Genomic DNA, 144,179 nt, shown 5'->3' with positions numbered 1-144,179 from the left:
CCAAAGAATCTTTATAATGCTGATCTCCTTATTCCTCGGTACTTTAACCTTGCGATCTAAAATCTGGATTGGTACATCTTGATAAGTCAAGTTCGGCATCAGATCCAACGGTTCGTGTCTGAGAACATGGGAAGGGTTCGAGATGTACTTCCTGAGCATTGAGACGTGAATTACATTGTGGACTCTATCCAAGTCCGGCGGTAAGGCAACACGATATGGCTCTTTCTCCAATCATGTCCAGAATTTCAAATGGGTAGATCAATCTTGGGCTCAGCTTTCCTTTCCTGCATAATCTCATAATGCCTTTAAGAGGAGCAATTTTTATAAATACATGATCTCTAACTTCAAACTCCAAAGGCCTTCTTCGGATATCGGCATAAATTTTCTATCTGGATTGGGCAGTCTTCATTATGTCCTGATTAAAGTAATCACGTCAGCTGTCTGTTGGACCAATTCTGTTCCTAACATCTTTCTTTCACCGACTTCATCCCAGTTCAACGGTGGCCTAAATTTTCTTCCGTACAATGCCTCGTATGGTGCCATGCTAATCGTCGCCTGATAACTATTGTTATACGTAAATTCCACAAGATGAAATTTAGAATCCCAACTACCAAGAAAATGAATCGCGCGGGCTCGTAGCATATCTTCAAGAATCTGAATCACCCTCTCTGACTTCCCATCACTCTGAGGATAATATGCTGTGCTAAAAGCCAATCTGGTGCCCAAGGCTCTATGCAAGCTCTTCCATATTTCAAAAGTAAACCTCGGGTCACGATCAAATACAATTGACACAGGGATACCATGAGGTCTCACAATCTCAACTACATAGACTTCAGCATACTGGTTCATTGAAAAAGTCGTCTTGGCTGGAAGAAAATGTGCTGACAATCACCCAGATGGAGTTTTAACCCATTGGTGTTTTAGGAAGTCTCGTTACAAAGTCCGTGGTGATGTGCTCCCACTTCCACTGAGGTATTGGGAGAGATGGCAAAGTTCCAGCAGGTCTTTGATGCTCAATCTTTACCTGCTGACATGTTTGACATTCGGATATAAACTTTGCAATATCACTTTTCATTCCTGGCCACCAGTATAGACGTCAAAGATCCTGGTACATCTTGGTGCAACCTGGATGTATCGAGTATGGTGCGGTATGAGCCTCTGTCAAAACATCCTGTCAAATGTCATTACCACTGGGAACACATATCTAACCTCTCAACGTTAACAAATCATCAGTGTTCATCGCAAAATCTGTATTTCCATTCTCATCGGCTTTGGATCGCATTTCCATCAACTGATTGTCATTAGGCTGCTCATGTCGTATCATATCTATCAATGTAGTTCGAATAACCAAAGCTAAAAGTCTAGCGATGGTCCCATGCTCCACTATAACGATCTCGCTCCTCTGAAGATCCAATAACAACGCCTTCTGAATCAACGAGCTCAAAGAAGAAATTGACTTGCGGCTCAAAGCATCTGCAACGACATTTGCTTTACCTGGGTGGTAGATAATTATTACATCATAATCTTTAACAAGTTCTAACCACCTCCTCTACCGCATATTGAGTTCCTTATGTAAGAATAGATATTTCAAGCTCTTGTGGTCTATGAAAATTTCACATTTCTCGCCATAGAGATAATGCCTCCATATTTCAATGCAAATACCACAACCGAAAATTCAAGATCGTGGGTGGGATAATTCTTCTCGTAGTCTTTCAACTGACGAGAAGCATACGCGATTATTTTCCCACGCTACATCAGTACAGCTCCAAGTCCCATCTTTGACGCATCACTGTATACAATAAAATCTTCAGTGCCGCACGGAAGTGCTAGGATAGGGACTGATGTCAAATTTTCTTTCAACACTTGAAATCCGTGTTGGCATTTGTTTGTCCACTCAAACTTCACCGCTTTCCTCGTCAGATTGGTTAATGGCAGGGCTATTTTGGAGAAATTAGCAATAAAACGTCGATAATAACATGCCTAACCAAGAATTCTACGCTCCTCAGAGACTATCGTAGGAATAGGCCATTGTTTGATCGCTTCAATCTTCATGGGATCCAGCGCAATGCCATCTTTCGAAACGATATGGCCCAGAAATGATACTTGCTCTAACCAGAATTCACACTTTTTCCACTTTGCGTATAACTATTTTTCCCTCAAAAACTGCAATACAGTTCTGAGATGCTCGGCATGAAGTTCCCGAGTCTTGGAATAAATCAGAATATCGTCAATGAAAAAGATAACAAAGGTATCCATATATGGCTTGAAGACCCGGTTCATTAGATCCATGAAGACTGACGGAGCGTTCGTCAATCAGAATGACATGACTAAGAACTCCTAATGGCCATACCTGGTTCTGAATCCAGTTTTAGGGACGTCGGCTTCCCTAACTTTCAGCTTATAATAACCAGAACGCAGGTCGATATTTGAAAACACTGTCACTCCCTGTAGCTTGTCAAAGAGATCGTCAATCCTCAGCAATGGATATTTATTCTTGATCATGACTTTGTTGATCTCTTTGTAATCAATGCATAACCTCAAAGATCCATCTTTCTTTTTCAAAAATAAAACCGGAGCTCCCCACGGGGAAGAACTCGGACGAATAAAGCCTTTGTCTAAGAGATCCTGCAACTGATTCTTCAGCTTCTTCATTTCAGTCGGCGCCATTCGGTAAGGAGCTTTTAAAATCGGAGCCGTACCTGGAACCAGTCAATCACAAACTCAATTTCACGATAAGGTGGCAATCCAGGCACATCATCTGCAAATACGTCAGGAAAATCCCGAACTACCTCAATCTAATTCAACTTTATTGTTATCTCAGTATTCACATCTATCACAACAACAAAAAACCCCTAACACCCCTCTGATAAAATTTCCTGAGCTTTGAGACAAGATATACAAGGAGTGCCAAGTGAAATACCTGAACTCTGGAAAATCCCGCTATCATCATCTTCTGCAGGAAATCGCACCGTCTTAGCCATGTAGTCAATAACGACACGATATGACGATAGCCAGTCCACTCCCAAAATAACATCAAACGTCAACATGGGAATAATAATAAGATCAGCAAAATAGATTTTCTCATTTACTTGTACTGTAAAAACTTTAAGAATACTAGAAGGCCATATTTCGTCTCTCGATGGCAACAAAATACTATACCAGAGGGGTTCATAAGATGGAACAACATTCAAGGAGCGCAAGAAAATTTCAGACATAAAGGAATGTGTAGCACCAGTGTCAATCAATGTAATAGCGGTCTTGCCTGAAATTAAGATAGTACCTGATATAACAGAAGATTTAGGTTTGCGCCTTCTTTGATCATTGTGAAGATTCTGCCTTGAACCATATCCTTCCCTTTCTCACCCTTTACTAGAAAATTTATGATGACCTATCCAACCACTCCACAAAAAAAACATCGATTACTTCCAACCAAACACTCACCTCTATGCATTTTTCCACATTTTTGACATATAGGTCGATCATATGCAGGCGGTGGCATAGGAGCATTGGGTCGATGTTCTTTTTTCTCTTTACCTCTGAACTTGCCCTTACCTTTCCATCCAAGTCTTTGGCCCTTAGTAGAAAATCTTAGCGCCTCAACTGTCTTTCTCTTTCAATTTCCTTCTCGTCCTGATCGGCCGTCCTTTATTTTTCAACAATTTATTTATATGAAGCAGCTTTAGACATACGAACATCTCTTTTAATTTCAGCCCGGACACCTCTCAGAAAATGCTCGCCTATGTCATAGAATAAATCTTTAAACTCCTACCACTTGAGTTTCGAGACATTAACTATACCTTGGTGACGTACCACCAAATCATCGTTGTCTTGTTCAGTAGAAAAAAGGCACAGTTGGCTCGATCTTTGTCGTCAAGTTGAAGATAATCATAAATAGCCTCCACAGCTTTGGCCCATTCCAAGGCGACCATGGGATCAGTGCTACCATCAAATTCTGGTGGCTTCATCATACGAAATCTTTTGTATGCGCCTTCACTATCTCGGGACTAACTTGCTCTCTCTCTCTCCCTCGCCCTGCATTCTGCGTCCGTAAGAGCTGTTGGATTTGTTCTCCGTGTACCTTTGCCTGTTCTTTCAGTAACTTTCTAAATTCATCAACCACTCTAGATGATGAACTATCCTCCCCTTCTGATACTTTACATTTCGGCGGAATGATCCTATAATACATATTAGTTTAAAACCATTTCCACACATAACATATCAAAATTATTGAGGCTACACTTCCATATTATATAAAATAATGCAGGTACATACATACCGAATTGTCGACAGCAGAGGAAGTCATATGCCAAATCATTGGTCCAAAAATCTCGGATCTGATACCACTAAATATATCACTCATGACTAAAATGCATAATTAGTGCGGAAGCTTTTAAATATAATTTGGAGAAACGGTGTACATTTTTTTAAAAAAATGGGGCAGCATCTCCCCGCAAGTAGGACATTCCATCTGCCTCAAGCAACACATAAAACACATGCAAAATATTTTCATATACATCATATACCAGTAATATAGTATCTACACATTGTTCTAATTCAAATACAAAACAAGATTCTTAATATTTCCCAAAATAACCAAAAGCTTAACACATCAAAAATAGCATCCAATCACTATCTCCAAAGTTTGGCATATGTCCTTCTCTTGCTTCGACAACTCAGGGATGATCAGTCTTTCTTACCTGTTCCTGCATCACATGAACGTAACTGGAATGAGTATAAAACTCAGCAAATGAAATAAATACTAACAATATACATAAATATCATTTTATTGTAAAACATAAAATGTAGCCTTCATTTCATTTTGTTGAAAACATTATCGTCCTCATTTCAAAAACGTCGAAACATCATTCAATATCATCCGTCAAGAATCATAATACAACAATACATAAGGATGATATTAATTTTCGTTGATTAACTGAAGAATTGATAGTTCTTATAAGATAGTTCATTCATTGCTAACCCACTTCGTAAAAATGAATCTTATAGGAGGGTCATGTACCTCTGCATAAAATGCATCTTATAAGAGAACACATGTTTTCATTGTTAATTGGCCATTTACAATGCGGATTTAGAATTTCCAGAGGCAATACCGCTACTATCACTATCAATTCAATCATTCAATCATATAAAACTTCATTCAGAAATTTTATCGAACACATTAGAGGCATCATTTAAAGTTTAACTCCTTACATTCAAAATTCATATAATTGCACTACCTTATATATCACGAATAGAAATTGAAAGGAGTTAACGTCATAAAATCATCAAAACACATACATATAGGATCATGTGATGCATTTAAGAAATGATTCCTCTTACAACACTTGGAGCAATTGATTTCCTAAACCTTGACGATGATCCTACAACAATAAACCCAATAACTAACCATCAACACCCAAATAATAACCTTAAATGACCATTTAATCCAATACATCAATCACAACTATCATCTCACAACTTCACCATCTATCAATAACTCAAGAACAAAAAGAAAATCTACTTACCTTTGCTCGTTTCACTAAAAAGGTGAAGTACCAACTCTGAATTCAAGATTAATTGCTTGATTAAAAGAGAGGATAAGAAAAAGATAAAGAACCCTAGACTTAACTCGATGAAGAAGATAAAGAAGAGAAGGAAAATGCGGAAAAATGAAGTCTCAATCGATTTTAAGCCTTAAAATACCCAAAACACGCTTTTACACTGTTCTAAGCGCTCGGGCGGTCATATTTTACCACCCTAGCGCGGACCTAACTGTCCAAAACCAAAAAATCCAGAACGAACAGTGCTCGGGCGGTCAAATCTTACTGCTCGAGCGCGCTCTGCGCACAGCTACAATAAAGATCACTTCTGAAACGCCTCTTCCCTTCAAAATTTGAAAAGGCAATAATCATGATAGTTGTAGCACTATATCTTGGCTTGCATCTACAATTGTCCTCATGTCATTTAAAGGTTTGAGTAAAAAGTTATGCTCATTCTTTCAACATGTATTATAGTAGAAACGACAAAACGCACGATGCACTTGGGGACACTTTTGGCTCGTCTTCCCTAATGATTTGAACAAAACTCAAAACGTGAAAGTTATACACTTATATCTTATATTTCTAATGGAAGTGGCATCAAACTATTTGGATCAATATAATAATCATTATGCCATAAATTACAACTACTGCAATAGTTTTCATACCGTTTCTGCATTTCCATTGCTTATTTGAATCAATATCAAATTTTTATTCTACCCATCCATCCTCTATCCATTCTATATCATTCATTACCCTTCATATCATAACTTGAAGCCATAAACCATCACCATTACATCACATATCCCAAACTATCATCATAACAAACCATAAAAGGAATAATGAACATACTTAATTATAATCATTACCTTACATCATATACATACGAATGTTTAGGTGTTACAGCCCCGTAATCATATAAATCTTGGGGCGGCCGGCCATGAATGAGCTAAGGACCATATCATCCACCTATCACCAAAAGATTAAGTTCCCAGTGGGAAGCCGGGTAGGTGAAGTCCGGGGAGATCAGCCTTCTTCCCATAAGTGTTATGTAGAAGCGGTCTCGGTGGACCAGAAGAGGGCGAGGAAGGAAGGGAAGAAAGTTCAGAGTTGTGGGGAGATGGAGAGGGTAGTGGAGAAGGGAGAAGTGCAGTTTGTGGCAGAGGAAGTGCAAGATGTGGTGGAGATTGGGCCAGGCAAAGAAATCTGGTTGGCTCGAGACCTTGACTTATCCACCCGGGTTAGTTTTACAAATTGTTTAAAAACTAATCTTAATATTTTTTCCTGGTCCCAACATGAGTTGACAGGGATCTCACCCCTGATAGCATAGCATCACTTGAACATCCTCCCGGGATCTCAATCTGTGAAGCAAAAGAAGAGACACTTTGGTCCTGAGAAGGACAAAGTGATTGATGTACAGGTTAGAGATTTGCTGAAAGCCGGCCACATTCGGGAAATACAATTTCCTACCTGGCTTTCGAATGTGGTGCTGGTTCCAAAATCTACCGGGAAGTGAAGGATGCGTGTGGACTTCAGGGATCTCAACAAAGCTTGTGCCAAGGACCATTAACAGCTGACCAGAATTAACCAGTTGGCGGATTCCTGTGGGGACCCGGACGCTAATTCATTCCTTAATCGTCTTTAGGAATAATTCAAATAATTATAATAAACAGGGTCTAAATTTTTTTTTTAAAATACACAGCGGAAACGTAATGTAATTTAATTCAAATTACATATTAAACATAACATACAAATCTTGTATTATTTACTAGAATTCAACTAGGTTCAACTATATATCAGTGCTGAATCCTAAGTTGCTTCGAAGCCCGGATCTCCACGCTATCTAGTCCAGCCTGGTTCTCTTCTTGACCCTGATCCTATCCCACCTGTTGCCATGCACACATACAAACAAGACAACAGCCGGATAACTCCGGTGAGAATTACATTCTCAGTATAAATCATGTATACATGCAATCATAAAAACAATATAAAAGCATATAACATATATGTCTAACATGTATTCAGATCAGAATATAAATCCATATCAAGAATAAATCCTATTCTAAACATGTACCATCATCAGGAACATAAATCAGTGTGAATCAATATAACTGTCAATTAGACTCATGACGTCACATTTAAGACTAGACTCAATCCTAGTCTAGGGATCCCGGTTTCCAGAAGTCAGCATTCCCATATCGACCAACAGTAATAGAAAAGACTCTAGTTCTATCCACGTCGATAGGGTATCGATCACCAGTAATAGAAGAAATACCAATTCTATCCACATCGATATGGTATCGATCACCAGTAATAGAAGAAACTCGTATTCTATCCACATCGGTATAGTATCGATCACCAGTAATAGAAAGAACTCCGATTCTATCCACATCGATATGATATCGACCATCAGTAATAGAAGAAGTTGTGATTCTATCCACATCGATACGGTATCGATCACCAGTAATAGAAGAAGATCCGATTCTATCCACATCGATATAATATCGATCATCAGTAATAGAAGAAGTTTATAATTCTATCCACATCGATAGCCAATCATCCGGTGACAGACTTTGGCACAATCGCCAATACACTATCTTGTGATATCGTGCAATGTGCCCGTGGCGATCCCACCACTATCGGGCACTTCTGTCACAAGATTACTCGTCTAATACCTGCTGTCTATAAATCAAGAAAACAAGTACATCAATCAAATCAATACAATAAGGTAAAGTATGTGATTTAGGGAAACTCGAGCCAAACCTCACTCGAGTTGTGCAATCCCAACTCAACATTAATTTATACCTTTATCTTCTCGGTCTGACGAATACGAAGTCCTGCATTCAACTCTGTCCATACCCAATCTGATAATGACAATCGAATAGATACAATATCAGTATATAACTCAGTTCAAAACCTGTTCTGATTAATATTCAAATCAAAACATAATCTGATCAGTGCCAATCGACATATGGTACCGCAATACAATCTCAACCAATACCGAATCTGCTCAATATCAATCGACTGATGTTTCGACGGCATAACAATACAGTCTTGATAACCCCGTCAATTCCAACATCATAGATATAATACCAGAACTCCTAATCACTATCGATATAACTCATAATTTCAATGATAATATAAATCTGATATCGATTCTCAATCAAATCGACTCCAAAATTCATAACAATTCCATAATCAGTCCGTTTCTTAATCTGACTTCGATTCTATGATGTCTAACATGTCAAGAACATCATATATGAATTTCATTCAATTCTGATAACATCATAATTTCAGAACATGTCTAAACGTAACAAAACTTACGTCCAGTTGTAGCCTGCGTTGATAGGAACTCGGTACTGAAGTCGGATTACAATTCAGACGGGCGGATCTTTCACAAATTTACGGCAAACTTACTCGACCCTTTTCTCGTTTCTTCTTGCCAAATTTACGTTTGTATGTATATATATATATATACATAACTCGTGCATGATAGAAACGTGGCATGTTCTTGTTCTGCATGACTCGCGCATATGCGCGACCCCAACCGGCGCATATGTGCGAGACCTACTAGTCTCGATGCGCTGCTTCACCACTTCTTGCGCATATGCGCGCCTCAACTCCGCGCATATGCGCCAAAGGTTCTGTCTCAAAACTTTGGCTACAGGACTACTCGCGCATATGCGCGCACTGGCATCGCGCATATGCGCGAGACACCATTTCTCGGCGCTTGTGTCTCGACATCTCTCGCGCATATGCGCGCCTCACCTCGGCGCATATGCGCGAGGTTCTCTGGACAAAGCATACTACAGCTCGCGCATATGCGCGCAATCACTCCGCGCATATGCGCGGGATCTTCTGCCCAACTCGCGCACAGCTCGCGCATTACATCGCGCATGTGCGCGAGTGGCACCTCCCTCGCACCTAATTCGTGTCTTTTCTCGTCTGTCCCGGTCTGATCTGTTCTGTCTTTAATCACCTCAATTAATCAAGAAATCATCCCAGATTAATCTCAGATTACGGTAAATATACCCAAATCATTTCCGATTACGGTAATCAAATTATCGGGCCTTACAATTCCACCTCGGGATATGAGCTGCTCAGTTTCATGGATGTTTACCAGGGATATCATCAAATTGCCCTGGCCAAGAAGGATCAAGACAAGGCAAGCTTCATCACCTTGGGAGGCACATTCTTCTATTTGTCATGCCTTTCGGGTTAAAGAATGCATGGGCCACCTATCAGCGTCTCCTGAACAAAGTCATTGAGAAGTAGTTGGGAAAGAATGTAGAGGTGTATGTGGATGATATCTTGGGTAAGTTCAGGGAGGTTTCTGATTTCATCTTCGATTTGGAGGAGACTTTTGCCACTCTTATGCAGTATGGGATAAATCTTAACCCAACCAAATGTATTTTTGGCGTGAAGAGTGGTAAAAATCGTGGGATTGAGGTAAACCAACAAAAAGTCAAGTCTATAAGCCATCTCCTCAGTCTGTCCGATAAGTTCAAAATCTGAACAGAGAATTGCTTCTCTTTCCCGGTTCATATCCCGGTCAGCACATCAGAGTTATCCATTTTTTCAGGTTCGTAGGAAGGCGCAGAAGTTTGGGTGGGATGAGAATTGTGAGCATGCCTTCCAAGTCCTTAAAAGACATCTGGCCGAGCTCATGTCTTATTGAAGCTAGAGCCCAGGGAGAAATTATTTATCTATCTGTCCACCATGGAGCATGCTATCAGCTCGGTACTTGTGAAGGAAGAAGGCTCTGATCAAAATCATGTCTATTATGTCAGCCATGCTCTTAGGACCCCGAACAGTGTAGTGGAGAAGATTGCTCTCGCTCTCGTTATGACTGCCCGAAAACTGCGACCTTATTTTCTGTCACATCAAATTATTGTGCTAACCAATAGTCCTCTCAGGAGGATTATGACTCATTCAGATGTTTCTGGGAGAATGATTAAATGGACAGTCGAGCTGGGAGAGTATGATATCTAGTATAAGCCCCGGGTGGCAATCAAAGCAAAGGCCTTGTCAGATTTCTTATCAGAGATGGTTCAGCCTGCTGAAGAGGAGGTCTAGAGGGTATTTGTGAATTGGTTGTCTAGCCTTTCGGGATGTGGTGTAGAAGTTGTGATAATAGCTGCCCCGGGAGAAAAGATTAAACTTGCACTGAGAATTGACTCCCGGTGACTAACAATGAGGTAGAGAGGCTGTTCTCGCTCGTATTCGAGCTGCCCGGGAAATTGGAGCTTCTCGAATCATTTTGTATTCTGGTTCGCAACTAATTACTCAGCAGATAAAGGGCATTTATGAAGCTAAGGATGACAGGATGCTTAAATATCTCAAGCTCATTCAAGCCCAGGCAGAAGTTTTGTGGATTGGAGTATTAAGCAAATACCATGGGATGAGAAAGGGGAAGCAGATGCTATGCCAAAGATTGCCGCCTCTTTATCAGAGATCATTATCCGAGAAGTACTGGATGTTTCCCGGCTAATCCTCTCCACTGAAGAAGAAACATTGCCAGCATAAGAGGATTCATGGGTAACACCCCTGATAAAATTCATTGTAAACATTTAATTACCTGAAGACTAAGTTCAAGCTCAAAAGTGCAAGAGACAAGCTCCCACGTTTGTTCTCTTAAATAATATCTTGCACAGGTGATCATTTCAGGGACCTATGTTAAAATGCTTGAGAGCATCTTCGAGGAATAGCCTAGCCCGGAAAGCAATGCTTGCCAGATTTTGGTGGCCCAATATTAGTCAAGACTCTGCCCAGTGGTCCGGGCTTGTGAGGGCTGTCAACATCATTCAAATTTTCAACACAGCATAGCCACGCTCATGAAGCCTATCTAGTCATCATTCCCCATTGATCAATGGGGCATGGACATTGTTGGTCACTTTCTAGTTGCCCGGGCTCAGAAGAAATTTTTGTTGGTTGCTGCTGATTACTTTTCTAAATGTGTAGAAGCCAAGCCCCTGGCAAAGATTATTGAGAAGGAATTTTTGAAATTTCTGTGTAAAAATATTAAACGTCGATTTGGAGTCCCTAGGAGACCAATCTCGGACAATGGGAGGCAGTTTCAAGAAAGGAGATCATAGCTTGGTGCAAGGTAATGAAAATAACTCAGTTTTTCACTTATGTTGATTATCCTCTATCTAATGGTCAAACATAGGTTGTTAACAGAATTATTGTGCAAACCTTGAAAAAAGGGCTACAGGGAAAATGAAAAGACTTGGTGTAGGAATTGCCTAGTGTTCTCTGTGCATACAGAACTACTCCCCAAGCGCCTAATCAAGAGACCCCTGTTAATCTGATGTATGGTTCTGAAGCAGTTCTTCCGGTTGAAATCATACAATCTTCTGCCCGGGTAGAATCTTACCCAGATGATAATGATCAAAGCCGGGAAATGAAATTGGATTTGGTAGAAGAAAAGAGAGAGTAGGCTCTGATTCAAATGGAAGCTTACCGAATCCGAGTTCTGAAATCATATAACAAGCGAGTCCGAATCCGAGACTTTCAAGTAGGTGTTCTGGTCATGAAGAAAGTTAATCCAGCTGAAGATGTTGGAAAATTGGAAGCTTGGAGGGAAGGGCCTTTTAAAATAAACCAAGAAGGTTAGCTCGTGAGCTTTTTATTTAGAAGATGCTCAAGGATGCTCTCTAAAAAGAGCCTGTAATGTATTTCAATTAAAGAAGTATTTTATTTGAAAGATGTAATTATTTGTTTGAAGATATAATGAAAGTTCTGTTCTTCTCATAAAAGTGAATGAATGTCAATTATCTAAACCTGGAAGGTACAAAGCCCCGGTTAATTATTAAGCCTAGGACTCTACGCACTGGCTCGGAGCACCACACCTCGACCACTCCCAAGTCCCGGGACATGATTCCCGACCCAAGGATCCATACCTTGGTTATTAATAAGCTTCGGGCTCTACACCCTGGCTCGGGACACCACACCTCGACCGTTCTCAAGTCCTAGGACATGATCCCCAGCCCAAGGCTCCGTACCTTGGTTATTAATAAGCCCAGGGCTCTACAACCTGGCTCGGGGCACCACACCTCGATCATTACCAAGTCCCGGGACATGATCCCCTGCCCAAGGCTCCGTACCTTGGTTATTAATAAGCCCAGGGCTCTACACCCTAGCTTGGGGCACGACACCTCGACCATTCCCTTGTCTCGAGACATGGTCCCCGGCTCAGGGTTCCGCACTCTGGTTATTAACACAATCTGGGGTCCTGTACCCTAAATTAGAGGGTCTACACCTAGGGTGTTTATTAAGTACGAGGATTTTCATCCATGATCAAGGTTAAACTTCCTAGCTACTTATGTGGAGTGATCGGTTAATTTTCAACACTTACAAATTTTTGTGATTTCTTATTTACAAGCCGTGAATGAGATTATTTCTGAAGACGGGGATATGGAAAGCAATAAAGTGTAAATGGAAACAATGCGTATGAAGGCAAAAGGAAAAAATTTCATTAATAAAAGCTAGGAGGGTGAGGTTTACAGTAAATAAAGCTGATAAAATTACAACCCTACTCTAACTCTATTTGAGCAGGCTACTCCTCGCCCTCCCTTTCTAGAGCTTTCTCTGCTTCTTCCTTAGCTGCATCGTCCTTGGGAAGGGAGTTGATGGTTTTATCTATCTCGGGGAAGCTTTCCTTGTCTGCAGGGAGGAGACCCTCCTCTTTGAACTGCTCCCGGCATATTTCGAATGCGACTTTGAAGTAAATTTAAGATTTATCTTCAACAGCCGCTTGAAATTTCGGGGATTTAAGGATTGAGGTTTGCCACTCCTCCTCAATAAGCTGCAGGGCCCCCAGCCTTTCCTCAACAGCAGTGGCTCGGTGCTACTGTTGGCTGGCTTCATCCTCGAGATAACGAGCTCTGGATTCCAAGAAGAAAACCCGCTTCTGAAAGTTCTCTTCCCGGATCAAGCCTTCACCCTGAGCAGTCTGAGCAGAGGCCAGCTATTGATTGGCCGCTTCTAGGGAGGACTGAAGGACTGCAGTTTCCACTTCGTGGGCTCTCTTGAACCGGGCCAGTTCTTCTTGTATTTTCCCATACAGATCGTGAGAGACCCAGGCCTTGCCAGCCGCTTTCTTGGCAACTAAGGCCACTTCTTTAAATGCAGAGATTAGCATTTGAACTCCCTGGGTCAAAAGAATAGTAAAGAATTTAGTAAACAAAAAACAAAAAAAAAGTTAAGAAAGAAAAGATAGTGTGAAAAAGGGAAACTTACAGAAAGGATTTGGTTGGAGCCTTCAAAAAGCTTCGGGTTAGGACCGAGTATCTTCAAGTAGACCTCCTAATATGGGAGGAGCATACTCTTGAAAAGGCGGAACCCCGGTAGAAGAACGCCCTTCGAGAAAGATATTGGCCCGAGGGGGCAGTTTCCTGGAAGTTTGGGAAGAGGAGGGAGCATGTTCAGTCACCGAGGGGCGTGTCCTGGAAGCTTGATCAGTCGGAGCGTCCTCCTCTTAAGGCTCAGCCATCGCCCTTCTCTTGAGATGTCACAAAGGGATGTGGTCCATATCCTCTTAAAAAAACTGGGGCGGGGCAGTAGGCTGAAATAGTGGCCCCACTCCACTTGGCTCGGCCTCTTGAGTAGTGACCGGAACTTCAGTCCCGTTGGCCCCCCGGGCCAAGGCTTTCTTGGCAGCTGCTTCATTAGCAGCCTTTTTCTTCTCGGCTGCTGCTGCCTTCTCAGCTGCTTTTTTCTTTGCAAAAATGGCATGCATCTCGGTCTCACCTACCAAATAGAGTTAAAATTAAGTATTGTGGTAAACAAGAAGTGAGATAAAGTAAGGAGTAAAAGAGGATTACCTGGTTGAGCACCCGAGCCGGCCACCTCCTCAATTACCCTGTCCATAGGGTCCTCAGTCCGGGCACTCAACACGTATGTAACAAGATTTTCCTTCTCCAGGAGGACAGAGGAAGAAAATTTTCTTTCCCCAACCAGATCATGGCTCCGAGTGTAGGTTCTTCCAGTTTGTAGCCGTGAGGAAGCTCGGGTTGGATAGGGAGAGTGGGTAAGAAGCCGGTTAGACAAGGAGGATGGGAAGGAAGGGTTATGAAGAAGAATCTTCCTTTCCACCCCTTCAGAGAAGAAGGAATGTCATCAAGGAATCGGCTCTTCAGCCGGGCAGAGAGTGAAAAGGCATTGTCACCGAAGCGACAAAAAAAAAGTAAAAAATAGATGAGAGGGTTGATAAGGAGGTTGTGCATTTTAAAAAGAATGAATACTAAGGCCGCTATACGGAAGGATTTGGGGTGGATTTGGTTTATGGGGACCTTAAAGAAGTGGGCCACATCACTGTAGAAAGAAGGGATGGGGAATCTAAGATCACTACGAAGCTGGTCCTTAAAGAAAGTATAGAAACCCTTAGGGGGCTTGTCTGCCCTATCCGAAGGGCTGGGGATAAGAATGGAGAAGGAAGAAGGGATAGATCCTAGGGTTCTAAGCTCCTCCTCGGCCCCTGGACGAAGAGTGCTTGCCATGGTAGAAAACCACGGGGCACTCGGGGCCTCAGGGGAGGTTGGGGCTTTTCCCTTCCCCTTCTTAGAAACTCGAGAGGGGCTCGCAGTAAAAGGCTTAACCCCTGGTTTCTTCAATTTCGTGGAATGGATAGTCAAAGAAATTCTGGGGGGAGGGGAAGAGGAGGAATCAGAGCGAACCACCGCTGATTCATACTCCGATGAACCTTGCTCATTCGCTCCTGAGGTAGAGGAGGTAGAGTTTGACATTTTTTTAAAGAAAAATATAAAGAAGGGATTACGTGAGTAGATCGGAGATGAAGATGACGTTGGTTGAAGTTCTTCAGAGAATGGAAGGAAGCACCGTGCGTCGGAGAAATCTGGATGTAATTTGAATTTCAGAAAGTGACAAATGAAGAGTGTGGGTTGTTATATATAGGAAAAGAGAGGTGTGATCTCCACCGTTGATCTAAAGTTGAATTGGACGGCTAGGATGCATCTTGGAAATTGTGCCAGAATATGAAAAGACGTGCACGGATATCAAAGCGTCAGACTTATCATATTCTCGGAATACGAAATGTTTTCGAGTGATGTAATTCTAGGGCATACGTCATTATGACATCATCGTGGCTGCCCGAAGAATACTTAATGACGAAAATACTCAAAGTCTAGGAGACATTAGGCCCCGGCATCTTATTCAAAGTCTGGGATACATGAGGCACCGACATCTTATTCAAAGTCCGGGAGACATGAGGCCCTCTGTGGGGACCCGAACCTAATTCCTCTTCTTAATCATTATTAGGATCATTTAATTAATCTGGGTCTAAATTTTTTTTAAAATACATAAGTGCGGAATATAATTAAATCGGTCTGATATAGATATCAACAGTAAAAAACAAGTCCTGTACAAAGTACATTTATTTCAAAGTAATGTTCAGTCACTACATCAAGTACTGAAAACCCATCTACTCTAAGTCCGGATCTCCACTCTAAACTTGAATCTCTCATCCTCTTCGTGACCCTGATCCTGTCCCACCTGTTGTCATGCACACATACAAACACAACAACAGCCGGATAACTCCGGTGAGAAATACATCCCAGTATAAACAACGTATACATGCAATCATATAAACAGAAATAAAAGCATGAAACAGATATCAATAACATGTATCAAATCTGAAAGACATGAATCAATATAAAGTTGTAAATAAACTCTGGACTCGTCATCTCAGACTCGACTCATCTCTAATCTAGGGATTCCGGTTCCTGGACAATTGGCGTACTATATTGAATCTCCGCAATAGAAGTCAGTCCGCTCCTACACAACATCGATATAAACCAAACATCCAGTGTCTTGGCACATCCGCCAAAGACTTGGCACCTCCGCCAATGACTAGGCACATCCGCCCATGACTCGGCACATGCTTTGCTATAAATCAATAGACTAAGCATATCAATCTCATGAATTGCAAATATCAACACAATAAAGTAAAGTATGTGGTTTTTGTAAAACTCAAATCAAATCAAACTCGAGTCGTATCTTCCCGGTTCAACATTGACTTATACCTTTCTTTTTGTTAGTCTGACGTAGTCGAAGTCTCGAATTCAAATATGTTAATACTCAATCTGGCAATGACAATATCGAGGAGTACAATATCAATATATCACTCAAATCAATACTAGATATAATCAGAACTAAATCAAATTCTGTTTCAAAGGTATAAATATACAATCTCGATATACCTAGCAATACAGAAATCAACCAATATCAATCCCAACTCAGAATCGATAACAAATCAATCTGATATTAAATCGGTATAATATCAATCAATTCAATTCTGAAAATCATAACAATTCCATACTATATTCGTATATAGATCAAATCATGATTCCTTCAATACCATATTTTTAAACCATATCAAAACATAAGAAAACTTACGTCCAGTTGAAGCTCTCGTCGATAGAAACACGGTACTGAAATCGGATTGAAATTCAGACGGTCGGATCTTGCACAATGACAAATCTAAAATATGAAAAGGCGTAAGGATTTCTGGAGGATTTGCTCGGTTTTCCTTCTTTTGAATCTGAGAAATGAATGTTTCATATATATACAATGCATGGTGAAGTACATGTGGCTAACTCTATGCACTGGACGTCTCGCGCATATGCGCGACCCTCCTCGGCGCATATGCGCGAGACATTCTGTCTCGGCGCGTGTCTCCTTGGCATCTCGCGTATATGCGCGCCCTCTCCCGGTGCATATGTGCGAGGTTCTCTGCCATACTTGCGCATATGCGCGGGTCCTGTCGCGCATATGCGCGAGGTTGCCTATCCGGTCGCGCATATGCGTGAGGGGTACAGCCTCGCACATATTCACGTCTTCTTTTCGTCTTTCCCGGTCTGTTCCTTTCCGTATATAATCACATCAATATCAAAAATCATTTCAGATTACAATAACAAAATTCTCGGGCATTACACCCTCGCATCTTATTCAGAGCCCAGGATACATGAGGCCCGACATCATATCTTAAGCCCGGGAGATTGAAATTCCTGTCACTTCATCCACACTCTGGGATATTCAAATCCCCTGATGCTTTTTTAATCTGAATTGATTATATTTCTATTTAAGCCCAAGCGTGACTGATCGAGACAGCGAATAAGACTCTAGCCCGATTATTTAAGGGATGGGTGGTGATACCTCCATAAGAGCTCGGGTCATGGAATATCCGGGAAACTGAATGGATAGCCCAAATTAGAGTCAATATGCAGATTACTTTCTTCGTCAGCCGGGCATGGGATCACCCGGGATATTTTCTATCCAAGCAGTCAGGAGCCCAGGCTCTCATACAAGCTCCCGGGAACTTTCTACCCGGGCTACTTCGAGAAGTGTGCCACGCTCGAGTGTATCAATATGGGCTACCTTATGCTTGGCAATCATTTTGGTCAAAACAACATGGGTTTGGCGTGTCAGAGAAGCCATCAGAAGCAGGGTTTGGGCAGCCGCCTTACTATACTTAGCAGGTGGGCATTGAAAACAAGATAATCATGGGATTTCATTCTATAAATAGCAGGTATCAATCTCATTTATAGATTCTGGAACTTTGAATTCTCAAGCACTCACGTATATTCACACATATACAAGTCATTTCACCTATCTTCTTCACCTGCTGACTTAAGCATCGGAGTCGATACGCCGGACACTCTTTCGGCGCCTATTCACGAGTTCATCTTCTTGTTTGCAGGTCACGGTAGAAGCCCAAGATTACAAAGATATATTTTCCTCACAATATTTATCCTTTCGTTACTCATTTTCCTTAAACACTATATAACCATCTGGTGGATCGCCCCGACTTTGCTCACCCGATTTACCCGGATAACATCACGCCAAAATATAGAAAGTCAATATAATCCTCCATTCACATTGATTTAAATCAATTACTCTTTGAATTACATCAAGGGATTTGCGCAAAAACATCTTATTTCTCAACAACACACACGTACAGGTACTCATTATAAAATTTGAGTACCTTATGTTTGCCACTAAGTTCTTGGTGTCAGATTACTATCGACCAAAAAGGTTAAATAGGACAATCGAGTAATCACCAACAATCACTCATTTAGAATTAGTGTTTAATTATTCTATTGAAGGACAATATTGTGCTTGATTACTATCAATTAAAATGATAAATAGGCAAATTGAAACTTCAATGAACTATACTCATACAAATTTATTTATTTAAGGTTAAAGAAAAAAATCATAACATGATTAATGTCCAATACCGCATCAATATGACATTCCAATGTGAATAAATAATCATTTTGAGTGAAAATATGTCACATAGTACAGTTTGGCCCATACTAAGTTGATATATCACTCGACTCACTATTAAAGTAAGAACTGATGTAGTCCAGCTGAGCAGATCAACCGACCAGTTTGTTTCCTGGTCAGTTAGCAACTTCATCAGCTACATTTTGAAATACTTAGCAGACAAACTGATAGTCCGTACAAAAGCAGAACAAATGAAGTAGAACAGTCTTATACATGGTACCTCTTTCAGAAAAATTTATCTACATGGACTAGAAGATGATTCAATGAATATTAATCATTAAATGCATTCAATGTGACCGTTGGAATTGAAGACTAATTATAGATTGTGCGGACCCGAACCTAATTAGTCTTCTTAATCAACATTAGGATTAATTAATTAATCTGGGTCTAAATTTTTTTTTTAAAATACATGAGTGCGCAAAATATGAAATAATTCTTATTTCATTTACAAAATCAACATCCAGATCTAAAGTACAAGTCTTGTACAAAAGTAAATCATAACAAACTACTGTTCATTCACTAAATATTAGGTGATGAAACAAATCTACTTCCAAGTCCGGATCTCCACGCTAATCTGGATCTCTCATCCTCTTCTCGACCCTGATCCTGTCCCACCTGTCGTCATGAACACATACAAACACAACAACAGCCGGATAACTCCTGTGAGAAATACATTCCCAGTATAAACAACGTATACATGCAATCATATAAACATTTATAAAAGCATGAAATAGATATCAATAACATGTATCATAATTTGAAAGACATGAATCGATATAAAACTGTAAATCAACTCTCGACTCATAATCTCTGACTCGACTCTTCTCTAATCTAGGGATCCCGGTCTAACTTAGGCTTTGGCATTCTGTATCGAATCTCAGGAATAGAAGTCGATCTACTCCTAAACAACATCGATACACCAAAATTCCAGTGTCTTGGCACCTCTGCCAATGATTAGGCACATCCGCCCATGACTCAATACATGCTTTGCTATAAATCAATAGACTAAGCATATCAATCTCATGAATTGCAAACATCAATGCAATAAAGTAAAGTATGTGGTTTTGGGAAACTCAAGTCAAATCAAACTCGAGTCGTATCTTCCCGGTTCAACATTGATTTATACCTTTCTCTGTTGATCTGACGAAGTCGAAGTCTCGAATTCGAATCTATCAATACTCAATCTGGCAATGACAATATTGAGGATTACGATATCAATATAAAACTCAATCAATACTGAATATAATCAGAACTCAATCTAATTTTGTTTCAACGACATAACTGCACAATCTCAATATTCTCAGCAATACAAATATCAACAAATACCGATCTCAACTCATAATCGATAACAAACTCAATCTGATATCAAATCTGTATAATCTCAATCAAATTCAATCTGAAAATGATAACAAATTCATACGGTATCCGTTCTTCAAACTGATTTCGATTATACAACGATAACAATATCAGGAACATATAATATCAGTCATATCAGGATTTCTTCCATATCATATTTTCAAATCATATCAGAAAGTAATAAAACTTACGTCCTATCGAAGTTCTTGTCGAGAAGATCACGGTACTGAACTCGGATTGAAAATCGGACGACCGGATCTTTTAAAATCACAACTTTATGATTCAAGGAAGCTTGAGAGTTCCTGGGCTTCTCTCGATTCTTTCTCCGTCCAACTAAAGGAATTGAAGTGATTTAATATATATATCATGCATGTAAGGGACGTGTGGCTCATTCTTGGTTCAGCACATCTCGCGCATATGCGCGACCTCTCCCGACGCAAATGCGCGAGACCTACTAGTCTCGGCAATAAAGCTTTCCTCTTCGCGCGCATATGCGCGTCCTCTTCCTGCGCATATGCACGAGGTTCTCTGCCTACCTCGCGCATATGCGCGCTGCTTGGTCGCGCATATGCGCGAGGGGTTCAGTCCTCGCACATAATTCAGTCTTCTTTTGGTCCTCCCCATTCCGATCCTTTCCGTCTATAATCACATCAATTATCAATAAATCATTTCAGATTACAATAATAAAATCTCGGGCATTGCATAGCTGCTGAGTTCAGTTGAAGAAAGGTTACGAGAAAAAACAAAATACCAATAGAACAACTATCAGTTATCTGCGATTCAGTTTACAAATCGCACAATTTATATTTTTCTTCATTGTTGTATTTGTAGCATTCAGGCTACTTACCAGAGCTATTCAGTTATGAAACAGATTAGTAAAGAAGATAAGCAAATAGTTTCAGTTTGTCACTGTATAAGTCTAACTGAAGTGGTTTATTAAAAATTTTTGTGATAGTATCGGTTGGTAGGTGAAAGATGTTTTAGAAGGGGGCTTGAATAAACACTCGAGAATTTTACAATTTTATCGAATAATGAGTCAGTTTAGTGATAAACTGAACTCGGGAATCTTGTTATGTCAATGTCAATCATTTAACTAATAGAAGTGCGGAAATAAACTGAATGACAGATAGAATAAAACAAAAAATAAGAGACACAAGATTTATGGATGTTTGAGATTTCAAACACTCCTACGTGACCCCTTCTATCTCTAAATTATGATATTTACTAAAAGACTTTGATCTATACAACGATTTGTACAAAGCCACTTAAGTTTGGACTTACTACTGTCAAGGCTGAAACTCTTAGTATCAATATAGTTTATCAGTACTCAACGAAACTTCTTAGCACAACTGATCTCTATAAGATCAAATAATACAACAGTAAGTGTTTGTGCTTGTAAGCTCAAAGTATAGCCTTGAATGCTATAAATGTATATACTAGTGTGAGCTTTTGAAGTCTTTTGAATATGAACAGAAAGTTTGTGAAGATTTCAGCAGAGTAACCGCTTGGTTGATTGAATAAGTTATTATTTTACTCTGCTTATCTTCTCTCCTATTTATAGGCTTTGCTTTCAACGATAACAATGAATGCATTTTGATTCTTTTTATCCGTTGTTAGCCACGTCAACATTCCTCTGACAGTCGTACGCTGTAGCATTTCTGAAATGAGATGTTCCTGCTGTTTTTTGTACAATCTTCCGGTTGTTGGGTTACGTCCTTCTCACTGAAGACGTGTAAAGCTAATGAGCCGATAGGATAAGCTGATGGTTGACTAACTAATCAGTTCTTAACTAATCGTTCAGTTATCTGCACAACTTTTAGTTAGCTTATATCAGTTCGATTGCCTTGATACACATTAATCTTAAGTTTGGGGAAGTATCAGAAACTTTCAGTTCTGCTGCCTATAGTTTTCTTGATCAGTTGTCCAATCCTTTCACGCTTAGTTTGTCAAAATCCGAAATTAAGTTCCCAACAATTTACCTCTTTTATGTGTTTGACAAAACTTAGAAAATGTGAACTGATCAAGTTGAATACTTTGTAGATAAATTAATATTTTATTGACAACTCATTCAACGTAGAGATTCGTATAGAAAATAAAAGAATAAAAGAATCTTCTGATTAAAAATTTGCCAAATTCTTCAACTGAATAAGAATAGAAGAATGTCTTCTAAATGATGTGGATCTCTTTATATCTTTGCTCTTATATTAGCTGGTCCTTGATCAGTCAGTTGACTAGGTCTCTTTTTGGATGGCGTCTGATGATCTTCTTCTTTTTCTTCTTCTCCTTTTTTGTCAAACCTGTCAACTCTGCTGGATAAAGCACATACTTCCAAAGTGACATTTGATAAGGCGTGCACTATATGTTTTTGCAATAAATCCTTTCCCGTTGTGACCACGTTCTGGAGGAAAGCCATGCGGTTTGTGAACACTTCTTGAGCTTGGAAATGAGCTTGAATCGTCATTCAGTCCTTCTTGAACTGATCTATTTTGAAAAATAGTGAAGTAATATCCTTAATGACTCGTTGTAAACTCTTGAGAGTCTTTTCCTTTATAAAATCAATCTTTAAGGTGTGTAGCATCTGAGTTGATTTGATGTCAGAGATGGAAGACATCACATCGTGAAGGTTGGACTGAATATATTCGATGATGGATTCAGTGTCTGTTGGTATATTATGAGACAAAGCTGCAGAGGATTCACGTTCCTTCACCTTGTCTTCTTGATGAAAAATTACCAAGGCTCTATAATTTGATTCAGTCGCAACATTGACCATTTCTGAAACTTCTTCTTGTATTCCTTCCTGTTGTAGTTCTGGAGGAAGGAAGAAAGTCGGAGGATCAGTTGAGCTGGAAGGCTCGTCAGTTTTCTTTTCAGATGAGAATGTAGCTGGTTCTTTAGTTGGTTGAACAACTAAAACTGCAGATGGCTGTTCAGTTGAAACTTCTTTAGTTTGTTCCAAGTGCATCAAAGCCACGTCAGTTTCAGCTAGAACTTCTTGTTCAGTCGTCGCAGCCGACTGAATTGGTTCTTCAATTTGTTATAAAACAGCCTCTGTGGTTTGTTGTTCAGTTACGTTTGGTTCTTCAGCTGCTATTGTAGATAAAATATTCAGCTGAATATCAGTGGCGACTAATTGTATGACTTCGTCGATGTTTGCCAATGACAACTCAGCATCAGTGTAGAGCTTAAGATCTGTAGTAGAGGATGGAGGATTTGAAGGAGATAGTTGAGCATCCTTTGATGAAGGAGCAATTGCAGGCTCAGTTGAATCGGCAACTGTTTCTTGGGTTTACTCTGGATCTGGAACTGATTGTTCATCTTTCTCTTCAGATGACGGACTCAGAGCATTTGCTGGAATAATCAACTCCTGAATTATTTCCCAACTCTTGATCTGCATCTGTAGTGATCTAAGATCCGTGTCCAGTTGATCATGAATTGCTTTGTCATTGAAAGTTGTGGGACTTGTTGGATCATAATTGTGACGGAGCTGAGTGATCAGTTGGGCAAGCTTCTTCACACGCACCAGATCAAAGAAGTATGTCTTTCTTTCCAGTGCTTGAACAATCGAGGTAGCTTTGACTACCTTCAACACCACATTTTCCAAAGCAATGAATTTCTTCAAAACTGCTTTTTTCTGTAACTATTTCGCAAAAACTTCAGTTCGAAATCTGACCCACTCATTATAAGTTTTCAGCTTTGATTCAACAAACTCATTGACCTCGTTCCAAATCAGGTCGATGTGAGTTTGAATTGAATTTGTTGGTCGGGGCTCTTCATTAAACTTGCCCTTCCATTTTGGGTCAGTTAGGACATGAGAGATACTCAGTCCTGATGCAGTTGCATCTATTTTCTCCCTGATGACTACTCTTTTTGGTCTAGCAAATGGAAGAGAGTAGTTGGAGGATAGATAGAGATCATTGGAGCTTGGACTCCTGCTGATTTTTTCTTATCCCCAGATTTGTTGATAATCTTTTTGGATGGATCAGTTGGTGGAGGTAACTGACCCTCAGTTGAAGACTCAACTGGAACTGCCCTTAGAGGTATGGGGCTGATAGGTTGTTCAGCTCCAGTCAGTGTCAATCGATCAGCTGCGATTGTGTTCAGAACAGCTGTCGGTTTTGTCTTGAGAGTTCTTGGCTTGTTCAGGATTTCGGGAGAAGCAGTTTCCTCGGAACCGGTCTAACTGATAATCAGTTTTCTTTTGATTGTATTCTCCTGAGTTGTCTTCTTGACTGATTTGGGAGCATCCTGTGTCCCAATCTCCTTCTTCACTTTGATAAACTGATCAGGTAACATGTCCAGCTTGACCTTTGGCAGCTGAACACTCTTGGCATTGAAAATCTTGAATTTGGATGACTTCTCAGACGAGTCATCCACCAAACCGTTGTTCTTTAACAGATAGTTGAGTTGTACTGCATATCCCTTGGACTCTTTGGATGTTTGAATAATGTTCTACCGGATGCAAAATATGATGGCTGACCAATTCAGTCTTCGTCCAGCCATAATCGCAGTCATCACCTGGAACTTTTCCAAGGTGAGAGAAGCAAATGAACCGGCTTTCGCAAGTAGCCCATTTGCTACAATGTCAGCCAACAGCTGAATCTCAGGCTTCTGCTCTTTATTCGGATCAGATAACTTGATCTTCCGTCCTTCTGCAGATAACAGCCTCTGCATTTCCTCCACATAAGATGTTTTGACCTAAGAGATATTTGCCAGGCCATTAGAAGGCAGTTGGAATCATGGGAGTTCCACGTAGTTCACATCAAATATGTCAGTGGAAGTCACAGCTTTCCGGCGTCCAGGCCTCCCCAATAATATAAGCCAGAAACTGACCGCGGGTAGCGTTCATCATGCAACCACCGTTGATGGAAGGCAAGGAATTATTAAACTTTCTTTTAATTATCCTTTTAATGGGCTTGATTTAAAACTCGTGCCATGATTGTTAGTATGATTGCCGGATTCATGCAACTCTTGTCATTATATTAATAATAACGCACATACTGGTTATTTATAATATATCTCATACATCATAAATAATAAAGGATGATCGATAACCGAGAGCTAATTGATCCGTACGAGCCACATACGGATCCATGTCCATAGCCTAGGGAAATGCAGGGATGCAAATGCAACTATTACATAAGCCTCCAAAATTTACATGTATTCGATCTTCAAAACCCTTTTCGAGGATCTCGGGCCCACCGTCTTCAAATCTTGATCTCCCACTAATTCTAATATTTACATTAAATATCCATGGCATATTGGGATACAAATTTAGGGGGTGAGAACGAACTATAAACCAGGTCCACTTTTAATTATCAAATAATCAAAAATTACAACATGTAAAAACCTAACATACACATAGCAAATTGGTCATGGCTCTCGATCATTCTTTTAACATATAATATCATATATTATATAAATCCGATAATATCACATATTATCAATAAATCGTGTATCTCTTAAATTATCACTAACCGCCATATTATCAAACTAAATAAACACTTTTATTTAATTTCAAATAATTAAATTTCTTGTAAAACACCTTTTACCATAAATAATTAAAATCATATTTCAATTATTTATTTTGTAAGAAATTGATTTTATAAAAATTGTTGTAGGGGTAAAATCGTCTGTATTTTCACAAAATATCAATTTAACCCAAACTTTTAAAAAAATTAGAAAATCGCCCCCGGGCCCGAACAATTCAAGCCCACGACCCAGCGCGGGGCCCGAGACTTTCTCGGTTGCCCGTCCGCGCCGTCCGCCCGCTGCCCGATCCGATCGAGCGCTGGCGGGTGCGCTGTGCGTTGGCCGCTCGCACAGGAGCGCAGCCCGTGTGCCTGCCGTGCGGCGCCTGCGCGCTTCCCATGCGGCGCCTACGCGCGCGCCGCGCGGCGCTGCCCTATGCGCCGTCTGCCCGGAACTATTCCGGGCAGACCAAATTTTAATTTTAATTTTTTTTTTCAAAAACAGATTTTTCAAAAATAATTTTTTGGGGCGTTTTTCAAAAAATTCTTACGCGGTTAGAAATAATAAACTCAACACAATTTAATTAAAACTCACGATTGTGAATAACCTTGCTCTGATATCACTGTTGGGATATCGAATTCTCGCACCCAAGACGCAGCGGAAGTTTAAAAATTTTGTTCTTGGGCGTCGTGTGTTCAAAACATCCATAGGGTGTTAAGAATTATACCTTTGCGTTCTAAACGCTGGACTCCAAACTATTCCGATGTTTAGCGGATATAGCCCTTCTTGTAAATCCCTACGAACGGCTCTTCTCCTATGATCGCCTAATTAGGTCCACGATCGAAAACTGTTTTCCTCGTTTGGTTTGCACTCGAAAATCCAAACGATTTGCGCGTTGAGACTGTATCCTCCGAATTTCCAAAATCCGGAGACGAAGCGACACGGCGGTGGAAGAAACTTGTGGCCAAATTTTTCCCCTCAATTTTCAAGAGATGGCCGAGAGTTCCATCATTAAAAAATCATGGTCTTTGGCTAATTAATTCTTAATCAATTATTAAGCAATATTATGGATTCTTAATCCATAATTAAAACAAATCTAATTTGTTTTGGACAAAATTTCATTCCAATTCTCATGATGTTGCCGTGACTTTCCAGGAGAGATTGGAGAGGATTTGTGGTGATTTTGTGTGCAATTTTTCAACTCCCAAGAATGAGCCCTAATGTTATATTTATAGAATGAGACTTCTAATCTAATTAGGAATCTCTTTCCCACAAGGACTCTTATAATTTCATTATATTTAAACTCTCATATTATTAATATATAATGTATTTATTAACCTTTAATAATACATGATATAATAATATCATATACACATATTTTATATCTCCATATAAAATATATATACATGTATATTAATTAAATTAAATAACCATTATTTAATTAATAAATTAACTCCTTGGTTAATTTAATTCTAGACTCCTCTAGAACATTTATGAGAATTTGTGCAAGTTAGTAGTCACCACTACTAGCACAATCATTTAATTAATAATTTCCAAATTCACTAAAAAAAATGATTCCGAACTCATTATAACCCCGAACGACGATCCGAGAGCGCCGATGTACCAATGATGCAAATCTTGTTCATATAATGAAAATCAAAAATTTCGAAGATCAAAATTTTCATTTACCAAATTTAGAACTTGCCATATATGACAAATACCATATTTGGCAGCTGCCAGTTTTAGTAAACTCCTTCACAAAACAGGCAGTTCCACTCTCCTTATTTAGAAATCATGCTAACTTCCACTTCTTCCATCTTATGGAATCAGCTCATAAACTCCTTTATAAGCTTCCTGTTTGATCTCCATCAAATTATAGTCGCCAAATTCCAACTCCTTGAAATTTGACTATCTCAACGGGAACACAGAATCCGATACTTGTGTGAACCTCAATGGTTCAGGGATACAGCTAGACGTGGGTTCCATCCCATGTGATTCAGAATAACATTTATTCTTATTCGGGTTTACCCTAGTTAACCCCATTCTTTTCATCAACTCCTTGATCAAGAATGTCAGAAGTCACTTCTGATTGCACCCATCGGATCATGGTAAGAGCGTCTAGTAGCATCGCCCCATGATCCCCTAGGTATCACTGATAGTGCCTGCAAAAACCTTTAGTCATGGTTAGCATACAGTACGGTCCCTTCAACACATATATCCCGATCGAATCTGCAACCATTGGTATATCGAGAGTTGCATATGAATTCGATAACGATGTGATTTATCTTTGAGTATTAATAGTGGCATAGCATGTGCAACTAGGAAAACACCTTTCCCTAAAGCACATTTCTTGCTCTGGTCAGAGACTCCTTGCACTATTAACTCATCAGATCACATAGGATATCTTCACCCGTAGGCGAACGATGAATCCCCGACTACAATGCATTTGCTCCTACGTATTTCGAAATTACACCCAACCTCGCCACCTGATGACCCTCGATGGAGTCGGTAAACGGATCAAAGTGCATACTAGTACGTATAGCCCCTACATTGTCCAGGGTCAAAGGACTAATGGTGTACAACCATAACTGCGAATTATTCCACTCGATAAGTGAGAACCACTTGGATAGTCCGAGGGAGGGTTGTTCAGTGCATCATCATATGATCACCCATCTGTGTTAATGGACATCTTCATGCCCTTGACAATGAAACATGGCATTTACACCACAAATGCTAGTCTCAAGCTCGAGCAACCTTTATCCTTGTTTTAGGCGGCTAATTTGACTAGGAACTTGTTTAGAATATACGGTACACTTCCTAATGAGTTTCATGATCTTACGTTGTTACACAGACCTCATGGTACCTATTGTATATTCAAAGACTTTATCTATTCAGCTTGCATGGGTATACAGATAAAGTATAATGCCATAATCGAATAAAATCGTAAAATATTATTAAAATAAAGATTGTTTTGCATTAGAGTCAATAAAAGCCCTAGCCACAAGTTGGCTTGTCGGGCACCTACTCTAACAATGCACACATACAAACACAACAACAGCCGGATAACTCCGGTGAGAAATACATCCCAGTATAAGCAACGTATACATGCAATCATATAAACAGATATAAAAGCATGAAACATATATCAATAACATGTATCAAATCTGAAAGACATGAATCAATATAAAGCTGTAAATAAACTCTGGACTCATCATCTCAGACTCGATTCATCTCTAATCTAGGGATCCCGGTTCCTGGACAATTGGCGTACTATATCGAATCTCCGCAATAGAAGTCAGTCCGCTCCTACGCAACATCGATATAAACCAAACATTCAGTGTCTTGGCACATCCGCCAAAGACTTGCACCTCCGCCAATGACTAGGCACATCCGCCCATGACTCGACACATGCTTTGCTATAAATCAATAGACTCAGAATATCAATCTCATAATTGCAAATATCAATGCAATTAAATAAAGTATGTGGTTTTTGGGAAACTCAAGTCCAATCAAACTCGAGTCATATTGAAACGTCCTGCCCTTTTTATTGCTTTAAAAGTACTAGAAAACTTTTTTTTTTTATAAACACTCAATTTTTCGGCCATGTACCTTTCTCACATGAAAATATTAAAATATTTTCCCCTTTAAAATTAAACATTAACCAACTAGCATTTTAAAAACCAAGTGCAATAGTGATCAAATGAAATCGTCGCATATTTTACCAAACCTAAAAAGCAATAATTTGAAAGGTAAAGCCCATACTAAACCTCTCAAAAATCTCTTAAAAGCATGAATAAATAATATTAAATATCTTTAACTTAAATCATAAAGCATAATGCGGAAAATGTAGCGCTGGTCCTCGGGTTGTGTGCGCCTTCAGTCCAGTCAAATCACTCATCAAGTCCTCCCTCAATACCACCTGCATCCATCACACCTAGTGAGTCTAAAGACTCAACACACCATAATCTTTATAACGAGTAATACGTAATACAGTCAACATATAACGGTGAAAAATATATGTACTTAAAATATCGTTTTCATGAAGATACATAAACTTGAACATAAACATTTCGTAAATATTTTCATGATGCATAAAACTTTAAACATAAATATTTTCAAAAAATACTTTTTCATGACATGCAATCATAAACCTTAACTTTTTCCTTTTTTCCTCAACATGACATGACATAAAACATTTTAACTTGATCATAATCATTTTCCTTTTCCTTTTTCCTTTTGTTGAATTCAGATCGTTAATTGTGACTTTCCTGATCATGCTCATGAAGGTCGATGGATCCATCTACATAAAACCACAGTACTGGGCGGCGGGGGACACCAGCAACACTCTCACCGGTCAACTGGGCCCTGGCCTACCATGATTCGAATAGAAATACGATCGTCGGGGCTCCCTCTGGGGCCTTTTCCCATAAATGGGCTCCCTCTGGGGCCTTTTCCCCTCACGATATTCCCATTCTTCCGTTACCACAAAACCGTTACCACATATCCGTTACCACATATTCGCAATGATGGAAACACGATCGTCGGGCTCCCACTGGGACCATAACCCTCACGACGTCGCCAACATTTAACGAATTAGTCACAATTATTTCACATCCTTCAACCTTTTTCATTCACATCACTTTTAAAAAAATCATGAATATCATTACATTTTTCATTTTTGAAACCAAGCATGCAACATGTATTTTAAATGTCTTCTTAAATCATAAAAATCCATTAGACATTTAAAATCATCATTTAATCATGAACAATTCATAAACATTTAAAAATAATCATATTTTCATAAAATAGCATTTAGGGCACTGCCATGACCTTTACTAATTTCTAGGTGTAAAAAGATCGTTTTACCCCTGGACTCGACATTTGACGTTTTCGACTTTTTTCTTGATTTCATGACTCTAACATGTCCCAAATAATTATTTAAGCTTATGTGAAATTTTTCATAATTTTATTTGGCATAAATGTTAGACTTTTTTAATTATATTTTCTTAATTGTTTTAACGGTGTTTTAATCCCGAAAAATACCAAACTTTCATATAAAATTCCCAAATTAAAAGCTTAGACTTATATTAATTATTTAAGCTTAAACATAATTTTTTCATAGTTTTATAAGGCCTAAAACTAGCTTTTCGATAGATTCCTCGATTCGTTTTTAACCTTAAACGTACATCCCGGTTTTGACTCGTATGGACTCGAAACTTAACCAAAACTTACCAAACTTGAACTAAAGCCTCCTAACACATAACTAAACCTTTTCCAACCCAAATCAAGCCCATTTAGTCCTTTGAACACTTCCCTTGCAGCTACTGAATTTCTGCACAAGGAATCCTAGTTCTAATAGAATTTGAACTCCTCCTTCTTCGGCTCCAACCCTTAATCACTTGGTCCAGCCTTTGTGCAACCTGTCTAAGACCCTGGCAGCACCCTCCCCTTGGTCGTGCCCTTGACAGCAGCGAGCCGCCGCAAGCCCTAGTGAACCCTAGCGAAAGAGTCCCAACCCACTAGGACTCTAAATTTTCGTTTCCTATGATACATGGTCCTGTCCAGACCTTGTTCATGCCCTTAAGGACTCTAAATCCAGTGGAAAAACGTCCCCTATGAAGCCCCTAACATGGCAGCCCCTTAATGCAAAGTTATCATAAGTTTGGATCATGAAAGCATAAGTTTTTGACATGATATGGATTAAAAACGAAAATACATAAAAGATCAACATATTTTCCATGCAAACATAATTAAAACATGTAATATGGTGTGATAGACGAGAAAAGGAGATTTATGGCGTGTCTTTGCGTTTTAAACGCACGAATATTCGACGGCGATACGAGGGATGTAGACGCAAGAGGCTTGGCTGAATTTTATTTTTTCCTTCAAAGGAACCGAACCTTTCCTCCACAAAGTGACGTGTGTGCGTATGTATTGCTGGTGGGGAGAGTTTAATTTTGTTGAGAGTGTGCGGCCACAATTCTGAATTGGGCGTGACTTGCTAATGAGGTTTGGGGTGATTTTTTTTAACATAATATATAGTTATCACACTCTTAATTAAATTTAGGCCTATTAAGCCTACACATTAGGCCTAATAGTGCTTAATTAGAGTTTAATTAAAATGTTAAAAGTAGTTTTGTTAAAATAGATTTGTGAATTTATTAGCCGAGTTATCAAAAAGTCCGTATTTTAGTTGAAGAACCAACACCGATAAAATTTACGTCCCGGCGTATAAAATCACCTCAAAAACCCTTTATTTTCATAAATATTAAAAAGCATCGACCATCTTTTAAATAATTAAAAATAATTATTTAATAAAAATATTTTACGTTTTCTTCAGTCCTCGGTCCCCGTTCCTCGATCGTCACTTGAATATCCTTTAAAAATATATTTTAATTCAACCATGTAGAAAAATATATTTTAAACATGCAATCATGCACAACATAATTAATTAATGCAATTAAAACATTTAATTAAAATACAAGAGAATTTAATAATTGCATGCATGTGGTTTACGTGGACCTTAAAATTTTCGGGGCGTTACACATATAATCCCGGTTCAACATTGGTTTATACCTTTCTTTTGTTGAGGTTCGGCTCTAATCTATCTTTTAAATCTTCAATATCAATCTGGCATAACATAATCGAGGAATGCAATATCAATATACCACTCAAATCAATACTGGATAGAATCAGAAATAAATCAAATTCTGTTTCAGCGGCTGAACTGCACAATCTCAATATACCCAGTAATACAATATCAATCAGATATCAATTCCCACAACTTATAATCAATAACAATACAATTCTGATATCAAATCTCAATTAAATCCATTCTGAAAATCATAACAATTTATTACGGTATCTGTTCTTCAACCCGGTTTCGATTATACGATGTCTAATATCACAAGAACACCATATATGAATCATATCTGATTCCTTCAATATCATATTTTCAAATCATAATAGAAATCAATAAAATTTACGTCTTGTCGAAGCCTGTAACGAGAGGATCACTGAAATAAACTCAGATTAAAAATCAGACGGTTGGATTTTGCAAAAGATTAAAATTTGTAAAAGGAAAAGATTGAACTCTCGGGAGCTTTTCTCGGTTTCTTCCTTTGCAACTCAAGGAAATGAAATCAATTTACATATATATTGCATGTTTCAGCCATGTGGCTCATCTCTTTGCACTGCACGTCTTGCGCATATGCGCGACCTCCCTCGGCGCATATGCGCGAGACCTACTGGTCTAGGCATTTTTCCTTGTACATGCTCGCGCATATGCGCGTCCTCTTCCGGCGCATATGCGCGAGGTTCTTTGCCATACTCGCGCATATGCGCGGGTCCTGGTCGCGCATATGCGCGAGGTTGTCTGCCTACCTCGCGCATATGCGCCCTGCTGGGTCGCGCATATGCGCGAGGCTCAGTCCTCGCACATAATTCAAATCTTCTCCGGTCTTCCCCGGTCCGATCCTTTCCGTCTATAATAACCTCAATTATCAATAAATCATTTCAGATTACAATAACAAAATACTCGGGCATTACAAAGTTATTGACATAACTGATCTTATCCATAAGTTAATTGGTTAGCTATTAATTATTATATATTAAGTGATGTGACTGCTAAAATCATGCATTTAATTAATGTCATTTATGAATAGTAACTTGAAACGTGGCCCCCCGTGGTCCATTAGACTTCTTTTCACATTTTCACCGCACATATTCATGATTTTATCTTGGACTGACACGTGTCCAAAATTATATCAGTCACAAATATATGTACTTGAACTCGCTTATTTTCAGTTTTCCCTACGCACATTACAACTTTCAGAGCAAATCACTCCTCAAAGCTTTTTCTCACAGATATTCCAACTATCAACAATGGCAAATATGTCCCAGCTTATATACTCAATGCAATGGTTATTGATTTTGACTCAGTTCTGTCTGTCAAAGACGAAGCTATCAAGGCTGTCTTTCCCAAACTGGAAGCAGCTGGACTGAAGAAATTTCTGGGACTATCGTCTCAATAAATCTATCCCAAAGAGATTCAAAATCTATATGACAATGGTTTCATCTCTGCCGACGGCATAATCACTACAACCGTCAACTGCTGACTATTGATGAAGATTCTTTCAGCAATGCTCATATTGTGTTGTGCATCATTAAAGTGGTGTGCATCATTATGTGCACTATGAAACTCTTGCATGTGTATTTGAATGTCAACAGCATGAACTCACATAATGATGCACACCACTTTCAAGGAACATATGACTACACGCATGCAAGATGGGGCTCTTGCCCATGAGCATGGTGTAAGTATGATTGGGCCTAATGAGAAGGTGGTGGGCCTGAAATTTGACAAAGCCCGATAATTTAGACCATGTATGTTTCACTGCTAGAAGCCTGGACAAAAGAAATTATCTGGGCCAGAAATGTATTGGCAATGATAAGTGAATGTCCAAGTGAACACGATTTCAACGACTACCAAAAGAAAACAAGATAGTCTAAACCAAGCACATTTGTGACACGTTAGGCTAGGACATATTTTCCAAAGAAGGATGCACAAGTTAGTGGGAGAGGGCATGTTTGACTCGCTAGACATAAACTCTCTAGAGACGTGTGAGTCTTGTCTGAAAGAAAAATGACCAAGGCCCCTCTCCTAGGAAAAGTGGAACATGCACATGATCTGTTGGATTTGATCCATACAGATGTGTATGGCCCGCTAAGTGTTAGCACGAGATTTGGCCATTTCTACTTCATTACTTTACCGATGACCATTCGAGGTTTGGTTATGTGTATTTAATGAAATACAAGTCTGAAGCATATGAAAAGTTCAAAGAATTCAGAGCAGAAGTAGAGGCACAATTAGGAAAGAGTATTAAAACACTACGATTAGATCAAGGTGGAGAATACTTGAGTACTGAGTTTCAAGACTCTTTATCGCCTGCTACACCCTAGTTGAGGTGTGTCAAAACGTCGTAATCGGACATTGATGGACATTGTCCGATTTATGACGGGATTCACTGAGTTGCCGCCATCCCTGTGAGGATATGCGCTTGAAACAGCGGAAAGGTTGTTGAATCAAGTCCATACAAAGGCAGTTGATAAAACTCCATATGAGATATGGATGGGAAAGCCGCCCAAATATTCTTATCTAAGAATATGGGAATGCCTTGCTTATGTGAAGCAGGCAGTGGGAGACAAATTGGATAGTAGAGCCAATTTGTGATACTTTGTGGGATATCCAAGTAACTCTGTTGGATACTACTTCTATTTATCCTAGTGAAACAAAGGGGTTTGTTTTAAGGAATGACACCTTCTTAGAGAAGGAGTTTCTATTGGATAGAAAAGGCAATATGATAGAACTCGATGAGATTCGAGAACCACCCACTACACAAGTAGTAGAATCCACACCCCAACAGCCATTCAAAGAAACACAAGCTCTTAGAAGATCCGAAAGGATCTCGAGGCCGCCTAATAGGTTGAGCCTGCTTCTTGAAGAGGGCCAAGGTGAGCCCATTCCTGGATATGATCCAAGAAATTTCAAGGAAGCATTGTCTGATGCCAATTCATCTAAATGGCTTGAAGCCATGTAGTCCGAGATGGACTACATGTATTCGAACCAAGTATGGTCTTTGGTAGATCCACCTGAGAGAATTGTTCCCATAGGATGCAAATGGATTTACAAAAGGAAACTTGGAGCGGATGGGAAGGTGGTGACCTTCAAAGCTAGACTTGTAGCAAAAGGATATACTCAAAGGCAAGGTATTGACTATGTAAGGCTCGAGATTGATTAATCTTCATTGATGTGATATTCGGAAGATATGAGTATGTATGACATGTAATGAGAAGCATTAAATGAGATTATGAAGTGGTGCATGAAATATAGACCGCACCCGCGGTAAGGAAAGGACCGCACCCGCGGTTGAGCTCATGAATTGTGGAAGAATTACAGTAGCATGACCACACCCGCGCTACGAACAAGACCGCACCCGCGTTTGATGGACAGAGAGTTGGAGATTAATTACAAAAGTGACACCGCACCCGCGGTGCTAGACAGACCGCACCCGCGGTGCTAGACAGACCGCACCCGCGGTGTCGTACCAGTAGGGTCAGCGCACCCGCGTTAAAAGACAGAGCGGACCCGCGGTCCAAGCTTCGGGGAAAGTTGATGCATATCAATACATGGAGCGCACCCGCGGTGCAAAAGTGAGCGCACCCGCGATGCGACGTGCAACATGAAAAATAAGCCACGTTTCCTGGTGTTGCATGCAGTATATATATAAGAATTGCACGCCTTTCCTTCACAAAATTCAGAAAAAGGTCGAAGCTTTTGAGAGAAAAATCCTTACGCCTTTTGTGAGAAATCCGTCCGTGTGTTTTTGAATCCGACTTCAGTACTGTGTTCCTATCGACGCAAGCTACAACTGGACGTAAGTTTCGTTACGTTTAGACATGATTTGAATTTATGATATTGTCAGAATTGAATATGCATTAGATATGATGTTTCTGCTACAGTAGACATTGTATAACTGAAGTCAGATTAAAGAATAGACTGTTTATGAAATTGTTATGAATTTCAGAGTTGATTTAGTTGAGATTCTATATCAGAGTTGTGTTATTATTCAGATTTTGAGTTGTACTGATACTGGTTATGAATTCTAGTATTATATCTGTGATGTTGAGATAGACGGGGTTATCGTGAATGTATTATTATGCCGTCGAAACATCAGTAGATTGATATTGATCAGATTCAGTAATGATTTCGATTGTACCGTGATATCATTGATATGAATTATATTGTACCTTGTTCAGATATGGATCAGATTATATACTGATGTGAGTATTGATCAGAACAGGTCTTGAATTGAGTTATATACTGATATGGTATTTATATGATCGTCATTATCAGATTTGGATATGGACAGATTGGAATACCAGATTTCGTCTTCATCAGACCGAGAAGAGAAAGGTATAAATGGATGTTCATTGGGAGATCGACTTGAGTTAGATTTAACTCGAGTTTCCCTAAATCACATACTTGTCTGGTATTATTTTTATACCTTTGTGTTTTAATGAGTATGTTTATTCTATTGAATTAGACGTAGAAAGCAGAGAGCTATTAAGTAAGGGTCACTGACAGAGGGGTTAGATTTTGACAGACTTGTCACTGACCCATTGCACATTGTCAGAATAGGCTTAGTCTTGGTAGATACGCCAAGGCACTGGACGTTTGGTTTATCGTTATGCTTTAGATACAGATAGCATTCTATTCGATATAGATTAGACCAAAGTCCAGAAATTAGAACGTACCGCCACTGCGACTGGTAGTAGTAGGTGGGAGACTGGTTACGTTCTTATTCACCGGGATCCCTAGATTAGAATGAGAGAGGAGTCGAGTTTTAGATATTGAGACTAGAATTTGATTTACAGATCCGTATTGATTTATGTTTCGTAGATTACGATTCATGTTTTATTTACAGACTGACATGGATACATGTTGTGTGATTATGATACATGTGATAAGATATAATTCATGCTTTTATGTTAATTCAGTTAACTGCATGTATACATTATTTATACTGGGATTTATTCTCACCGGAGTATCTGTTGTCTTGTTTTGTATGTGTGCATGACAACAGGTGGGACAGGATCGGGGTCAAGAAGATGATGAGAGAAGATGAGTTAGAGTGGTGATTCCGGACTTATTGTCGACTTGGTTTAATACCTGAAATTTAGTAGTGGAACCTTAGACTAGTTGAATAATTGTTGTACATTATTGTACTTTTATACTGAGATGTATAATAGATTGATTCCATTACCTTCCGCATTTTAAAAAAAAATTTTTTAGACCCTGTTTATCTTAATGGATAATTAAATCCCAAAGATGAATAAGAAGATTATTAGCGTCCGGGTCCCCACAACAGGTGGTATCAGAGCGATAGATCCTTTAGACTGAGATAGAAGAGAATGAGCGGGGTAGATTTAGTTTTCTTTCCTTGCATGTGATTGCTAGCATGAGATTTATTTTAATGTTGGCTTACATGGTGTTTGCTAGCATGACATTATGCTTTACTGCTTTGAAATACATGGTTACCTGATTATCTGATTTGAGTTAGTAGTATGTATTATTAAGTATGAATCAGATCTGATTCATGATCAGCAGTAAGATGATCAGAGAAAGATTGGAACAGATTTGTAGTATTGGAGTACTAATGTTTTGATAAGCAGATATACCTCCACGGAGAATTCCAGAAAGGGGTAATACTTCGACTGAACAGATAGATGTATCAGAAATTCCGATGGAAACACAGATGAAGAGGTTTCAGTCGTTTCAACCGCCGATTTTAAAGGGTACTGAGACGCCAGTAGATTGTGAGAATTGGCTTGAAAGCATAGAAATGCTATTTGAATTTCTGGGTTTCACAGATGATTGTAGAGTTACACTGATTGGGAACCAGCTAACAGAGATTGCAAGAAGTTGGTGGCTAATAACCAAAGAAGCTTTGGAACAACGTAGTTCACTAATTACGTGGAAAATTTTTAAGGTTGAATTCTATCAAATATTTTTCCCCGTATCATACAGACAAGATAAAAGTGCAGAGTTTTCAAATTTGAGACAGGGCCACTTTAGTATTGATGAGTATTTGGGCCATTTCTTTACCTTGTTACGTTTTGTCCCTCATGTGGCTAGAAATGATGAAGCTATATCTGATCAGTTCATTAAGGGATTGAATTCGGAGATACGTACATTGGTAAATGTGAAACGATCGATTAATTTTGCTGATACCTTGAACAAAGCCAAAGGAGCAGAAACAGTTCTGAGAGGACAAAAGAGAGCATCGTATGTTCTTCCAATATCGAGTTCACAGCAACTACCCCACAGAGTTGAGATGGGCAGTAGCAGTAGTGGGATGAAAGAACAGTTACAAGCTCGAAAGAAGCAGTTCAAGAAGTTAGGGAGCGGGTCATCTAGCTCCAGTGGTTCTAGCTCGAATTACATTGTAGGGTATTGCAGAACTTGTGGAGGAAGACATCCTACCGAGCAATGCCAGGGAGTGACTGGTATATGCAATATCTGCAAACAACGGGGACACTTTGCTAAAGTTTGTCCACAGAGAGATTCCCGAAGATTTCAGGGATCAGGACCATCTGGTGGTAGTGACCGAGGAACAGACCCAAGAGGCACTTGATGATATAGTGGCAGGTACTGTTCTTTTATGATTATATTGCATATGTATTGATATATACTAATGCATTTCCTACGATTATCTTTGATTGAGTTGCATTGAGATATGTTGTATCTGTTGAGTTTGATGGTACTGTAGTATTGATTCCCTTACTTGTTGGAAAAGAAAGATTGATATCAGAGATTTCTGTGAAATATTGTATACTACAGTAAGATGAGAATGAGGTCGAGTTAGATTATGATGTACTTCTATTTCTGAGTTGACCGCATTATTGATATTAATATGCTGAACAAGTACAGAACTATTATAGATTCTTGTCAGGACAGTATAAGATTCAGACCAGATATGGCTGATGAGTAGAGATTTCACGATAAGGATTCTAGATCTAGAATTTCTTTGATATCTGTATTGTTTATGACTCGATTGATACAGAAAGGAGCAGATGGTATCCTTATGTATTCAGTAGATGTACTGAAATCGAGCCTAGAATTGGCAGATTTACCAATAATGTATGAGTTGCTGATATTTTCCAGATGAGATTTTGGATTTGCTTCTGATTGAAAGATAGACTTCAGAATTAAACTGAGATTAAGTACTGTTTGTTTTATTAGAATTCAGTACAAAATGATATTGAATGTGCAGAATGTCACTGAATGAAGTGAAAGAATTGAAAGATCAGTAGAAGAGTACGGGCCAGGAGTTACATTTGATCTAGTGTTTCTCGGTGGCATATTGCAGTATGTTCAGAGATATTCTGATGATTTCATGCTCGTTGTATCTATGACATTTTGATATATTTGTAGCATCTGATTGATTGAATCGAATATCTGAAGATTGTATTGAATACTCTGAGAACTATGATTATTGTATACAGAAATTTTCAGATATGAATCCTGTTTGAAACAGATTGTATTCCGAGTATATGATATCTGAAGTTAGTATACTGATTGAATTTGACACAGTTGAGATTATGATCAGTGGCTGAGAATGATACCGATATCAGAAAGATCAGAAATTTGAGAAATGTCAGAATTGTCAGGAATTTATTTTGGTCTGAATTGATAGATTATCGTATATGATTGTTGTTTTGTATCTGCTTGAGTATTGTTATTGTTCTAAAACAGTATTTGAGACGGCTTATATTGTTTTGGGGCATATTATATTTGCAGATGATATATAGCAGTTGATCTGAGCGACATGAAGATATGATTGATTAGTCAGAATTGACAGTATTGCCAGAAATTGCAGTTTTATGAGTTTATTGAACTCACTAGATCTGTATAGATTATTGATATTATGAATCTGTTTTGATAGTGCTGTTATTCTGAGTCAGTGTTTGATATAGATTATTCAAACCGAATCAGAACTGAATTCAAGAATTTCGGCAGTTCAGGGATATAATCAGAATGTTCAGAGCTTAATTTCAATAATCAGAACAAAGCATCGATCAGAGTGGCAGATATGTGATTTTGTTATGGTATGAGAATGATTATCTGGTGATGCTAAATTTTTCCGAATTGTACAACAGAAATTGATATCGATAGTCAGAACCGAATACCAGGTAGGTATTTTTCCTTAATTTATATTATCAACTGATTGTTTATACCAAATAGTTCGAATTGGAAATGACAGATAGGGTCAGAAGCGCACAGAAATAGATTCAGTAGTCATTCCGGTAACAGAAAGTATATGATAATTCGAACAGGTAGTTTTGATATAGACAGATTAAATCAGTTATGGCAGAATTTATGCTGAAATGTTGGCAGAATTGTACTGAAATGTCTGAAACGCCGATAAATGAAGATAGAAAGATAGAGATCAGAAGATTTATTACAGAATTTGTATATTCTTGACTAGATATGGGAAGTATATTTCGATGAATTTCGTAAGAAGACCACTATAATACTTTCCAGATTGTGATATGATATGATTGTGATTGACATATTGTTCAATCTATATCTATTAGTTTGTACAAGATGACGTACAAACATGACCAGATGACAAGAATCGATGTTAAAGAAATGGTCAGACTGATCAGAATGGAGAACTAGATTAGATCAGATTGTGATTTTGATTGAGTTTGTAATGGTGGCAGAATACACCATGAACTCATTCATATATTATCCACAGACTGACAGATAGCCAGAGTGTACTATCCGGATATTGAAAGATATCCAGGGAGTGGCAGTGCTGGATGCTAGCACCAGTTGATATGACATATTGTCACTGTGTGAATTATAGTGTGATAATAGCCATCAGAAAAGTAATGAGATAGTTACAGACGATATATGGTACAGTGAGTACTGCAGATTTCGTTGTTATAAGAATAATATCTCGAAGATACCGGAGATAGGAGTTGATACGGTTAGAGATATGACAAAGAAAATGTAGCTAATTCAGAAGAGAACGGAGATAGCTCAGACCAGACAGATTTAATACGCCAACGTCGGATGATGACGATTGGTATTTGGGGCCGAAGATTGAATATATCCTTGACTGGGATAAACAGATTTAATAACAGCGGATGATATTGATTGGGTATGAGATGTTGATTGGTATATACGGATGTGGTATACCAGTATTATGAAATTGATTCTGTCAGAGTATCTCAAGGGTATTATGATGTTATGCTCTTGAATTATTATTCAAATTTAGAATCACAGATCCGTACAAGAAAGATATTTCAGAATGAAGGCTATTCTATTATTGAAAATACAGTAAGTGACATGGCCTCAAAGAGACTACCTGGAAAACAGAACTTGTCATGAAATTATGATTTCAGAATGGATTCATTGACATGAGTTTTGATTTAAACTCTGTATACATTCCTTCTGAGATGTCTGAATTGATTACTTGCGATTTCGAGGACGAAATCATTTCTTAGAGGGGGAGAAATGTAAGGCTCGAGATTGATTAATCTTCATTGATGTGATATTCGGAAGATATGAGTATGTATGACATGTAATGAGAAGCATTAAATGAGATTATGAAGTGGTGCATGAAATATAGATCGCACCCGCGGTAAGGAAAGGACCGCACCCGCGATTGAGCTCATGAATTGTGGAAGAATTACAGTAGCATGACCGCACCCACGCTACGAACAAGACCGCACCCGCGTTTGATGGACAGAGAGTTGGAGATTAATTACGGAAGTGACACCGCACCCGCGGTGCTAGACATACCGCACCCGCGGTGTCGTACCAGTAGGGTCAGCGCACCCGCGTTAAAAGACAGAGCGCACCCGCGGTCCAAGCTTCGGGGAAAGTTGATGCATATCAATACATGGAGCGCACCCGCGGTGCAAAAGTGAGCGCACCCGCGGTGCGACGTGCAACATGAAAAATAAGCCACGTTTCCTGGTGTTGCATGCAGTATATATATAAGAATTGCACGCCTTTCTTTCACAAAATTCAGAAAAAGGTCGAAGCTTTTGAGAGAAAAATCCTTACGCCTTTTGTGAGAAATCCGTCCGTGTGTTTTTGAATCCGACTTCAGTACTGTGTTCCTATCAACGCAGGCTACAACTGGACGTAAGTTTCGTTACGTTTAGACATGATTTGAATTTATGATATTGTCAGAATTGAATATGCATTAGATATGATGTTTCTGTTACAGTAGAAATTGTATAACTGAAGTCAGATTAAAGAATAGACTGATTATGAAATTGTTATGAATTTCAGAGTTGATTTAGTTGAGATTCTATATCAGAGTTGTGTTATTATTCAGATTTTGAGTTGTACTGATACTGGTTATGAATTCTGGTATTATATCTGTGATGTTGAGATAGACGGGGTTATCGTGACTGTATTATTATGCCGTCGAAACATCAGTAGATTGATATTGATCAGATTCAGTAATGATTTCGATTGTACCGTGATATCATTGATATGAATTAGATTGTACCTTGTTCAGATATGGATCAGATTATATACTGATGTGAGTATTGATCAGAACAGGTCTTGAATTGAGTTATATACTGATATGGTATTTATATGATCGTCATTATCAGATTTGGATATGGACAGATTGGAATACCAGATTTCGTCTTCATCAGACCGAGAAGAGAAAGGTATAAATGGATGTTCATTGGGAGATCGACTTGAGTTAGATTTAAATCGAGTTTCCCTAAATCACATACTTGTCTGGTATTATTTTTATACCTTTGTGTTTTAATAAGTATGTTTATTCTATTGAATTAGACGTAGAAAGCAGAGAGCTATTAAGTAAGGGTCACTGATAGAGGGGTTAGATTTTGACAGACTTGTCACTGACCCATTGCACATTGTCAGAATAGGCTTAGTCTTGGTAGATACGCCAAGGCACTGGACGTTTGGTATATCGTTATGCTTCAGATACAGATAGCATTCTATTCGATATAGATTAGACCAAAGTCCAGAAATAAGAACGTACCGCCACTGTGACTTGTAGTAGTAGGTGGGAGACTTGTTACGTTCTTATTCACCGGGATCCCTAGATTAGAATGAGAGAGGAGTCGAGTTTTAGATATTGAGACTAGAATTTGATTTACAGATCCGTATTGATTTATGTTTCGTAGATTACGATTCATGTTTTATTTACAGACTGACATGGATACATGTTGTGTGATTATGCTACATGTGATAAGATATAATTCATGCTTTTATGTTAATTCAGTTAACTACATGTATACATTATTTATACTGGGATTTATTCTCACCGGAGTATCCGGCTGTTGTCTTGTTTTGTATGTGTGCATGACAACAGGTGGGACAGGATCGGGGTCAAGAAGATGATGAGAGAAGATGAGTTAGAGTGGTGATTCCGGACTTATTGTCGACTTGGTTTAATACCTGAAATTTAGTAGTGGAACCTTAGACTAGTTGAATAATTGTTGTACATTATTGTACTTTTATACTGAGATGTATAATAGATTGATTCCATTACCTTCCGCATTTTAAAAAAAAAAATTTTAGACCCTGTTTATCTTAATTGATAATTAAATCCCAAAGATGAATAAGAAGATGATTAGCGTCCGGGTCCCCACAGACTATGAGAAAACCTTTTCTCCAGTCGCAATGTTCAAGTCCATTAGGATATTGCTAGCCATAGCAGCATGATATGACTATGAAATATGGCAGATGGATGTGAAAACAGCGTTCCTTAATAGGGATATTAAGGAAGAGATTTACATGTCTCAACCTGAAGGATTCACTTCAGTAGGAAGTGAGCATAAAGTATTCAAACTTCAAAGATCAATTGATGGACTCAAACAGGCATCAAGGAGCTGGAACCTCAGATTTGACAACACTATCAAAGAGTTTGATTTTGCCAAAAATCCCGAGGAACCTTGTGTGTACAAGAAAGTTTGTAGAACCCGTAAATTAGACTACGTATAAGCCATGTATAATTGTAGTGTTAAATATGATTTTATTGCATGAGAATTTAAATTCTTTTTTTCCTTTAAAGTTAATTATTTTATGCAGTAGTTTAACTGTTATATTATCAGTTAATTAAGAGAGGTCGGACTGGAGTTGGAGTTTTGAGATAAAATTTACTATTAAGAAAACATTCCCAGAATTTATTTTAGCTAACTAGTAAGTTAATTTAAGGTAAAAGAATGTTTAAGGAATTATTTAAGTAACTTGAGGTAAGTAGGAAATAAGTTCATTTATGTTCCATAATTAATGTGTTAATTCACTAAATTATTTAAAGGATAGATGAGGCTCTAAAGATTTAAAAAACACTAACTAAGCAATATTTCCCCTCCACTTAATAGCATGATTCGGCCACCCCATATGTGATTAAGCATTTCTTTGATAACTCACCACCTTTGACCCTTTCCTTGTTATTTCTTAGTATGATAACCCTTTCACTTTTAATCACCATTAATTAATAATAAATCATTATCCTTGCCTTGTTTTAGCATGGTAGAATCGGTCATGCCTCCATTATCCCTCCAAATATCTTTTGAATATCAAACCACTTCCTCATCCAACAATTCAAAGGGAGCAAGACTTGATCATGCCATTTGAATCCCTTTTATATTGCAACTCCCCTTCATCTCTCCTAACCATTATTCCCCCTCCTCACCACCAAAAATCATAGGAAATTTCAGTGCAAAAATTGTGAGAAAACCATAGAGAAACTAGAGTGAAAAATCGAGTAGAAACAAGAAAAGAAGATCACTCCGTCTCCTCCGCGCCACGTCGTCATATTCGTTTGTTTTCTTTTCAAAACGAAACCAAGGCATGTCTATATTTCTTTCACTCCTCAATCAAGCCATATTAATATTTTAAAAAATCATACTCATGACTTTTTTGAAGCAAAAACCGAAATACATAAGAAGCATTTTTCGAAAATTCATGTGCAGATTTTCTGATTTCTTTCATACTTCACGGGTTCTGTGTTTGTGTGGTTTCAGGCGGTTGGCTCATGTCCAGGCTCCCAAGGCTGCATCTAGACATGTACTAGGACATGTTAGGATCATATTGGTCCAATAGTTCAAGCCCATGCATGCTGGAAATCTGATATGACAGCAACTCCCTCCTAGTGTCACTTGTGGTTCGATTTTTGTTACCTCGCTGTCAAGGGGAGAGTTTCTGATCTTGGCTGCCCTAAGGGCCTATAGCCATGGTTAGAACACCTCCCTATCATGTCTAAGACGTGACCAAGTCTCCCTTTCGAGGCTTGGTCCATGGTGGAATCGGTTTTCAAATAAAAGAAACAAGAACAGCCCCCTCTCCTTCGGCAGTTTTATATTCTGCTTGTGTCCCTCGGTTTTTGGTGGTTTGGACTGGACCTTGGTTGGCCTCTGGCCCTTAGCCCTGGTTCACACCATACCTCATGATGTCTAGATAAAGCCATGGTCAACCATATGGCCACTGGTATGATGCATGAAAGTAACAAGATAAAATTTCAGAAACATCACAGTACAGATTTTGAGTTCTCGGTTGAAGCTTGGTGCTGTCCTAGGTGTTGGATTGGATTATTTTTGGCCTAGGGCCCTTAGCCATGGTTCAAGCCACACCTTAGGATGTTGGGAAGAGACTCTGGTCGGTGGTTCAAGCCCCAATGACCAATAGTCTTGCAAACGAAGAGATGTAAGTACAGGTGCGGTTGATGGAATTTCTGGACAGAAACTTGCTGCTTTGGTTCAGAGGCTCGTTCGAGTTCTTGGTTTGCTTTTAGCCTATTGCCTTGGACTGGACAGTGCCTCATGGAGTTAGGAAGTTCATGTTTTTGGCCGTTTGTGATTCGGTTAAGTTTAGAGGTCGTACGAGAAATTACGGTGCGATATGCCAAATTGACTCTCGAAAGAGCGTTTCATGTTTTGGCCTCCATTCACCAAAATTTCTGCTCTTACCATTTTATGAGCATTATTCAGTCATTTTAAGTGTATTTTAATCATGACTAAATGATGGTTTGGTGTTGGTTCGGGTTGGCACGGAGTCTTGATTAAATACGAAGTCGTTGGGCGTAATTGTCTCGTTTTTGAATTCAATTACAAAGTTTGGTCAAGAAAATCATTTGCATATTTTTCATGTTAAATTTAGGTCACAGCGAGCCTGGGAACGGTCCAACCCATATGGTAAAAATAATACAGGATATTTAATTATGCATTTAATTATATTACGTGCATAAAATATAAAATATTCATTTTTTGAGATTTATGCGATATTGCTTGTGGCCATTTCACTATCATGGGATTATTGTATCACCCGGTGGTCACTTACCGGTTCAGTTCAATTCAACCCAGTATACTGGGGCATTAGTCTGATCAGACGATTATTACATCACCCGGTGGTCACTTACCGGTTCAGTTCAGTTCAGTTCAGGGGGCCACTTGCGTAGAAAATAATCTCTACAGAAAATCATTACATGCTATTTTATGACAGGGCTCTGCGGAGAAAACATTTTACTTACGACTTTCAGTTCAGCTTTGCACGTATTTATAATTATTCATGATACGCTTTTCAGTTCAGTTCAGTTATACACGTATTGTAATTACTCAAGACATGATATTTTCACCTTGCATGCAATTTTATTATTACTACTTGTTATTTACGATATATGCATGCTGAGTCTTTAGACTCACTAGACTTGATTGTTGTAGGTACTGATGAGGACGGGACTGAGGGCAAGGACCAGTGAGCCAGCTCGGGTCGGCGGTAGTGGAACCCGAGGACCTCATTTTCAGCATTTACCATTTTTATGCTCAAACATTTTTATCAGTTGTTGGATTACTTTAACTTGTTTTTTGCAAACAATAATTTCTTCCGCTACTATTCTGAACATTAAACTTGATTTATAAGTTTATTTTATGAATGAGGCATTTTGATTATTTTAAAAAGAAAATTTTAAATTTTTCCGCAAATTTTCAAACACAAATTTTCGGGCCATTATAGCTGGTATCAGAGCCTATGTTCTTGTAAAGGGTTGTACTACTACTGACCACGAGAAGCTCATGAAGTCACGTCTTCGGTCTGTAAGTTTTACATTACGCATTTTATTTAAAGCATGAAATATTCGGACAGCATGTTTTCATGAAATATTTTAAGTCGAGATTTTTATTGTTCAATATTTAAATTTAAATAAATTATGGAATTATGCATGTTGGTTACGTATGGGTTATGTATGGAACAGTATGCCCACTAGACGCATCCTCGAGCGCACTAGAGAGGATGAGCTTTGCCAAGAGGACGACATGAAGCAGAGGCAGGAGAGGGACTTACCACCTCCACCTCCACCTGACATGAATGCCCAGATGCTAGCTGGGATGACTCAGTTCTTCGCACAGTTTGCGGGGAACCATGATGTGGCAGCCAGGCCGACAGGGCCCGAGGCTACTTATGAGCACTTCATGAAGATGAGGCCGAAGAAGTTTTCAGGGACGTCTGATCCCATGATTGCCGAGGGATGGATCAAGTCCCTCGAGGTTATCTTCGAGTTCATGGAGCTTGGAGATGCCGACAGAGTCCGATGTGCCACCTATTTATTCGGAGAAGATGCCCGCTTATGGTGGGAAGGAGCGTCGGTAGCCCTGAACTTAGCTACGCTGAGCTGGACACGCTTCACGGAGGTATTTTACTCCAAATATTTTACTGATGAGGTGCGTTCCACGTTGACCAGGGAGTTCATGACATTGAGGCAGGGAGATCTGACTGTTACGGAGTTCATCCGTAAGTTTGAGAGGGGTTGCCATTTCGTGCCCCTAATTGCGAATGATGCTGGAGCAAAGTTGAGACACTTTCTGGACGGACTACGGCCAATCTTGCGCCATGATGTTAGGGTGGCTGGCCCTACTACTTATGATGTTGCCGTCTCCAGAGCTCTAGCTGCAGAGCAGGACCAGCGTGACATTGAGAGGGATCGCCAGGGGAAGCGACCGATTCCAATACCACACTGCGCTCCTCGTCCTCAGCAGCAGCATCAGAATAAGAGGCCTTTTCACGGCCCGCCTAGAAACAGAGGTCAGCAGCAGCAGCAGCAGCGAGGACGCCCAGCCCCGAGGACTTTTGAGCATCCAGTCTGTCCCAAGTGCTCATGCCGCCATCCTGGAGCATGTATGTATGGTTCTGGGAAGTGTTACAAGTGTGGTAACCCAGACCACTTGCTGTCGCAGTGCCCTCAGAGGAATCTGCCTACCCAAGGCAGTGTTTTTGCTCTCCATGCTATGGAAACGAACCCGGAGACCATGCTTATGACAGGTACCTTTACGCTTTAAGTTTATATTTGGAAGTTAATGTTTTGGGTTAAGATTTTGAACATAGAATTGCAGTAGGATTGCATGCTCTACTTAGTATTATTTTGGGAATTTAAGTTAGAAGAACTATGACCTTTGCATGTCTATAAGTTTAGTTCTTGTAACTATTGAGTTCAACTTAGAGTTCCGATCTTTCAAGGATAATATTTATATCTGGTTCCGCTACGAAGGCCTTGATAGATTCAGGGGCCACTCACTCATTTATTTTGGAGGTCTTTGCTAATTTCCTCAAGATCAAGACCGTTGGGCTAGATGTAGCCTATTCAGTAGTATTGCCTTCTGGTGAGGAGATGGCAGCTACCAATGTGATCCGAGACTTAGATCTTGAGCTCCATGGCAACCTCGTTTATGCGGATCTGATCGTGTTGCCGATGCCGGAGTTTGACATCATACTAGGGATGGATTGGCTATTGAGGAACAGAGTTTTGATCGACTTTCAGTGGAGATCTGTTCTAGTCCGACCGCCTGGGATGGCGCAGTTCTTATTTGAGCCAGACATGTACTTTCCCTTACCGTGCATTATTCCTTATTTCAAGGCTAGGAAGCTCATGCATAGAGGGTGTCGGGAGTTTTTAGCAACTTTTATATTTGTCCCCGAGGCACCCAGTTAGTCAGCCGCAGATGTTCCGATTGTTAGAGACTTCTTAGACATTTTTCCTTAGGATGTCTCTGGTATGCCACCCGAGAGAGAGGTGGAGTTTTCTATTGAGCTTATGCCAGGTAAGGCTCCGATATCCAAAGTGCCGTACCGACTAGCACCGACAGAAATGGCAGAACTTAAGAAGCAGATTCAGGAACTTCTGGATAAGGAGTTCATTCGCCAGAGTTTTTCACCATGGGGCGCGCCAGTCTTATTTGTGAAAAAGAATGATGGCTCTATGAGGCTTTGCATTGACTATCGGGAGTTGAGCAGGGTTACAGTGAAGAACAAATACCCACTTCCGAGGATTGAGGATTTGTTTGACCTGTTGCAGGGAGCTTCGATATTCTCCAAGATAGATCTGCGTTCCGGTTATCACCAGTTGAGGGTGAAAGATGACGATGTTCCCAAGACTGCTTTTAGGACTAGTTTTGGCCACTATGAGTTCTTTGTGATGCCGTTCGGTCAGACGAATGCGCCAGCGATCTTCATGGATCTCATGAATCGCGTATTTCAGTCGTATCTTGACCAGTTTGTTATAGTATTCATAGACGACATTCTCGTCTACTCCAAGAATCAAGAGGATCACAGCAGACATCTTACCACAGTGTTGCAGACCTTGCAGAAGCATAAGTTATTCGCAAAGTTCAGTAAGTGCGAATTCTGGTTAGAGAAGCTGGCATTCTTAGGCCATATTGTTTCCAGCAGCGGTATCGAGGTAGACCCAGCAAAGGTTGCAGCAGTCAGAGATTGGGTTGTGCCGCAGAATGCATCAAAGATCCGCAGTTTTCTTGGGCTAGCAGGATATTATCGGAAGTTCATTAAGGGATTCTCCTCTATTGCCGTTCCACTCACATCATTGACCAAGAAGAATGTTAAATTTGTGTGGATCGAGGAGTGTCAGAAGAGCTTCGATACTTTGAAGCAAGCTCTTATCTCAGCACCAGTTTTGGCCATACCGTCAGGGCCCGGAGATTTTGTGTTGTATACCGATGCTTCGAAGCTCGGTTTAGGCGCAGTGTTGATGCAGCATGGGAAGGTGATAGCATATGCTTCTCGACAGCTGAAAATCCATGAGAAGAATTACCCTACCCATGATCTAGAGTTGGCCGCCGTAGTTTTTGCCTTGAAGATTTGGAGGCATTATTTGTATGGGGAGAAGTGCCAGATCTTTACCGACCACAAGAGCCTCAAGTATTTCTTTACGCCAAAGGAGCTGAACATGCGTCAGAGGCGCTGGTTGGAGCTTGTGAAGGATTATGACAGTGATATTAGCTACCACCCGGGTAAAGCTAATGTAGTTGTGGATGCATTGAGCAGAAAAGTCGCAGTGATGGCTCATTTGACAGTTTCGAGACTTCTTCAGACTGAGATGCAGAGGTTTGGTCTAGAGACTTATCCTCGAGGTAGAGTTCCTCGTCTATCTACCTTGACTATTCAGTCCTCTCTTCTAGACCGTATTCGCAGTGGTCAGTCAGCAGATGAGTAGTTAGCAAAGTGGAAGCAGAGAGATGAGGCCAAGGGCAGTGTCTTGTATACAGTGAGCGACGGTATAGTGAGATACCGAGACAGGATGTGGATTCCTAGCAGTGATTCTCTCCAAGCAGATATTCTATCAGAGGCCCACATATCGCCGTACTCTATTCACCCTTGGAGTACGAAGATGTACAGAGATCTGCAGTTATTATATTGGTGGCCGGGGATGAAGAAAGACATCAGACGGTTTGTATCCGAGTGTCTGACATGTCAGCTTGTGAAAGCAGAGCATCAAAGACCAGCAGGTATGCTCAAGCCTCTTCCCGTTCCCGAGTGGAAGTGGGAGAACGTCACCATAGACTTCGTGATCGGGTTGCCGAAGTAAGTCAGCGCACTTCTTGCATATTAAGACGACTTTCACCATGATTCAGTATGCAGAGTTGAATATCCGAGAGATAGTCCGGATTGCATGGCATTCCCGTTTCTATCGTGTCTGACAGAGACCCCAGATTCACTTCCTCGTTTTGGAAGAGTTTGCATTCGACCATGGGTACGAAGTTGCTGTTTAGCACAGATTTCCATCCGCAGACAGATGGACAGTCATAGCGAGTTATTCAGATTTTGGAGGATCTTCTCCGCGCTTGTGTTATGGATTTCTCTGGGAGTTGGGAGTCGAACTTGCCATTAGTGGAGTTCACCTATAACAACAGCTTCAAGTCGCCTATTTGTATGGCTCTGTTTGAAGCACTATATGGCCGTAAGTGTAGATCTCCTGTTCATTGGGATGAAGTCGGAGAGTGATCAGAGTTGGGTCCGGAGATTATTCAGCAGGCTGCCGATGTAGTAGTCAAGATCCGTGATAGGATGAGGACTGCTCAGAGTCGACAGAAGAGTTATGCGGACCAGAGGAGGAGAGATCTAGAGTTTGCCGTTGGCGACCATGTCTTTGTGAAGATAGCACCTATGAAGGGTTTCATGCGATTTCGGAAGAAAGGGAAGCTCAGTCCGAGATTCATTGGACCATTTGAGATCCTCGACAGAGTTGGGACGTTAGCTTATCGTGTGGCTCTTCCGCCGAATCTGGCCGGAGTACACAATGTGTTCCACGTCTCTATGCTGAGGAAGTATATGGCAAATCCTTCGCATGTCTTGAACTTTGAGCCGTTGCAGCTTATTCCGAACCTGTCTTATGAGGAGATACCAGTACAGATCTTAGACGGAAAGTAGAAGAAGCTTCGGAACAAGCTGGTTAAGCGAGTGAAAGTCAAATGGCTCAACCATTCAGAGGAGGAAGCTACGTGGGAGTCTGAGCCAGAGATGAGGAGTCGGTATCCCGAGTTATTCGGTGAGTTTTAATTTCGAGGACGAAATTTCTTTTAGGGGGGGAAGGTTGTAGAACCCATAAATTAGACTACGTATAAGCCATGCATAATTCTAGTGTTAAATATGATTTTATTGCATGAGAATTTATATTTTTTTTTTAAAGTTAATTATTTTATGCAGTAGTTTAACTGTTATCTTATCAGTTAATTAAGAAAGGCCGGACTGGAGTTGGAGTTTTGAGATAAAATTTAATATTTAGAAAACATTCCCAGAATTTATTTTAGCTAACTAGTAAGTTAATTTAAGGTAAAAGAATGTTTAAGGAATTATTTAAGTAACTTGAGGTAAGTAGGAAATAAGTTCATTTAGGTTCCATAATTAATGTAACATTCACTAAATTATTTAGAGGATAGATGAGGCTCTAAAGATTTAAAATACACTAACTAAGCAATATTTCCCCTCCACTTAATAGAATGATTCGGCCACCCCATAAGTGATTAAGCATTTTCTTTGACAACTCACAACCTTTGACTCTTTCCTTGTTATTTCTTAGTATGATAACCCTTTCACTTTTAATCACCATTAATTAATAATAAATTATTATCCTTGCCTTGTTTTAGCATGGTAGAATCGGTCATGCCTCCATTATCCCTCCAAATATCTTTTGAATATCAAACCACTTCCTCATCCAACAATTCAAAGGGAGCAAGACTTGGTCATGCCATTTGAATCCCTTTTATATTGCAACTCCCCTTCATCTCTCCTAACCATTATTCCCCCTCCTCATACCAAAAATCATAGGAAATTTCAGTGCAAAAATCGTGAGAAAACCATAGAGAAACTAGAGTGAAAAATCGAGTAGAAACAAGAAAAGAAGATCACTCCGTCTCCTCCGCGCCGCGTCGTCATATTCGTTTGTTTTCTTTTCAAAACGAAACCAAGGCCTGTCTATATTTTTTTCACTCCTCAATCAAGCCATATTAATATTTTAAAACATCATACTCATGACTTTTTTGAAGCAAAAACCGAAATACATAAGAAGCATTTTTCGAAAATTCATGTGCAGATTTTCTGATTTCTTTCATACTTCACGGGTTCTTTGTTTGTGTGGTTTCAGGCGGTTGGCTCATGTCCAGGCTCCCAAGGCTGCATCTAGAAATGTACTAGGACATGTTAGGATCATATTGGTCCAATAGTTCAAGCCCATGCATGCTGGAAATCTGATATGACAGCAACTCCCTCCTAGTGTCACTTGTGGTTTGATTTTTGTTACCTTGCTGTCAAGGGGAGAGTTTCTGATCGAGGCTGCCCTAAGGGCCTATAGCCATTGTTAGAACACCTCCCTATCATGTCTAAGACGTGACCAAGTCGCCCTTTCGAGGCTTGGTCCATGGTGGAATCGGTTTTCAAATAAAAGAAACAAGAACAGCCCCCTCCCCTTCGGCCCTTTTGAATTCTGCTTGTGTCCCTCGGTTTTTGGTTGTTTGGAGTGGACTTTGGTTGGCCTCTGGCCCTTAGCCCTGGTTCAAACCATACCCCATGATGTCTAGATCAAGCCATGGTCAACCATATGGCCATTGGTATGATGCATGATAGTAACAAGATAAAATTTCAGAAACATCACAGTACAGATTTTGAGTTCTCGGTTGAAGCTTGGTGTTGTCCTAGGTGTTGGATTGGATTGTGGTTGGCCTAGGGCCCTTAGCCATGGTTCAAACCAGACCTTAGGATGTTGGGAAGAGGCTCTGGTTGGTGGTTCAAGCCCCAATGACCAATAGTCTCGCAAACGAAGCGATGTAAGTACAGCTGCGGTTGCTGGAATTTCTGGACAGCAACTTGCTGCTTCGGTTCAGAGGCTCATTCGAGTTCTTGGTTGGATTTTAGCCTATGGACTTGGACTGGACAGTGCCTCATTGAGTTAGGAAGGTTATGTTTTTGGTCGTTTGTGATTCGGTTAAGTTTAGAGGTCGTACGAGAAATTACGGTGCGATGTGCCAAATTGACTCTCGAAAGAGCATTTCATGTTTTTGCCTCCATTCACCAAAATTTCGGCTCTTACCATTTTAGGAGCATTATTCAGTCATTTTAAGTGTATTTTAATCATGACTAAATGATGGTTCGGTGTTGGTTCGGGTTGGCACGGAGTCATGATTAAATACGAAGTCGTTGGGCGTAATTGTCTCGTTTTTGGATTCAATTACAAAGTTTGGTCAAGAAAATCATTTGCATATTTTTCATGTTAAATTTAGGTCGCAGCGAGCCTTGGAATGGTCCAACCCATATGGTAAAAATAATACATGATATTTAATTATGCCATTTAATTATATTACGTGCATAAAAATATAAAATATTCATTTTTTGAGATTTATGCGATATTGCTTGTGGCCATTTCACTATCATGAGATTATTGTATCACCCGGTGGTCACTTACCGGTTCAGTTCAGTTCCACCCAGTATACTTTGGCATTAGTCTGATCAGACGATTATTACATCACCCGGTGGTCACTTACCGGTTCAGTTCAGTTCAGTTCAGGGGGCCACTTGCGTAGAAAATAATCTCTACAGAAAATCATTACATGCTATTTTATGACAGGGCTCTGCGGAGAAAACATTTTACTTACGACTTTCAGTTCAGCTTTGCACGTATTTATAATTATTCATGATACGCTTTTCAGTTCAGTTCAGTTATACACGTATTGTAATTACTCAAGACATGATATTTTCACCTTGCATGCAATTTTATTATTACTACTTGTTATTTACGATATATGCATGCTGAGTCTTTAGACTCACTAGACTTGATTGTTGTAGGTACTGATGAGGACGGGACTGAGGGCAAGGACCAGTGAGCCAGCTCGGGTCGGCGGTAATGGAACCTGAGGACCTCATTTTCAGCATTTACCATTTTTATGCTCAAACATTTTTATCAGTTGTTGGATTACCTTAACTTGTTATTTTGCAAACAATAATTTCTTCCGCTGCTATTCTGAACATTAAACTTGATTTATCAGTTTATTTTATGAATGAGGCATTTTGATTATTTTGAAAAGAAGATTTTAAATTTTTCCGCAAATTTTCAAACACAAATTTTCGGGCCATTATAAAGTTAGTGGGATTGCAGTGCCATTCCTAGTACTTTATGTTGATAACATACTACTCATTGGGAATGATGTAGGGATGTTGAAGTCAACTAATGTAGGGTTAGTTGGTAAGTTCTCCATGAAAGATATGGGTGAAGCATCATATGTATTAGGAATACAGATCTATAGTGATAGATCAAAGAGAATTCTAGGGCTCACCCAATCCACATATATCGATACCATACTGAGGAGATTCTCTATGGAGGAGTCCATGAGAGGACATCTCCCATTGTCTCATGGTTTGAATCTATCCAAGTCTATGTGCCCTAAGACTGATGAAGAGATAGAAACCATGAGCCGCATTCCAGATGTGACTGCCATAGGCAGTATTATGTATGGTATTATATCTACTCGATCTAATGTGGCATATGCATGTTGCCAGCTGATATCAGTCGAATCCCGGTCCACTGCATTGGAAAGCAGTGAAGGACATTCTTCAGTACTTAAGAAGAACTAAGAATTTGTTCTTGGTATACGGGAGTGGAGAATTAAAATTGGAAGGCTACATTGATTTTAGCTTCCAAACAGATGTGGATGATCCGAAATCAACCTCTTGATTTGTATTCAAGCTCAATGGTGGTGCTGTCTCTTGGAAGAGTTCCAAGCATGACACCACAGCGGATTCATCCATTGAGGTCAAATACATAGCTGCATTGGCTGCAGCAAAGGAGGGTGTTTGGATGAGGAATTTCATCCAAGAGTTGGGTGTCATTTCTCAAACAGTTGATCCAGTCCCGGTCTACTGTGACAACACCGGTGCCGTAGCGCAAGCGTAGGAACCGAGGTCTCATCAGCGGTCCAAACTTATACTGAGGAAGCTCCACATAATCCGGGAGATTGTGGGAAGAGGAGACATTTCGGTAGAGAGAGTCACCTCCGCAGATAACGTTGCTGATCCATTGACGAAGCCCCTGCCAGGACCATTGTTTGAGAAGCATCGCGAAGCAATGGGTCTAAGATCTATGGGTAGTAGGCTACAGGGAAAGTGAGAGATTGTTAGAGTAGGTGCCCGGCAAGCCAACTTGTGGCTAGGGCTTTTATTGACTCTAAAGCAAAACAATCATTATTTTAATAATATTTTACGATTTTATTCGATTATGGCATTATACTTTATCTGTAAACCAATGCAAGCTGCATAGATAAAGTCCTTGAATATACAATAGGTACCATGAGGTCTGTGTCACAACGTAAGATCATGAAACTCATTAGAAAGTGTACCGTATATTCTAAACAGGTTCCTAGTTGAATCAACCGCCTAAAACAAGGATAAAGGTCGCTCGAGCTTGAGACTAGCATTTGTGGTGTAAACGCCATGTTTCATTGGCAAGGGCATGGAGATGTCCATTCACACAGATGGGTGATCATATGATGATGCACTGAACAACCCTCCCTCGGACTATCGAAGTGGTTCCCACTTATCGAGTGGAATAGTTCGCAGTTATGGTTGTTCACCATTAGTCCTTTGACCCGAGACAATGTAGGGGCTATACGTACTAGCATGCACTTTGATCCGTTTACCGACTCCATCGAGGGTCATTAGGTGGCGAGGTTGGGTGTAGTTTCGAAATACGTAGGAGCAAATGCATTATAGTCGGGGATTCACCGTTCGCCTACGGGTGAAAATATCTTATGTGATCTGATGAGTTAATAGTGCAAGGAGTCTCTGGCCAGAGCAAGAAATGTGCTTTAGGGAAAGGTGTTTTCCTAGTTGCACATGCCATGCCACTATTAATACTCAAAGATAAATCACATCGTTATCGAATTCATATGCAACTCTCGATATACTAATGGTTGCAGATTCGATCAAGATATATGTGTTGAAGGGACCGTATTGTACGCTAACCATGACTAAAGGTTCTTGCAGGCACTATCAGTGATACCTAGGGGATCATGGGGCGATGCTACTAGACACTCTTACCATGATCGGATGGGTGCAAATTAGAAGTGACTTCTGACATTCTTGATCAAGGAGTTGATGAAAAGAATGGGGTTAACTAGAGTAAACCCGAATAAGAATAAATGTTATTCTGAATCACATGGAGTTGTGAACCCACGGCTAGCTGCAGCCCTGAACCATTGAGGGTCACGCAAGTATCGGATTCTGTGTTCCCGTTGAGACAGTCAAATTTCAAGGAGTTGGAATTTGGCGACTATAGTTTGATGGAGATCAAACAGGAAGCTTATAAAGGAGTTTATGAGTTGATTCCATAGGATGGAAGAAGTGGAAGTTAGCATGATTTCTAAATAAGAAAGGAGAGTTGAACTGCCTGTTTTGTGAAGGAGTTTACTAAAACTGGTAGCTGTCAAATATGGTAACTGTCATATATGGCAATTTCTAAATTTGGTAAATGAAAATTTTGATCTTCGAAATTTTCGATTTTCATTATATGAACAAGATTTGCATCTTTGGTACATCGGCGCTCTCGGATCGTCGTTCGGGTTAAAATGAGTTCGGAATCATTTTTTTATTAAATTTAGAATTTATTAATTAAATGATTGTGCTAGTATTGGTGACTACTAACTTGCATAAATTCTCATATATGTTCAAGAGGAGTCTAGAATTAAATTAACCAAGGAGTTAATTTATTAATTAAATAATGGTTCTTTAATTTAATTAATATACATGTATATATATTTTATATGGAGATATAAAATATGTGTATATGATATTATTATATCATATATTATTAAAGGTTAATAAATACATTATATATTAATAATATGAGAGTTTAAATATAATGAAATTATAAGAGTCCTTGTGGGAAAGGGACTCCTAATTCGATTAGGAGTCTCATTCTATAATACAACATTAGGGCTCATTCTTGGGAGATGAAAAATTGCACACAAAATCACCACAAATCCTCTCCAATCTCTCCTTGAAATTCACGGCAACATCATGAGAATTGGAATGAAATTTTGTCCAAAACAAATTAGATTTGTTTTAATTATGGATTAAGAATCCATAATATTGCTTAATAATTGATTAAGAATTAATTAGCCAAAGACCATGATTTTTTAAGGATGGAACTCTCGGCCATCTCTTGAAAATTGAGGGGAAAAATTTGGCCACAAGTTTCTTCCACCGCTGTGTCGCTTCGTCTTCGGATTTTGGAAATTCGGAGGATACAGTCTCAGCACGCAAATCGTTTGGATTTTCTAGTGCAAACCAAACGAGGAAAACAATTTTCGATCGTGGACCTAATTAGGCGATCATATGAGAAGAGCCGTTCGTAGGGATTTACAAGAAGGGCTATATCCGCTTAACCATCGGAATAGTTTGGAGTCCAGCGTTTAGAACGCAAAGGTATAATTCTTAACACCCTATGGATGTTTTGAACACACGACGCCCAAGAACAAAATTTTTAAACCTCCACTGCGTCTTGGGTGCGAGAATTCGATGTCCCAACTTGCATGACAACAGGTGGGACAGAATAAGGGTAACGAAGAGGATGATAGATTCAAGTTTAGCGTGGAGATCCGGACTTAGGGGCAGATTTAGTTTTCAGCACTTGATGTAGTTGTTGAACACTAGTGGATCTGAATATCTGTTGTACAAGACTTGTACTTTATGTTGATATTTATATTAGATTGATTTCATTATATTCCGCACTTATGTACTTAAAAAAAAAATTAGACCCGGATTAATTAATTGATCCTAATAATGATTAAGAGGATGAATTAGGTTCGGGTCCCCCCAGCAGGTGGTATCAGAGCTGTAGATTCCTTAGACTGGAAATAGAAGCTAGTGAGCGGGGGTAGATTGAGTTTTCTTTCCTGATTTTGCTATGCTAGCATGTTTACTGCTTTGAAATGCATGTTTACCTGATGATTTGATTGGAAACATATGTTATTGAGAATGAATCAGAACCAATTCTTGATCAGCAGTAAGATGATCAGAGGAGGACTGAAAATTGAATTGTTGTATTTGGTTGCTAATCTTTTTGATAATCAGATATGCCTCCTCGAAGAGTCCCAGAATAGGGTAGTACATCGACTAATCCAATAGATGTCATAGCAACTCCGATGGAAACCCTACTGAAGAGATTTCAGTCGTTCAAACCGCCAACTTTGAAGGGTACAGAGAATTCTGTTGAGTGCGAGAGTTGGCTTGATGACATAGAGATGCTGTTTGATTCATTGGATTATACAGACGAGTGACGGGTTTGACTGATTGGGCACAAGTTGCATGATGTTGCAAAGAATTTGTGGCTCACGACGAAAAAGGCTTTGGAGCATCAAGGTACAGTTATTACTTGGAAGATCTTTAAGACTGAATTTTATCAAAGATTCTTCCCAGTGTCATATAGGAAAGACAAAGGGGCGGAGTTTGCTAATTTGAGACAGGGTCAGTTGAATATAGAAGTGTATGTGGCCAAGTTATCTACATTGCTGCGATTTGCTCCACATGTTGCCGAGAATGACGAAGCAGTTGCTGATCAGTTCATCAATGGGCTGAATCCTGAGATCTTTACATTGGTAAACACCAGGCGACCGAATAATTTTGCTGATGCCATGAATATAGCCAAGGGAGCTGAAGCTGACCTGATTAGGTAGAAAGGAGCTTCGTATGTTCCTCCAGTACCGAGACAGCAACAAACTTCGACTCTATCCCAGCAACCCCTTCCCAGCAGATATGAGAGTGGCAGTAGCAGTGGTGGGAAGAAAGATTTCTTGAAAGCTCGAGGAAAACAATTTAAGAAGTCAGGAAGCAGTTCATATAGCTCCGGTGGTTCTCGACAGAGCCAGAGTAGTACAGGGATCTTTTGCAGGACTTGTGGAGGGAGACATCCCATTGAGCAATGCCAAGGAGTACTTGTTAGTTGCCGTATTTTCAAACAGCAGGAACATTTTGCTAGAGTTTGTCCCCAGAGAGGTTCCCAAGGATCTCAGGGAGCAGAATCATCTGGATTAGTGGCTCAGACTGATAGACGATCATCGGCTGTTCACTCCTTCCAGCCACCATTGACTACCCCTCAGTCACAGCAGAGGCCAGGAGGAAGCCAGACTGTTAGCCAGCCTCCTAGACAACAGGCCAGAGTATTTGGTTTGACAGAAGAACAGGCCCAGGAAGCACCAGATGATGTTGTTGCAGGTAATTGTTCTTTATGTGGTTATCTTGCTTACGTATTGATTGATACGGGTGCATCCCATACATTTATTTCTGAGCGATTTGCATTGATTCATGCATTGTTTGTTGAGTCTTTATTTGCTGCAGTATCTGTCTCTTCACCTTTGAAAAGAGGTCTAGTATCAGTGACGTCTGTTAGATATTGTATGCTACAGTATGAAGGGCATGAGATTGAGTTAGACTGCATTGTACTTGGGTTATCTGATTTTGATTGTATTATCGGTATTGATATGCTGACCAAGTACAGAGCTACCTTTGATTGTTTCCATAAGATTGTGAGATTTAGACCTGAGATGGCTGATGAATAGAAATTTTACGGTAAGGGTTCTAGATCTAGAATTTCTTTGATATCTGCTATGTCTATGACTCGATTTTTACAGAAAGGAGCGGAGGGATTCTTTGTATATTCAGTTGACTTACTGAAATCGAGCCCATCATTGGCTGATTTGCCAGTGGTATGTGAGTTTGCTGATGTTTTCCCAGATGAGATTCCGGGTTTGCCTCCGATTCGAGAGATAGACTTCAGCATTGAATTGGTACCAGGTACAGTTCCTATTTCTAGAGATCCGTACAGAATGGCAACGATTGAGTTGAAAGAATAGAAGGATCAGTTGGAAGATTTACTGGCCAAGGGTTACATCAGACCGAGTGTTTCTCCTTGGGGTGCTCCAGTACTGTTTGTGAGAAAGAAGGACGGTTCAATGAGACTTTACATTGACTATCGGCAACTGAACAAGGCTACGGTAAAGAATAAATATCCTTTGCCTCGTATCGATGATTTATCTGATCAGTTTCAGGGTTCTTCTGTCTATTCCAAGATCAATCTGAGATCTGGATATCATCAACTGAGAGTCAGAGATTCTGATATTTCAAAGACAGCTTTCAGAACCAGGTATGGCCATTATGAGTTTATTGTCATGCCGTTTGGTTTAACAAATGCTCCAGCTGTGTTTATGGGTTTGATGAACCGTGTATTTTAGAAATATCTTGATGATTTTGTGATTATATTTATCGATGATATTCTGATATATTCGAAGAATATGATTGATCATGCTGAGCATTTGGGAACAGTGTTGAGAATTCTGAGAAAAGAGAGACTGTATGCTAAGCTGTCGAAATGTGAGTTTTGGTTGAGACAGATTGTATTTCTGGGTCACATTATATCTGGAGATGGTATTTCTGTTGATCCTAGCAAAGTTGATGCTGTGATCAGTTGGCCTAGACCGACATCAGTGCCAGAGATACGCAGTTTCATGGGTTTAGCAGGATATCACCGTCGATTTATTAAAGATTTCTCGAGTATTACTAAGCCTATTACTCAGTTGACACAGAAGAATGCTCCATTTGTTTGGTCAGAGGAATGTGAGTCCAGTTTTCTTGAATTGAAGAAAAGATTGACCAGTGCTCCTGTATTGACGATTCCATCATGTACTGGTGACTTCATTGTTTATTGCGATGCTTCTCACAGAGGATTGGGTTGTGTTTTGATGCAGCGAGGACATGTTATTGCCTATGCCTTAAGACAACTGAAGCCACATGAGTCTCGCTACCCAATTGATGATCTTGAATTGGCAGCCATCGTCTTTGCACTGAAAATATGGCGACATTATCTACATGGTGAGAAGTTTGAGATTTATTCTGATCACAAGAGTCTGAAATATCTGTTTTCACAGTCAGAATTGAATATGAGGCAACGAAGATGGCTTGATTTATTGAAATATTTTGATTGTAAAATCAAATACTATCCGGGGAAATCTAATGCAGCAGCTGATGCACTGAGTCGAAAGGTATGTTCTTTATCCTTATCGACGATTGGTGTTTCAAATTTGATTGAAGATTGTTGTTTGTCTGGATTAGTATTTGAGACAGATTGTAAACCATTGAGATTATATGCTGTTCAAGTCGAACCAGAGCTGATTTTTAGAATTAAAGAAGCTCAGAAAGTTGATCAGAATGTTCAGAATTCGATATCGATGGTCAGAGCAGGGCATCGATCAGAGTATCAGGTACGTGATCAGGTACTGTATGTGAATAATCGTCTTGTTGTGCCAGATGTGTTAGAGTTGAGACAACAGATATTGTCAGAAGCGCACAGTAGTCGATTCAGTATTCATCATGGTGTTAGAAAAATGTATAATGACTTGAAAAGACAGTTTTGGTGGAAACAAATGAAAGCTGATATTGCAGAGTTTGTATCAAAATGTCTGAATTGCCAGCAGGTGAAAGTCAAAAGAAAGAAACCAGGAGGTTTATTACACAGCTTGTCTATTCCTGAATGGAAATGGGATCACATTTCTATGGATTTCGTGACGAAGCTACCGCGTTCCTCCCGAGGTTGTGATACGATTTGGGTCGTGATTGACAGATTGACCAAATCAGCATGTTTTATTCCGTAAAAGATGACGTACAGACATGACCAGATGGCAGAGATTTATGTCAGAGAAGTGGTCAGATTGCACGGAGTGCCGAAGTCGATTGTTTCAGACCCTGATCCTCGGTTTACTTCCCACTTTTGGCACAGTTTACAGCAAGCTCTAGGTACAAAGTTACATCTGAGTACCGCATATCATCCTCAGACCGACGGACAGTCAGAGCGGACTATCCAGACACTGGAGGATATGCTGAGAGCTGTAGTGCTAGATTTTGGTACTAGTTGGCAAGAATCTTTGCCACTTTGTGATTTTTCGTACAACAACAACTATCAGGCAAGTATAGAGATGGCTCCATTTGAAGCGTTGTACGGTAAGAATTGCAGATCCCCTCTGTATTGGGATGATATCTCTGAGGGACCTGAGATTGGGCCTGACATGATTAGAGATATGACCGAGAAAGTGAAGCTGATTCAGAAGAGAATGAGAACAGCTCAAGACAGACAGGCCAAATATGCCAATGTTTGTCGTCAACCGTTGGTATTTGAGGCAGGAGACTGAGTATTTCTGAATATTTCTCCTTTCAGAGGTGTTGTCAGATTTGGCAAGAAAGGGAAGTTGTCTCCACGATACATCGGTCCAAATGAGATTCTCGAGAAGATAGGAGATCGTGCCTATCGACTCGCTTTACCGTCTTCTCTATCTGGAATACATGAGGTCTTTCATGTATCCTTATTGCGGAAGTATCTTCCTGATGCATCTCATATTATTCAGCCAGACGAGGCCGAACTTAATGAAAGTCTGAGTTATTTTGAGAAGCCAATTCAAATTCTTGATCGTAAAGAAAAGCAACTCAAAAAGAAGACTATTCCGCTTGTGAAAGTTCAGTGGAGTCGTCATGGCATTGAAGAAGCTACTTGGGAGACTGAATCAGATAAGAGAAAAAAATTCCCGGAGTTATTTCATTAATGTAAGTCTTCTTATTTAGCTTCTATTCTCCATTTCTTATTGTATCTTATTTGATATCTGATTTGATTGCTTGTGATTTCGGGACGAAATCAGATCTTAGGGGGGGGGGGGGGGGACAAATGTAATGCCCGAGAATTTTGTTATTGTAATCTGAAATGATTTATTGATAATTGAGGTGATTATAGACGGAAAGGATCGGACATGGGAAGACCGGAGAAGATTTGAATTATGTGCGAGGACTGAGCCTCGCGCATATGCGCGACCCAGCAGGGCGCATTTGCGAGAGGTGCGCAGAGAACCTCGCGCATATGCGCGACCAGGACCCGCGCATATGCTCGAGTATGGCAGAGAACCTCACGCATATGCGCCGGAAGAGGACGCGCTTATGCGCGAGCATGTACAAGGAAAAATGCAGAGACCAGTAGGTCTCGCGCATATGCGCCTAGGGAGGTCGCGCATATGCGCGAGACGTGCAATGCAAAGAGATGAGCCACATGGCTGAAACATGCAATATATATGTAAATTTATTTCATTTCCTTGAGTTGCTAAGGAAAAAACCGAGAAAAGCTCCCGAGAGTTCAATCTTTTCCTTTTACAAATTTTAATCTTGTGCAAAATCTAACCGTCTGATTTTTAATCTGAGTTTATTCCCGTGATCCTCTCGTTACAGGCTTCGACAAGACGTAAGTTTTATTGATTTCTATTATGATTTGAAAATATCATATTGAAGGAATCAGATATGATTCATATATGGTGTTCTTGCGATATTAGACATCGTATAATCGAAACCAGGTTGAAGAACAGATACCGTATGAAATTGTTATGATTTTCAGAATGGATTTTATTGAGATTTGATATCATAATTGTATTGTTATTGATTATGAGTTGTGGGAATTATTATCTGATTGATATTGTTTTACTGGGTATATTGAGATTGTGCAGTTATGCCGCTGAAACAGAATTTGATCTAGTTCTGATTATATCCAGTATTGATTTGAGTTGTATATTTATATTGCATTCCTCGATTATGTTATGCCAGATTGATATTGAAGATTTAAAAGATAGATTAGAGCCGAACCCCAACAAAAGAAAGGTATAAACCAATGTTGAACCGGGATGATATGACTCGAGTTTGATTGGATTTGAGTTTCCCAAAAACCACATACTTTATTTTATTGCATTGATATTTGCAATTATGAGATTGATATGCTGAGTCTATTGATTTATAGCAAAGCATGTGTCGAGTCATGGGCGGATGTGCCTAGTCATTGGCGGAGGAGCCTAGTCATTGGCGGAGGTGCCAAGACACTGGATGTTTTGTTTATATCGATGTTGCGTAGGAGCGACTGACTTCTATTGGAGAGATTCGATATAGTACGCCAATTGTCTAGGAACCGGGATCCCTAGATTACAGATGAATCGAGTCTTAGATGACGAATCCAAATTTTATTTACAGCTTTATATCGATTCATGTCTTATAGATTTGATACATGGTATTGATATCTGTTTCATGCTTTTATATATGTTTATATGATTGCATGTATACGTTGTTTATACTGGGATGTATTTCTCATCGGAGTTATCCGGCTGTTGTTGTGTTTGTATGTGTGCATGACAACAGGTGGGACAGGATCAGGGTCATGAAAAGGATGATAGATTCAAGTTTAGCGTGGAGATCCGGACTTAGGGGCAGATTTGGTTTTCAGCACTTGAAGTAGTTGTTGAACACTAGTGGATCTGAATATCTGTTGTACAAGACTTGTACTTTATGTTGATATTTATATCAGACTGATTTCATTATATTCCGCACTTATGTACTTTAAAAAATAAATTTAGACCCAAATTAATTAATTGATCCTAATAATGATTAAGAAGACGAATTAGGTTCGGGTCCCCACAAACTTAATGTTCAGTTGAGAACTAAATCTCTTCAGTTGAAGAGGTACCGACTATTGTCTTATCAGTTAACCAATTAAGTACCGAAATTCCCCTTAAATAAATGCATATAAAAAAATTACGGTTATAATAATGTTTAATTGTAAAAGATATCTTATTCTCAGAAGATGAATCATTAGGAATTATGATTGTGTCTCTTCAGATGCCTTGGAACTCAGCTATAAATAAGAGTAAATGAGTTAGTCACAATATTATTGAAAAGCATATCAGCAGATAAATTAGATTGAAGAAGTACCAATGGATACTGGAGGAATTTCAAATCAACTGAACTTAGCTGAAGCGTTCATGCAGTCAATTGTGGCTTCGAGGAATCTTGCTATGGAGGACAGTGTTTATGAAAAGATACTGTTGTCCTAGATTAAAATCCAGGACCTTCAGTCCTTCTCTGAGGGAGGACTAGTTGCTACCCCTAAAAGGGTGGCAACTCTGAGGAGGTAGACATCTTCACTGATGAAGGTGTCTACCTTCTGCTTCTCCTCAAGGAGCGGAAGATTCTGAGAAGGATTGACTTCTCAGAATACTTACTAAGGACCTCCACCGGGGGAATAACCATGTGGTTGTCCTCCTGGAGATTCGCAGTGAAATAAGAAATCACCCGTGTACGCTCCGTTTTAAATAAATAAACTTTTAGTAAGTTTATTTTTGTCTTTCTCTTACTGCTTTTTATTTACTGCATACAAACTTGTGACAACTGAGTAAACAACGAGACAATAAAATAAAGGGAATAATATTAAGACAAATCAATTAAGCCAAGAATATTTCGAAAGTAAGAAAACTTAGTCTCGGGAAGTGGCTTAGTGAAGATGTCTGCAACTTGTTGTTCAATTGAAATGTACTCCAACTTTATTTCCTTCATTAAAGCATGATATCTGATGAAGTGATGTATGACATCGATATGTTTGGTCTTGGAGTGAAGAACTGGATTATATGTAATCGCAGTTGTGCTTGTATTATCACAAAAGATTGGTGTTTCTTTTTGTAGAACCCATAACTTAGACTACGTATAAGCCATGCATAATTCTAGTATTTAAATTAAAATTATTTTTATTGCATGAGTATTTAAATGATTTTCCTTAATTTAATTATTTTATCATAGTAGTTTGATTTTTATCATTTCAGCTAATTCAGTGATGTCGGACTGGAGTTGGAGTTTAGAGATAAAATTTAAGATTTAGAAATCATTTCCAGAATTTATTTTAGCTAGCAAGTAAGTTAATTTAAGTTAATAAAGAAGTTTAAGGAATTATTTAAGTTACTTGAGGTGAGTAGAAAATAAATTAATTTAAGTTCCATAATTAAGGGGTTATTTCACTAAATTAATTAGGGATAGGTAAGGCTCTTAAGGTATTAAAATTTATAAACTAAACAATATTTCCTTCCATTTATTAGATGAATTTTCGGCCCCCTTAGATGACTAAGCATTACCTTGCCAACTCAACACCTTTGACCCTTTCTTTGTATTTAATTAGTAGGATAATCTCTTCATTTTTCTTACTAGCACCATTTAATTAATGATCAATCTTAGCCTAGCCTTGTTGGACATGCAAAAATCGGCCACACTCCACCCTTGTATCCCTCCAAAAATCATTTGATAACAAGCAAATTCAAAATCCAAAAGAGGGAGACTTGGTCATACCATTTGGATCCCTTTATTATTGGATCTCCCTCACTCTCCTAACCATCATTCTCCCTCCCCCCATGACCGAAATTCAGAGCTTATCGAGTAGAAAAATCGTGACCCTCATAGCTAGAAACAAGAGAGAAAAATCGAGCAAGAAGCAAGATAAGAAAAATCTCCACCTCCTCCGCGCCGGATCGTCTCATTCTTTCGTTTTTCTTTCAAATGAAAAAAGAGATGCATATATTCTTCCTTGACTCTTCAATCAAGTCCTACTATCATTATTTTTATATTACATGATCATCATTTCATGCAAAAACCGAAATATGTCAAGAACATTTTGAAATAAAACATGCAGAATTTTTCGGTTTCATGATGCTCTTCACGGGTTGCTTTGTTTTGTGGGTTTCAGGTATTGGTTCGGTTCCAGGCTCCCAAGGCTACATCTAGACTTGTTCTAGGATGGATAAGGACCACTTTGGTCCATTGTTTCAGCCCCCATGCTTGCTGGAAATCGAGATGACAGCAACTCCCCAATCATGTCACCATTTGCATTCGATTTTCTTGTTTGATGTCAAAGGTTGACGGATCTGATCTTGGCTGCCCTAAGGGCTATAGCCATGGTTAGAACATCTCCTGGTGATGTCTAAGACGTGACCATGTCACCATTTTGAGGCATGGTCCATGGTTGAATCGGTTTATAAATCAAACAACAAGAACAGCCCTTCGCCCCTTTCGAATTCAGCAAGTGTAACTTTTGGTTTTGAGGGATGGTGTGGATCCTGGTTGGCCTATGGCCCCGAACCACGGTTCATACCAGGCCCCTATATTTCTATATCGTGCCATGGTCAATCAAATGGCCATTGGAACGACACGAGACAACAAACGAAGCAAGACACCACACGCATGCAAGGGTGCTCTCGGGTGTGACTTTCGATGGAGTTATGGTGTGATGCAAATTGTGGCTGGCCTAGGGCCCTTAGCCATGGTTCAAATGTTTCCTTGGGATGTTGGTAAGAGGTTTTGGTCGGTAGTTCAAGCCCCAATGGCCATTAGCCTCGCAAACGACGCAAAGAAACCAAAGCACAGCTGCTGTATTTTTGGACAGCAAATTGCTGTGATGGTTCAGTGGCTAGTTCGAGTTCTTTGTTGGCTTTTAGCCTATGGCCTTGGATTGGACAGTGCCTCATCAAGTTAGGAAGGTCATGTTTTTGGCCGTTTGTGATTCGGATCATTTTTGAGGTCATACGAGAATTTACGGTGCGATGTGCCAAATTGACTATGGAAAGAGCGTTTGATGTTTTGCCCTCCATTCACCTAAAATTCGACTTGCATCATTTTAGGAACATTAATTCATCATTTTAAACGTATTTTAATCATGACTATATGATGTTTCAGTGTTGGCTTGGGTTGGTTCGGAGTCATGATTAAATACGAAGTCGTTCAGTGTAATTATCACATTTTCGAATGTTATTGCATAGTGTGGTCCCAAATCTATTGCATATTTTTCATGGCATATTTAGGTTCCAGCGAGCCTGGGAGTGATCCAATCCAAGCAGTAAATTATTACAGGATATTTAATAGTGCCATTTAATTATATTATGTGCATAAAAATATAAAATGTTCATTTTTGAGATTATGCAATTTTGCTTGTGGCCATTTCACTATCATGGGATTATTGCTAAATCCGGTCGCCAGTTACCGGTCCGGTCGCCAGTTACCGGTCAGTTCAGTTTGTACCACCCAGTATACTGTGGCATAGTCTGATCAGACGTTTACTATTTTACTCGATCGCCAGTTATCGATCATGGGAGCATTTTATTATCCGGTCGCCAGTTACCGGTCAGTTTCAATGCAGGGGCCACTTGCGTAGACCATAATCTCAATAGAAATTTTATTACAGGCTATTTCAGTACAGGGCTCCAAGGAGCAAACATTTTCACTACGACTTTCAGTTCAGTTATGCACGTATTATAATCGCTCATGATATGTTATTTTCACATTGTGTCTCTTGACATGATATTTTTACTCCCATGAAATTTTTACTATATTTACTCGTTATTTACGATATATGCATGTTGAGTCTTTAGACTCACTAGACTTCATTGTTGTAGGTACTGATGATGCCGGGGCCGAGGGCGGGGACCAGTGAGCTAGCTTGGTTCGGCAGTAGTGGAACCCGAGGACCTCATTTTAGCATTTACCATTTTTATGCTCAAACAGTTTATCCGTTGTTGGACTATTCTTAAATTGTTCTTTTGCAAACAAATAATTTCTTCCGTTGCTATTTTTAACATTTAAACTTTATTTAACGGTCTATTTTATGAATGAGGCATTTTACTTACTTTACAAAGAAAATTTTTAATTTTTCCGCTAATATTCAAACACGAATTTTCGGGTCTTTATAGCTGGTATCAGAGCAATGGTTCTGTATAGGGTTGTACTACTACTGACCACGAGAAGCTCACGAAGTCACGTCTTCGGTCTGTAAGTTTACATTTACGCATTTTATTTAAAGCATGAATTATTTTTAACGACATGATTTCATGAAGCATTTTATGTCCAGATTCATTTTATTTGTTCAGTATTTTAAATTTAAATAAATTATGGAATTATGCATGTTAGTTACGTATGGCTTATTATGGAACAGTATGCCCCCTAGGCGCATCCTCGAGCGCAATAGAGATGAGAAGCCTCGCCAAGAGGACAGGGAGGAGCGGAGGCAGGAGAGAGACTTACCACCTCCACCTCCACCGAACGTGAATGCCCAGATGCTAGCTGGGATGACGCAGTTCTTCGCACAGTTTGCGGGGAACCATGCTATGGCGACCAGGCCGACAGGGCCCGAGGCTGTCTACGAAAGATTCATGAAGATGCGTCCGAAGGAGTTTTCTGGGACGTCTGACCCCATGATTGCTGAGGGCTGGATCAAGTCCCTCGAGGTTATCTTCGAGTTCATGGAGCTTGGAGATGCAGACAGAGTCCGATGTGCCACCTACTTATTCGGAGGAGATGCCCGCTTATGGTGGGAAGGAGCATCGGTAGCCCTGAACGTGGCTATGCTGAGTTGGGTGCGCTTCACGGAGGTGTTCTACTCCAAATACTTTGCTGAGGAAGTGCGCACAAAGTTTACCACTGAGTTTATGAGCTTGAGGCAAGGAGATATGACTGTTACGGAGTTCATCCGTAAGTTCGAGAGGGGTTGTCATTTTGTACCCCTGATCGCAAATGATGCTAGAGCCAAGATGATGCATTTTCTGGTGGGTCTATGGCCGATCTTTCGCCGTGATGTTAGGGTGTCTGACCCTACTTCTTATGAGGTTGCTGTCTCCAAAGCTCTAGCCGCAGAGCAGGATCAGCATGATATCGAGAGAGATCGCTTGGGAAAGCGACCAGCCCAGGTACCGCACCGCCCCCTCCTCAGCAGCATCAGCAGCAGAACAAGAGGCCTTTTCACGGGCTGCCTAGAAACAGAGTCCAGCAGCAGCAGCGGGGACGCCCAACCCCGAGGGATCTTGAGCGCCCAGTCTGTCCTAAGTGCTCACGTCGCCATCCTGGAGCATGTATGTACGGCTCAGGAAAGTGTTATAGGTGTGGTAGTCCAGACCACTTATTTCTGCAGTGCCCTTAGAGGAATCTGCCTACCCAAGGCAGAGTGTTTGCTCTCCATGCCACGGAGACGAACCCGGATACGATGCTTATGACAGGTACCTTAAGCTTTGAGTCTTCATTTGGAAGTTAATGTTTTGGGTTAATATTTTGAACATAGAATTGCGATAGAATTGCATGCTCTACTTTGTAATATTTTGGAAATTTAAGTTAGAAGAACTTCAACCTTTGCATGTCTATAAGTTTAGTCTTTGTAACTATTGGGTTCAACTTAGAGTTCCGATCTTTCAGGGAGAATTTTTATATCCGGTTCCGCTACGAAGGCCTTGATAGATTCAGGGGCCACTCACTCATTTATTTCAGAGGTCTTTGCTAATTTCCTCAAGGTTAAGACCATTGGGCTAGATATAGCCTATTCCGTAGTACTGCCGTATGGCGAGGAGATGGCAGCCACCAATGTGATCCGAGACATAGATCTTAAGCTCCATGACAACCTTGTTTATGCGGATCTTATCGTACTGCCGATGCCAGAGTTTGACATTATTCTAGGGATGGATTGGCTATTACGGAACAGAGTTTTGATTGACTTCCAGCGGAGATCTGTTCTAGTACGATCGCCTGGAATTACGCAGTTCTTATTTGAGCCAGACAGGTACTTTCCCTTACCGCGCATTATTCCATATGTTCAGGCTAGGAAGCTCATGCATAGAGGGTGTCGGGCATTTTTAGCGACTTTTATATCTGTCCCCGAGGAACCCAGTCAGTCAGCTTCAGATGTTCCGATTGTTAAAGACTTCTTAGACGTTTTTTCCTGAGGACGTCTCTGGTATGCCACCTGAGAGAGAGGTGGAGTTTTCTATCGAGCTTATGCCAGGTACGGCTCCGATCTCAAAAGCACCGTACTGACTTGCACCGACAGAGATGGCAGAGCTTAAGAAGCAGATTCAGGAACTTCTTGACAAGGAGTTCATTCACCCTAGTTTCTCACCTTGGGGCGCGCCAGTCTTGTTTGTTAAGAAGAAATATGGCACGATGAGGCTTTGTATTGACTATCGGGAGTTGAACAGGGTTACAGTGAAGAATAAATACCCACTTCCGAGGATTGAGGATCTGTTTGACCAGTTGCTGGGAGCTTCGATTTTCTCCAAGATAGATCTGCGTTCCGGTTATCACCAGTTGAGGGTGAGAGATGCTGATGTTTTGAAGACAGCTTTCAAGACTCGTTATGGTCACTACGAGTTCCTTGTGATGCCGTTCGGTTCGACGAATGCGCCAGCGATCTTCATGGATCTCATGAATCGCATATTTCAGCCATACCTTGACCAGTTTGTGTTAGTGTTCATAGATGACATTCTCGTCTACTCCAAGAATTGGGAGGATCACAGCAGGCATCTGACCACAGTGTTGCAGACATTGCAGAAGCACAAACTATTCGCAAAGTTCAGTAAATGCGAATTCTGGTTAGAGAAGGTGGCGTTCTTAGGCAACATTGTTTTCAGCAGCGATATTAAGGTAGACCCAGCGAAAGTTGCAGCAGTCAGAGATTGGGTTTTGCCGCAGAATGCATCAGAGATCCGCAGTTTTTTTGGCTTAGCAGGATATTATCGGAAGTTCATCAAAGGATTCTCTTCGATTGCAATTCCACTCACAGCACTGACAAAGAAGAATGTGAAATTTGTTTGGAGCGAGGAGTGTCAGAAGAGCTTCGATACTTTGAAGCAAGCTCTTATCTCAGCACCAGTTTTGACCGTGCCGTCAGGGTCCGATGAGTTTGTTCTGTATACCGATGCTTCGAAGCTCAGTCTTGGCGCCGTATTGATGCAGCATGGGAAGGTAATAGCTTATGCTTCTAGACAGTTGAAGACTTATGAGAAGAATTACCCTACCCATGATCTAGAGTTGGCCGCAGTAGTTTTTGCCTTGAAGATTGGAGGCATTATCTATATGGAGAGAAATGCCAGATCTTTACCGACCACAAGAGCCTCAAGTATTTCTTTACGCAGAAGGAGCTGAATATGCGTCAGAGGCGTTGGTTGGAGCTTGTGAAGGACTATGATTGTGACATTAGCTACCACCTGGGTAAAGCTAATGTAGTTGCTGATGCATTGAGCAGAAAAGTCGCAGTGATGGCTCATTTGACAGTTTCGAGACCTCTTCAGATTGAGATGCAGAGGTTTGATCTATAGTCATATCCTTAAGGTAGAGTTCCCCGACTATCTACCTTGACTATTCAGTCCACTCTCCTGGACCATATTCGTAGTGGTCAGGCAACAGATGAGCAATTGGCAAAGTGGAAGCAGAGGGATGAGGCCAAGGGCAGTGTCTTGTATTCAGTCAGTGATGGTATTGTGAGATACCGAGAAAGGATATGGGTTCCTAGCAGTGATTCTATTTCGAGCAGATATCTTATCAGAAGCCCATATGTCGCCGTACTCTATTCATCCAGGGAGTACAAAGATGTATAAAGATCTGCAGCTATTGTATTGGTGGCCTGGTATGAAGAAGGACATCAGACAATTTGTATCCGAGTGCCTGACTTGTCAGTTAGTGAAGGCGGAGCATCAGAGACCAGCAGGTTTGCTCAAGCCTCTTCCTATTCCCGAGTGGAAGTGGGAGAATGTTACCATGGACTTTGTGACTGGTTTGCCGAAGTTAGTCAGAGGATCAAATGCCATCTGGGTGATTGTAGATCGTCTTACCAAATCGGCGCACTTCTTGCCTATTAAGACGACTTTCACCATGCTTCAGTATGCAGAGTTGTATATCCGGGAGATAGTCCGACTCCATGGTATTCCAGTTTCTATCGTATCTGACAGAGATCCCAGGTTTACTTCCTCATTTTGGAAGAGGTTTCATTCGACTATGGGGACGAAGTTGTTGTTTAGCACAGCTTTCCATCCTCAGACAGATGGGCAGTCAGAGCGAGTCATTCAGATTTTAGAGGATCTTCTCTGCGCTTTCATCATTGATTTCTCTGGGAGTTGGGAGTCGAACTTGCCATTGGTTGAGTTCACCTATAACAATAGCTTCCAATCTTCTATTGGTATGACTCCATATGAAGCACTATATGGCCGTAAGTGTAGATCTCCTGTTCATTGGGATGAAGTAGGAGAGAGAGCAGAGTTGGGTCCAGCGATTATTCAGCAGACTGTCGACGTAGTAGCCCGGATCCGTGATAGAATGAGGATTGCTCAGAGTCGACAGAAGAGTTATGCAGATCAGAGGAGGAGAGATTTAGAGTTTGCCGTCGGCGACCATGTCTTTGTGAAGGTGGCACCTATGAAGGGTGTCATGCAATTTGGGAAGAAAGGGAAGCTCAGTCCGAGATTCATTGGTCCATTTGAGATCCTTGACAGAGTTGGGACGCTAGCTTATCGTGTGGCTCTTCCGCCGAATCTGGCCGGAGTACACAATGTCTTTCACGTCTTTATGCTCAGGAGGTACATGGCGAACCCTTCGCATGTTCTGAACTTTAAGCCGTTGCAGCTTACTCCGAACCTATCTTATGAGGAGAGACCAGTGCAGATCTTAGACAGGCAGGAGAAGAAGCTTCGGAACAAGCTGGTTAAGCGAGTCAAAGTCAAATGGCTTAATCATTCTTTGGAGGAAGCTACATGGGAGTCTGAGCCGGAGATGAGAGATTGTTACCCCGAGTTATTCGGTGAGTTTTAATTTTTAGGACGAAATTTCTTTTAAGGGGGGAAGGATTATAGAACCCGTAACTTAGACTACGTATAAGCCATGCATAATTCTAGTATTTAAATTAAAATGATTTTTATTGCATGAGTATCTAAATGCTTTTTCTTAATTTAATTATTTTATCATAGTAGTTTGATTTTTATCATTTCAAAAAATTCAGTGAGGCCGGACTGGAGTTGGAGTTTAGAGATAAAATTTAAGATTTAGAAATCATTTCCAGAATTTTTTTTAACTAGCAAGTAAGTTAATTTAAGTTAATAAAGAAGTTTAAGGAATTATTTAAGTTACTTGAGGTGAGTAGAAAATAAATTCATTTAAGTTCCATAATTAAGGGGTTAGTTCACTAAATTAATTAGGGATAGGTAAGGCTCTTAAGGTATTAAAATTTATCAACTAAACAATATTTCCTTCCATTTATTAGATGAATTTTTGGCCCCCTTAGATGACTAAGCATTACCTTGCCAACTCAACACCTTTGACCCTTTCTTTGTATTTAATTAGAAGGTTAATCTTTTCATTTTTTTTTCTAGCACCATTTAATTAATGATCAATCTTATCCTAGCCTTGTTGGACATGCAAAAATCGGCCACACTCCACCCTTGTATCCCTCCAAAAATCAATTGATAACAAGCAAATTCAAAATTCAAAAGAGGGAGACTTGGTCATACCATTTGGATCCCTTTATTATTGGATCTCCCTCACTCTCCTAACCATCATTCTCCCTCCCCCCATGACCGAAATTCAGAGCTTATAGAGCAAAAAAATCGTGACCCTCATAGCTAGAAAAAAGAGAGAAAAATCGAGCAAGAAGCAAGATAAGAAAACGCTCCACCTCCTCCGCGCCGGATCGTCTCATTCTTTCGTTTTTCTTTCAAACGAAACCAGGCATGCATATATTCTTCATTGACTCTTCAATCAAGTCCTACTATCATTATTTTTATATTACATGATCATCATTTTATGCAAAAACCGAAATATGTCAAGAACATTTTGAAATAAAACATGCAGAATTTTTCGGTTTCATGATGCTCTTCACGGGTTGCTTTGTTTTGTGGGTTTCAGGTATTGGTTCGGTTCCAGGCTCCCAAGGCTACATCCAGACATGTTCTAGGACTGATATGGACCACTTTGTTCCATTATTTCAGCCCCCATGCTTGCTGGAAATCGAGATGACAGCAACTCCCCAATCATGTCACCATTTGCATTCGATTTTCTTGTTTGATGTCAAAGGTTGATGGATCTGATCTTGGCTGCCCTAAGGGCTATAGCCAGGGTTAGAACATCTCCTGGTGATGTCTAAGACGTGACCAAGTCGCCATTTTGAGGCATGGTCCATGGTTGAATCGGTTTTTAAATCAAACAACAAGAACAGCCCTTCGCCCCTTTCGAATTCAACAAGTGTAACTTTTGGTTTTGAGGGATGGTGTGGATCTTGGTTGGCCTATGGCCCCTAACCACGGTTCATACCAGGCCCCTAGATGTCTAGATCGTTCCATGGTCAATCAAATGGCCACTGGAACGACAAGAGACAACAAACGAAGCAAGACACCACACGCATGCAAGGGTGCTCTCGGGTGTGACTTTCGATGAAGTTATGGTGTGATGCGAATTGTGGCTGGCCTAGGGCCCTTAGCCATGGTTCAAATCTTTCCTTGGGATGTTGGTAAGAGGTTTTGGTCGGTGGTTCAAGCCCCAATGGCCATTAGCCTCGCAAATGACGCAATGAAACCAAAGCACAGCTGCTGTATTTTTGGACAGCAACTTGCTGTGACGGTTCAGTGGCTCATTTGAGTTCTCGGTTGGCTTTTAGTCTATGGCCTTGGACTGGACAGTGCCTCATCGAGTTAGGAAGGTCATGTTTTTGGCCGTTTGTGATTCGGATCATTTTTGAGGTCATACGAGAATTTACGGTGCGATGTGCCAAATTGACTATGGAAAGAGCGTTTGATGTTTTGCCCTCCATTCACCTAAAATTCGACTTGCATCATTTTAGGAGCATTAATTTATCATTTTAAACGTATTTTAATCATGACTATATGGTGTTTCAGTGTTGGCTCGGGTTGGTTCGGAGTCATGATTAAATACGAAGTCGTTCGGTGTAATTGTCACATTTTCGAATGTTATTACATAGTGTGGTCCCAAATCTATTACATATTTTTCATGGCATATTTAGGTTGCAGCGAGCCTGGGAGTGATCCAATCCAAGCAGTAAATTATTACAGGATATTTAATTGTGCCATTTAATTATATTATGTGCATAAAAATATAAAATGTTCATTTTTGAGATTATGCGATATTGCTTGTGGCCATTTCACTATCATGGGATTATTGCTAAATCCGGTCGCCAGTTACCGGTCCGGTCGCCAGTTACCAGTCAGTTCAGTTTGTACCACCCAGTATACTGTGGCATAGTCTGATCAGACGTTTACTATTTTACCCAGTCGCCAGTTACCGGTCATGGGAGCATTTTATTATCCGGTCGTCAGTTACCGGGTCAGTTTCAGTGCAGGGGCCACTTGCGTAGACCATAATCTCAACAGAAATTTTATTACAGGCTATTTCAGTACAGGGCTCCAAGGAGCAAACATTTTCACTACGACTTTCACTTCAGTTATGCACGTATTATAATCGCTCATGATATGTTATTTTCACACTGTGCCTCTTGACATGATATTTTTATTCCCATGAAATTTTTACTATATTTACTCGTTATTTACGATATATGCATGTTGAGTCTTTAGACTGACTAGACTTCATTGTTGTAGGTACTGATGATGCCGGGGCCGAGGGCGGGGACCAGTGAGCTAGCTTGGGTCGGCAGTAGTGGAACCCGAGGACCTCATTTTAGCATTTACCATTTTTATGCTCAAACAGTTTATCCGTTGTTGGACTATTCTTAAATTGTTCTTTTGCAAACAAATAATTTCTTCCGCTGCTATTTTTAACATTTAAACTTTATTCAGCGGGTCTATTTTATGAATGAGGCATTTTACTTACTTTACAAAGAAAATTTTTAATTTTTCCGCAAATATTCAAACACGAATTTTCGGGACTTTATGCTTTTGCAATGACTCCATAGTCTTTCTGTTGTTTCTGAATCCAGAGCAGTTGAACGCAGCAGCTTACAGCAGCAAGATATTCTGCTTCAGTTGTGGAAGTTGCTATGGATGTTTGCTTCTTGCTGAACCATGAAATCAGTCTGTCTCCTAGAAACTGACATGATCCACTGATGCTTTTACGATCAATCTTACATCCTGCATAATCTGCATCTGAATAGCCAATTAAATTGAAAGCTGAGTTTTTAGCATGCCATAAGCCCAAATTTTATGTGCCTTTAAGATATTTCAATATTTGTTTGGCAACTAAATAATGTTATTGCTTAGGATCAGCTTGAAATCTGGCACACATGCCAACAATAAACACACTATCAGGACGACTAGCAGTTAGGAATAATAAAGAGCCTATTAACCCTCTGTAAAGTGTCGTCTCAACTGATATTCCTTCTTCATCTTTATCTAATTTAATCGATGAGCTCATGGGAGTATTTGCAGCTGAATATGTCTCCATGCCAAATTTTTTATAGTTTATTCGTGTTTTTTGTATGATTGACATAAGTACCAGCCTCCAGTTGCTTCACTTGTAGTCCAAGAAAAAATGTCAGTTCACCCATCATGCTCATCTCGAACTTTTCCTACATTAACTTGGAAAATTTCTCACATAATTTGGGGTTAGTTGACCCAAAAATAATATCATCAACATATATTTGAACAAGTAAAATATGATCATTCTTTGAAAATTTGAACAGAGCCTTATCAACTGATCCAACAGTAAAATAATTATCAGTTAAGAATTTTGAAAGTTTTTCATACCAAGCTCTTGGAGCTTGTTTAAGACCATATACAGCTTTGTTCAAATGATAAACAAGATCAGGAAGAGAGTGATTAACAAAACCTGGTGGTTGTTCAACATATACTTCTTCCTGCAATTTACCATTTAGGAATGTACTTTTTACATCAATTTGATAGACTTCGAAGTCTTTGTATGAAGCAAAGGAAAGGAATGTTCCGATTGCTTCCAGTCTTGCAACTGGTGCAAATTTTTCATCATAATATATTCCTTCTTCTTGCTTGTATCATTGTGCTACAAGCCTCGCTTTATTGCGCACAACTGAACCATCTTCGTTCAGTTTGTTTCTGTACACCCACTTTGTACCTATAATAGTTTTAGAAACTGGTCTTGGAACTAAGTTCTAGACATTGTTATGGGTAAAATGATTCAGCTCTTCTTGCATAGCATTTATCCAGTTAGGATTAGCAAGAGCTTCATCAGTTTTCTTCGGTTCCAGTTGGGAAACAAAAGCTGAATGAATAAATAAATAAATCATTTTATTTCGAGTTCTTACCAGATCAGATGAGTTACCTATCACCAATTCCGGTGGATGAGATTTCTTCCATCTGTATTCAGCATTTGTTGCATCGATTTCAGCAACTGTTTCATTTGGCAACTGAATGTTCTCTTCATTTTCAGTTGCTGCTATTTCGGTTCGTATTTGAATATTATCATTTTGCTCTACCAACTGATTATCAGGAATAATCTTTTGTTCAACTGATTGATCCAGCACTTCTGGTTCTGGTGTTTGAAGGATACTTTGATTGTTGTGATTTTGTTCTTCACTATTATCCTCCAAACTTATATTTGTAAAGAGATCAACTAGCTAAACTGGATCAGTTGGCTTGTCACTTAGCACAGATTCATCAAATACCACATTAATTAACTCTTCGACATTCAGCGTGCATTTGTTAAATACCGATAAGCTTTAGTAACTAATTAATAACCAAGAAATATTCCTTCTGCAAATTTAGCATCAAAAGTTTTTAAATGATTTTTGCCATTATTAAGAATAAAACATCTGCAGCCGAATATTTTTAAATAAGATACTACAATTTTACGTCCATGCCAGATCTCATATGGCGTTTCAAATGATTTTTATTAATCATCGATCTGTTCTGAGTGTAACACGCATTGTTTTCTGCTTCTGCCCAAAATCTTTGAGAAATACAAGAATCAGCAAGCATTATTCTAGCAGCTTCTTTAAGGGTCCGGTTTCTTCTCTCAGCTACACCATTTTGCTGAGATGTTCTAGCTGCTGAGAGCTCATGCTTGATCCCAGTATTTTCTAAAAATTGTGAAAGATTTTGATTGATGAATTCATTCCCTCGATCAGACCTTATTCTATTAATACCAATTGATTTTTCATTTAATAATCTTTTGAAAATTTTAATCAGTTGTTCAGCAGTTTGGTCTTTAGATTTTAGAAAGATAACCCAAGTAAATCTTGAAAAATCATCAACGATCACCAAGGCGTATTTCATTCCCCCTAAACTCATGACTGGTATAGGACCAAAATGATTCATCTGTAGCAGCTCTAAGCATCTAGAGGATGATTTACTCCCCTTGTTTTTAAATGAAGATCTTACTCGCTTACCAAACTGTCATGCTGAACAAAATTTTGTTGGACTCGGTTTTCTTGTGTCCAAAACGCAGCGGAAGTTTTAAAATTTTTATTTTATTTTGACAATCAAAATAATTGTTTGAGCACTTGTATGGTTTTAATAATTAAACATACATAGAATGTTTAAAACTTTTAACTTTGTTGAATGATTCACAAGGCTCCAACTATTCTGGGATTAGCGAAGATAGCTCTTGATGTATTTCCTATGAACTTTCTTCAAGAACTCCTTCCTTAAGTCTTCGAATCAGGTCTACGACTAGAAGATTTGTTCCTCTTACAAATAGCACTAGAATATTTGGAAGGCGGCTCAACCCCTTTTTCAAGAGAGGATGGCCAAAATATTTGAGAGAGAGAGGAGAGGAATTTTCGAAAATTTGGTGTCAAGTGCAGGCTAGGGTTATGGCTTACTTACTCCCTTTTATAAAAAAGACATGACCTAATATTCATAATTAACATTAATGGGCTTGGTTGATTAATTGGGCTAGTCCAACTAGTTTAATTAATTAATTAAAGTCCATTACGAACTTTAATTATTGAATATGTTGGACTTGTACTCCTACAAGCCCATTAAACACATTTCCCACTATATTTTATTTAATATTTAATAAACTCAACTTTTGAGTTTAATAAATTAAATCCTCCATTTTTATAAATTCAAGTCCTTGAATTTATTCTCTCTAAATTTTACAAATTCATAAATTCAATTTCTTGATTTTACTATCTCATAAATTCAACTCCTTGAATTTAATTTTTAAAAATTTAATTATCATAAATTCAACTTCTTGAATTTACTATATCATAATATAAATTCAACTTCTTGAATTTATTCTCTCAACGGGAACAAATGATCCCGTGCTTGTGTAACCCTCAATGGTTCAGGGATACAGCAAGCCGTGGGTTCACAAATCTTTGTGATTCTGTAATGCCCGAGAATTAATCACTGTTAATTAACGAGTATTGAGTTATAATTCAAGGTGACTATAAAAGGATTAACCGGGACACGATTTGAGTCGACGTGAAATGAATTATGTGCGAGGATTTTGTCGATTATTACAGAGTTTGTCGATTCCTGAATGGAAATGGGATCACATTTCGATGGATTTTGTGACATAGTTGCCACGATCCTCCCGAGGTTGTGATGCGATTTGGGTTGTGATCGATCGATTGACCAAATCTGCATGTTTCATTCCATACAAGATGACGTACCGATATGATCAGATGGCCGATATCTATGTCAAGGAAGTGATTAGATTGCACGGAGTGCCGAAGTCGATTGTTTCAGACCGTGATCCTCGGTTTATTTCGCACTTATGGCAGAGCCTGAAGCAAGCTCTCGGTACGAAGTTACATCTAAATACCGCATATCATCCACAGACTGACGGACAGTCAGAGCGTACAATCCAGATATTGGAAGATATGCTGAGAGCTGTAGTGCTTGATTTTAGCACTAATTGGCAAGATGCATTGCCTCTCTGTGAGTTTTCGTACAACAATAGCTATCAAACGAGTATTGAGATGGCGCCTTTTGAAGCGTTGTACGGAAAGAAGTGTCGATCCCCTCTTTATTGGGATGATATCTCTGAAGTTCCTGAGAATGGACCTGATATGATCAGAGATATGACTGAAAAAGTGAAACTGATTCAGAAGAAAATGAAGGCAGCACAGGACCGACAAGCCAAATATGCCAACCTTCGACGTAGACCGTTGGTATTTGAGGTAGGAGATCGAGTATTTTTGAAGATTTCTTCTTTCAGAGGTGTTGTCAGATTTGGCAAGAAAGGAAAATTGTCTCCACGGTACGTTGGTCCATATGAAATTCTCGAAAAGATAGCAGATCGTGCCTATCGACTTGCCTTACTGCCTTCATTATCTGGAATACATGATGTTTTTCATGTATCTATGCTGCGAAAATACCTCCCTGATGATTCTCATGTTATTCAGCCAGACGAGAACGAGCTGGATGAGACATTGAGTTATGTCGAGAAACCAATTAAAATTATCGATCGTAAAGAAAAGCAACTCAGAACGAAGATTATTTCACTTGTGAAAGTACAATTGACTCGTCATGGTGTTGAAGAAGCTACTTGGGAGACTGAATCTGATATGAGACAAGAATTCCCAGCATTGTTTCACTGATGTAAATTTTTATTCGTTTTATTTACATTCCTTCTTAATGATATGATTTGACTATCTGTGATTTCGAGGACGAAATCATATCTTGGGGGGGAGAAATGTAATGCCCGAGAATTAATCACTGTTAATTAACGAGTATTGAGTTATAATTTAAGGTGATTATAAAAGGATTAACCGGGACACGATTTGAGTCGGCGTGAAATGAATTATGTGCGAGGACAGTACCTCTCGCGCACATGCGCGACATGAGATGCGCACATGCGCGAAGTGGGCAGAGAGTCTCGCGCATATGCGCGGTGGGTGTGCGCGCATATGCGCGAGCTGTGCAAGCCATGTCCAGAGAGCCTCGCGCATATGCGCGACGTGTATCCGCACATATGCGCGAGATAACCCGAGAGTTGGCAATTCAGAGTAAGGGTCTCGCGCATATGCGCCGAGCTTACTCGGCGCATATGCGCGAGCTACCGTGTAGACACGCGCCAGGGCTTGTCGCCTCGCGCATATGCGCGGAGGAGGGTCGCGCATATGCGCGAGACGTGTTGCATGTAGGATGAGCCATTTGCTTTACATGCATGAATGTATATATATATATATATATATATATATATAAAAAACGTACGAAAATCCTTCAGAATCAGAAAAGAATCGAGAAAAAGTCTCTGTGAAGTTTTAGAAAATCCTTACGCCTTTTGTGAGAAATTCGTCCGTCCGATTTTGAATCCGATTTCGATACTGTGTTTCTATCAACGCAGGCTACAACTGGACGTAAGTTTTGTTAAGTTTTGACATGTCTTGAAATTATGATATTGTCAGAATTGAATAGAATTCATATATGATGTTCTTGGCATGCTAGACATCGTAGAATCGAAGTCAGATTAAGAAACGGACTGATTATGGAATTGTTATGATTTTTTGATTATTATTGAGTTGAAATCGGACAGATTTGGATTATGAATGAATTACAGATTATATCGGATATGAGTTATGATTTGTAATTGATGTCTGTTGATATGGTATTGAAGGGGATACTGAGTTTGTACCGTTATGCCGATGATTTGAATTAAATCCAGATCAATCAGATTCAGTGTTGAATTGAGAATGGAATATTGATATTATGATTCTCGATATATCGTTTTAGATTTACAGGGACAGTCTTGAGTTCAGAATCGATATTGCTTCAGCCCCCGGCAACAAACGAAAGGTATAAGTCAATGTGGTATTGGGAGATCGACTTGAGTCGGGTTTGGACTTGAGTTTCCCTAAATCACATTCTATTTGTTATTATTTGCATTGACTTGATTTAATATGCTTGTTCTATGGATTTATAGAGAGCATGTGTTAGACGAGTCTCGAAGAGTGATCTAGTGACAGAAGTGCCTGATACTGGCGGTATCGCCATGGGCACATTGCACGATCACTCCCTGACACTGCTCTGTGGCATGTCGGCCTCCACAATTAGTACAATATACACCTGTCACATCTGTACTCTGGCCAGGACCTCTCTGTCTTGACCCACTGGAGCTCGATGAACTGCTCCCTGCTCTCTTGAACTGCTTACCCTTAGCCTTCAAAGAATCTTTCTTCCCACTACCACTGATTCCACTATCAAATCGAGGAGGAGGTGGTGGAAATTGTGTGGTGAACGGTGGCGGTCTCTGACCCTAAACACTATAGGAAGCTCCATGCTGCCTAATCAAGCCAGCCTCTGCTCCCTTCGCTCGATTCAGCGCCTCAGAAAAAGTGTTGGGTCGCCCCGTGTTCACTAAAGTGAAAATATCCGGATTCAAACCATTTATGAATTGATCGGCCACTGCCTCATCATTCCCTGCTACGTGAGGTGCAAATCGAAGTAAGGATGAGAATTTGGCAACATACTCCTCTATGTTCCATTGCCCCTGTCTCAAGTTGGCGAACTCGGCCCCTTTGTCTTTTCGATACGACACTGGAAAGAAACGTTGATAAAATTCATCTTTAAAGACTTTCCAAGTAATATCAATACCTCGATGTTCTAAGGCTCGTTTCGCCGGTAGCCACCAACTCTTGGCCACTTCTTACAATTGATGCCCAACCAGCTTCACTCTACGTTCATCTGTATAGGCAAGTGATTCAAATAACATCTCTATATCATCCAACCAGCTTTCGCAATCCACTGCATTTTCTGTGCCCTTCAAGGTAGGTGGATGGAATGATTGAAATCTCTTCAACAAAGTCTCCATCGGTGTCACAGTAACGTCCATATGTGTACCTGACGTACTACCCTGTTCCGGCACTTGACCTGCAGCTGGTTGTGGTATTCTTCTAGGCGGCATATCTGATTATCAAACAGATTAGGATACGATCTATACAATCTGTCTCAGCCCTCCTCTGATCATATACCTCTGATCCAGAATCGGTTCTGATTCAGTCTTTACTAGTATATGCTGTAAATCAACTCAGATACAATACAACATATAATAGGGAAGGCATTAAATCATGCTAGCACATCAAAAGCAAGGAAGAAGACTCAATCTACCCCGCTCATTCTATTCTATCTCAGTCTACAGAACCTACTGCTCTGATACCACCTGTTGTGGGGACCCGGGCTCTAACTCAATTCTTTTCGGGATTAATCGGATCCTCGTTCAAAAATACGGGTCAAAATTTTGCTTTTAACATTAAATCAAATGTTTATAACTCAAGCACAAGATAATTCTATTTTTTATTTCAATAACCATAATTACATGTCTTGTTCTAATACATTCATACAAACTAGTGTTCAATCCCAACCATAATCAAAATATAGTACATGTCTAGTAAAAGAAACCACTAGTAATCTGCTGCGCCCGAAGTCACCACGCTATCTCGATCTCTCATCTCTGTCGTGACCCTGATCCTGCCTCACCTGTTGTTATGCACACATACAGACATAACAACAGCCGGAAACTCCGGTGAGAACAAATCCCAGTATAAAACATGCTGATACGAAATCATAAATCATGCATGAAAGCAATAACAATGGCTCCATAGTCTATGAAACCGATCTATCTAAACATGCAACTCAAATCAAATCATGTCTTGACTCGAATCGACTCTACTCTAGGGATCCCGGTGTGAATAAGACGTCACTGTCTGTCACCTACCCTCCCAATCGGGGTAACTGTACGTCTTATTCCTAGACTTCGGTCATATCTGTATCGAATGTCTACAATCGGAGTGAATCTGATCCGAAGCGTCGATACCACCGAACATCTAGTTTGGCAAGTCTGCCAATGACTCTCCTATCTCAAAGGCTTGAATATAAATCTATAATCAAGACATCATCATATCAAGAGATTTGAATATAAATCTATAAACAAATCACAATCACATCAAAAGATAAACAACAATTCTAGTATGTGATTTGGTTGGGAAACTCAAACTGAATCTCATTTGAGTTGTGTCTTCCCCAAACAAAACATGAGTTATACCTTTCGTCGCACAATGTCTGTCGATGTCGAAGTCTCGATGAGGAATCTGTCACTATCAAATCTGAAATGGAAATGTTAATACATATTCTATCAATCTCTAATCTCAATCAACACATATCCAATTCAATACTTGATCTCGGTACAATTTGACGGCATAACGACGTAATTTCTCAATACCGGTCAATCCAACTCCCACATATATATATAATTCATAGGTCTCAACTCATAATCATCATCATAAGCATATGATAGTACTCAAAATCTGCACAAGTTAACTCTAACACATGCTGGAAAATAATAACTATAGCATACAACATCCGTTCTTCGATCCGGTTGCATTTCCACGATATCAATCATCTCAAGAACATATTATCACAAGTATATCAGCATTTCTCCAACATGTATACTTCAAAACATGTTAAAACTTACCCAAAATTACATCCTGTTGTAGCCCTTAAAGAAAGGAGCAAGGTTCTATGCTTGGATTAAAGTTTGGATGTGTAATTCTTGTAAAAACTAGCTTTAAAAGAAGAGAACTTTCCCTTTCTCTCGGTGGTCTCAGCTGTGCTAGGAGAGAAATGAAGACACACACTATATATATCTTGCATGTTGAGGGGCAAGTGTCATATTTTTCAAGTAACACGCATGACCGCGGGTGCGGTAGTTCAGGAACCGCGGGTGCGCTCAAGCTTCGGCGGTTCATCCACTTTCCAAAATCGACGACCGCGGGTGCGCTACATATAAAACCGCGGGTGCGGTGTCATTTCTGTAAATACTTTCCAACTCTCTGTCCATCAACCGCGGGTGCACTCTTTCTTGGACCGCGGGTGCGGTGACCCTACTGTAAAATGACCAATTTTTCTGTCCATGCACCGCGGGTGCGGTGCTTCACTAGGCGAGGGTGCGGTCCCTTTCTTCAAGCAACACTTCATCTTTTCATTTTATCCACATACAATCTAGGGCATTACATTTCTCCCCCTCTTAGATATTAGTTCGTCCTCGAACGTGAAATCAATTAATCAAAGTATGAAAAACAGCAGTAAAATCAAAAGCTGAATAAATACTCACATCACGAGAATAACTCGGGATATTTCTGTCTCATATCTGCTTCTGTCTCCCAAGTCGCTTCCTCGGTGCCATGACGACTCCACTGAACTTTCACTAGCGGAATAGTCTTTGTTCTGAGCTGTTTCTCTTTCCGATCAAGAATCTGTATCGGTTGTTCGACATAACTCAACGTCTGATCTAACTCAGCTTCGTCAGGCTGAATGACACGAGAATAATCTGGCATGTATCTACGCAGCATCGATACATGAAAAACGTCATGTATCCCGGATAGAGAAGGAGAAAGAGCCAATCGATATGCTCGATCGCCAATCTTTTCAAGAATCTCATATGGACCGATGTATCTAGGAGACAACTTCCCGCATTTGCCAAATCTGACAACGCCTCGGAAAGGTGAGATCTTCAAGAATACTCTGTCTCCCTGTTCAAATACTAACGGTCTACGTCTGATATTGGCATACTTGGCCTCTCTATCCTGTGCCGTCTTCATTCTTTTCTGAATGATCTTCACCTTCTCAGTCATTTCCCGAATCATATCAGGCCCAAGTTCTGGTACTTCAGATATATCATCCCAATATAAAGGAGATCTGCACTTCTGCCATACAATGCCTCAAACGGTGCCATCTCTATGCTCGTTTGATAGCTGTTGTTGTACGAGAATTCACATAACGGTAGTGAATCTTGCCAACTAGTGCCAAAGTCTAGCACTACAGCCCTCAACATGTCCTCTAAAGTCTGGATAGTCCGCTCTGACTGTCCGTCTAGATCTTCCCATTTCAATTCAAATGTCGTCCTTTCATAGTAGCGGATTTAGAGACTATACTAGTTAATGATGTTCATGTTCCTTACGCCGCCGGTTACTTGGTGGTTCATCCAGGTGATAATCTCTCTTCCATACCTTCCCATTCTATTAAAACTTTTTTCAGTGAAAGTCACATCACTTTCTATCCTACCTTTGAAGAAAGGAGTCAAAGAATGTTATTTCATTTTCTATCTAACGTAGATATAAGCAAAGATTCACGGATTAGAACTGTTTACTTCCATAATTTTTCTCGATTTGATGGTATTTTAATTCTCAGGTATTATGCTGATCGTAGTCAAATGTATAAACTAAAGACATTATTGAGGAATCATAGGCTTTATGAGTTGAAAGTATATCGTGGCGATAAGCTCCTCATGCGTTTCAGAGATTCATGCACAATGCTCCCTAGCCCTCTTAATACATTAGCCAAGACCTTATGTCCTGAATTAGGTTCCAAAGGCTCTTTACCACATGATATTTTGAATAAGTCTAATATTATGATTTATAGTGATCAATTGATACCCTATCTTAAACAAGATATCCTTCTATTAGGTGGTGTGATGTTGAAGGCTCAAGATCTTTATAGGTCCCAGTATCATATTGATATCGAAGAAGTGATGACAATTTCCTCGCTATCCCTCAAAATCTTTAGAATGAATTATTTGGATGATGATATCTTTCCTATCCATATACCTACTCAAAACCAGGATTCCTTTATTAGGCGTGGTTATTATGGCGGTCATTCTGATGTCTATAAACCCTATGGCGAGAATCTTCACTATTATGACGTAAACTCCCTATATCCGTTCATTATGAAATCATATCCTATGCCATGTGGTATACCAGTCTGGCATAATAAATTGGAGAGCGTAGGATTGGATAGCTTGTTTGGCTTTATTGAGGCCTATGTTGTATGTCCAACTACTATATCAAAACCATTCTTGCCCTATAAAGAGAAAAATGGTACTTTACTCTTTCCTACAGGTAAATTCATAGGAGTCTATTATAGCGAAGAGTTGAAGTTTGCACGTGATTTAGGTTACGATATTATCCCTCTTAGAGGATATTTGTTTGAGAAGAAGTCAAGTCCATTCGAAGGCTTTATCTCACACCTTTATGAAAGCAGACAAGAAGCTAAGAAAGCAGGTGATGAAGCTATGACCTTTATCTATAAGCTTCTTATGAATTCCCTATATGGTAGATTTGGTATGAATCCTGAAAGTACAGTAACAGAGATCTGCAATCAAGATAAATATGAAGAACTGATGAAGAAGGATAATTTTCAATCAGCAGAGAAGCTTACCGATCATTATTATATTGTCAATTACACTGTCAATAGTACCATAGTTGACGATACAGAGTGGAAGGCTCCTAAGATGTCAGCCGTTCAATTGTCTGCAGCTATAACGGCTTGTGCTCGTATTTACATGTATCCTTTTATTTCCAGACCTGACTGTTATTACACTGATACTGACTCTATAGTTCTAGGAAGTCCTTTATCTGACAATTTGATTTCATCCTTGGAATTGGGTAAGTTTAAACTGGAATGTAATGTAAGGAAAGGAATATTCTTAGCACCTAAGAGTTATATGCTCGAGATAGAAGAGGATAGACATATTATTAAACACAAAGGTCCTGCTAAAGAGTTAGTCACATCAGATTGGTTTCAAAGGCTATTAGATAATTTATCTCTAACTGAGCAAATACCCACATCAGCTAACTTCAGAATAGATTGGAAGGAACTCAGGATTGTAAAAAAAGATTTGCTCCTCAAACTAGGACTACCACGGAGTACTAAAAGAGATAATGTCTATGATTCTAATAATGTATGGATAGACACTAAACCTATAGAAGTAATAGACATAGGAAGTCAAGATGCTACCACTATTCTCAAATATGAACTATTGAGGATGAATGATGAATCAGTCAGTCAGGAAACTAATGATGAATCGGTCAGTCAGTCCACTACTCTTCAACCTACTCTCTACAATACAAAGGCGGAGGCTAAGAAGGCTAGGATGGCTAAGGCTAAGATAGAGTTGAAGGCTAAGAGTAAGAGGTTGCCGAAGATCAATATTATATATATATATATACTACCCTTAAGGCCTTCATATGGTGGCTCTCCGTGAGAGAACTATCAGTTCTCCAATAGCAGTTTGAAAGTAAGCCCTTTACCCCGTGAGACTGTGAAAGTACTCTACCCTAGATTACCCTCTTTACTTTATGGGTAAGTAGCCTCCGTCCAAAATGAGTATATCCCTAAGCTAAGTCTGTTCACCACCGCGTAGAGGTCTCCGAATAGAGCTCACTACATGAAATGAGACATGTACTCAAAGTAGTAGAGTGAGGAGTGGGAACTCCCTCTGTCAAGGTGTCACAACAGGATGTTGTGTTAGTGGGGGAACTCTATAGTTACCGGGTAAGGCTGGACGAGGTGAACCAGCATTCCTATCCCATCTTCATCTTTGATCTTGGGGAAGCGTTTGCAGCGAGGTAGGGACATCTAGAAATATCGTTAACCATTGGTTATTAAGGTGTATTGTATTCTCAAAATCCCTATATCTACAGCAAGGAGCATGTTGGGTAATACGCCAATTTGACCGCTATTAGTAGATAAAATTCTTTCTTTCACTTCTGAATCCCAAACAATTCGATTAGGGGTCAGTACACAAAGATTGAAGATCATTTCTTCAAATTGTTCTCCATTTCTAAGTTCATAGCTGAGCTCATTGAACGACGACTGGACCAGTAAGACCAGCTAAGAAAAGACGACCAGCCCCCATACCCGTGCTATCCCACTGAACTTAAAGAGCGGAAACTGAATATACCGAAATATGAGATTGGAAGCATTTCTTATAGAAAATATTGAATGACTAGCGCCCGACCGCAGCATTATAGGATGGCTCTGGCATGGAACAACCTCCCTTACTCCATAGGACACGATAAGGTTGAGCTTACAGAGCCCGGCCATCTTCTCCCGATTTGCCTGGTGGCCGAAAAATGCATGATCCCGCCTGTCTGATTGTTATGAGATTTTCGTGACTTCCCTTTATTTAACTAGTATAGCTCCAACGCTTCCCTTAAAAGCTCCCCGTCACCAAAGCAAAGACAGAAGAGTCATAAGGGTTGGTACTTTTGCAATCATCGACAGACAAGTCAGTAAAGTTCTCCCGGAAAGGGGACTGCCAGAGTAGCTAGAAGTAGTTGATTAAGCCTCTGTCAGAGGGAAGACGGGGGGCCCTGGGGTTGAACTCCTTTCGTTGACTGTCGAACGAATCCGGTAATCGGTGCCCTTTTTATTCTTATCTTAGAAAAGAAGCATCCCTTGACGCACCTTATTTATTTATTTAATTTAAAGGCAAAGCTCCACACGGAAAAATGAAATTGAATAGGCTAGTTAGGAAAAGTCCAGAACGTTTAGTGATCACAGAAGGGTACCGTAGAGAGAGGCTCTTCCTGATGTGAGATTGCCACCAGGGTGAATGCTGAACCGACTACAGTGCGCTGCTGACAATATGTGTTGTTTCAACTCTGAAACATCTGGCACTACAATACGGTTATTCACATACAGGACAAAATCACGTACCTGATATTCAGACTGATGTCCTGATCTGACCATCTGAATTGACTTCTGTATATTCTGATATGTTCTTTGAGCTTCTTTAATCCTCATAATCAAATCTGGCTCAACTTGAATCGAAGCAACTCTCAGCGGTCTACTATCTGTGTTAAATGCTAAACCAGACAAACAACAATCTTCAACTAAATTCGAAACACCTATCGTCGATAAGGATAGGGCACAAACCTTTCGACTCAAGGCATCTGCTGCTGCATTTGACTTCCCTGGATAGTACTTGATCTCGCAATCAAAATCTTTCAGTAGATCAAGCCATCTACGCTGCCTCATATTCAACTCTGACTGAGAAAACAGATATTTCAGGCTTTTATGGTCAGAATAAATTTCAAATTTCTCACCATAAAGATAGTGACGCCAGATCTTCAAGGCAAATACGATAGCCGCCAATTCAAGATCATGAATGGGGTATCGACTCTCGTGTGGCTTCAGCTGTCTAGAGGCATATGCGATCACATGACCTCGCTGCATAAGAACACATCCCAGCCCTCTGTGAGATGCATCACAATATACAACGAAATCGCCAGTACCCGAAGGAATCATCAAGACAGGTGCACTGGTCAGCCTCTTCTTCAACTCTAGGAAGCTAGACTCGCAATCCTCCGACCACACAAATGGTGTATTCTTTTGCGTTAACTGGGTAATCGGCTTCGCAATACTGGAGAAATCTTTGATGAATCGTCTATAGTACCCTGCTAGACCCATGAAACTGCGTATCTCTGGCACAGAAGTCGGTCTCGGCCAACTGATCACAGCTTCCACTTTACTTGGATCCACAGAAATACCATCTCCAGATATTATATGACCCAAGAAGACAACCTGTCTCAGCCAAAACTCACACTTTGACAGTTTCGCCTACAATCTTTCATTTCTCAATGTTTGCAACACAATTCTCAAATGATTGGCATGCTCATTCAAATTCTTTGAATACACCAAAATATCATCAATAAAAACAATCACAAACTCATCTAAATACCTCTGAAAGACACGGTTCATTAGTCCCATAAACACCGCTGGAGCATTCGTTAATCCAAAAGGCATGACAATAAATTCGTAATGTCCATACCTGGTTCGGAATGCTGTCTTTGGTATATCAATATCTCGTACTCGCAGCTGGTGATATCCAGATCTCAGATCGATCTTGGAATAGATAGATGATCCCTGCAACTGATCAAATAAGTCGTCGATACGAGGCAAAGGATATTTGTTCTTTATCGTTGCCTTGTTCAGCTGCCTGTAATCTATACACAATCTCATAGAACCGTCTTTCTTGCGCACAAATAGCACTGGTGCACCCCAAGGAGATACACTGGGTCTGATATATCCCTTGGCTAGAAGATCTTCTAGTTGTGCTTTCAATTCCTTCAACTCTATAGGCGCCATCCTATACGGAGCTCGAGATATAGGAGCGGTACCTGGAATAAGATCAATACTAAAATCTACCTCTCGGGCTGGAGGTAACCCTAGAATCTTGTCAGGAAATACATCTGCAAACTCCCGTACTACTGGCAAATCTGCCAATGTCGGGCTCGGTTTCAGTAAGTCTACTGAATAAATAAGGAACCCTTCTGCTCCTTGCTGCAACAATCTACTCATAGTCAGAGCAGATACTAAGGGAATCCGAGATCTGGAACCCTTACCATAGAATTTCCACTCCTTTGTCATTTCAGGTCTGAATCTGACAATCTTGTGAAAACTGTCTACGGTGGCTCTGTACTTAGTCAACATGTCAATCCCGACAATACAATCAAAATCAGATAAACCAAGTACAACACATTCTAAATCGATCTCATGCCCTTCAAACCACTTGAAGTCACAGATATCAAACCACTTCCCAACGGAGAAGAAATAGACACTACAGTAGACAATGACTCTACAGGCAATGCATGTGTCAATGCAAAACTTTCTGATATGAATGTATGTGATGCACCTGTATCTATCAATACATATGCAGGATAACCGCAAAGAAAATAGTTACCTGCAATCACATCGTCTGGTGCACCTTGGGCTTGCTCTTCCGTCAATGCAAACACCTGAGCTTGTTGTCTGGGAGGTTGGCTCACTGTCTGGCCACCTCTGGCTCTAGGATGGGACTGTGTAGGCATGGGCTGGAAGGAATGGATAGACGAAGCTTGCCTCTCAGGCTGAGTCACTGATGCTGATGACCCTGCACTCTGAAATCTCTGGGCACCTCTCTGGGGACAAACTCTGGCGAAATGTCCCTGTTGCTTACATATGTTACATCTGCCCATCACTCCCTGACACTGCTCTGTGGCATGTCGGCCTCCACAAGTAGTACAATATACACCTGTCACATCTGTACTCTGGCCAGGACCTCTCTGTCTTGACCCACTGGAGCTCGATGAACTGCTCCCTGCTCTCTTGAACTGCTTACCCGTAGCCTTCAAAGAATCTTTCTTCCTACTACCACTGATTCCACTATAAAATCGAGGAGGAGGTAGTGGAAATTGGGTGGCGAACGGTGGCGGTCTCTGACCCTAAACACTATAGGAAGCTCCTCGCTGCCTAATCAAGCCAGCCTCTGCTCCCTTCGCTCGATTCAGCGCCTCAGAAAAAGTGTTGGATCGCCCCGTGTTTACTAAAGTGAAAATATCCGGATTCAAACCATTTATGAATTGATCGGCCACTGCCTCATCATTCCCTGCTACGTGAGGTGCAAATCGAAGTAAGGACGAGAATTTGGCAACATACTCCTCTATGTTCCATTGCCCCTGTCTCAAGTTGGCGAACTCGGCCCCTTTGTCTTTTCGATACGACACTGGAAAGAAACGTTGATAAAATTCATCTTTAAAGACTTTCCAAGTAATATCAATACCTCGATGTTCTAAGGCTCGTTTCGCCGTTAGCCACCAACTCTTGGCCACTTCTTGCAATTGATGCCCAACCAGCTTCACTCTACGTTCATTTGTATAGGCAAGTGATTCAAATAACATCTCTATATCATCCAACCAGCTTTCGCAATCCACTGCATTTTCTGTGCCCTTCAAGGTAGGTGGATGAAATGATTGAATCTCTTCAACAAAGTCTCCATCGGTGTCGCAGTAACGTCCATCTGAGTACCTGACGTACTACCCTGTTCCGGCACTTGACCTGCAGCTGGTTGTGGTATTCTTCTAGGCGGCATATCTGATTATCAAACAGATTAGGATACGATCTATACAATCTGTCTCAGCCCTCCTCTGATCATATACCTCTGATCCAGAATCGGTTCTGATTCAGTCTTTACTAATATATGCTGTAAATCAACTCAGATACAATACAACATATAATAGGGAAGGCATTAAATCATGCTAGCATATCAAAAGCAAGGAAGAAGACTCAATCTACCCCGCTCATTCTATTCTATCTCAGTCTACAGAACCTACTGCTCTGATACCACCTGTTGTGGGGATCCGGGCTCTAACTCAATTCTTTTCGGGATTAATCGGATCCTCGTTCAAAAATACGGGTCAAAATTTTGCTTTTAACATTAAATCAAATGTTTATAACTCAAGCACAAGATAATTCTTTATTTTATTTCAATAACCATAATTACATGTCTTGTTCTAATACATTCATACAAACTAGTGTTCAATCCCAACCATAATCAAAATATAGTACATGTCTAGTAAAAGAAACCACTAGTAATCTGCTGCGCCCGAAGTCACCACGCTATCTCGATCTCTCATCTCTGTCGTGACCCTGATCCTGCCTCACCTGTTGTTATGCACACATACAGACATAACAACAGCCGGAAACTCCGGTGAGAACAAATCCCAGTATAAAACATGCTGATACGAAATCATAAATCATGCATGAAAGCAATAACAATGGCTCCATAGTCTATGAAACCGATCTATCTAAACATGCAACTCAAATCAAATCATGTCTTGACTCGAATCGACTCTACTCTAGGGATCCCGGTGTGAATAAGACGTCACTGTCTGTCACCTACCCTCCCAATCGGGGTAATTGTACGTCTTATTCCTAGACTTTGGTCATATCTGTATCGAATGTCTACAATCGGAGTGAATCTGATCCGAAGCGTCGATACCACTGAACATCTAGTTTGACAAGTCTGCCAATGACTCTCCTATCTCAAAGGCTTGAATATAAATCTATAAACAAGACATCATCATATCATGAGATTTGAATATAAATCTATAAACAAATCACAATCACATCAAAAGATAAACAACAATTCTAGTATGTGATTTGGTTGAAAAACTCAAACTGGTTCTCATTTGAGTTGTGTCTTCCCCAAACAAAACATGAGTTATACCTTTCGTCGCACAATGTCTGTCGATGTCGAAGTCTCGATGACGAATCTGTCACTATCAAATCTGAAATGGAAATGTTGATACATATTCTATCAATCTCTGATCTCAATCAACACATATCCAATTCAATACTTGATCTCGGTACAATTTGACGGCATAACGACGTAATTTCTCAATACCGGTCAATCCAACTCCCACATATATCAATAATTCATAGGTCTCAACTCATAATCATCATCATAAGCATATGTAGTACTCAAAATCTGCATAAGTTAACTCTAAACATGCTGGAAAATAATAACTATAGCATACAACATCCGTTCTTCGATCCGGTTGCATTTCCACGATATCAATCATCTCAAGAACATATTATCACAAGTATATCAGCATTTCTCCAACATGTATACTTCAAAACATGTTAAAACTTACCCAAACTTACATCATTTTGTAGCCCTTAAAGAAAGAAGCAAGGTTCTATGCTTGGATTAAAGTTTGGATGTGTAATTCTTGTACAAACTAGCTTTAAAAGAAGAGAACTTTCCCTTTCTCTCGGTGGTCTCAGCTGTGCTAGGAGAGAAATGAAGACACACACTATATATATCTTGCATGTTGAGGGGCAAGTGTCATATTTTTCAAGTAACACGCATGACCGCGGGTGCGGTAGTTCAGGAACCGCGGGTGCGCTCAAGCTTCGGCGGTTCATCCACTTTCCAAAATCGACGACCGCGGGTGCGGTGTAATTTCTGTAAATACTTTCCAACTCTCTGTCCATCAACCGCGGGTGCACTCTTTCTTGGACCGCGGGTGCGGTGACCCTACTGTAAAATGACCAATTTTTCTGTCCATGCATCGCGGGTGCGGTGCTTCACTAGGCGCGGGTGCGGTCCCTTTCTTCAAGCAACACTTCATCTTCATTTTATCCACATACAATCTAGGGCATTACATGCTCCACATGTGGCTGAACATGATGAGGCCGTCGCTGATCAGTTCATAAATGACCTAAATCCGGAAATATTTACGTTGGTAAACACTAGGAGACCGAACAATTTTACCGACGCCTTGAACAGAGCCAAGGGAGCCGAAGCCGGTCTGATGAGATAGAGAGGAGCTTCGTTTGTGCTTCCAGCACCGGGACCACAACAACCACCTCCTCGATTTGAAGGTGGCAGCAGCAGTAGCAAGAAGAAGGATTTCTTGAAGGCTAGAGGGAAGCAGTTCAAGTAGTCCGGAAGCAGTTCGTCTAGCTCTGGGAGTCCTCGACAGAGCCAGAGCTATACTGGACCTATTTGCAATACTTGTGGAGGGAAGCATCCCACTGAGCAATGCCGAGGAGTATTTGGCAGCTGCCGTATCTGCAAACAACAGGGATATTAGACAACAGGCCCGAGTTTTTGCTTTGACCGAGGAGCAGGCACAGGATGCACCTGATGATGTTGTGGTAGGTAACTGTTTTATTTCTGGTTATCCTGCATACATATTGATTGATACTGGTGCGTCACATACTTTTATTTCTGAGAGGTTTGCATTGAGTCATGCATTACCTATTGAGTCATTGTCTGCGGTAGTGTTTGTCTCTTCCCCGTTAGGGACAGGTTTAATATCGGTGAAGTCTGTGAAATCTTGTATACTGCAGTACGATGGGCATACGATTGAGTTAGACTGTATTTTGCTTGGTTTATCTGATTTTGATTGTATTATTGGTATTGATATGTTGACCAAGTACCGAGCTACAGTTGATTGTTTCCACAAGATAGTGAGATTCAGACCTGAGATGGCTGAGGAGTGGAAATTTTACGGTAAGGGTTCTCGAGCTAGAATTCCTTTGATATCTGCAATAAATATGACTCAATTATTGCAGAAAGGAGCGGATGGATTCCTGGTATATTCAGTTGATTTACTGAAGTCGAGCCCATCATTGGCGGACTTGCCAGTGGTGTGTGAGTTTGCTGATGTCTTTCCAGGTGAGATTCCTGGATTGCCTCCGATTCTAAAGATAGACTTCAGCATTGAGTTAATGCAGGAACAGTTCCGATTTCGAGGGCTCCGTACAGGATGGCACCGATCGAGTTGAAAGAGTTGAAAGAACAGTTGGAGGATTTAATGGCCAAGGGGTATATCAGACCGAGTGTATCTCCTTGGGGTGCTCCAGTACTGTTCGTGAGGAAGAAGGATGGATCGATGAGACTTTGTATTGACTACCGGCCACTGAATAAGGCAACGGTAAAGAATAAATATCCATTGCCTCGTATTGATGATTTATTTGATCAATTGCAGGGTTCTTCGGTGTATTCCAAGATCGATCTGAGATCTGGATACCATCAACTGAGAGTCAGGGATTCGGATATCTCGAAAACTGCATTTAGAACCAGGTATGGACACTATGAATTTATTGTCATGCCATTTGGTTTGACGAATGCACCAGCGGTATTCATGGGATTAATGAACCGTATCTTTCAGAAATATCTCGATGATTTTGTGATTATTTTCATCGATGATATCCTGATCTATTCAAAGAATGTGATGGAGCATGCTGAGCATTTAAGAACTGTGTTGCGAATTTTGAGGGCGGAGAGATTGTATGCTAAATTGTCGAAATGCGAGTTCTGGTTGAAACATGTGGTATTTCTGGGGCACATTATATCCGGAGACGGGATATCCGTTGATCCCAGTAAGGTTGAGGCAGTGATTTCTTGGCCGAGACCGACATCGGTACCAGAAATACGCAGCTTTATGGGTTTGGCAGGATATTATCGCCGGTTCATTAAAGATTTTTCGAGTATTGCCAAACCAATTACACAGTTGACATAGAAGAATGCTCCATTTGTTTGGTCTGAGGAATGTGAGACCAGTTTTCTCGAATTGAAGAAAAGATTGACCAGTGCTCCAGTGTTGACTATCCCGTCAGGTACTGGTGATTTTGTTGTTTATTGTGATGCATCTCACCGCGGATTGGGTTGTGTTTTAATGCAGCGGGGGCATGTGATTGCTTATGCCTCGAGACAGCTGAAACCCCATGAATCTCGTTATCCAATTCATGATCTTGAATTGGCAGCCATTGTCTTTGCTTTAAAGATATGGCGACATTTTCTCTACGGTGAAAAGTTTGAGATCTATTCTGATCACAAAAGCTTGAAATATCTGTTTTCACAGTCCGAATTGAATATGAGGCAGCAAAGATGGCTTGATTTGCTTAAAGATTTCGATTGTGAAATCAAATACTACCCAGGAAAATCCAATACAGCAGCTGATGCACTGAGTCGAAAGGTATGTTCTTTATCCTTATCGACTATGGGTGTTTCGAATTTGATTGAAGACTGCTGTTTGTCTGGATTAGTATTTGAGACAGATCGGAGACCTATGAGATTATATACTATTCAAGCTGAACCAGACCTGATTTTGAGAATTAAAGCAGCTCAGAAAGTTGATCAGAATATACAGAAGTCAATTGCTATGGTCAGAGCTGGACATCGATCGGAATATCAGGTTCAAAATGGTATTTTGTATGTGAATCATCGTCTTGTTGTGCCGAATGTTTCGGAATTAAGACAGCGAATACTGACAGAAGCGCACAACAGTCATTTTAGCATTCATCCTGATGGCAGGAAAATGTATAATGATTTGAAGACACAGTATTGGTGGAAACAAATGAAATCTGATGTTATTGAATTTGTGGCCAAGTGTCTGAATTGCCAACAGGTGAAGGCTGAAAGAAAGAAACCATGATGATTATTACAGAGTTTGTCGATTCCTGAATGGAAATGGGATCACATTTCCATGGATTTTGTGACAGAGTTGCCACGATCCTCCCGAGGTTGTGATGCGATTTGTGTTGTGATCAATCGATTGACCAAATCTGCATGTTTCATTCCATACAAGATGACGTACCGATATGATCAGATGGCTGATATCAACAATACTATAAACTATAAATCACAACTCTTAACATCAAAAATATACTAAAACTTAACCAAATAGTCAATGATAATACGAAATCTTAAACCGTACCGTTCACCAGGCTTGGCTATTACAATCTCCCCTCCTTAAAGGAATTTCGTCCTCGAAATTGACGTCACTGCGCAAACAACTCAGGATACTTACCTTTCATCTCATCCTCTGGTTTCCACGTGGCTTCTTCAATCAAATGATTCCTCCAAAGGACTTTAACAATGCCGATCTCTTTGTTTCTCAACACTTTAACTTTGCGATCCAGAATCTGGACCGGAATCTCTTGGTATGTCAAATTCGGCGTCAAATCCAATGGCTCGTGGCGAAGAACATGGGAACGATTCGCAATATACTTCTTGAGCATGGAGACATGAAAAACATTATGAACTCTATCAAGATCTGACGGTAGGGCTAACCTGTAGGCTCGATCAACAACTCTATCCAAGATTTCAAATGGGCCAATAAATCTTGGACTCAACTTTCCCTTCTTGCCAAACCGCATTACACCCTTAAGAGGTGCAATCTTCAAGAACACGTGATCACCAACCTCAAATTGCAATGGCCTACGTCTTACATCAGCATAACTCTTCTGTCTCGTCTGTGCTGTCTTCATCCTCTCTCGAATAACAGCAACAACATCAGCTGTCTGTTGGACCAACTCTGGACCTAACATCTTCCTCTCGCCAATCTGGTCCCAATACAATGGAGATCTACACTTTCTGCCATAAAGTGCTTCATACAGTGCCATGCCAATCGTCGCTTGGTAGCTATTATTGTACGTGAACTCAACAAGAGGTAATTTGGAATCCCAGCTACCAGGATAATCGATAGTACAAGCTCTGAGCATATCCTCTAAAATCTGAATAACTCTCTCTGATTGACCGTCGCTCTGGGGGTGATATGCTGTACTGAATGCTAACCGTGTACCCATAGCTCTGTGCAAACTCTTCCAAAACTCTGAAGTAAATATAGGGTCACGATCAGACATGATCGACACAGGAACACCATGAAGTCTAACAATCTCAGCTATGTACTCTTCGGCGTACTAGTTCATGGAATACGTCGTCTTGACTGGAAGAAAATGCGCTGACTTGGTCAATCGATCAACAATAACCCAAATAGAGTTAAAACCTTTCTGCGTTCTGGGAAGACCAGTCACGAAGTCTATCGTAATGTGCTCCCATTTTCATTGAGGAATCGGCAATGATAGCAATGTCCCAGCAGGTCTCTGATGCTCGATCTTCACCTGCTGACAAGTTAGGCACTGAGAAATAAACATGGAAATATCCTTCTTCATACCTGGCCACCAATAGAGTCTACGAAGATCCTGATACATCTTGGTGCTACCTGGATGTATCGAGTATGGCGGGGTATGTGCCACTGTCAAGACGTCTCGCCGAATATCAACACCACTAGGAACGCAAATACGGCCTTTGAATGTCATCAAACCATCTTTATTCATCCCAAACTCTGAATTACCTCTCTCCTCTGCTCTGGCTCTCATCTCTATCAACTGTAAATCATTGGCCTGCTCTCTACGGATTCTGTCCGTCAATGTAGCCCGAATGACCAACGCTGAAAAGCGAGCAATTGTTCCTGGAACCACCAAAGCTATCTCCTCTCGCTGCAAGTTTAACAACAACGGCTTCTGGATCATAGAACTCAAAGAAGAACTTGACTTACGGCTCAATGCATCTGCTACAACATTCGCCTTCCCTGGGTGATAACTAATCGTCACATCATAATCTTTGACAAGCTCTAACCACCGTCTCTGTCGCATATTGAGTTCTTTCTGAGAAAACAAATACTTCAAACTCTTGTGGTCCGTGAAAATTTCACACTTTTCGCCATATAAATAATGTCTCCAGATTTTCAGGGCGAAAACCACAGCTGCCAGCTCTAGATCATGCGTAGGATAATTTTTCTCGTAGTCTTTCAATTGACGAGAAGCATAGGCTATAACCTTTCCACGTTGCATTAGCACTGCACCAAGACCCTTCTTTGACGCATCGGTAATAAACAACAAAATCTTCTGAACCACTGGGCAATGCAAGTACCGAAGCTGTCGTCAACCTATCTTTCAACTCTTGAAATCCACTTTGGCAATCATTGGACCACTCAAACTTCACAGTCTTCTTCGTCAGATTGGTTAACGGTAGGGCAATCTTGGAAAAGTCTTCAATAAAACGACGATAATAAACCACCAAACCAAGAAAACTGCGTACCTCTGATACAGTGGTAGGAATAGGCCACTTCTGAATCGCCTCGATTTTCACTGGATCAACAGCTATACCATCCTTCGAGACAACATGGCCTAAGAAAGAAATCTGCTGCAACCAGAAATCACATTTCTTCAACTTTGCACACAACCTCTTCTCTCTCAACAACTGTAGAACTACTCTGAGGTGCTCTGCATGAAGCTCTCTAGTTTTGGAGTAAATCAATATATCATCGATGAAAACAATGACAAAGCTATCCAAATACGGCTTAAAGACTCAGTTCATAAGATCCATGTTGACTGAAGGAGCATTGGTCAGACCGAATGACATCACAAAAAATACATAATGACCGTACCTGGTCCTAAACGCCGTCTTAGGGATATCAGACTCCCTAACTTTCAACTGATAATAGCCAGATCGCAGATCAATCTTCGAAAACACTGTAGCCCCCTGCAGTTGGTCAAAAAAATCGTCTATTCGTGGCAACGGATATTTATTCTTAATCGTCACTTTGTTGATTTCTCTATAATCAATGCAAAGCCGCAAAGACCCATCTTTCTTCTTGACAAAGAGAACCGGAGCTCCCCAAGGCGAAGAACTCGGCCGAATAAAACCTTTATCCAATAGATCATGCAACTGAGTCTTCAACTCTTTCATCTCTGTAGAGGCCATTCTGTACGGAGCCTTAGAAATAGGAACCGTACCCGGAGCTAGATCAATCACAAACTCTACATCTCTGTCTGGCGGTAAACCCGGAACATCATTCTCAAAAACATCAGGGAACTCTCTCACAACATCAATATCATCAATATTCAACTTCACAATTCTATCCATATCCACAATCGAAGCCAAAAACCCATCACATCCTCTAAACAACAACTTCTAAGCCTCAAGACACGAAATAAAAGGTAGGACCAGCGAAGTACCTGCACTGGCGAGCATACCTTCCTTATCTCCATCATCTGCAAATTTCACAGTCTTGGCAACGCAATCAATCACTATACGATAGGTTGATAGCCAATCCATGCCAAGTATAATTTCAAACGCAACCATTGAAATAACAATCAAATCGGCATAGACCACTCGTTCATTAATTTGAACAGAGCACGCATACACAATAGATGTCGGGCACAACACATCTCCCGAAGGCAATACAACATTAAACTGGAGGGGAAGAATAGAAGGAACTAAACCCAAAGATCTCAAAAATAGTTCAGACATAAAAGAATGAGTAGCACCTTTATCAATCAATGTCGTAGCTACTCTGCCTGAAATTAAAATAGTGCTAGAGATCACAGAAGAATCATGGTTTATACCTTCCTTCGTCATGGTGAAGATGCGACCCTGCACCTTCTCTTTACTCGATCCTCTTGGACAATTCTTGGCAATATGGCCTGCAGTGCCACATCGATAGCAAGTATGAGTACCAAATCTGCACTCTCCCCTATGTTGCCTACTGCACTTGGGACACAACGGCTTCTCTGGATCAGATGGAACTGTCGGTGCTTTAAAACTCGGCTCTAACTTGCCTTTCCCTTTGAAATTGCCTTTTCCTCTTTGGTTCGAACCCTGACCCCTTTGAGCAATGGCTTGCTTCCTCGCCTGTCTCACCCTGGCAATGTATTTCTCATCTTGCTCGGCCAACAATGCTTTAGCATTAATCTCTTTAAATGTCACCGCTTTGGACATATTGATGTCCCTTCTGATCTCTGCTCAAATTCCTCTAATGAAATGAGCACCCTTGTCTTTGTCATTGGAGGCAATGTATGGGGCAAACAGACAGCCCTCCACGAACTTCAAAATGTACTCATCGACATTCATACCTCCTTAACGAAGCTCTAAAAATTCAGTCACCTTCCGAGCTCTAAGTGCATCTGGGAAGTACTTGTCATAGAAAATATCAGTGAACTCTTGCCACTTCAATGCCGGAACATCCACACTAACCTTGGTAGCATTCCACCAAATGCGTGCAGCTTTGACTAACATGAATACTGCACAACCAATTCTGTCCTTGTCTTCATATTTGAGATGATCAAAAATCGCCTCAAGTGCTTTAATCCACTCTACAGCCATCAATGGATCATTGCTTTCTGCAAACTCAGGTGGATCCATCCTCTTGAAAGCAGTAAATATCCCAACGGTTCCAACTGCTTGAGCCACTTGGCCTCTCCCGTGGCCTCTACCTTGACCTGTTCCTTGCGTATGGAGCAACTGTTGGATCTGCTCACTATGGACCTTGGCTTGCTCTTTCAGTAACTTGCCGAACTCGTCGACAACTCTCGTTGAGAAACTATCCTCACCCTCTGAAGCTTTTCTCTTAGGAGGCATTAACTCCTACAATGTGCTCACATAATACATATCAACCATAACAATGAATAGATGTAGAAGAAGACATACCCGGACTGTTGAAAGTAGACGAAGTCATATGCATTGGTCCGAAGAACGGTGCTCTGATATCACTAAATGTAACACCTCTGACCAGTTTTAATAAAATAACACAGCGGAATTTAAAATTTTCTTAAAAGAAAGAAGAATTTAAAATACATTTCAATATATAATATAAGTATATACATGATCAATGAAATGATACAACAAAATACAAAATATCATTTTTGTGATCATGTCCAAAATGCTAGCAAAAATAACCTTCTTCCTTCCCTCTCTTATGCATATGACTTCGGCCCCATTCAACGTCCCGGCTCGTCGCTCTTATCTGCATCACATGAAATAACTGAAATGAGTATAAAACTCAGCAAGCGGAACTCTTACATAACAATGAATACATAACATACTCTGAAAAAAACATGACTTTGAAAACATTGAATACCATCAACTCTGAAACATGAATAACATAGCATGAATAACAATAACGATGGTATTTCTCTTTTCTCTGATGGATTGATATCTAAATAGTATCTCTGTCTCTGTACCGATATCCCATCGATATGAATCGATACTCTGTTGGGATATAAGCCTATGGTCGTTGATCAACTAATTGCATGCAATCTCTGACTATGTATCTATCAATCCAATAAATCATTTGAACTCTCTCTTTGGCATTTCATCAAACACTTTGCATACTCTGTCTTTTGTATTCCCTTTTTCACAATTGAGACATAAAATACCTCTAATATACAACAAAATGTATTAATACATAGCATGAATCAAATGGAAGGGAATAACATTAAAACCATTGAAACACAATACATATATTATCATGTGAGCACAAGGAAATGAATTCCACTTACAACCAATTGAAACCTTGAATCTAATCTCTTGATACACAACCTACAACAATAAACCATGTATTGCACCATCAACAACTCAATAAACACAAACACATAACATTAAATCCATAAAACCAACATAATAAACAAACCCATGATTTCCCAATCATCATAATCCAAGAATAAACAAATCCACAAGCTTACCTTAGCTTCTTGAGCCCAAAATAACCTTGTTCTAACTTCAATAATCCAACAATAGGCTAGAACCAAAGAAAGGAATAAAGAAATGAAGAAACCCTAGGTCACTTTGCTGAAGAAATCGAGAAGAAGGGATGAAAATGAGAGAAAAGTGGACCAACTCATGATTTATATCACTTAAATCTCGAAAACACGCTTCTAGTGTTCACGACCGTAGGTGCGCTAACATTATTACCGCGGGTTCGGTAGGCATTCTGTAACACTTCCAAAAATCCAAAGGCGACGACCGCGGGTGCGCTGCGTTCTTACCGCGGGTGCGCTGAGCTTACCGGAAAACATCACAAATCTGGAAGCATCGACAGCGGGTGCGCTGAGCTTACTGGGAAAACATCACAAATCTGGAAGCATCGACCGCGGGTGCGGTGCCGTATATACCGCGGGTGCGGTCTTGCTTCTATCCCACCACCGCAGGTGCGGTGCCATTTCCAGTGCGGGTGCACTCTCCTCTGTAGCCAACAATAAACTCTATGCAACAAAAAAATCGAATCGCAACGCTGCTTCTCCTCGTAATTCGGCAACACTCCCAACAAGAAAGTTGCACCTCTATATATAGTCTAACCACCCCAATTGGCCTCATACCAATTGGCTCAATATACTAATTACCATGAATTAAATCGCAACAATGCTACAACACAACTACACAACACTTATATCAACAGTACTATAAACCATAAATTACAACTCTTAACATCAAAACTATACTAAAACTTAACCAAATAGTCAATGATCATACGAAATCTTAAACCATAACATTCACTAGGCTTGGCTATTACAACCCCTATCTATTTGGGTCCTAAACTGATTAGTCTTTTAGGAACTCATACTTGGATCAGTCTAACTGACTTTCCAGTTGCTGTGTTCCAAATGGTTTTTCTCGGCTTGTGTGTGCTTGGTGTGTTGTGTGCAGATGAAACAGTATGTGCTTTAGCCTTGTTCAACTGATTGTTCCACCGATATCTTTTCTGAACCGGTTTACAGTTATGGTAATTGGAATAGCCATTTGGAGAAATCATCCGTTTATTGATTAACCTTTTAGGTAGCAAGCTACGCGAATCAGTTGAAGTTTTAGGGCTATAACCAATTCCATTGCTTTTAGCCTTGTTCTTATTTTCAATAGGTTGTTCAACTGGTCTACTTGGCTTAGGTTGTTCTTGTACCACAACTGATTCGACAAAGTTAATATATTTTCATTTGCCCATGTTTAGTTATGCAGAGTATCACTGATAGAAATCTCATCTTGGTTGCTGAACCCTAAACCAGTTTTATCTGAGACTGATTTTTTCATATCTTTCATTTCAGCTAGTGCAACTGATGATTTATTCAATTCTTGAATAAGCTCAGTTTGCTTTGAATTCTTAAGCGTTAACTGTTGAATCATAGATTGATTCTTGCTTCTTTCAGCATTCAGCTCAGCAATCTCCCGTTTAAGACTTTAAAGTTCAACTGATATATCAGTTTAAGTTTTACTGTCATTGGGATCAGTTTGCTTTGCTTTGGCCTTCACAACTGAGAGAGCATGCTTGTGATACTCGTTGATCATGTCATGTAATGTAGAAATAAGTTCATCACGTGTAAAGTCAGTTGAGCTAAAATCGAATACCTGCTCACTAATTGATTCTAATTCTATGTCATCAGCCATCAGACACTTGACTTCCTCATCATCACTGGAGCTGCTCAAGCTCTCAGGTTTTGATTCATCACTGTCAGATTATGCCCATTTGAACTTACTTTCCTAAGCTAGAATAACCTCTTGTTTCTTTCTGAATGATCTCTTATCATCTTTGGTTCTTCTCCTGTGCTTATGTGATTTGTTTTCCTTTTCAGCTGACACTCGAATATCCTTCTTTGGCTTAGGAAAGTCAGCAATGAAGTGCCTAGTTTTGCCACAGTTGTAGCAAGCATTTGGTTCTTCTTTGGAGTTATTTTTTTGATAGTTTTGTTGGTAAGAACCCTGATGTAGAACCCGAAAATCAGATTACGTATAAGCCATGCATAATTTCTATTATTTAAATAAAAAAATGAACTTTTAAGGAAATAGGAAGTGTTCTATTTATTTTAAAAGTAGATGTATAGTTTTATCTTTTCAGGATAAATACGCGAGGTCGAACCAGAGTTGGAGATTTGAGATAAGATTAATAATAATATTAATAAGAAGAAAAATATTCTTAAATTTAATTTAAGTCAAGGAACAATTTAATTTAAAGAAAAAGAATGTTTTAGAATTTATTAAAATTATTTGGAACCAAGTTATTAAATAAATTCTATTAGGTTCAATATTTAATTAAAGCTAAAATTAAAATGTTTAAACAATTGAGGAGGAATTAATTTAGGCTTAATATATTTAAGAAATTAAACAAAACATTTAAATACTTAAATTTTAAGTCAAACATGCCATGCAATATTCTATTCTAAATTAATTTGTCATTCATTAAAAATATATATAATGAGTGTATTAAACCTTAAGAATTTAAAATGCAAGATTAAAACACTATTATACCATGCAAGAAGTAGTAATAATATTTGGTTAAGACAATTCAAAAATTGTAGTAAACCTCATTCAAATTTACCACTAAATGGTTTTATAGTGTATTCATTTCCTACTTTTAATATCCATAATTATGGGTAATACATGCACCATAATTCTCTTTGAAACTCCTCAAACCCTTTATGCTAGCAAATAACGTGAATCACAGCAAGAAAATGAGCAAAGAATCGGCAGCCAAGAAAGCTAGAAACAATTTGAATCCATTCAACTCCTTCACATGTAACTCCCATTTTAATGTATATTATGGTCCTTTAACACCACTTATAACATTTCCTCTTCCTTACCCACATATCCTACACTCATATGCTAGAAAAAAATTAGAAGGAAACAGCTGAGAAATCGTGAAAAACAACAGCAGCAATAAACAAGAGAATAAGAAACAATTCAAACTCCTTCAACTTCTTGACTTGTAACTCCCAAACTAAAGGCATATAATGGCACTTTTAACACCTATTGTATTGTTCACCTTCATCACCTACATTCCCCACAACCTCACCTTCGAAAATTAGCAGAAAACAGCAGAATAGAATCTAGTGAAAGGCAGCAGGAATAAGAAAAGAGATTCAACTCCGTTTCGCCGCTCGTATTCGTCGTGTTGATTTGTTTTTGTCAAAAAAATTCCAGCCATGTATATATTGTTTCTTTTCTCTTCAATCAAGTCCTCTAGATATTTTTAAACCATTATATATGCATGATTCAAACAACGTCACGAAAATGACAGCAAATGTCCAAGCAAAAATCTGCACAAAAGTTCTCGGCTTCTTTGTTTTCAATGTCACGGTTTGGGTGTGTTTTGTTGCTTTCAGGGAGTTGCTCGGTTCCAAGAACACATGGCTTCTTCTAGGCATAATTTAGAATGTGTTAGGGTGTTTTTGGGTCAGTTGTTTCAGTCCATACACTCAAGAACGAAGCAATGACAGCAACTTTACATAAGCTGCAGAAATGAGTCACAATTTTCTGTCCTTGAGTTGTTTGAGGGGTGTTCAAATCTTGGCTGTCCTAGGGACTGTAGCCACGGTTAGAACACTCCCTTAACATGTCTAGGACGTGACCAAGGTGTCCTTTCCAAGCTTGGTACATGGATCCATCGGAATTTCACAACAACAACGCATTTCGATTTCTTCAAATTCTGTGTATATGCACTTTCGGTTTTTAGATGTTGTGTGGATTATGGTTGGATCCTAGCCTGTAGCCATGATTCATACAACACTCCCTCATGTCTATATTGTGCCAGGGTTGATCACATAGCCGCTGGAACGAAACAAGACAACAACTTAATTCGAATACTACAGCACAGAATTTCTGGGTACTCTCGGGTTGAGCTGTGCATTGTCTTAGGTAGTGGCTGGGTTTGTGGTTAGCTTTTAGCCCTTAGCCATGGTCCAAGCCATGACTTAGAATGTTGGTAAGAGTCCTTGGGTGGTGGTTCAAGCCGTTGGCCATTATTTTCAGAGTTTGCTCCACAAACAAGCAAGCTGCCACTGCTGTATTTTCTGCTTTTTGACAGCAGCTTTGGATCACGATTTTGGTGGTGGTTTGAGTTCTTGGTTGGCTTTTAGCCCATGGCCTTGGACTGGACACTACCCTAATGAGTTATGAAAGTCAGGTTTTTGGCCGTTTGTGATTTGGTCGAGTTTAGAGGTCATACGAGAATTTACGGTGAAAGATGCCAAAATGACTCTCGAAAGAGTGTTTTATGTTTTTGGATTCCTTTCACATATTTTCGTGTTTTACAGTTATTATGCATATTTTTCAGTATGTTTGGGGTATTTTTAATCATGGTTAAACGTCGGTTTAATGTTGGTTCGGGTTGGTACGAAGCCATGGTCAAAAATCAAGTTGTTGGTCCGAATCGTCTCGTTTTTAGTTCTATTGTTAAGTTTTTGTCAAGTTAAGATTTATTGCATGTGTCACATATTAGAATTAAGTCGCAGCAAGCCTGGTAATGATTCAACTCATCCGGTAAAAATAAGGTTATAATGATATTACGTGCATAAAAATATAAAATGTTTATTTTTGAGATATATGCTATATGCCTTGTGGCCACCTTACGTTTATGGGTTTGGAAGTCGGTAGGCGCAACCGAGGACCTCTCCGCCCGGTGACTTACGACCGGTTTATGATTATGTATGTGTACGGACATCCAGTCCAAGGGCTGTGATTGATCTCTACCGCCCAATATACTGTGGTTTAGTCTGATCAGGCGCTCACGTTATGTTATGGGCCACTTGCTTAGAAACATTATCTCTACTAGAAAATTATGATATGTTATGACAGAGCTCTATTGAGCAAAGCTTTTACGTATGATTTTCAGATATGCACGTAGATATAATTATTCATGATACGATTTTCACCGTACGCTTTACGATACTTTATTTTTACGTTGCATGCGGTTTTATGGTATATATTACTTGTTATTCACGATATATACATGTTGAGTCTTTAGACTCACTAGACTTGATTGTTGTAGGTATTGATGAGGCTGAGACTGCGGACGGAGACCAGTGAGCGATCTTGGGACAGCAGTAGTAAACCCGATGACCTCATGATTTAGTTTATGCATCTTTTATTATTCAAACTCAGTTTTAATACGTTGGATTATTTATAACTTGTTGTTTATGTTGGATTATTTTTAAATTGTTGCTAGAAAATTTTATTTACTTCCGCTGTTATTTTAAAGTTAAAATTATTTACATATTTATTTTATAAATGAGGCAAGATGATTAATTATTTAGAAAATTTTTAATAATTCCGCTAAAATATGAATACGAAATACGGGCCTTTACACCTGATTTCTCCTCATGAATTTTCCAAATTTCCTTACAAATAAATGCATTGCTTCATTGTTTAGCTGATCAGCATATTTCTCAATTGAACCTGTAGGTTCCAGTTTATGAGCACTTAGACCGGTAGTAGCTGCTGGTGTAGAAGGTTCTCCTTCCCTTGTTTGCAGCTCAAACTCGTAGGCCTTTAGATTAATGAATAGATCATGTAACTCGACCTTATTCAGGTCCTTTGATTCTCTCATTTTCATGGTCTTCCCATCCCATTCCTTGGGAAGATCTCTGACTACTTTTAGCGCTAATTGTTTATTTGAATACACATTTCAAAGTGCATTCAATTCGTTTATTATGCCGCTGATTCTCTCATCATATTCGTGTAGAGATTCTCCAATTTTCATTTTAGAATTATCGAATTTTTGAACAGCAACTAAGAGTTTATTCTCTTTGGTTTGCTCATTTCTTCGCAGAGCTGAGTCAACTTCTCCCAGATTTTTTTTCCAGTCTTGCACATCTTTATCTTGTTGAAAGTGATTTTATCCAGCGTTTTGTACAAGATGTCTTTAGCTACAATGTCCGAATTGGCATTTTTTTTCTTCACCTGTCCATTCTTCTCTTGTCTTCTAAATTCGGTTTGGAGCACCGTCAGTTATGGCAACAACATTATTTTCTTTCAGTATTCTCATAGGTCCGTCAGTAATGACATACACATGTCATCAGCTTGTACAGCTATATGAGCCTGCATACTAATCTTCCAGTCATCGAACACTTCTCTTGAGAACATAGGAATTTCGTTGAAGGAAGACATGATGATCAGATTTTGTAGGTAGGAATATTCAGGAACAAGATTCAACCTCTCTGATACCACTTGATATGATCGGTTAGTAGGCGAAAGAGTGTTTATAAGGGGAGGTTGAATAAAAACTCGACAATTTCACCACTTTATCGTAAAAATGAGTTAGTTTAGTGATAAACTGAACTCGGGAATCTTGTTATGTCAATGTCAATCAGTTAACTAATGAAATTGCGGAAATAAACTGAATGATGAATAGAATAAAACTAAAAATAAGACACAAGATTTATGGATGTTCGGAGATCTCATAAATCACCCCTTCTATCTCTAAGATAGGATATTTACTAAAAGACTTTGGTTTATACAATGATTTGTACAAACTCTTTTCAGTTTGGACTGACCACTGCCAATAATGAAACTCTTAATATCAATACAGTTTATCAGTACCCAACTGATATGAAACTTCTTAGTACAAATGATCTTTATAAGATCATACAATACAACAGTAAGTGTATGTGCTTGTAAGCTCAAAGTATAGCCTTGAATGCTATGATTGTATATGCTAAGTGTGAGCTTTTGAAATCTTTTGAATATGAACATAAAGCTTGTGAAGATTTCGACAGAATAATAGCTTGGTTGATTTAATACGTTATTTTTTTACTCAGCTGCTCTTCTCGCCTATTTATATGCTTTTCTTCCAACGGTAACAATGAATGCATTTTGAATCTTTATATCCGTTGTTAGCCACGTCAACATTCCTCTGACAGTCTTACATTGTAACATTTATGAAATGCGGCGTTCCTGCTGCTCTTTATACAATATGTCAGTTGTTGGGTTACGTCCTTCTCACTGAAGACGTGTAAAGCTGATGAGCCGATAGGATAAGCTGATGGTTGAATAACTGATCGTTAAGTTATCTGCACAACTTTTAGTTAGCGTATATCAGTTCGGTTGCCTTGATACACATTAATCTTCAGCTCGGGCAACTATTAGAAAATTTTAGTTCATTTGCCTTTAGTTTTCTTGACTCAGTTGTTTAATCTTTTCACGCTTAGTTTGTCAAACTCCAAAATTAAGTTTCCAACACTTTGGAGTCAATCAAAGGTTTTTAGTGAAATCATATCCTTGAGATAGAAGGGTGACGTAGGAGCAATTGAAGACTCTGCACATCCATAAAATTCTATTCATCATTCTATTTATTATGTTTTCAGTACTTTATAAAAAGTTATTCAATCTATCTTTCAGTTTATTTCCGCACTACAATGTTAAGTTAAGTGATTGATATAGACACACAAGATTTCTGCAGTTCCTTAAAGAACTCATTTATATCCAAAAAGATTACATAAACCGAAGTGTTTATTCAACCTCTGAAACGTCTCCTACTTCTTCCCTTTAAAATCCTACTAATATTTTTTTATACATACATACTCTCGAATTTCACCATTTAAAATTACTTAACATTTCCAGAAATCAAAATAATTTTAACATTTAAAATGTCAAATGCAGAAAAATCCCTAAATCGTCAATTAACAACATTCTATTTCAAACTTCAACATTATCAAGTGTATAAAAATCCCTAAATGTCAAGTGCATAAAAATCCCTAAATCGTCAATTTAAAGTGCATAAAAATCCCTAAATCGTCAATTAACGACATTCAACTTCAACTTCGCTAAATCATCAATCTCAAGTGCATAAAAATCCCTAAATCTATATTTTCATCTTAAAAATTATAAAATATCATTGAACTTGTGTAATGCCCGAATTTTGAAAAATGTGGCAGTAGAATGGAATAGATAATGGAGGGGTAGAATCAAAGGTGGAATTTGAGGTAAATAGGTAATGGAAATGCAGAAACGGTATGAAAAATGGGGCAGTAGTTGTGGTTTTTAGCATAATATTTTGTATATTGATCCATTTGATGTGAGGCCACTTTCATTAGAAAGATAAGACATAAGGCTATAACTTTCCTGTTTTGAGTTTTGTTCAAATCATTAGGGAAGACGAGCCAAAAGCGCCCCGAAGTATGTCGTGCGTATCGTCGTTCCTACAATGACACATGTTGGGAGATTGAGCATAACTTTTTAGTCATACCTTTAAATGACATGAGGCTAATTGGAGATGCAAGCCAAGACATAGGGCTACAACTTTCCTGTTTACATTTTTCCTAATTCTGAAGGGAAGAGGCGTTTCGGAAGCAATCTTTGACGTAGCTGTGCGCAGAGCGCGCCCGAGCGGAAAAAGATGTCCGCCCGGGCGCCCAACAAGTTAAGAAAACGTGTTTTGGTGTTTGGGAAGGCATAAAATCGAATGGGATCATCTTTTTACTCATTTCCCTTTTCTTTCTTTTCTCTCCATTGGTCTAGAGCTAGGGTTCTTCATTCTCCTTCAATCCAATTTCTTCCAAGACATTAATCTTTGATTGAAGCCTTAATATTTGCTTGGAGATTAGAAGTTCTTCTCCTCAAGAGTTTATAAGCAAAGTAAGAAAGCTTATTTCCTTGGTTTAGTGATTGAAGGGAAAACAATGTGTTGTTTGGTTTGAGTGTTGAGGTAAAGTTGTTAATATAATGATTGATGGTATTATTATTTTATGTATTGATATTTTGAAAAGAAATGGAATTGTAGAGGAGCTAACTCTTTAGCACGCACGTCACGTGTTTGACAAAATGATTCAATGAATGTTTTTATGTCATATTACGATTAAGAAATGATATGGATTCCTTCTTTACACAATTGTTGGGATTTGAGTTTTCTTGAATATCCAAATTGCGGATCTTGATTCGAAACATTATTGAATTAATTATGAATTTTGTACAGAAATTGCTCTGTTTTGATAAATGATTCGAGTTCTTGAGTTATAGTAGAATTCAGAGGTTCAAGACTTCTCACCTACACATTTCGATCTTCTTTTGGTAATATTTGAAAGGTATGTTACGGTCGGTAACATACGAGGTAAAAGTATCATTTTTATTTTAAATTGAAAACTCTATGGCTCGATGAACTATTGGTGATTTGATGATGATTGTTGTATTGAGATGAGTTGATTATGATATCGAAATAATGATATTGATTTGCATCATTACATTGCATATTGAGCCACTTTTTGATTCAGATTTGATATGGCGGAGGTCGCCTTGATTTATTGATTTGTTGGACGTATGGGGCTATAGTTGAGTTGGCATAGTGTATGCGGAGGTCGCTGCTATGGCCTGAACACTCTCTATAGGCGCACCATAGTTATGGGATTGTAGAACACAGCACCCCACCCCAAGCGGATGAGTCGGTGGATGTTGCTGGGTGATTCTATTCCCTTGGGTACCCTATGACCAGATGATTCACTTGATCTTGAGATTTATTGATAGCCCACAGCTTCTGATCATGCATTGCATTATATTGCATCTTTATGAATTTTATATGAGATATTTGAAATGTTAATTCTCATATGTTATTGATTGTATCATACTGGGTTTATACTCACCGGCACGTCGGCTACCTCTTGTTTTCATGTGCTTGACGGTAGGTGAGGCGTGGTTGGGGATGCCAGAGTCCATCTCCAGGCGAGGAGATACGAGTTAGAGTGGGATTCTCGAGTCTTAGGAACTATGTGATGATGTTTGGATTTCTTTGGTTCACTACTTTTTGTTTGCATGTTGAAAATTATATTTCAAACATTTGAGACCATTAAATTATTTTGACGATGTTTATGTGAATATGTGAACCACAAATTACATATTTATTAAATCATTTGGTTTGTTACAATTATAATTATTAGTATTAGATAACAGACCCGGGGCCTCACATTAGGTGGTATCAGAGCGTAAGATATTTGGGAACAGGGTAGATCGAGTCAGTTCGAATTTCTTGATCATGAGATATATTTGCTAGCATTATCATTGTACCATAATGTGAAATACATGATTTAAATTGAGATATTATATTGTTGAGCTTTATTTGAGATTTTTGAGATTGTTGAGTCTCGAGAGCCAGAGATGATTGACACAAGATTGAGATGATTATGATATTGTGATTTTATATGTGTTTGATCTATTTTATATCAGACATGGCTACTCGAGGTAGAGGTCGTGGTAGACCTAGACAGAACATACCAGTGGCACAAGATCAAGGCAGTGCTACTCATACTCAGATGGATATAACTCCGACTCCGATGGAGATACTGTTAGCCAGATTTCAGTCTTTGCACCCACCGATGTTGAAGGGTACCGAGAATGCATTAGAGTGTGAGAACTGGTTGGAGAATATGGATCAATTATTTGAATCTCTTGAGTATCCAGATGATCGTAGAATCAAATTAGTTGTTCATCAGTTATTAGATGTTGCTAAGAGTCGGTGGATAATGACCAAGAAAGCTTTAGAGGGTCGAGGTACGATTGTTACCCGTGATATTTTTAAATCTGAATTTTATCAGCGTTTCTTTCCTACCTCTTACAGGAAAGATAGGGGAGCCGAGTTTGCAAATTTAATGCAGGGAAATCTGAATATTGAGGACTATGTTGCCAAGTTCTCGAATTTACTGAGATTTGCTCCTCATGTAGCATCCGATGAAGAAGCTAAGGCCGATCATTTCATAAATGGTCTTAATCCTTATATATTCACCATGGTTAATACTGGAAGGCCTAACACTTTTGCTGAGGCTCTTGATCGAGCCAAGGGAGCTGAAACTGGAATCATTAGGCAGAGAAGTTCTAAGTATTCGCAACGACCCCAATAGCCACAGTTTAGGGCTAGAGGGAAGAAATTTAAGAGGCATGGCAGTAACTTTTCGAATTCTAGTGGATCGAGACAGTCTGGTTCAGTTCAGAGCACTGGTTATTCAGGCACAACTTGTGGTCAGTGTGGTGGTAGACATTATAACGATCAATGTAGAGGAATCACGGGAGCTTGCCACTTGTGTAACCAGGTTGGACACTATGCTCGAGTGTGTCCTAATCGTGGAAGTGAAATATCTCAGAGTGGGAGATCATCGAGACAGACACCTCACCAGAATCGTCAGACCCCTACAGTTCATTCTTATCAGCAATCAAACCGGTCAGATCATAACCAACATAGTGGTGGCCACAGGGTAGGACAGCCACCTAGATAGCAGGCTCGAGTTTTTGCACTCACTGAGGATGAGGCACATAATGCTCCAGATAATGTTATTGCAGGTAATTGTTTTCTTTCAAGTTATCCTGCTTATGTTTTGATGGATACTGGTGCATCACATACTTTCATAGCTGAGCACTTTGTCTCGTTGCATTCATTGCATTCTATGCCATTATCATCTACATTATCTATTTCTACTCCACTGGGCAAAGTGATGAGGTCAGCAGAAATGATAAGTGGTTGTGAATTTCGTTGTGAGGATAATGTCATTGAGATTGATTGCATTGTGTTGGAGATGTCTGATTTTGACTGCATAGTTGGTATTGACATGTTGACAAGATACAGGGCTACTGTAGATTGTTTTCAGAAGATTGTTAAGTTTAATCATGATATGACAGATCACTGGACATTCTATGGTAAAGGTTCTCGAGCTAAGATTCCTTTGATATCTGTTTTGTCCATGACTCGTTTGTTGCAGAAAGGAGCCGAATGTTTCTTGGTTTATGCAATTGATATTTCAAGGTTAGTACCTATATTGACAGATATTCCAATTGTTAGTGAATTTTCAGATGTATTTCCAGATGAGATTCCAGGATTTCCTCCAGTCCGAGAGATTGATTTCAACATTGAGTTGATGCCAGGTACACAACCTATTTCTAGAGATCCTTATAAGATGGCGCCAATTGAACTGAATGAACTAAAGGAACAACTTCAGGATCTATTGGCTAAAGGATATATAAGACCAAGTGTTTCACCTTGGGGTGCTCCGGTTTTATTTGTGAAGAAAAAAGACGGGTCTATGAGGCTTTGTATCGATTATAGACAGTTGAATAAAGCCACAGTAAAGAATAAGTATCCTTTGCCAAGGATTGATGATCTCTTTGACCAGTTGCAGGGTTCTTCAGTATATTCTAAGATTGATTTAAGATCCGGATATCATCAGTTAAGAGTTAGAGAGACAGATGTGCCTAAGACTGCTTTTCGTACTAGGTATGGACATTTTGAATTTTTGGTTATGCATATTGGGTTGACCAATGCACCTGCGGTATTTATGGATTTGATGAACCGTGTGTTTCCACGGTATATAGATCAATTTGTTGTGATCTTCATTAATGATATTCTTATTTATTCAAAATCTGAAATTGAGCATGCCGAGCACTTGAGAGCTGTTTTGCAAATTTTGATAACTGAAAAGTTGTATGCTAAATTATCGAAATGCGAGTTTTGGTTGGATAGAGTGGTTTTCCTTGGATATGTGATTTCAAGTGCTGGTATATCAGTTGATCCGAGTAAGTTGAGGCAGTCATCAATTGGTCTAGACCGACATCAGTTCCTGAGGTACGTATTTTTATGGGTTTGTCAGGCTATTATCGCAGATTTATTGAAGGATTCTCAGAGATTGCGAGGCCAATTACACAGCTGACACAAAAGAATGTACCATTTATTTGGTCGCAAGCATGTGAGGCTAGTTTTGTTGAACTTAAGCAGAGATTGACTAGTGCTCCAGTTCTGACTATTCCATCAGGTGTAGGAGGATTTACAGTGCACACTGATGCTTCACATCAAGGACTGGGTTGTGTATTAATGCAGCATGGCCGTGTGGTTGTCTATGCTTCACGACAGTTGAAGCCACATGAGTCTAAATACCCAGTGCATGACTTGGAACTAGCAACAGTGGTTTTTGCCTTAAAGATTTGGCGTCACTACTTGTATGGTGAGAAATTTGAGATATTCACTGATCATAAGAGTTTGAAATACCTCTTTTCACAAGCGGAGCTGAACATGAGACAGAGGCGTTGGTTAGATTTGTTGAAAGACTATGATTGCGAAATAAAATATTATCCAAGCAAGTCAAACACAGCAGCTGATGCTTTGAGCAGAAAAGTATGTAATATGTCTTAGATCACTAGCAGTGTATCTGATCTAGTGGAAGAATGTTGTATTTCTGGTTTGGATTTTGTGGTAGATACTCAACCTGTAAGAGTATTTTTGATTCAGGCAGAGCCAGAGTTGTTTGTAAAGATTAAAGAGGCTCAAAGGTTAGATCAAAGCATTCAGAAATCAGTTGAACTTGTTAAATCAGGACATCGATCAGAATTTCAGTTCAATAATGAGGGTATTTTGTTTGTGAATGATCGTATTGTAGTTCTTAATATTTCAGAATTGAGGATACAGATTTTGCGTGATGCTCATTGCAGTAAATTCAGTGTACACCCTGGAAGTAAAAAGATGTACAATGATTTGAAGAAACAATTTTGGTGGAAAAGAATTAAATCTGACATAGCAGAATTTGTATCTCGTTGTTCAAATTGTCAACAAGTGACAGCAGAAAGAAAGCAACCAGGAGGTCTTTTGCATAGCCTTAAGGTTCCAGAATGGAAGTGGTACCATATTACAATGGACTTTGTCACGAAATTGCCGAGGTCGTCGAGGGGTTGCGATTCAATTTGGGTTATCGTTGATAGATTAACCAAGTCTTCATGTTTTATTCCTTATCAGATGACATATAGGCATGATCAGATGGCCAGATTGTACATCAGAGAAGTTTTGAGATTGCATGGTGTGCCTAAGTCAATTATATCAGATCGTGATCCCATATTTTCTTCTCATTTTTGGCAGAGTTTACAAGAGGCCCTTGGTACTCGTTTTCATTTGAGTACAGCATATCATCCTCAGACAGACGGACAATCAAAACGTACTATTCAGACATTAGAGGATATGCTGAGAGCTGTAGTGATGGATTTTGGTATTGGTTGGCAGGATTCATTACCACTCTTCGAGTTTTCTTATAACAACAGTTATCAAGTGAGCATTAGAATGTCACCATTTGAAGCATTATATGGCAGGAAGTGTTGATCTCCTCTGTATTGGGACGATTTATCTGAAGCACCAATTGTAGGACCTGATATGATAAGAGATATGACAAAGAAGGTGAAATTGATTCAGAGTCGTATGAGAGCTGCTCAGGATAGACAGGCTAAATATGCGAACATCAGGAGACGGCCGTTGATTTTTGAGAAAGGTGACAGAGTTTTTCTGAAAATATCTCCTTTTCGTGGTACAGTTAGATTTGGAAAGAAGGGCACCGAGATTCATAGGTCCGTATGAGATTTTGGAACGTGTTGGTGATTTGGCTTACAGATTAGCTCTTCCTCCTGCGTTATCAAGTGTTCATGATGTTTTTCATGTGTCCATGTTGAGGAAATATCATCCAGATCCTTCTCATGTACTTCCACCCGATGAGGTTGAGTTAGATAAGAATTTGAGCTACATTGAGAGACCGATTCAGATTCTAGACAGAAAAGATAAACAACTCAGAAATAAATTGATACAATTGGTTAGAGTACAGTGGAGCAGACATGGTTTCGAGGAGGCAACTTGGGAATTAGAAGATAAAATGAGACAAAAATATCCAGAGTTATTCAAATGAAGTATGCTTCTATTCTCGGTTTTATTTTCATTATTGATTATTACATGTTAGACTTGAAAGAGATGATTGATTTCGAGGACGAAATCTATTTTAGAGGGGAGGAATTGTAATGCCCGAATTTTGAAAAATGTGGCAGTAGAATGGAATAGATAATGGAGGGGTAGAATCAAAGGTGGAATTTGAGCTAAATAGGTAATGGAAGTGCAGAAACGGTATGAAAAATATGGCAGTTGTTGTGGTTTTTAGCATAATGTTTTGTATATTGATCCATTTGATGTGAGGCTACTTCCATTAGAAAGATAAGACATAAGTCTATAACTTTCCTGTTTTGAGTTTTGTTCAAATCATTTGGGAAGACGAGCCAAAAGCGCCCTGAAGTGTGTCGTGCGTATCGTCGTTCCTATAATGACACATGTGTGGAGATTGGGCATAACTTTTTACTCAGACCTCCAAATGACATGAGGGCAATTAAAGATGCAAGCCAAGACATAGGGCTACAGCTTTCTTGTTTACCACTTTTCCTAATTCTGAAGGGAAGAGGCGTTTCGGAAGCAATCTTTGACGTAGCTGTGCGCAGAGCGCGCCCGAGCGGAAAAAGATGTCCGCCCGGGCGGGACTTGTTCGAAAATTTTATATTTATGGCCGAGAGTTCCGCGCTCGAGCGGAAAAAGATTTCCGCCCGAGCACGCAGCAAGTTAAGAAAACGTGTTGGGCAGGTTCTGGTTCGTTATGGTCCGAGGGTAACTCGATAAAATTAAGAGATGGCTCGGGGTCGAAGTTTAGGTGTCAAATAGGGTTTTAAAATAAAGAAAAATTTGGAAAACGGCTCACAGGGGTCGAGTCGTGATCCATATGGGCTAAAATAATATAAAAAGACTAAATTTAGAATTTAGGAATTTTATATTAAAGTTTGGTATTTTTCGGGATTAAAACACCGTTAAAACAATTAATTAAAGATAAATGAAAAAGTCTAAGTTTTAGGCCAAATAAAATTATGGAAAAATTCATGTAAGCTTAAATAATTATTTGGGACATTTTAGAGTCATGAAATCAAGAAAAAATTCGAAAACGTAAAATGTCGAGTCTAGGGGTAAAACGGTCTTTTTACACCGGGAAATTAGTAAAGGTCATGGCAATGCCCTAAATGCTGTTTTTATGATATTATGATTATTTTTAAATGTTTATGAAATGTTTATGTAAAGGGCCAAACACTCCTTGCTTGAAAATTTGCGGAAAATTAAAAATTTTTATTTTTAAAAGAACTTAAATGGCCTCATTCATAAAATGGGCTGATGAATCAAGTTCAATGTTTAAAATAATAGCAGCGAAAGAAAATAAAGTTTTGCCAACAATAACAATTTAAAAATTATCCAACGACTGATAAAAATTGTTTGCGGAATAAAATAACAACTGCTGCATTGAGGTCCTCGGGTGCCACTACTGCCGACCCAAGCTGGCTCACTGGTCCCCGCCCTCGGCCCTGGCCTCATCAGTACCTACAACAATCAAGTCTAGTGAGCCTAAAGACTCAGCATGCATATATCGCAAGTAACGAGTAAAAATCTGAATTAAAATATGCATGGGATAAAATATCATGTCATGAGGCATGCAGAAAATAATCAGTACTGAGCAATTATTATACGTGCATAACTGAACTGAAAATCACTGTAAAAATATTTGCTCCTTGGAGCCTGTACTGAAATATCTGGTAAAATTTTCTGTTGAGATTATGTTTTACGCCTGTGGCCACTGCACTAAGCTGAACTGATCGGTAACTGGCTACCGGGGAGGCTGAAACTGAAATGAGCTGGCCGGTCACTGGCGACCGGGTGGTACCATACTGAACTGATCGGTCACTGGCGACCGTATAAAATAACACTCCTACATAGTGAATGAACCACAAGCCATATCGCATAAATCTCAAAAAAATAATCATTTTCTATTTAATGCACGTAAAATAATTAACTGGCATAATGAAAATGTCCCGTAATTTTACCAACTGGATTGGATTGGATCGTCCCCAGGCTCGCTGCAACCTAACTGTGCTATGAAAAATATGCAATAGCTTAAACTTGACCAACTATGCAATTTACGTTCAAAAGATGCGACTATGATGCCTAATGATTTCGCATTTAATCATGACTCCGAGCCAACCTGAACCGACACCGAACAGACGTATAGTCATGATTAAAATACGCTGAAAAATCATAAAATAATGCTCCTAAAATGATAGGGTCGAAATCTAGGTGAAATGGAGGCCAAAACACGAAACGCTCTTTCGAGAGTCAATTTGGCACATCGCACCGTAAATTCTCGTACGACCTCAAAAATGATCCGAATCACGAACGGTCGAAAACATGACCTTCCCAACTAAATGAGGCATTGTCCAGTCCAAGGCCATGGGCTAAAAGCCAACCAAGAACTCAAACGAGCCTTCTAAACGACACAGCAACTTGCTGTAAATTTCCAGCAGCTGCACACCCATGTAACTTGTGTTGTTTTCGAGACTACCGGCCATTGGGGCATGAACCACCAACCAGAGACTCTTACCAACATCCCAAGGAATGATTTGAACCATGGCTAAGGGCCCTAGGCCAGCCACAATCCGCATCATACCAAAACTCAACCGAAGGGTCTAACCGAGAGCCAACGTGCATGCGTGTGTAGTGTTTTTCTTAGATCGATGTCTTGCGTCGTTCCAGTGGCCATTTGATTGATCATGGCACGATCTAGACATCTAGGAGCATGATATGAACCGTGGCTAAGGGCCATAGGCCAACCAAGATCCATACCAAGCAACCAAAAGAAACGAACCAAAAGCTGTCCAACCGAAGTAGCCGAAGGGGTATAGGGGCTGTTGTGATGTTTTTATTAAAAACCGATGAACCATAGACCAAGCCACCAAAAGGGCGACTTAGTCACGTCTTAGACATGTTAGGGAAGTGATCCAACCATGGCTAAGAGCCCTTAGGGCAGCCAAGATCAGATCCAAACCCCTTGACATAAAAGCTGAAATTTTCGAACTCAAAAAGGGACACAAATGGTGTTGCTGTCATTTCTTGCTTTCCAGCAAGCATGGGCTGAAACCGATGGACAAATGTGGTCCTAATACATCCTATTACATGTATATAAGTCGCCTTGGGAGCCTGGAGTCGATCCAATACCTGAAACTCACAAACCAAAAGAAACCGTGAAGCTTGCCAAGGAAAATCGAAAATTCTGCATGTGTTGTTTCAAAATGTTTTGACATGGATCTCGATTTTTACTTGAATAAACATGATCATGTACTGAAAAATAAATGATAATATGACTTGATTGAGGTTTAGAAAGAATCTAGACATGCCTGGTTTCGTTTCGAAAGAAAACGAACGAAACGACGACGACGCGGCACGGAGGAGATTGAACGCTTCTCTTGTTTTCTTTACTCTCGATTTTTCTTGCCTTTCTCCCTAGCTATGGCTCACGATTTTTCTATTGAAAAGGGGTCTGATTTCACTCTGAATTTTCGAAAAGGAGAGGGGGGAAAAATGGTTAGGAGGGTGAGGGAAGTGGGTGCAAGATATAAGGAAAGAATCAAGACCAAGTCTTCTCATTTTGAATTTTGAATTATGGTTTGATATCAAATCTATGTTGGGTGTTTCTAGAATGGTGATGGCCGATTTTTGCTTATTTTTTAGTCTAGGATATGTCCATTTATTTAATTAAATTGTGCTCCCAAAAATCCTAGAATTATCCCACTAATTAAATGCAAAGAATTGGTCAAAGTTGATGAGTTGGAATGAATTGCTTAATAAATCCAAGGGGCCGAAATCATGCTAATAAAATGAGTGGGAAGTGTTGGTTATCTAGTCAACTAATAATCCTTGAAAGCCTTACTAATCCTTTAAATAATTTAGTGAGCTAACCCCTTAATTTAATAACTTAAATGAGTTCATTTCTTAATCACCACAAATAATTAAATTAAATCCTCAAACCTCCCTTTCTAACTTAAATGAACTTAGTTGCTAGCTAAATTAACTTCTGGAAATATTTCTCGAATCTTAAATTGTATCTCAAAACTCCAACTCCGGTCCGGCCTCACTGAAATAACTGAAATGCTAAAAATCAAACTACTGAACTGAAATAATGAATAATTAACTTCAAATAAATGCATTTAAAATAATCATGCAATGAAGTCAATTAAATTTAAAAATCTAGAATTATGCATGGCTTATACGTCTACTGATTTACGGGTTCTACAATCCTTCCCCCCTTAAAAGAAATTTCGTCCTCGAAATTAGAACTTACCGAATAACTCGGGGTATCGATCTCTCATCTCCGGCTCAGACTCCCACGTAGCTTCCTCCTCTGAATGGTTGAGCCATTTGACTTTGACTCGCTTAACAAGCTTGTTCCGAAGTTTCTTCTCCTGTCTGTCTAGGATCTGCACGGGTCTCTCCTCATAAGATAAGTTCGGAGTAAGGTGCAACGGCTCGAAATTCAGCACATGCGAAGGGTTCGCCATGTACTTTCTCAGCATGGAGACGTGAAAGACATTGTGTACTCCGGCCAGATTCGGCGGAAGAGCCACACGATACGCTAGCGTCCCAACTCTGTCAAGGATCTCAAACGGTCCAATGAATCTCGAACTGAGCTTCCCTTTCTTCCCAAAAGTCATGACACCCTTCATAGGTGCCACTTTCACGAAGACATGATCGCCCACTGCAAACTCTAAGTCTCTCCTCCGCTGATCGGCATAACTCTTCTGTCGGCTCTGAGCAGTCCTCATCCTATCACGGATCTTGACTACTACATCTGCTGCCTTCTGAACAATCTCTGGACCCAACTCTGCTCTCTCTCCTACTTCATCCCAATGAACAGGAGATCTACACTTGCGGCCATACAGTGCTTCATACGGAGCCATACCTATAGACGACAGGAAGCTGTTGTTGTAGGTGAACTCAACCAGTGGCAAGTTCGACTCCCAACTCCCTGAGAAATCAATGACGCAAGCGCGAAGAAGATCCTCCAAAATCTGAATAACTCGCTCCGACTGTCCATCTGTCTGCGGATGGAAAGCTGTGCTAAACAGCAACTTCGTACCCAAAGTCGAATACAAACTCTTCCAAAATGAGAAAGTGAATCTGGGATCTCTGTCGGATACGATCGAAACTGGAATACCATGGAGTCGGACTATCTCTCGGATATACAGCTCTGCATACTGAATCATGGTGAAAGTCGTCTTAACAGGCAAGAAGTGCGCTGATTTAGTAAGACGATCTACAATCACCCAAATAGCATTCGATCCTCTGGCTGACCTCGGCAATCCGGTCACAAAGTCCATGGTAATGTTCTCCCACTTCCACTCGGGAATAGGCAGAGGCTTGAGCAAACCTGCTGGTCTCTGATGCTCGGCCTTCACTAACTGGCAAGTCAGGCACTCAGATACAAACCGTCTGATGTCCTTCTTCATCCCTGGCCACCAATACAATAGCTGCAGATCTTTGTACATCTTCGTACTCCCAGGGTGAATGGAGTACGGGGACGTATGGGCCTCTGATAAGATGTCTGCTCGGATAGAATCACTGCTAGGAACCCAAATCCTATCTCGGTATCTCACAATACCGTCGCTGACTGTATACAAAACACTGCCCTTGGCTTCATCTCTCTTCTTCCACTGTGCCAACTGCACATCTGCTGCCCGACCGCTGCGAATACGGTTAATAAGAGAGGACTGGATAGTCAAGGTAGATAAACGAGGAACTCTACCTCGCGGATAAGTCTCAAGATCGAACTTCTGCATCTCAATCTGAAGAGGTTTCTGAATCGTCAAGTGAGCCATCACTGCGACTTTCCTGCTCAAAGCATCCGCAACTACATTAGCTTTACCCGGGTGGTAGCTAATGTCACAATCGTAATCTTTCACAAGCTCCAACCAACGCCTCTGACGCATGTTCAGCTCCTTCTGCGTAAAGAAATACTTGAGGCTCTTATGGTCGGTAAAGATTTGACTCTTCTCTCCATACAGATAGTTCCTCCAAATCTTCAAAGCAAAAACTACGGCCGCTAACTTCAGATCATGGGTAGGGTAATTCTTCTCGTGGATTTTCAGCTGTCGAGAAGCATACGCTATCACTCTCCCATGCTGCATCAAAACTGCACCTAAACCAAGCTTCGAAGCATCGGTATACAGAACAAACTCACCAGATCCTGACGGTACAGCCAAAACGGGTGCTGAGATAAGAGCTTGCTTCAATGTATCGAAGCTCACACTCCTCGCTCCAAACAAATTTCACATTTTTCTTGGTCAGTGCTGTGAGTTGAACGGCAATGGATGAGAATCCCTGAATGAACTTCCTGTAATATCCTGCCAACCCAAGAAAACTGCGGATCTCGGATGCATTCTGAGGCACAACCCAATCTCTGACTGCTGCAACTTTTGCCGGGTCTACCTCAATGCCACTGCTAGAAACAATGTGGCCCAAGAACGCCACCTTCTCTAACCAGAATTCGCACTTACTGAACTTTGCGAATAGTTTGTGCTTCTGCAATGTCTGCAACACTGTGGTCAGATGCCTGCTGTGCTCCTCCCGACTCTTGGAGTAGACGAGAATGTCATCTATAAACACTATCACAAAATGGTCGAGATACGGCTGAAATACGCGATTAATGAGATCCATGAAGATCGCTGGCGCATTCGTCAGACCGAACGGCATCACAAGGAACTCGTAGTGACCATAACGAGTCCTGAAAGCTGTCTTCGAAACATCAGCATCTCTCACCCTCAACTGGTGATAACCGGAACGCAGATCTATCTTGGAGAAAATCGAAGCTCCCTGCAACTGGTCAAACAGATCCTCAATCCTCGGCAGTGGGTATTTATTCTTCACTGTAACCCTGTTCAACTCCCGGTAGTCAATGCAAAGCCTCATCGAGCCATCCTTCTTTTTCACAAATAAGACCGGCGCGCCCCATGGAGAAAAGCTCGGGCAAATGAACTCCTTGTCGAGAAGTTCTTGAATCTGCTTCTTAAGCTCTGCCATCTCGGTCGGTGCTAGTCGGTACGGTGCTTTGGATATCGGAGCCTTACCTGGCATAAGCTCAATGGAAAACTCCACCTCTCTCTCAGGTGGCATACCAGAGACGTCTTCGGGAAAAACGTCTAAGAAATCTTTGACAATCGGAACATCTGAGGCTGACTGGCTGGGTTCCTCGGGGACAGATAAAAAGGTCGCTAGAAATGCCCGACACCCTCTATGCATGAGCTTCCTAGCCTAAACATAAGGAATAATGCGCGGTAAAGGAAAGTACCTGTCCGGCTCAAATAAGAACTGCTCCATTCCAGGCGGTCGGACAAGGACAGATCTCCGCTGGAAGTCTATCAACACTCTGTTCTTCAATAGCCAGTCCATCCCTAGGATGATGTCAAATTCTGGCATCGGTAGCACGATCAGATCCGCATAAACAAGATTACCGTGCAGCTCAAGATCTATATCTCGGATAACATTGGTAGCTGCCATCTCCTCGTCTGACGGCAACACTACTGAAAAGGCTGTATCTAGCCCAATGGTCTGGATCTTGAGAAAGTTTGCAAAGACCTCCGAAATAAACGAGTGAGTGGCCCCTGAATCTATCAAGGCCTTGGTAGCGAAACCAGATATAAAAATTCTCCCTGAAAGATCGGAACTCTAAGTTGAATCCCACTACAAGATCTAAACTTATAGACATGCAAAGGTCAAGGTTCCTCTAGCTTAATTCCCCCGAAATAAATCTGAGTAGAGCATGCAATCCTATAACAGTTCTAAGTTCAAAAATCTAAATCCCGATTCCCAAAATGCTGAGATTCGAATAATAACTTAAAGTTTAAAGGTACCGTCAACAACATAGTCTCCGGGTTGGTTTCCGCGGCATGGAGAGCAAAAACTCTGCCTTGGGTAGGCAGATTCCTCTGAGGGCACTGCAGCAACATGTGGTCTGGACTGCCACACTTAAAACACTTTCCTGAGCCAGCCATACATGCTCCAGGATGGCGACGTGAGCACCTGGGACAGACTGGGTGCTCCTGAGTCCTCGGGGCTGGGCGTCCCCGCTACTGCTGCTGCTGGCCTCGGTTCTTGGGCGGTCCATGAAAAGGCCTCTTATTTTGCTGCTGATGCTGATGAGGAGGAGGGCGGTGCGGTGTCTGGACTGGGCGCTTGTCCTGGCGATCCCTCTCGATATCCCGCAGATCCTGCTCTGCGGCTAAGGCCTTGGAAACGGCAATCTCATAAGTAGCAGGGTCAGATACCCTAACATCCCGGCGCAAGATCGGCCGTAAACCCACCAGGAAGTGCATCAGCTTGGCTCTGGCATCATTCGCGATCAGGGGCACAAAGTGACAGCCCCTCTCGAACTTACGGATAAACTCCGTAACCGTCATATCCCCCTGTCTCAGGATCATGAACTCGGTGGTCAGCCTGGTGCGAACCTCCTCAGAAAAATACTTGGAGTAGAAAACTTCCGTAAAGCGGGTCCAAGAAAGTGTAGCCAAGGTCAGGGCTACCAAAGCTCCTTCCCACCATAAGCGGGCATCTCCAGTGAACAGGTAGGTGGCACACCGAACTCGGTCTGCGTCTCCCAGCTCCATAAAATCGAAGATGACCTCGAGGGATTTGATCCATCCCTCGGCAACCATGGGGTCAGATGTCCCAGAGAATTCCTTCGGGCGCATCTTCATGAATCGCTCATAAACAGCCTCGGGCCCTGTCGGCCTGGCTGCGGCTGCGGCATTGTTCCCCGCAAACTGTGCGAAGAACTGTGCCATCCCAGCTAACATCTGGGCACTCATGTCCGGTGGGGGCGGTGGAGGAGGTGGTAGGTCTCCCTCCGGTCTATGCTCCTCTCTGTCCTCTCGGCGAGGCTCCACCTCTCTGTTGCGCTCTAAAATGCGTCTAGGGGGCATACTGTTCCAAACAAAACCCATACGTAACTAACATGCATAATTCCATAATTTATTTTAAATGAACCCTGAAATACTGAAAATCTGGAAGCATGCTGACAAACTAATTCATGCTTTAACTAAAATTCTGAACTGAAAAACTTACAGACCAAAGACGTGGCTTCGTGAGCTTCTCGCGGTCAGTAGTAGTGAAACCCTATACAGAACCACCGCTCTGATACCAACTGTAAAGGGCCAAAAACTCCTTGCTTGAAAATTTGCGGAAAATTAAAAATTTTTCTTCTTAAAAGAACTTAAATGGCCTCATTCATAAAATCGACTGATGAATCAAGTTCAATGTTTAAAATAATAGCAGCGGAAGAAAATAAAGTTTTGCCAAAAATAACAATTTAAAAATTATCCAACGACTGATAAAAATTGTTTGCGGAATAAAATAACAACTGCTGCACTGAGGTCCTCGGGTGCCACTACTGCCGACCCAAGCTGGCTCACTGGTCCCCGCTCTCGGCCCTGGCCTCATCAGTACCTACAACAATCAAGTCTAGTGAGCCTAAAGACTCAGCATGCATATATCGCAAGTAACGAGTAAAAATCCGAATTAAAATATGCATGGGATAAAATATCATGTCATGAGGCATGCTGAAAATAATCTGTACTGAGCAATTATAATACATGCATAACTGAACTTAAAATCACTGTAAAAATATTTGCTCCTTGGAGCCTGTACTGAAATATCTGGTAAAATTTTCTGTTGATATTATGTTTTACGCCTGTGGCCACTGCACTAAGCTGAACTGATCGGTAACTGGCTACCGGGGAGGCTGAAGCTGAACTGAGCTGGCCGGTCACTGGTGACCGGGTGGTACCATACTGAACTGATCGGTCACTGGCGACCATATAAAATAACACTCCCACATAGTGAATAAACCACAAGCCATATCGCATAAATCTCAAAAAAATAATCATTTTCTATTTAATGCACGTAAAATAATTAACTGGCATAATGAAAATGTCCCGTAATTTTACCAACTGGATTGGATTGGATCGTCCCCAGGCTCGCTGCAACCTAACTGTGCTATGAAAAATATGCAATAGCTTAAACTTGACCAACTATGCAATTTACGTTCAAAAGATGCGACTATGACGCCTAATGATTTCGCATTTAATCATGACTCCGAGCCAACCTGAACCGACACCGAACCGACGTATAGTCATGATTAAAATACGCTGAGAAATCATAAAATAATGCTCCTAAAATGATAGGGTCGAAATCTAGGTGAAATGGAGGCCAAAACACGAAACGCTCTTTCGAGAGTCAATTTGGCACATCGCACCGTAAATTCTCGTACGACCTCAAAAATGATCTGAATCACGAACGGTCAAAAACATGACCTTCCCAACTCAATGAGGCACTGTCCAGTCCAAGGCCATGGGCTAAACGCCAACCAAGAACTCAAAAGAGCCTTCTAAACGACACAGCAACTTGCTGTAAATTTCCAGCAGCTGCACACCCGTGTAACTTGTGTTGTTTTCGAGACTACCGGCCATTGGGGCGTGAACCACCAACCAGAGACTCTTAACAACATCCCAAGGAATGATTTGAACCATGGCTAAGGGCCCTAGGCCAGCCACAATCCGCATCATACCAAAACTCATCCGGAGGGTCTAACCGAGAACCAACGTGCATGCGTGTGTAGTGTTTTGCTTAGATCGATGTCTTGCGTCGTTCCAGTGGCCATTTGATTGACCATGGCACGATCTAGACATCTAGGAGCATGATATGAACCGTGGCTAAGGGCCATAGGCCAACCAAGATCCATACCAAGCAACCAAAAGAAACGAACCAAAAGCTGTCCAACCGAAGTAGCCGAAGGGGTATAGGGGCTGTTGTGATGTTTTTATTAAAAACCGATGAACCATGGATCAAGCCACCAAAAGAGTGACTTAGTCACGTCTTAGACATGTTAGGGAAGTGATCCAACCATGGCTAAGAGCCCTTAGGGCAGCCAAGATCAGATCCAAACCCCTTGACATAAAAACTGAAATTTTCGAACTCAAAAAGGGACACAAATGGTGTTGCTGTCATTTCTTGCTTTACAGCGAGCATGGGCTGAAACCAATGGACACAAGTGGTCCTAATGCATCCTATTACATGTATATAAGTCGCCTTGGGAGCCTGGAGTCGATCCAATACCTGAAACTCACAAACCAAAAGAAACCGTGAAGCTTGCCAAGGAAAATCGAAAATTATGCATGTGTTGTTTCAAAATGTTTTGACATGGATCTCGATTTTTACTTGAATAAACATGATCATGTACTGAAAAATAAATGATAATATGACTTGATTGAGGTTTAGAAAGAATCTAGACATGCCTGGTTTCGTTTCGAAAGAAAACGAACGAAACGACGACGACGCGGCACGGAGGAGATTGAACGCTTCTCTTGTTTTCTTTACTCTCGATTTTTCTTGCCTTTCTCCCTAGCTATGGCTCACGATTTTTCTATTGAAAAGGGGTCTGATTTCACTCTGAATTTTCGAAAAGGAGAGGGGGGAAAAATGGTTAGGAGGGTGAGGGAAGTGGGTGCAAGATATAAGGAAAGAATCAAGACCAAGTCTTCTCATTTTGAATTTTGAATTATGGTTTGATATCAAATCTATGTTGGGTGTTTCTAGAATGGTGATGGCCGATTTTTGCTTACTTTCTAGTCTAGGATATGTTCATTTATTTAATTAAATTGTGCTCCCAAAAATCCTAGAATTATCCTACTAATTACATGCAAAGAATTGGTCAAAGTTGATGAGTTGGAATGAATTGCTTAATAAATCCAAGGGGCGGAAATCATGCTAATAAAATGAGTGGGAAGTGTTTGTTAGATATCTAGTCAACTAATAATCCTTGAAAGCCTTACTAATCCTTTAAATAATTTAGTGAGCTAACCCCTTAATTTAATAACTTAAATGAGTTCATTTCTTAATCACCTCAAATAATTAAATTAAATTCTCAAACCTCCCTTTCTAACTTAAATGAACTTAGTTGCTAGCTAAATTAACTTCTGGAAATATTTCTCGAATCTTAAATTCTATCTCAAAACTCCAACTCCGGTCCGGCCTCACTGAAATAACTGAAATGCTAAAAATCAAACTATTGAACTGAAATAATGAATAATTAACTTCAAATAAATGCATTTAAAATAATCATGCAATGAAGTCAATTAAATTTAAAAATCTAGAATTATGCATGGCTTATACGTCTACTGATTTACAGGTTCTACAATTTATGACTAAATTATGATTTTTAAATGTCTAAGGGATTTTTATGATTTAAGAAGACATTTAAAATACGTGTTGCATGCTTGGTTTCAAAAATGAAAAATGTAAATATTACTCATGATTTTTCTAAGTGATGTGAATGTAAAATGTTGAAGGATGTGAAGTGATTGTGACTAATTCGTTAATGTTGGCGACGTCGTGAGGGTTATGGTCCCAGTGGGAGCTCGACGATCGTGTTTCCATTATTACGAATATGAGGTTATGAGGTTATGAGGTTTGAGGTAAGAATGGGAATATCGTGAGGGGAGAAGGCCCCAGAGAGAGCCCCGACGATCGTATTTCTATTCGATCCTGATAGGCCAGAGCCCAGTTGACCGGTGAGAGTGTTCCTGGTGTCCCCCGCCGCCCAGTACTGAGGTTTCATGTAGATGGATCCATCGTCATGTCATGTCATGTTGAGGAAAGTCACAATTAACAATCTGAATTCAACAAAGGAAAAGGAAAAGGAAAATGTTTATGATCATGTTAAAGGTTTTATGTCATGTTGAGAAAAAAGGAAAAAGATTAAGGTTTATTTATGCATGTCATGAAAATGTTTATGTTTAAAGTTGATGCATCATTATAAAGATATTTTTATTTAAAGTTTTATGCATCATGAAAATGTTTACGAAAATGTTTATGTTTATGCATCTTCATGAAAACGATATTTTAAGTACAAGTATTTTTCACCGTTATATGTTGAATGTATTACGTATTACTCGTTATAAAGATTATGGTGTGTTGAGTCTTTAGACTCACTAGGTGTGATGGATGCAGGTGGTATTGAGGGAGGACTTGATGAGTGATTTGACTGGGCTGAAGGCGCACACAACCCGAGGACCAGCGCTTCTACTTTTTCCGCATTATGACTTTTGACTCATGCTTTATGATTAAAGATTTTTAAGATTATTTATTTATGCATTTGAGAGATTTTTGAAAGGTTTAGTATGGGCTATTCTTTTCAAATTATTGCTTTTTAGGTTTGGTAAAATGTTTGACGATTTTATGCTTTAAAATATTTTCCTTTGGATTTTTAAATAGCAGTGGATGGTTATTTTTAAAAATGATGTCAAAAATATTTTATGGATCGGCCGATGCTAAGTGAGGTTTAAAAAAAAAATTCTATTACTTTTAAAGCAATAAAAAGAGCAGGACGTTTCATCCTTGGTTTAGTGATTGAAAGGAAAACAATGTGTTGTTTGGTTTGAGTGTTGAGGTAAAGTTGTTAATATAATGATTGATGGTATTATTATTGTATGTATTGATATTTTGAAAAGAAATGGAATTGTAGAGGAGCTAACTCTTTAGCACGCACGTCACGTGTTTGACAAAATGATTCAATGAATGTTTTTATGTCATATTACGGTCAAGAAATGATATGGATTCCTTCTTTACACAATTGTTGAGATTTGAGTTTTCTTGAATATCCAAATTGCGGATCTTGATTCGAAACATTATTGAATTAATTATGAACTTTGTACAGAAATTACTCTGTTTTGATAAATGATCCGAGTTCTTGAGTTATAGTAGAATTCAGAGGTTCAAGACTTCTCACCTACACATTTCGATCTTCTTTTGGTAATATTTGAAAAGTATGTTACGGTCGGTAACATACGAGATAAAAGTATCATTTTTATTTTAAATTGAAAACTCTATGGCTCGATGAACTATTGGTGATTTGATGATGATTGTTGTATTGAGATGAGTTGATTATGATATCGAAATAATGATATTTATTTGCATCATTACATTACATATTGAGCCACTTTTTGATTCAGATTTGATATGGCAGAGGTCGTCTTGATTTATTGATTTGTTGGACGTATGGGGCTATAGTTGAGTTGGCATAGTGTATGCGGAGGTCGCTGCTATGGCCTGAACACTCTCTATAGGCGCACCATAGTTCTGGGATTGTAGAACACAGCACCCCACCCCGAGCGGATGAGTCGGTGGATGTTGCTGGGTGATTCTATTTCCTTTGGTACCCTATGACCAGATGATTCACTTGATCTTGAGATTTATTGATAGCCTCAGCTTCTGATCATGCATTGCATTATATTGCATCTTTTTGAATTTTATATGAGATATTTGAAATGTTAATTCTCATATTTTATTGATTGTATCATACTGGATTTATATTCACCGGCACGTCGGCTACCTCTTGTTTTCATGTGCTTGACGGTAGGTGAAGCGAGGTTGGGGATGCCAGAGTCCAGCTCCAGGCGAGGAGATACGAGTTAGTGTGGGATTCTCGGGTCTTAGGAGCTATGTGATGATGTTTGGATTTCTTTGGTTCACTACTTTTTGTTGGCATGTTGAAAATTATATTTCAAACATTTGAGACTATTAAATTATTTTGACGATGTTTATGTGAATTTGTGAACCACAAATTACGTATTTTAAATCATTTGGTTTGTTACAATTATAATTATTAGTATTAGATATCGGACCCGGGGCCCACAACTTGCGTTATGATCCCTCGGGACATTGCCAACCCTTTTCGTACCATCTAGGAGTAAAATGACTGTTTTTCCCCTGGACTTAAAATCCCTCGATTTTGACTTTTTCTTACTTTTATTGACTCGAGACTATACGAAATAATTATTTAAGCTTATATATAATTTAAAATATTTTTATGTAACGTAAACTCGAGGATTTTGATTTAATTCCTTAATTAAAAATTCGTAAAGCGTTTTAATTCTGAATTAATCTCAACTTTAAAATTTTCTTCCCGAACATTAAACATATACTTTTTATTCCTAAAATACTCTTGTGAACCATGAACCGACCCCCGTGGACCATGGTTCAAACCCTTTTCTCCTAAACCCTAAGTTCACACCCTACCCTTCCATCTCAAGTCAAGCCCAATTTCATTGAGCCATGGCCGAGTCACTTTAGCCCATACACTGACCAGACCCTCACGGTCCCTTCCTGAACCCTCTTGGACCAGCACCGCAGCCCCCAGCCCACACAAATGTCCCCTGCGCAAGCTCCGAGTGGCAGCGCCCTCTCCTAGCCTCACTAGGACTCTAGCTCACACTAGGACTCTTTTACTCCAGCAACAACCGACTCTCTCGGATCCTAGCCGCCATCGTTTGACCATGTTCCAACATCTGCTCGCCAGCGTTGAGCCGCATGCGCACGCATGGGAGGAGTCCTAGCCCTATTGGACTCCTCATCATCTGCTGTGAATAAGTCCTAGTCATCCTATGACTTTTCCTAACATTAAGCCACTTCTAGTATGACCTCCTGCCCAAGCCCAGGTCGAGCCGCACGCCCTTCTTACCTTAGCCGAACCCTTACATGCCAAAATTCCTTGAAAACCCTAGGATACTACCACTCACCATGCACGACCGCTTCTAGCCCTTATCCTGCACTCGTCTCGTGCCTAAACGACACTTGTTCCATCCCTTAAATGCTCTATGTTGATAGCATACTCGTTGAAAATCATAACATGTTCATATTCGCATAAGAATCTTCAAACTTTGAAAATAATCGTCAAAACGATAAGAAAATTGAAGTCAAATAATTTTCATGTGAAAATACATAAAACATGCAAATTATGACTCGAATGTTGCGTCAAAAAAGTTTAGAAACATGTATTTTCATTTAAAACGCTCGAATATACGATAAGTGGCGTGGGGCGCGAAGACGAACGAACGGGCGACGAATATCCATATTTATTCCTCCTCAAATTTTTGAAATTGTGTGTGTTGTATGTGTGTGATTTCGGCTGATAACATGTACAGAAGATCTAGGAGTTATTTTTATAGATTTTAATTTGCATGTTAATGAACTTAGGTTTTGGTTCTTGGGGTTTAGGAGTGTATTTCAAAATTTATTTTATCTTGGTTGTCCCCGGTCTCCTTTCCACAGTCTATTATCGAATATTCGGGTAAAATATAAAGTTTTCATAAAATCATTCAATAAGACCCTTAACCATATAATATGCATCATATAAGCATTTAAAATCAATTAAACAAAGAAAGTAAGTCATTTAAATCATTTGGATGCATGTGGTTTACGTAGGTTGGCTTTTAGACATTACAACCCTTCTAAACAAATCATCATCTTTAACTGATCCTAAAAAGTGGTATCAGAACGGTTAAAATCTTGTCTTGAAATATTCCGTACGATCAAACTGATAATCATGTCTTCATTCAACAAAATCCCTATGTTCTCCACAGAGGAGTTTGATGACTGAAAAATAAAAATGCAGGCTTATTTAGCTGCACAAGACGATGACATGTAATATGTCATAACTGACGGACCCATGAAAGTTATGAAAACAAACAAAATTGTTGCTCTAACTGACGGAGCACGTCATCTTATTGAAAAACCACGCGATGAGTGGACCACAGAAGATAAAAGAAAGGAAAACTTGGACAATGTTTCCAAGGACATTCTGTACAAGACACTAGATAAAAACACTTTCACCAAGATCAAAATGTCTAAATCAGCTCAAGAAATTTGGGGGAAGTTAATTCAATTGTGCGAAGGCAACGAGCAGAATAAGGAGAAATAACTTTAAGTTGTTGTTCAGAACTTCGATAATATCAAAATAAAAGCTGGAGAATCAATGAATGAATTCAATGAATGATTGAGCTACTTCGTAAATGAATTAGGAAAAATGCATTCAAACAAAGAGATTTCTCTTAAAGAAATGTTAGGCCTTCCTAAAAAATGGGATGTCGAAACTATGGCCACGAAAGATTCAAAAGACCTGAACAAGGTAGAACTACATGACTTGTTTGCAGATTTAAAAGCCAATGAATTCGATATGCAAACAATGGAGGGCGAACAAATAGACCCATCAGTTACAACTACGCTTAGCACACTGAAACTGGAGCCAACAACTTCATTTGAGAACTCAGTTGAACAACTGAGCAATGACACAATGTCACTGTTCGTAAGAAAATTCGAAAAGTTAATGATAAATAATCAAGGTTCCTTCCAAAAAAACTCTCACATGAATAAATCAGAAAAGGAACCAAATGCATGCTTTAACTGCGAAAAAACTTGTCACTTCACTGCTGATTGTCCAAAACCGAAAAAGGACAACAAGAGATCAGTTGAAAAGGGTAAGAAGCCTTTCGAGCACAGAAGAAGATTCAAGGATGAGAATGAGTCATCTCGAAGAAAGCACGAATTCCTGTTAGCTGAAGAGAATAAGTCAAAATGAGCTGAAACTGACAGCAAATTATCAGAAACTGAGAACTCAAGCAGCTCCAACGATGAAGAAGAGGTGAAATTCCTCATGGACGATGATGTAGAGTTAGAATCTAGCAGCGATCATGTATTTGACTTTAGCTTTACTGACTTTACATGAGAAGAACTCATTTCCACAATACACGATATGGTCAACGAGTATCGCAAGATGGCTATCTCCTTTAAGGAAGCTAAGGCTATGCAAGATGATCCTTCAAATGACACAACTTATAGTTTAAAATCAGTTGAAAGCTTAAATGTCAAATAGGAGATTTCCAAGTTAATAGCTGAAAAAGTTGAAAGTCAATCTGTGATTCTGCAGTTGAAATCAGAAAGCTCTAGACTGGCTGACGTGATTCAAACTAAGAATAATTCATTTTCACGTGACTGAAATGCAATGATCACATAAACAAGTTGTGGATAAAGCTGGTTTGGGCTTCAATAGCCAAGATGAACCCTCAACTAGCGGCACAATGCCAAAACTGAATATGTGCAAAGAGAAGTAAATTCACTTTATTAAATCAATCATGATACATAAACAACCTGAGTTCAGTAAGTCGGTTGAGCAGCCAACTGAAAAAAAGAACAAGACAAAACGACACGAAACTAGTTATAGTCCTAAGATTTTAAGCGATTCAAGCAACTGGTCACCCAAGCGGTTAAGTTATGGAAAATAGAACTCAGAAAAAGGCTATTACAATAACTACTACAATTGCAAGCCTGTTAAAAAACGTTACCGGATGAAGAACAATGTTAACATAGCCCAAACACATGTATCATCTTCACATCACAAACCTGTCACAAACAAATTAGGTAAAGTTATCTAGAACACAACAACCGGTAGATTAGTTCGACTTATCCAAGTCTGGTTTCCCAAATTACTAATCAGTTTAGGACCCAAATAGATTTAGGTTCCAAATTTATTTGTTGTTTGTGATTGTATGTTACAAGTAAATTGACCAAAGACTCAGTCTGGTACTTGGACAGTGGATGCTCAAGACACAGGACTGGAGATGCGGATTTTATTTTCGTTAAAACCGTTGTTAAAAACATACGGCAACGATTTTTCACCAAAACCGTTGTCGTATGTGCTTTGTTGTTGGGCATTTTTCTTGTAGTGATTGGTCAAGTATCCTGGTCCCAAAATAAGTTTTGGAGATGCTTCACAACGTAGAACTATGGGTAAGGCTAAGCTTATCCATGGTAACATTATTATTCATGATGGTCTACTTGTTGATAATTTCAAATATAAATTGATTAGCATTAGTCAGTTATGTGATCATGGCTATTTAGTTGAATTCAATAGACATATATACTCTGTCAAAAATACAACAGGTGATACCATAATGACAGGAAAAAGATCTGGTAATGTAACGTACGAAAAACCAAACCTACGTAAACGAAATGCATGAAAAATTATTTTAATTACTTAATTGTCTTATTTAATGGATTCTAAATGCTTGCATGATATTTATTTAATGATTAAAGGTATTGAAACATCTGCTATTCGTTTTCTTAAATCGTGCTAGATTTTTTTTTTTAAACCCTTACTAGCATCGGCCGAACACTTGCATAAAACAATTAAAGTATTTTTTACGTCATTTTAAAATAACTCAACCAACTGACATTTAAAAATCCAAAGGAAATAGTTTAAAGCATAAAATCGTCAAACATTTTACCAAACCTAAAACATTATTTGAAAAATATAGCACATACTTTAACCTCTCAAAACCACTCATAAATATAAATACAAGTCATAAAATATCTTTAACATCACTTAAAATCATAAATCATAACTAGTGCGAAAAACTAGCGTCGGTCATCGGGTTATGTGCACCTTCAGTCCAGCAAAGTCAACCATCCAAGCCTCCATCCACAATATTATCACACTCACTTGCATCAATCACACCTAGTGAGTCTAAAGACTCAACACATCATATTCTTGATATAAAATACTACATATACAGATCACATACGGCATTGAAAATATTTGTACATAAAATATCGTTTTCGCGTAGATACATAAACTTTAACCATAATCGTTTTCAAAAACATTTTCATTATGCATAAACTTTAAACATAAACATTTTCATACACTTTTTCATAAACATTTTCATATCATCCTCAACATATTCATATACATATTATCATCAAAATATACATATTTATTTTTCCTTGCGTTGAATTCAGATCGTTAATTGTGACTTTCGTGTTCATCTACGTCTACGTGTTAGGCGATGAATCCATCTACATGTAACCACAGTACTGGGCGGCAGGGACATCAACAACACTCTCACCGGTCAACTGAGCACTAGCCTTACATATTAACATATTATCGTATACTTATTCATCTCCATGGAAATATGATCTTCGGACTCCCACTGGGACCATAACCCTCACGATATTTCCAACATATCATCGTATTAGTCACAATTACTTCACTTCCTTCAACGTTTCATATTATCATCACTTTATAAAATCATGCATTTTAATATAATTTTTCGTTTAAAACAAGCATGCAACATATCTTTTAACGTCATCGTTTCCTCATAAAAATCCATAAACATTTTAAAATAAACCTTTTAACATATAAAAATCCATAAACATTTAAAATAAACATTTTAGCATATTAAATCATAAAAATCCATGAGCTTTTAAAATAAAATTTTAACATATAAAAATCCATGAACGTTTAAAATCATCATTTTAACAAATTAAATCATACATTTAAAATAACATTTTGACATATTAAATCATAAACATTTAAAATAAACTTTTTAACATATTAAAAATCCATAAACATTTAAAATTGACATTTTAACATATTAAATCATAACATTTAAAATAACATTTTGAAATATTAAATTATAACAATTTCCATAAACATTTAAAATAAACATATTAACATATAAAAATCCATAAACATTTAAAATAAATATTTTGGCATATTAAATCATAAAAACATCCAGAAACATTTAAAATAATCATATTAGCATATAAAACGGCATTCAGGGCACTGCCATGACGTTAACTAATTTTTAGGTGTAAAATTACTGTTTTACCCCTGGACGTAAAATTCCACGTTTTTGACATTTTCTTAATTTTGTTGACTCTAACATGTCCCAAATAATTATTTAATCTTACATGAATTTTCCCATATTTTTATTCGGCATAAATTGATTGCTTTTAATTTATTCTTTAAATATAGCATATTACTGAGTTTTAATCCCTAATTAAACAAAACCTTAATATAAAATTTCCAAATAAAAAACTTAGACTTTTAATAATTATTTGAACTTAAATAAAATTTTCCATAATTTTATTAGGCATAAATAAATTAATTCGTTAATTAGAGTTTCATGCGGCGATTAAATCACGAGTAAATCAAAAACTCATTATTTTGATCCCAAATTTTAAATATAACATTTTTATTATTTATTCTACCCTTGTGAGTCATGAAACACACCCGTGGACCCATGTTTCTAATTTTATTCTAATTAAATTCAAAATTGACACATATACGAACACACCGAGCCATCTCCGAAAATACTCGAGCCATGGTCAAGCCACCTCAAGCCAAACACGAACCAACCCACCTATGAATCCTCCTGACCAACCCTGACCCATAGAACATGACCCTAACTTGCTCAAACCCTGCTGAAACTTGACCCAAGTTCTGTGTGTGTGTGTGAGCCTTCATGCACTTCTAGGACTCCTAAGCCAACTAGGACCCTTCCAGCTGGTTAACCATCGACCCAACCTAACCATAACCAACCCTGGACCATACCCAGACCCAGCCCAGACCAGCCCAACCCCTAGAACCCAGCAGCAAAGCCACCTGAATTCATAAGAATAACCTGCGCACATGCTGGCTCCCAAGTGCCTCCCTCACGTTTTCTATGTTTGGCTCGAGCCCCATCGAGCCACCCTGCACCCACTTATGACCATCCCCTCTAGGCACCCTCTTGGACCCTTAGAACCCATAGGACCTGACCCTAATCTTAGAAACAAAGCCCTACATTAGACATAAGCTTTGGCCGAGAAACCCCCTTAGCATGGACTCTACGTTTTTGTTGCTACGGTCCAAACCACCGAGCCAACCCTTGAACCAGCCCCAAAATCACCTTCTTAGGACCTTAATTAGTCGCCCTAGCCCAGCCCAGAGCCCCTGGCCAAACCTTTTAACCCTGCACAAGCTGAACACCAATCTAATTGACTCACCCATGACCCTAGCCTAGCCCTGGTCCCAGCCGTGACCAAAGCCAAGCAACATGCCCTAAAATCGAGCCCCTTGATCAACAAACACAAATTTCGGATCCTGCTTTTCTGTGGTACGTGTGCAACATATCTGGTGTGATTTATGACTCTTTAAAACATGTAGAAACCACCCTTAACCCTATCCTAATCATGGCAGCCTCTTAGGATCATGTTAAACATAATTTAGCAACAATTTCATGCCTAAAAAATTCACATGTACTATAAAAACGAAATTGTTCATGATGCACTTATTTTTCATGCAAAAATTCACTTAAATAAAATGCTATGGTGTGATAGATATTTGAAAAAAAGAATATGACGTGCTTTGCATTTTAAATGCACGATTTTACGTTGAAAAATCGAATAACGACGACGAGAAGCCTTGGGTGAATTTCCTTAACCAAAGCTGATGCTAAACTCTTGTTGTTAACATGTGTGCCATGTAATTTAAGAAAAGAAAGAGTTTGAGTGGGGAAGGGGAGTGGGGCGTGAGTTGTAGGTTTAATGGGGTGAGGTTTTGTACATTAAATACTTAATTAAGTCACTAATAAGGCATAGGCCCACTAATTATGTAAATTAGGCCCATTAGTGCTTAATTAACATATTAAAAATAATTTTGTTTAAATAAGTTTGTAAATTTATTAGACGGATTGACCAAAACGTTCGTATTTTGTTAAAAATCCAACACAAATAAAAATTAAGTCCCGGCATATAAAATCACCTCAAAATCCCTTATTTTAAAAATTTTGAAAAAGCATCAATCATATTTTAAATAATTAAAAACAATTATTTCATAATAACACTTTTTCATTTTTCAGCCATCGGTCTCCGTTCCTCGATCGCAACTCGAATAACCCTTAAAAAACATTTTAATGTAATCATGTAGACAAATATATTTTAAACATGTAAATATGCACAACATAATTAATTTATGCAATTAAAGCAATTAGTTGAAATACACAAGGAATTTAATAATTGCATGCATGTGATTCGCGTGGACCTTCGAATTTTCGGGGCGTTACAATCTCTCCCCCCCCCCCCCCCCCCCCCCCCCTAAATTGAATTTCGTCCTCGAAATTCGCTTATCCTTAATAATCACAAGTTTATACTTAGTTATAGTATCCCGAAAATCCTTAAATTTACCTTCTAAATCCTCGTTTGCAAATCGCAACTTATAACGACCCACAACAACTTTGTGTTGTGCTATTATAACCTCGAATTTCAACTTTTCTTACAATTCTAATATTCAAAATGGATTATCATACTTATCGTATATTACTTTTCCTTATTTTACTCCCAAATGTTCATTAACTTATCATATTTCAACATTAAAATCTTAAACATATCAGCTAACGCTTAGATTTTCAAGTCTAATATTGTTTCATCCTTAAAAACCCTTGATTAACATTCCTTATAACATTATAACCAAGATATCCCAATGTTCTAAATATCCTTAAAAGTCTAAATCATTGAAAATTCATATCATTTAAACCATTCAATTTTCAATTATTGTTAACTAGTCCTCAAATTCCTTAACAATTGCAAAATTAATTCTTAATTTCCTCAAAAATTATCCAATTGATCCTCAATTTAAAAATCCTACGATTAATCCATAAGTTCTTGGTATTCTTAATTTCCTTCTACGGGTTTCCTATAACATAAGTTTCGATAAACTTAAACCTATTTACCCAAAATAAATTTTTTTAACCAATCTTACCTTTCATCAAAACTTAAAATCCCAATTTATACATTTTTTTACTTCCAAAAATCATTGCGGTCTTCGAATCATTATTCCTTAGGCGAAATTCCCAAAATTAATTCAGCTAGAATCCACGAGTCATAAATATTTTCTTAGAAAATCTACGTATTCCAAAGACTTTCATAATATTCACGATTAACTTATGGCCCAAAAAGTATAACGTCAATACTAAAACCCAAAAATCAACATAGTCCAATTCCACCACAAAGCCAACATGCGTTGAAATAAAATAATTTCTTATTTCATATCGTATCACGTGTATAAAAATTCCAAAGTATATAAATCATATAATATCATAAAGCTATTAAACATGTGACGTGAACATATAAATCATGTACTTATGCAGGTAACATCATAAAATCATATAAATCATGTAAACTTACAGATTGAGGCTTGACGACTGATCTTTCCGGTGCTGATGGTGGCACAACTCTTCACAGAACCATTTAGAATTTTTTTTCTTACTTAATCGGCCGAATACATATATATGTACTTTAAAAATATTTTGTATCAGTTTAAAATAAACAATCAACTAACATTTAAAAATCATAGGAACTAGTTCAAATCGTAAAATCGTCAAACGTTTAACCAACCTAAAAACATTATTTGAAAAGTATAGCTCATACTATAAACTCTCAAAAACCACTAATAAACATAAATAAAACTCATATAATATCTTTAACATAATATTAAAATCATAATTCATAATTAGTGCGAAAAACAAGCATCGGTCCTCGGGTTATGTGCACCTTCAGTCCAGCAAAGTCAACCATCCAAGCCTCCCTCCACAATATTATCACCCTCACCTGCATCAATCACACCTAGTGAGTCTAAAGACTCAACACATCATATTCTTGATACCAAATGCTACATATATAGATCACATACAACAGTGAAAATACTAGTGCTTAAAATATCATTTTCGTGTAGATACATAAACTTTAACCATAAACTTTTTCAAAAATATTTTCATGAGGCATAAACTCTAAGCATAAACATTTTCATACACCTTTTCATAAACATTTTCAT

The 144,179-nt window shown here is 39.5% G+C and overlaps 2 protein-coding genes across 2 annotated transcripts; one reads left to right on the top strand and one right to left on the bottom strand.

Moving 5' to 3' along the window:
- Positions 1 to 408: 408 nt before the first annotated feature.
- LOC142520288 (uncharacterized) lies at positions 409 to 3,965 on the bottom strand. Its single transcript, XM_075623290.1, has 7 exons — positions 3,851 to 3,965; positions 2,921 to 3,262; positions 2,351 to 2,699; positions 1,901 to 1,937; positions 1,641 to 1,749; positions 1,210 to 1,494; positions 409 to 881 (listed from the first exon to the last, which is right to left on the bottom strand). Exons 1-7 carry the CDS (start codon positions 3,963 to 3,965, stop codon positions 409 to 411), a joined length of 1,710 nt encoding a protein of 569 aa, XP_075479405.1.
- An 83,818-nt stretch (positions 3,966 to 87,783) lies between these two features.
- LOC142520287 (DNA polymerase-like) lies at positions 87,784 to 137,108 on the top strand. Its single transcript, XM_075623289.1, has 2 exons — positions 87,784 to 89,536; positions 136,552 to 137,108. Exons 1-2 carry the CDS (start codon positions 87,784 to 87,786, stop codon positions 137,106 to 137,108), a joined length of 2,310 nt encoding a protein of 769 aa, XP_075479404.1.
- The last annotated feature ends 7,071 nt before the right edge of the window (positions 137,109 to 144,179 follow it).

Source organism: Primulina tabacum, chromosome 12 (genome assembly GCF_025594145.1).
Source record: "Primulina tabacum isolate GXHZ01 chromosome 12, ASM2559414v2, whole genome shotgun sequence".
NCBI classification, from domain to species: Eukaryota; Viridiplantae; Streptophyta; class Magnoliopsida; order Lamiales; family Gesneriaceae; genus Primulina; species Primulina tabacum.
The sequence above is the reverse complement of the archived record's forward strand: the minus strand, read 5'-3'. Positions and strand labels throughout refer to the sequence as shown.

Bases quoted from the DNA above. Each gene is read 5' to 3' on its own strand.
- LOC142520288 (XM_075623290.1), bottom strand. From the start codon at position 3,965: ATGAAGCCACCAGAATTTGATGGTAGCACTGATCCCATGGTCGCCTTG. The intron at 1,938-2,350 runs GTATGGCCATTA...TCTCCAAAATAG, and splicing joins AAAACTGGATTCAGAACCAG to CCCTGCCATTAACCAATCTG. The intron at 1,495-1,640 runs GCATTATCTCTA...TCTACCACCCAG, and splicing joins ATTTGCATTGAAATATGGAG to GTAAAGCAAATGTCGTTGCA.
- LOC142520287 (XM_075623289.1), top strand. From the start codon at position 87,784: ATGTATAAACTAAAGACATTATTGAGGAATCATAGGCTTTATGAGTTG. The intron at 89,537-136,551 runs GTAAGAGGTTGC...TAAATGAATTAG, and splicing joins GATAGAGTTGAAGGCTAAGA to GAAAAATGCATTCAAACAAA.